The sequence below is a fragment of the Nerophis ophidion genome, linkage group LG02 (genome assembly GCF_033978795.1).
Source record: "Nerophis ophidion isolate RoL-2023_Sa linkage group LG02, RoL_Noph_v1.0, whole genome shotgun sequence".
Lineage (NCBI taxonomy): Eukaryota > Metazoa > Chordata > Actinopteri > Syngnathiformes > Syngnathidae > Nerophis > Nerophis ophidion.
Window position 1 is genome coordinate 70,298,870 of NC_084612.1, and position 144,179 is coordinate 70,443,048.

A 144,179-nucleotide genomic window follows, 5' to 3' on the forward strand; every position below is an offset into this window, starting at 1 on the left:
TTTGTCTCTGTGCGATATAGAAAATGACTATATCGTAATATTCGATTATATGTTCTCACACAGTTGCTTTTAGCTGCGGGCATTACCTTACAGGCTCTTCCCACTCCTTCTTGTGTCTCCTTCTCACAGAGGCGTAAAACAAGCGCACCTTCTTACATACGGATTTTTTAAAAATATTTTAATTATTATTTTTATTTTTTTGTCATGAAAAAGGGAGTTTTTTTGGGGTTGGTGCACTAATTGTAAGTGTATTTTGTGTTTTTTATGTTGATTTAGTAAAAATAAAAAATAAAAAATAATAATATTTATAATAATAAAAAAATCTTCTGTGGCCCGGCACCAGGCTGCGGCCCGGTGGGTGGGGACCACTGTTCTAATTAGTTAGCATCATGACACAGGAACTCTAAGCTGAGAGGCCAAATTGGCTCCTTATCAAAGAATGACTGCTAACTAATAATGCCTGGCACCGGGTCTGTAATTAAGATCATTATAGCGCCTGCTGAATGTGACGAGAGCTAAAGACCTGCTTTTTTCTTTCCATGCTCAGGTTTAGGGTCACGTGACATGTCGGGGCCGATGCAGATGTGGGTTGCGTAGGCCTTCTTCTAAGCCATACTTGCCAACCCTTCCGGATTTTCCGGTTGACTCACGAAATTCAGCGCCTCTCCCGAAAACCTCCCGGGACAAATTTTCTCCCGAAAATCTCCCGAAATTCAGATCCGAGTGACGTGTCGACAGCCTGTTTTCACGACCGCTTTCCCACAATATAAACACAGTGCCTACCCAATGACGTTATAACTGTAGAATGATCGAGGGCGAGTTCTTGGTTTCTTATGTGGGTTTATTGTCAGGCGTTCTCATTAACGTCCTTCCAGAGCGGCAACAACACACAACAACAGCAGTCACGTTTTCGTCTACCGCAGGGGTAGGGAACCTATGGCTCTAGAGCCAGATGTGGTTGTTTTGATGACTGCATCTGGCTCTCAGATAAATAAGTAATTAATAATTTTGCTGGTAATCACAGTGTTAAAAATAACGTTCAAAATATAAAACATTTTCATGCATTTTAATCAATCCATCCATCCATTTCTTACCGCACCTGTTCAAGAAGTCGCATTTTTATAAGAATTATTTTATTTATTATTGGTTAGCTTCAGAATAAAAATGTTATTAAAAATAATAATATACTTATTGTACTCTAAAACTGTTGTTAATAATTAAAAATGCATGCATTTAGTTGTATTCACTGTTAAAAAATATTATATGGCTCTCACGGAAATACATTTAAAATATTTGGCTTTCATGGCTACCATGAATTGATTAACGTGGACCCCGACTTAAACAAGTTGAAAAACTTATTCGGGTGTTACCATTTAGTGGTCAATTGTACGGAATATGTACTGTACTGTGCAATCTACTAATAAAAGTATCAATCAATCAATCAATCAATCTCAGCCAAAAAGGTTCCCGACCCCTGGTCTACCGTAAAGCAGTTCGTCTGCCGTAAACAGCAATGTTGTGACACTCTTAAACAGGACAATACTGCCATCTAAAGTGCATGCATATGTGACAATAACATCTACGGCTTTTAGAGTAGTGGTTCTCAACTGTTTTTCAGACCTGTACCCCTGTGAACATTTTTTTTTAATTCAAGTACCCCCTAATCAGAGAAAAGTATTTTTGGTTTAAAAAAAAAAGATGAAGAAGTAAAATACAGCACTATGTCATCAGTTTCTGATTAATAAATTGTTTAACAGTTCAAAATATTGCTCACTTGTAGTGGTCTTTCTTGAACTATTGGGAAAAAAATATATAAAAATAACTAAAAACTTGTTGGAAAATAAACAAGTGATTAAATTATAAAGATTTTTACACATACTGCGATGAGATGGCGACTTGTCCAGGGTGTACACTGCCTTCCGCCGGATTTTAGCTGAGATAGGCACCAGCGCCCACCGCGACTCCAAAGGGAATAAGCCAGGGGTGTCAAACTCAAATACAGAGTGGGCCAAAATTTAAAACTGAACAAAGCCGCGGGCCAAGGTAGAACAAATTGACTTTTTAATAGGGACCCAAACAAGTTTTGCATTGAATATTGAACAAGCAAGGCTTATATAACTTTATAGTGACATGCAAAATCGAGTGTCAAATAATAATAATAATAATAATTTAAAAATATCAATAGCATATCAAATACACCTTAAATACAAATTTAATGCCTCTTTTCTATTTGCAGTCTTCTGAGGCAAATATCAAAATGTGTTGTAGCGTCCCGAAAGAGTTAGTGCTGCAAGGGGTTCTGGGTATTTGTTCTGTTGTGTTTATGTTATGTTACAGTGCTGATGTTCTCCCGAAATGTGTTCGTCATTCTTGTTTGGTGTGAGTTCACAGTGTGGCGCATATTTGCAACAGTGTTAAAGTTGTTTATACGGCCACCCTCAGTGTGACCTGTATGGCTGTTGAGCAAGTATGCCTTGAATTCACTTATGTTTGTGTAATAGCTGCATATATTATGCGATTGATTGATTGATTGATACTTTTATTAGTAGATTGCACAGTACAGTACATATTCCGTACAATTGACCACTAAATGGTAACACCCGAATAAGTTTTTCAACTTGTTTAAGTCGGGGTCCACGTTAATCAATTCATGGTGGGCCTGCACGCTGTTTGTATGGAGAAAATGCGGACGTGACGACAGGTTGTAGAGAATAATAAAGGCAGTGCCTTTAAGGCACGCCCTCAATATTGTTGTCCGGGTGGAAATCGGCAGAATGCTTGCCCCGGGAGATTTTCGGGAGGGGCACTGAACTTCGGGAGGATTGGCAAGTGTGAGAAATTGCGGTGTTACAGCGGCACCGCTGCTGTGTAATAACGGCGGGACAGCTGTAATGTTAATTTGATATTGCCTCAAGGGCCAAATTAAATTACACGCCGGGCCAAATTTGGCCCGCGGGCCAGAGTTTGACACCCATGGAATAAGCAGTAGAAATGGATGGATGGATAGCTGTAAATATACTCCTCCCCTCTTAACCACGCCCCTCGCCTAACCACAGACCACGCCCTCCCCCCCCCACCTCCCGAACTCGGAGGTCTCAAGGTTGGCAAGTATGTTCTAAGCTCAGCTGCAGAGAAGCACGTGTCGCTCAGCCAACACACGCCAAAGTTTACAAGCGGCCACACCAGCGTGTAAAAAGAGGAAGTCCACACGGGCGGGGTCTGGGTAAATACAGGAAGTGTGAATATTGTACGTCTGTGCACCGCAAAACAAAGTGCTTATCGCATCCTCTGTCCATTGCTGACACGTCCCTAACTGCTAGAGGACAAGTAGAGGGAACAAATCGCTGACAAAGACAAAAGGTCTTTTGTATTGCAAAACTTTTAAAGAGGGAAAGAACAGCTGCTGTTATTGACATCAAATTGTCGCCGAGTGTAATATTTGGCTTCTATGGGATGGAACATTAATGCAATAAGTTGCACCTGTCAGCAGGGTGAGGCCATTTTCCACAAGAAAGAATATTTAGTACAGTGTGTTCATGTTGTGACCTTAGAACATGGGTGTCAAACTCTGGCCCGCGGGCCAAATTTGGCCCTCCTTGTAATTTCATTTGGCCCTTGAGACAATATCAAATTAACATTCGAGCTGGCCCGCCGCTGTAACACCGCATTCACCACTAATACTCATACTCGTCAACCCTCCCGATTTTCCCGGGAGACTCCCGAAGTTCAGTGCCCCTCCCGATTTCCACCAGGACAATAATATTGGGGGCGGGCCGTAAAAGCACTGCCTTTGGCGTTCTCTACATGTCGCCACGTCCACTTTTCCTCCCTGCAAACAGAGTGCCGGCCCACTCACATAATATATGCAACTCATACACACACACAAGTGTGTGCAAGGCATACTTGGTCAACAGCCATACAGGGCACACTGAGGGTGGCCGTATAAACAACTTTAACACTGTTACAAATATACGCCACGCTGTGAACCCACAGCAAACAAGGATGACAAACACATTTCGGGAGAACATCCGCACCGTAACACAACATACACACAACCGAAGAAATACCCAGAACCCCTTGCATCACTAACTCTTCCGGGATGCTACAATATACACCCCCGCTACCACCAAACCCCGCCGCCGAAAAGAGGCATTCAAATTATATTTTTATTTTATTTGATATGCCATTGATATTTTTTAATTATCATTATTTAAAACTCGATTTTGCATGTCACTATAAAGTTATATAAGCCTTGCTTGTTTAATATTCAATGCAAAACTTGTTTGGGTCCCTATTAAAGGATTCATTTGTTCAACCTCGGCCCGCGGCTTTGTTCAGTTTTAAATTTTGGCCCGCTCTGTATTTGAGTTTGACACCCCTGCAACACTAAATTGGCCCTAGTGTGTGAATGTAGTCTGTCTATCTGTGTTGGCCCTGCGATGAGGTGGCGACTTGTCCAGGGTGTACAGTGTACAGTAACCAGGGGCGCGCAATACCTAGGATGCGCGAGACCGAGGCAGACATCTGGCGCCAGGTAACGAGAGCAAAACAAAGAGTAGGAGAGCGTCAGCGACAGTTTGCGCGAAGGAAGTATTCATGCAAACAGCCTTAATATGGAAAACAAACGGAGAAGTGCATATGATGCTGCTTTTAAGTTAAAGGCAATAGATCTGGCTGTCAAAGAAGGACATCAATGAATCAATGGTGAGACGTTGGAGACGGCAGCATGAAGACTGCACTTTTACTGCCGTGTTACAGGCGAGCACTTTGTATTACTTTGCACCGTTGTATTATTTGTACTCTGCACAAATGCTGTTCGGCATGTCGAAGATGTGAAAGTTTGATTGAATGAATGAAAGATTTATTGTTAATAAATGGGACGCTTTGCATTTTCAAACAGTCATCTCTGTCCCGACAATCCCCTCCGTGGTAGCAGGAACCCCAATATACTACGGTAATTACACATCAAAACGCCTGCGGCTTATAGTCGGGTGCGGCTTATATCAATCAATCAATCAATCAATCAATGTTTACTTATATAGCCCTAAATCACCAGTGTCTCAAAGGGCTGCACAAACCACAACACGAACCACTACGACATCCTCGGTAGGCCCACATAAGGGCAAGGAAAACTCACACCCAGTGGGACGTCGGTGACAATGATGACTATGAGAACCTTGGAGAGGAGGAAAGCAATGGATGTCGAGCGGGTCTAACATGATACTTAGAAAGTTCAATCCATAATGGATCCAACACAGTCGCGAGAGTCCAGTTCAAAGCGGATCCAACACAGCAGCGAGAGTCCCGTTCACAGCGGAGCCAGCAGGAAACCATCCCAACCGGAGGCAGATCAGCAGCGCAGAGATTTCCCCAGCCGATACACAGACAATCAGTACATGGCCACCGGATCGGACCGGACCCCCTCCACAAGGGAGAGTGAGACATAGGAGGAAAAGAAAAGAAACGGCAGATCAACTGGTCTAAAAAGGGAGTCTATTTAAAGGCTAGAGTATACAAATGAGTTTTAAGGTGAGACTTAAATGCTTCTACTGAGGTAGCATCTCGAACTGTTACCGGGAGGGCATTCCAGAGTACTGGAGCCCGAACGGAAAACGCTCCATAGCCCGCAGACTTTTTTTGGGCTTTGGGAATCACTATAAAGCAATCTGTATTTTCCCCTAAATTTAGCTGGTGCGTCTTATAGTCAGGTGCGCCTTATAGTCCGGAAATGACGGTACATGATTATTTTTAAACACTATAACTAACAACAAGGCAAACAAATGGCGCGCACAATGGCGGAGAACAAACTTGCCTACTGAAAACAAAACTAGCACAATGGCATGACTATAGACAAAAACTAAACTAAACAACTGTGACATAACAAAATCAAAAACTTACTTGGCATGAGCAAGAGGGAAACACCATGGCTTGGCATGAATGGAGTTGTGTAATATCAATCAATCAATCAATGTTTTTTTATATAGCCCTAAATCACCAATGTCTCAAAGGACTGTACAAACCATTACGACTACGACATCCTCGGAAGAACCCACATAAGGGCAAGGAAAACTCACACCCAGTGGGCAGGGAGAATTCACACCCAGTGGGACGCCAGTGACAATGCTGACTATGAGAAACCTTGGAGAGGACCTCAAATGTGGGCAATCCCCCCCCTCTAGGGGACCGAAAGCAATGGATGTCGAGCGGGTCTAACATGATACTGTGAAAGTATCATGTTACCAAGTATCAAAATATGTACATGTAAAGTTGCCAGGCTGACCACCTGGCAACTACAGGTTTAAATAGTGAACACGATAATTACAAACAGGTGTGAGAACTGAGGACAGGGGCGTGACATGGGGGCAAGGTGAAAATTAATGAGTTGGCATGGTGACAAGGAAAACAAGGAAGTGCAGAAACAGGAACTGAGTGTCCAAAAAAATAAAACCAAACATGACAAAAACAAAACCTGATCCTATGGGCGTGATACAAGTCATGTTTGAATTATACGGGACCTCTACCAGAACCAACATTCTGCTCATTCATCCACATGACAACTGACTATTGGCACTGAAACACTTGGTGACGCCGGACAAAAGTACTTGGACAGCACCATCTGTCTCGCAGGGACTGAGTAATATTCAAACAGACGCTTCTAATCAGCAGTCTGTAAATAAGACAACAACAAACCAGCACAAAATGACGTTTATTCGTACGCACAATTGAGACCAGTAATCTTGAGTATTTACTTTAGAAGTAATGATCCAATGTGCGCTTCACAAACAAGTTTTGGAGAACACCTGGCTGTGGCGGCTTGAACAATATGCACATAAACATTGAATAAACACCTCACGTGTCAGGTTCAGGGTGCACCCGGTTCAAGTTTCTCTCGGAAAAGGTGTGTATAAATAAACCGAGGAGTGGCATCTTTACTGTTTCGCGCACGTGCACAAAAGGAGGGGGCCTGGATGTGAGAGCAGACAGCGGCAAAGGTGAAGACTGTACAGAAGATACTTTTAAATCAGGGTTTGGCAACCCGCGGCTCCGGACGGCTCTTTGATCATTCTGATGTGGCTCAGCTGCTAAATTGCTGACCCCAACGATTATTCCAGGAGGTTTCCAGATTTTAGTGCCTCTCTCTAAAGCTGACCAACACGCCCGACTGTAGTCAGTTGGAAGCGTGTCTTAATGAAATTAAACAATGGATGTCCGCTAATTTTTTGCAACTTAACGCCAAAAAAACGGAAATGCTGATTATCGGTCCTGTTAGACACCGACCTCTATTTAATAATACAACTTTAACATTTGACAACCAAATAATAAAACAAGGTGACTCGGTAAAAAATCTGGGTATTATCTTCGACCCAACTCTCTCCTTTGAGTCACACATTAAAAGCGTTACTAAAACGGGCTTCTTTCATCTCCGTAATATCGCTAAAATTCGCTCCATTCTGTCCACTAAAGACGCTGAGATCATTATCCATGCGTTTGTTACGTCTCGTCTCGATTACTGTAACGTACTATTTTCGGGTCTCCCCATGTCTAGCATTAAAAGATTACAGTTGGTACAAAATGCGGCTGCTAGACTTTTGACAAGAACAAGAAAGTTTGATCACATTACACCTGTACTGGCTCACCTGCACTGGCTTCCTGTGCAGTTAAGATGTGACTTTAAGGTTTTACTACTTACGTATAAAATACTACACGGTCTAGCTCCATCCTATCTTGCCGATTGTATTGTACCATATGTCCCGGCAAGAAATCTGCCTTCAAAGGACTCCAGCTTATTAGTGATTCCCAAAGCCCAAAAAAAGTCTGCGGGCTATAGAGCTTTTTCATTTCGGACTCCAGTACTCTGGAATGCCCTCTGATAATAATACAATTTTAACATTTGAGAGTTCGAGATGCCACCTCAGTAGAAGCATTTAAGTCTCACCTTAAAACTCATTTGTATACTCTAGCCTTTAAATAGACCTCCTTTTTAGACCAGTTGATCTGCCGCTTCTTTTCTTTTTTCTCCTATGTCCCCCCCTCCCTTGTGGAGGGGATCCGGTCCGATGACCATGGATGAAGTACTGGCTGTCTAGAGTCGAGACCCAGGATGGACCGCTCGTCGGAACCCAGGATGGACCGCTCGCCTGTGTATCGGTTGGGGACATCTCTACGCTGCTGATCCAAGTCCGCTTGGGATGGTTTCCTGTGGATGGGACACTCGCTGCTGTCTTGAATCCGCTTTGAACTGAACTCTCACGGCTGTGTTGGAGCCACTATGGATTGAACTTTCACAGTATCATGTTAGACCCGCTCGACATCCATTGCTTTCGGTCCCTTAGAGGGTGGCGGGGGTTGCCCACATCTGAGGTCCTCTCCAAGGTTTTCTCATAGTCAGCATTGTCACTGGCGTCCCACTGGATGTGAATTCTCCCTGCCCACTGGGTGTGAGTTTTCCTTGCCCTTTTGTGGGTTCTTCCGAGGATGTCGTAGTCGTAATGATTTGTGCAGTCCTTCGAGACATTTGTGATTTGGGGCTATATAAATAAACATTGATTGGTAACATTCTACAACTTCTACCTGGACTTCAATATTGAGGGTGTGCAGTGATGGCAATGCCTTTAACCTCCTCTACAACATGTCGTCACGCCCGCTTTTACACCATGCCATCTGCGTGCCCACTGGTCACATTTTATATTCACCCTCTGTTAACACACGAAAGTGACTGCAACGCATACTTAGTCAACAGCCATACAGGTCACACTGAGGGTTGTAATATAAACAACTTTAACACTCTTACTAATACGCGCCACACTGTGAACCCACACCAAACAAGAATGACAAACACATTTCGGGAGAACATCGGCACTGTAACACAACATAAACACAACAGAACAAATACCCAGAATCCCATGCATCCCTAATAGGGCTGGGCGTATCGATACCAAGTATCGATAGTATCGATACTTGGTGGGTATCGGTATCGTATCGATACCGGCGTGATGGTATCGATAGTCCACCAAATTAAGCGAATCACTCCGATTTAAAAAAAAAATGTGAGCGCAGTGCTCCTCACCACTCCACCCTCCTCCCTAGTGATGGGTCGTTCGCGAACGATTTGTTCGTTCGAACGAATCATTTGAGTGAACGAACTGAATCACTTAATGAAATGATTCGTTCTTTTCTCAGTGCATTCGAGTTCAGCCGCGACTGTGTCATTTGGAGGGATTACAAGACTCACTGATGTCTTAGTGTTTGTGAAGAAGGGTCGCCTGAGCAAATAACATAAATATGAACACAATCAACAGATCATTACAAGTGAACGGACAGCCCAATCCTCTGTGAACGGGGAGGGACCTGAGCCTGCATTATCGATTGAAAATAAAGTTGTATTGGTGTTTAATTCATGAATATGATGTTAGACACGTTATAATGACGTGTGTGTGTTTGTTTTTTTCTTTTTATATATTTTTTGTATACTTATTTAAGCTATCTTCTTTTTTGACTTACGCATTTAATTATATATTTCCATTTGATTGTTTTGATAACGGTGCACTTTTTTATTTTGGGTTTCTGGCTCCTAATTTAATTTATTTTTAAGGTATTTTTGTTAGTATGTTTAAGTATTATTGACGTAGTGTATTTATTTTTGTTTTTGCATTTCTTTAGGATTTATTTAAGATTAATTTTTGCATTTATGTTAATGTGACGTTTTATAAATGTGTACGACTATTTTCCTCATCTTATTTGTATGGCAATTTTTGAATGTTCTGTTCATTTTTATCGTTATTTTAGTGCAATAAAATACTTTACAGTTTACAACCAAGACATTAAGTCGCACTGGAAACGCACGCGTGTGTGTGTGTGTGTGCGTGTCCGAGTGAACCTCGGAGCGAATTATACTGATGTGTGTGCGTGAACGCACCAGGCGTCATGTTAATTGTATTTATTTTATTTTATTTTGGGTTGAAGATGAATTTTTAAAGTGTTTTAATTTGTTTTTCAAAAGTATCGATACCCCGAAGTAACCCCCCCCATCAGATGACGACACTTCCGGTATCGGTATCAGTATCGGTATCAGCGATATTGGCCGGTATCGGATCGGATCAGTATCCATACCCAAATTTGCGATATTGCCCACCCCTAATCCGTAACTCCTCTGGGCTACATTATACACCTCCGCTATCACCAAACCCCGCCCACCTCAACCGACGCACGGAGGGGGTGGGGGGATTTGGTGCTAGTGGGGGTGCATAAAGTAGCCCTAAATAGTAGGGATGCATGGGATTCTGGGTATTTGTTGTTTTGTGTTTATGTTGTGTTACAGTGCCGATGTTCTCCCGAAATGTGTTTGCCATTCTTGTTTGGTGGGGGTGCATAATGTAGCCCGGAGGAGTAGGGATGCATGGGATTCTGGGTATTTGTTCTTTTGTGTTTATGCTGTGTTACAGTGCCGATGTTCTCCCGAAATGTGTTTGCCATTCTTGTTTGGTGTGGGTTCACAGTGTGGCGCATATTAGGAAGAGTGTTAAAGTGACCTGTATGGCTGTTGAACAAGTATGCCCTGCAATCGTTTGCGTGTGTCTGCAGAAGCCTCATACAACATGTGACTGGGCTGAGAAGCTGATTGAACGTGTTGTAGAAGGCGTCAAAGGCAGCGCCTTCATAGGATGCCCTTATTATTGTTGATCGAGGGAAATCCTGCAAACATTTGCGAGGGTCGTTTATCGGACTTTTGGTAGTCCCTCGAAATATTCGGGAGGGTTGGCAATTTTGATGCTGTCAAGCAGCATTCATTTATAACTTGCGGGCCCCACTATCATTAAATTTTCATATTAGGGTGCGGGCCGCTGGTTTATACAAAGCACAAAGTAAAATAAACTCTGTATGCAGTGTTATTTCATTTTAAATTTCAAAAGAGTTTTGTTGCTCCCATTGTTTTCTTTATTTTAAGAAACGGGTCAAAATGGCTCTTTGAGTGGTAAAGGTTGCCGACCCCTGTTTTGAATGAAGAGAAGGCGATAACATCATCAATCAACGTTTGGGATTCTTTAGTAAGTTTGCAAGGTGAGACATACTTATGTACACACTAGACCAGGGGTCACCAACGGGGTGCCCGCGGGCACCAGGTAGCCCGTAAGGACGAGACGAGTCGCCCGCTGGCCTGTTCTAAAAATAGCTCAAATAGCAGCACTTACCAATGAGCTATCTTTATTTTTTAAATTGTATTTATTTACTTGCAAGCTGGTCTCGCTTTGCTCGACATTTTTAATTCTAAGAGAGACAAAACTCAAATAGAATTTGAAATTCCAAGAAAATATTTTAAAGACTTGGTCTTGACTTGTTTAAATAAATTCATTTATGTTTTTACTTTGCTTCTTATAACTTTCAGCAAGATAATTTTTGAGAAAAAATACAACCTTAAAAATGATTTTAGGATTTTTAAACACATATACCTTTTTACCTTTTAATTCCTTCCTCTTCTTTCCTGACAATTTAAATCAATGTTCAAGTCAAACATTTTTTTATTGTAAAGAATAATAAATACATTTTAATTTAATTCATTTTAGCTTCTGATCTTTTTACAAAGAATATTTGTGAAATGTTTCTTCAAACTTATTATGATTAAAATTCAAAAAAGTTATTCTGGCAAATCTAGAAAATCTGTAGAATCAAATTTAAACCTCATTTCAAAGTCTTTTGAATTTCCTTTAAAATTTTTGTTTTGGAAAATCTGTAGGAAATAATGATTTGTCTTTGTTAGAAATAAAACTTGGTCCAATTTGTTATATACTCTAACAAAGTGCAGATTGGATTTTAACCTATTTAGAACATCCATCCATCCATCCATTTCCTACCGCTTATTCCCTTTTGGAGTCGCGGGGGGCGCTGGCGCCTATCTCAGCTACAAATCGGGCGGAAGGCGGGGTACACCCTGGACAAGTCGCCACCTCATCGCAGTATTTAAAACATGTCATCAAAAATATATATTTATTGTGAGAAATCATTAAGATGATCAGTGTTGCCACAAAGATAAATATCATTAATTATTAATAACAGAGTTAAAGGTAAATTGAGAAAATTGGCTATTTATTTAAGTGTGTATCAAACTGGTAGCCCTTTGCATTAATCAGTACCCAAGAAGTAGCTCCTGGTTTCAAAAATGTTGGTGACCCCTGTACTAGAATATTTAATGCCTATTGTTGTTGATGTTGTACAAACTGCAATATTGAGGAGAATTTGCATCTAAAGTCGCACAAATCTCACAATATCTGTGTTCAAAACTGACATGCAGCCGCTATTCCGCCTGCGTGAGACCTTCGGATTCATCCCACGGTCCGGTCCACTTGCCTGACCATGTCTCGTCACTGTGGAGAGTCAGGCTCTCCAAAATAGAGGGACACAAAGTCCAGATCCAAGTCTCGAATTGTGTGCATTTTGCTTTTTCTTTGTCTCTCTGTGGGCACCAACATTTGTCTTCATTCCTGGACCATTACCATATTTTTCTGACTATAAGCCGCATGTAAAATGCTTTCATTTTCTCAAAAATCGACAGTGCGCCTTATAACCCGGTGCGCGTAATGTACGGCATAATTCTGATTGTGCTTACCGACCTCGAAGCAATTTTATTTGGTACATGGTGTAATGATAAATGTGGCCAGTAGATGGCAGTCATACATAAGAGATACATGTAAGCTGCAAGATGACGCCAGTAAACAACATAAAAACTTTAAATGTTAGATTAGAAATATAGAACATTACACACGGCGCTCAAAAATCTGTCAAAATGTTTTTAGTACGACTTTAGTAAGCGATGAAGCCCCAACGCTTGATGAATTGTCGGCGCGTTTGTAACATTAGTGTTTTGTTTTACGAAATCATTCTTTTTCGACATGCTATCCCCCAGCAGGTTGTTATCGACATTTGCTCCATTTTAGTGCTTGTGGTTTGTTTTTATAAAACGGGTTAGATGGATGTACACAAACACACACGCAACCACACACACACGCTTCTTCCTGTACAGAGAAGCCTTGCGGTTTTAAAAGGTTAAAATAACAGTATGTTTATTATTGTTGTTGTACTTTGTGGAACTGCATCTACTAGGTAGGATATATAATATAATATTCTCCCAAATATCACTGAGTGGTAGAGTAGTTAGACATCTTAGGGCTTGCGTACATCACATTTTCAGCTCAGTATTTTAACTTGAACTTTAAAAGATCCGATGTCAAAATTTGACCTTTTAGGTCATAGGTGTCAAACTCTGGCCCGTGGTCCAAATTTGGCCCGCCGTGTAATTTCCTTTGGCCCTTGAGGCAATATCAAATTAACATTAGAGCTGGCCCGCCGGTGCTATACAGCGGTGCCGCTGTAATAATAATAATAATAATAATAATAATAGATTTTATTTGTAAAAAGCACTTTACGTTGAGCAAACAACCTCCAAGTGCCACAGTGTAAAAAATAGTAATAATAAAAATAAATAAAATATAAAACTAGAAACAGCCCAAAGGCTACAACCGGCATGCATGTCTATAGAAAGGCTTTTTTTAAAAGATGGGGTTTTAAGCCTTTTTTAAAAGCATCCACAGTCTGAGGTGCCCTCAGGTGGTCAGGGAGAGCGTTCCACAGACTGGGAGCAACGGAGCAGAAAGCCCGGTCTCCCATTGTTCGAAGCTTTGTCCGTGGAGGTTGGAGGAGGTTAGCCTGTATGGAGCGGAGGTGTCGTGTGGAGGATTTGGGGGTGAGCAGTTCCTTGAGGTAGAGAGGGGCATTTCCATGGTGAGTTAGTAGGGAGATTTTGAATTCAATCCTGAATGGAACAGGAAGCCAGTGAAGGGATTTGAGAGTTGGTGTGATGTGGTCATGTTTCCGCACTCTCATCAGGATCCTCGCAGCACTATTTTGGATGTACTGCAGCTTCTGGATCTTCTTGCTGGGGATCCTGACAAGAAGTAACACCGCATTCACCGATTTCCCGGGAGACTCTTGAATTTCAGTGCGCCTCCCGAAAATCTCCCGGTGCAACCATTCTCCCAAACTCCACCCGGACAACAATATTGGGGGTGTGCCTTAAAGGCACTGCCTTTAGCGTCCCCTACAACCTGTCGTCAAGTCTGTTTTTCCTCCTCAAAAACTGCGTGCCGGTCCAGTCACGTAATATATGTGGCTTCTACACACATGTAAGGCATACTTGATCAACAGCATACAGGTCACACCGAGGGGGGCCATATAAACAACTTTAACACTGTTACAAATATGCGCCACACTGTGAACCCACACCAAACAAGAATGACCAACACATTTCGGGAGAACATCCGCACCGCAACACAACATAAACACAACAAAAACACAACAGAACAAATACCCAGAACCCCTTACAATATACACCCCCCCTCCCCGCTACCAACAAACCCCCCTAACCCTGCCCACCGGAGCCCCCGACATTAAAAAGGCCTGAATGGTTGATTCATTCATTGTTATTTTATTTTCACATTTATTAGCCTCCTGAAAAAGTTAATGTTGATATTTACCTCAGAAGGCTGCAAATACAAAAGAGGCATTCAATTTTTATTTAAATTTGATTTGATATGCCATTGATAATTTTTTATTATTTTTGTTATTATTATTTGAAACTCAATTTTGCATGTCACTATAAAGTTATATAAGCCTTGTTTGTTCAATATTCAATGAAAAACTTGTTTGGGTCCCTATTAAAAAGGTTAATTTGTTCAACCTCGGCCCGCGGCTTTGTTCCGTTTTAAATTTTGGCCCACTCTGTATTTGAGTTTGACACCCCTGATTTAGGTAGACTTATTTTAAAATATTCCATTAAAGAAAAAAAAGAGAAGAAGCATCAAAAGAGGCACTTTGAACTTCGTAAAACAGGTTGTAGTCCTACTGATCTATGCATGTTCATGTCTTCAAGAGGCAATTTAAGAGGTCATTTTCATGATGAAATGTAGCATTCCAGTGATTAAACCATAACAGATAGATTTATTGTCAAAGCGTGAACTATGAGGTGGTTGTTTTCCCGAGGTGCAAGTGAACTTGGACCGGACATCTTTTTTTTTTTACGCTAAAAAACAGGAACAAACAAAAGGCGCTCGCAGGGATATATAAAAACTTGGCAGTGAAAACAAAACTTGCACTCAGGCAAAACTATGCACATAAAACAAAAACTTGCACGATGGCATAAATAACGAAAAGCTTACTTGGAACGGGACGAGAACGGGACGTGGATGATCGGCATGGTTCATTACAAGGTGGGTAGCAGGTGAGAGTTGGTGATGTTGCCAGGACGAACAACAGAAACAGACCGGCTTAAATTGATTCATTGATTGATTGATAGTAGATTGCACAGTTCAGTACATATTCCGTACAATTGACCACTAAATGGTAACACCCGAATACGTTTTTCAACTTGTTTAAATCGGGGTCCACGTTAATCAATTCATGGTACAAATATATACTATCAGCATAATGCAGTTATCACACAAGTTAATCATCATAGTATATGCATTGAATTATTTACATTATTTACAATCCGGGGGGTGGGATGAGGAGCTTTGGTTGATATCAGTACTTCAGTCATCAACAATTGCATCAACAGAGAAATGTGGACATTGAAACAGTCTTGTTTAGTAGGATATGTACAGCCAGCAGAGAACATAGTGAGTTCAGATAGCATAAGAACAAGTATATACATTAGAAGTACATTTGAGTTGTTTATAATCCGGGGAGATGGGATGTGAATGGAGGAGGGTATTAGTAAAGTGTTGAAGTTGCCTGGAGGTGTTGTTTTAGAGCGGTTTTGAAGGAATATAGAGATGCACTTACTTTTTTACACCTGTTGGGAGTGCATTCCACATTGATGTGGCATAGAAAGAGAATGAGTTAAGACCTTTGTTAGATCGGAATCTGGGTTTAACGTGGTTTGTGGAGCTCCCCCTGGTGTTGTGGTTATGGCGGTCATTTACGTTAAGGAAGTAATTTGACATGTACTTCGGTATAAAGGAGGTGTAGCGGATTTTATAGACTAGGCTCAGTGCAAGTTGTTTTACTCTGTCCTCTACGCTGAGCCAGCCCACTTTGGAGAAGTGGGTTGGAGTGAGGTGTGATCTGGGGTGGAGGTCTAAAAGTAACCGGACTAGTTTATTCTGGGATGTTTGGAGTCTAGATTTGAGGGTTTTGGAGGTGCTGGGGTACCAGGAGGTGCAAAGGGTTGAATGAGAGTTCCCGCTAGAATCCTCAAGGTGCTTTTGTTGACCAGAGAGGAGATTCTGTAGAGGAATCTCGTTCTTTGGTTGACCTTTTTTATCACCTTGGTTGCCATTTTATCACAGGAAGGATTGGCCTCTAGAATGGAACCGAGGTAGGTGATCTCATCCTTCCTGGTGATAACAATGTCACCCACTTTTATAGTGAAGTCACTGACCTTCTTAAGTTTGATATGGGACCCAAATAGAATGGATTCCGTTCTACCTAAATGTATGGATAGCTTGTTGTCAGCGGGCCAGGTGCAAATATTGAGGAGTTCAGCACTGAGGATTTGTTCCACCTGTGACTTGTCCTTGCCAGATACCAGCAGGGCCGAGTCATCCGCAAACAGGAACAATTCACAGCTGATGGCATGTCATTTACGTATATTAGGAACAGTAAAGGTCTTAGTATACTGCCTTGGGGGACTCCACAGCTTACTGAGAGGGGAGGGGACATGGTGCCGTTCACCTCTACCACCTGTTTCCTCCCCTCCAGGTAAGATTGCATCCAGCTGGATGAGGTGCAATAGCAGTGACATGATCAGTGAAAACAGGTGTGCGAGTGCAAAACGTGAGACAGGTGCGTGACACGAGGACAGGTGAAAACTGATGGGTAGTCATGGAAACAAAATAAACAAGGAAGTGCAAAAACAGGAATTGAGAAAAACAAACAGAACATGACTAAAACAAAACATGATCACACAGACTTGACATTTATTCTGTCAAGTTATCTCATGTTCCATAGAGTTTGGAGAGGGCACCACCTTTCTAAAGAAGATGTGCTATCATATCACAGCATATAGAGCAGATGTGTCAAGTCAAAGTCCCATTTTTATTGCATTAACCTCAAACATGTGACTGATGGAATAATAACTGGAGCTCTTCACGGTAATGCATGATTTCATTTCTTTGAAATGAAACTGAGTAAAGCACAGAGGTGGGGGAAATAAACCATGTTTAGATGCATTGCAATTTGGACATGGACGATTGTAAAATCGATTCGTAAATGTCAATAATCGATTCGTTTATTGTAAACAATTTTAAAAGATGACTGCAGAAAGCCATCTCATAGAACAGGCCTGGGCAGTTATTTTGACTCAGGGGGACAATAATACAAAACCTCCCAATAATGTCTGATTGAATGCTCAAAACACATTTTACACATAACATCCATCCATCCATTTTCTACCGCTTATTCCCTATAACAGACCCCCTTAAAATGATGTGTTGTCCTCACATGAACTGAGTTGTTTCCAAACTCAGGAGAGACTGTTGGACAAGGTCGCCCCCTGGTGGTGACTCTATGTCAGTTTTTCTACGCCGCTGCCAACAATAAATGATAACATTGGGGTTGGATTTTTTTTTATTTTTATGACGGGCATTTACTGTAAGAAAAAAACAAAAAAAACTAGGTTTAATTAGAATACTTTTAAAAATAATTAAAAATCTACTCTATAGTAGCGATTTAACCAAGCAAGGCGGCGATCGCACAACAGCAACACACAAATGATTATACACAAGACGCAACGTAAAAATGGTTGCAATTTACTTTCAATATGTAGTTAGTAAAAAACACTGTCGTCTTACTGAAAAAATGTGGTTAAAAATGTAATTTTGCCCGTATGCCGAAACCCGGGATCGAACCAGGGACCTTTAGATCTTCAGTCTAACGCTCTCCCAACTGAGCTATTTCGGCATGCGCATTACACGCACAATTACGGTAAAAATGGTCGCCGTACTGTTATCGACATAATTGTTTACTTTTTTTTAACGGTTAAAGAGCAAAAATATATGTTTACTTTTTTAACGGTTAAAGAGCAAAATACATTCCAGGGTGAATGTATTTTGCACAGCATCATAGTTTTCACAGCTTTTTTGGTTATTAGAGGTAGAAAGCGTTTTAAAGTAAAGTTCTTCTTCTTTTTTAAATGGCATAACAAAAAGGGCGGGTATTCAGAAACTTACATTTCCGGTTATAACAAGGTCATTTGTTTTTTCTAATTTATTTTCATACAGTGTAAATCCAAATAGCACATATTTAATACATTTTGGAGTTATTTCACTATTTATTGTCTTCGCCACAGGCTGGGTGACGCTGGGTGACTTGTTGTTCTGCTAGTTGACCACATGAGGGCGCCCGTGCCATTACTTTAGTAACACATTCAAGTAAACCAGGGGTGTCCAAACTTTTTCCACTTAGGGCCGCACACTGAAAAATCTAAAAATTAAATTATTTATAAAAAAAAACAAAAAAAAAAACAATCCAATATATGTATAAAAAATATACATTTAGGCCTCCACTCAGGTTTGATCCCGGGGACCCCAAAGGGTTTTGGTCAAAATAAAATGTTAAAAATGTGTCATTATTCAGTATTATTATTCAAGTTTTAAATCTTTATATCAACATTAGGTCTATCTGTGAATATGACGTTTTTAAAGATTGAAGTTGTATGCTCTTTTTGTCAAAGAAAACCATATATTTTATGAAAAAAGTAAAATAAAATGTAATTTTTTCACCCAATAAAATTTTCAAGTAGAATATTTGAGATTATATAATAATTGGAGCTGGAAAAAGGTCAATAACTCATAACACTATTGATTTTAATTCACTATTATTTTTTGTGCAATGACACTTAAAAATAAAACACACTGATCCAAAAGGGTCCTACTCATTAAAGCGTTAAAATATGTATGTATGTATATATATATATATATATATATATATATATATATATATATATATAGATTATATATATATTTTTTTATTTTTTACTATTTTTTACTCGTGATCAACTTCAAATCTATTCGTCAATTCTAAGTTTTTTTGTAGTTTATGTTTTTTGTTTGTTCGTTTTAAGCCCTTCTTTGAAAAAAAACAGCTCAGTTTTTTATAAGGCAAACACAAAACATGCAACATTTGCCCCCCAAAATATCTCAAAGTGGAATATTTAATGTGACGTAATTGGAGCCTTGAATAGGTCAATAATGTATTTATTTATTTCGGCACTCTTCACATAAAACAAAGAACAACAAAAAAAGAAAAAAAAAAAACACTCATTTGAGCAATGATTGAGCCGAAAGGGTGTAGGTTGAAGCAACGCTTATATAAACCTACCCCATCACAACAAGAACAAGATTCAAAATATATAAAATCTAAAACATGCTTCACTTATATTACTTTTTTTTTAAACAATATATAAGCAACATATATGTAGCACACGTCTCATATACAGTTTAACATTTAAATCAAACATATACATTTGTACACTTATATATATATATATATATATATATATATATATATATATATATATACATACATATATATACACAACTAATTTAAATTCCATATAAAGTGGTAATATATACATTTTAATATAACCTGTATGTATAATTATGAAATCATAAATTGTATTTATATACATATTATATATTATTGTCTTTCTAAAACAATGTTTGCTCTTCTTTCTTATATTTACTAATGATAAATGATTTAAAAAGCTTTTTAAACTGGTTTATGTTGGTGCTGTGTTTTATTTCATCCTTTAAACAGTTCCATATTTTAACCCCTGCTATTGTTATACTCATTCGTTTCTGCGTTGTTCTACGATATTGGATCTTAAAAAGTAGTTCTCCTCTTAAATTATAATTCCCTTCTCTCTGTAAAAATCTTCTCTGTAACCCTGTTGGAAGTGAATCTTTACTTGCTTTATAAATCATTTGGGCAGTCTTGAGTTGGATGAGATCTGGTAGTTTTAAATCAAATGTTTTTATAAATAATCCATTAGTGTGTTCTCGGGCTCCTGTGTTATGTATCAGTCTGATGGCCCTTTTTTGCATTATGAATAGTGGTTGGATGTTCGTCCTGTATGTATTTCCCCAAACTTCTAGACAGTAACTCAAATATGGTAAGACAAGTGTACAATAAAGAGTGTGTAATGTTTTTTGATTAAGAATGTGCCTTGTTTTACCCAGGACAGCAATACTTCTGGCCAACTTCCCTTTGATGTATGTAATGTGTGACTTACAGCAGATCCCGTGGTCCAAGATCACACCCAAAAATTTGATTTTGTTTACTCTTTCTATACTAACATCCATCCATTTTCTACCCGTGGTCCAAGATCACACCCAAAAATTTGATTTTGTTTACTCTTTCTATACTAACATCCATCCATTTTCTACCGCTTATTCCCTTTCGGGGTCGCGGGGGGCGCTGGCGCCTATCTCAGCTACAATCATTGTCTATATATAATTTTACATCTATATCATTTCTCTTCACGGTGGAAGAGGGGTTAGTGCGTCTGCCTCACAATACGAAGGTCCTGCAGTCCTGGGTTCAAATCCAGGCTCAGGATATTTCTGTGTGGAGTTTGCATGTTCTCCCCGTGAATGCGTGGGTTCCCTCCGGGTACTCCGGCTTCCTCCCACTTCCAAAGACATGCACCTGGGGATAGGTTGATTGGCAACACTAAAATTGGCCCTAGTGTGTGAATGTGAGTGTGAATGTTGTCTGTCTATCCGTGTTGGCCCTGCGATGAGGTGGCGACTTGTCCAGGGTGTACCCCGCCTTCCGCCCGATTGTAGCTGAGATAGGCGCCAGTGCCCCCCGCGACCCCGAAAGGGAATAAGCGGTAGAAAATGGATGGATGGATGTCATTTCTCTTATTTCCAAATAACATAAAGTTAGTTTTATTTAGGTTTAATGATAATTTATTAATTCGTAATGACATTGATTTTGATTCACTATTATTTTTTAAAGTATCAACTGTATTAGAGTAAACATTTCAAAATGTTCTTGTTACATTTTACATTTGCTCTTTTATACCACTTTTTATGTTTGAATTTTTTTCAATTTTATTTCTAAAATGTGCCGAGGGGGCGTTAAAAAAATGACCTGCGGCCCGCAAATGGCCCCCGGGGCGCACTTTGGACACCCCTGAAGTAAAAATATTCACTGTAGCGTCATCCATCCAACCATTTTCCTACCGCTTGTCCCTTTCGTCATATATGTTTTGTAATATTTGAATATATAATTCAGCTGAGTGGTCCAACAGTGTCACGGCGTGAGGGCGACAGCTGCTTCAGGCTGATTATAGTTCTAATAATGTTAATTATTTGTGATGTGTGATATATAATTAAAAGTGCAAAACGAAAGCAGACCTACCAGTTTCCTAGGGAGAAGATAACATCGTTGTAGTGCCGGATATGTCTGGTCTTGAGCCGAAATAGCGATTATGTCTTCCACGCCATTGTGGAACTTTCTGGATAGTTCCAGAAAGACAACAATCCCTCGTTAGCATGAAAGCGACGGAATCCTATTTTAAGTAAAGTAGCTGCTGTCTTCTTTTCAGTTTCTTTCTTGTCCCGCCATCATTATTATTATTATTATGTGTAGTAGTCTGTCAAGTCTGTGAGTTTTTGAAAAGCTCGTTAATTTAGCTCGTTAAATTTAGCACCTGTTAGAGCAGGGGTCACCAACCTTTTTGAAACCAAGAGCTACTTCTTATGTACTGATTAATGCGAAGGGCTACCAGTTTGATACACACTTAAATAAATTGCCAGAAATAGCCAATTTGCTCAATTTACCTTTAATAAATAAATCTAGATATATATTTAAAAAATGGGTATTTCTGTCTGTCATTCCGTCGTACATTTTTTTTTCCTTTTACGGATTTTTTTTTTTTTTTTAGAGAATAAATTATGAAAAAAACACTTAATTGAACGGTTTAAAAGAGGAAAAAACACGAAAAAAAATAGAAAATTAAATTTTGAAACATAGTTTGTCTTCAATTTCGACTCTTTGAACTCCTAAATTCAACCGAAAAAAATGAAGAGAAAAACTAGCTGATTCGAATCTTTTTGAAAAAAGAAAAAAAAAAAAAAATTATGGAACATCATTAGTAATTTTTCCCGATTAAGATTAATTTTAGAATTTTGATGACATGTTTTGAAAAGGTTAAAATCCAATCCACACAAATTGGACCAAGCTATATTTCTAACAAAGACAAATCATTATTTCTTCTAGATTTTCCAGAACAAAAATGTTTAAAAGAAATTCAAAAGACTTTGAAATAAGATTTAAATTTGATTCATAAGATTTTCTAGATTTGCCAGAATATTTTTTTTGAATTTTAATCATAATAAGTTTGAAGAAATACTTCACAAACATTCTTTGTTGAAAAAACAGAAGCTAAAATGAAGAATTAAATCAAAATTGATTTATTATTCTATAAAATTAAAAAAATATTTTTAATTTTTATTTATTTACTACTAAGCTGGTCTCGGTTTGCTCGACATTTTTAATTCTAAGAGAGACAAAACTCAAATACAATTTGAAAATCCAAGAAAATATTTTAAAGACTTGGTCTTCACTTGTTTAAATAAATTCATTAATGTTTTTACTTTGCTTCTTATAACTTTCAGAAAGATAATTTTTGAGAAAAAATACAACCTTAAAAATGATTTGAATCGATGTTCAAGTAAAAAAAAATGTTTATTGTAAAGAATAATAAATACATTTTAATTTAATTCATTTTAGCTTCTGATTTTTTTACGAAGAATATTTGTGAAATGTTTCTTCAAACTTATGATTAAAATTAATAAAATTTATTCTGGCAAATATAATCAAATGTAAACCTTATTTCAAAGTCTTTTGAATTTCTTTTAAAATATTTTTTGGGGAAAATCTCGAAGAAATAATGATTTGTCTTTGTTAGAAATATAGCTTGGTCCAATTTGTTATATATTCTAACAAAGTGCAAATTGGATTTTAACCTATTTAAAACATGTCATCAAAATTATATATTTATTGTGAGAAGTCATTAAGATGATAAATGTTTCCACAAATATTAATATCATTAATTATTAATAATAACAGAGTTAAAGGTAAATTTAAAAAAATATATTTACTTGAACATTGATTTAAATTGTCAGGAAAGAAGAGGAAGGAATTTAAAAGGTAAAAAGGTATATGTGTTTAAAAATCCTAGAATCATTTATAAGGTTGTATTTTTTCTCCCAAATTGTCTTTCTGAAAGTTATAAGAAGCAAAGTAAAAAAATAAAAGAATTTATTCAAACAAGTGAAGACCAAGTCTTTAAAATATTTTCTTGGATTTTCTATTTCTATTTGAGTTTTGTCTCTCTCAGAATAAAAAATGTCGAGCAAAGCGAGACCAGCTTGCTAGTAAATAAATACAATTTAAAAAAATAGAGGCAGCTCACTGGTAAGTGCTGCTATTTGAGCTATTTTTAGAACAGGCCAGCGGGCTCCTCATCTGGGTCCTTACGGGCGACCTGTGGCCCGCGGGCACCGCGTTGGTGACCCCTGGTCTAGACTCTCGTGGGTTATCGCGAGAGCATAACTTTAAACCCGACATGACGTTTGTACATTTAAAAAATTTTTTAACTAAATAATTGCTTTTACTCCCAACAGTGTAATGAATTTACATCAAATTTTAAATAATTTTTAATGAATAAAAACAGAAATGGGTAAATCCGCCAAAAACATGCACCTGGGGATAGGTTGATTGGCAACACTAAATTAGGTTGACCATATTCTGAAATGTGAATTAGTGAATTATATTTTATAAAGCGCTTTACATAGTGAGACCCAATATCTAAGTTACATTTAAACCAGTGTGGGTGGCACTGGGAGCAGGTGGGTAAAGTGTCTTGCCCAAGGACACAACGGCAGTAACTAGGATGGCAGAAGCGGGAATCGAACCTGCAACCCTCAAGATCCCCAAAAGAGGACACACCAAGGCTAGGTGAAAATTTGCCAATGATACTTGAACTTGCTTTATAAATAACACATTTATTTAAATAAAGCATTTTTTTCTCCTCTGTTGACATTATAACAAAATAAGTCACACTTATATTATGTAACATTCACAGTTTTAGAAAAAGTACAGAGGTAGCAATATTCAAAATCCATCCATCCATCCATTTTCTACCGCTTATTCCCTTTTGGGGTCGCTGGCGCCTATCTCAGCTACAATCGGGCGGAAGGCGGGGTACACCCTGGACAAGTCGCCACCTCAATATTCAAAATAACCTCTTGTATATAATATACACGTAAATAATGCCTCAAAACAGGTGAATTATATTTAAACAAAAAACAGGTAACAGCCTATTCTTTAAAATGTCTCTTCTCAGTCCAGTGGACCATACGGATGTAAAAAAAAATATAAATAATGCCTCAAAACATTTGAAACAAAAACAGATGTTCTCAGAGAATACACCACAGACTTCTTAGTTTGTCTTGTATTTATTGCACAGGATGTACTTAAGTCACCCAACAGCTCCAATGTGCGTCTTTTTACTTTTCCCGGACAAAAATCGAACCAACACTTCCTGTCAACAGCGTTACTTCCCTAACTTCCCCGGAAGTCCCGCCCCCCAGCCAAAGTCATTGGCTAACACCCCGAACAATATTTACAGCTAGAATTCACCAACTCGAGTAATATACTGTATATACGGTAACTTAACCCTGGACGTACATTGAAAATACACGCAACCCTAATTCAAAATACCGGACAATTGAGGCATTTAAAAAAACCCGCCCGGAAACGTCCGTTGGTTGACCTTTTTGATTACCTTTTTTGCCATTTTATCACAGGAATGATTAGCCTCTAGAATGAACATGAGGAATAGATATAAAAGATGACTGATTGGACAGATTTGACATTTAACATCACTTTTTATTTTATTGAAGACTTGTTGGCAAAGGTGCCCTTGATGGTTCTTTGCTCAGGAGTACTTTGCTAAAACTTAGCATAACAGCGGAACCTCAATTTGCCTGACACCCCTCTTTTTATGCAGGTATAGGATTTGGTTTTTGACACATTTTTTTTTGCCAAAATGTTGGGTCTTGGTTAAAGGACCCAGATGACTGAAATTTCACCAACAAGTTCTCTTAAAAGGGGAACATTATCACAATTTCAAAAGGGTTAAAAACAATAAAAATCAGTTCCCAGTGGCATGTTGTATTTTTTGAAATTTTTTTCAAAATTTTACCGGTCTCCGAATATCCCTAAAAAAAGCTTTAAAGGGCTTGATTTTCGCTATTTGCGATGCGACTATCCATTTCCCTGTGACGTCACACAGTGCTGCCAATGTAAACAAACAATTGCTAATAGTACAGCAAGATATAGCGACATTAGCTCGGATTCAGACTTGGATTTCAGCGACTTAAGCGATTCAACAGATTACACATGTATTGAAACGGATGGTTGGAGTATGAAAGTATTGAGGAAGAAACTGAAGCTATTGAGCGAATAGCTATTGACGCTATTCATAGCCATAGCATGGCCGAATAGCTGCGTTAGCATCGCCGGTAAAATGTGCGGACCAAACGATCAGGACTTTCGCATCTTTTGACACTGGAGCTACTTAAATCCGTCGATTGGTAAGTGTTTTTTTTCGCATTAAATGTGGGTGGAAGGAAACGTAATATAGTTGCAAATGCATCTACAGGTTATCCATACATCTCTGTACCATGTCTGCTTTAGCACCGCCGGTAAATAGTATGTTAGCATCGATTAGCGTAGCATGTTAGCATCGATTAGCTGGCAGTCACGCCGCAACCAAATATGTCTGATTAGCACATAAGTCAACATCAACAAAACTCACCTTTGTGATTTCGTTGACTATCGTTGCAAATGCATCTGCAGGTTATCCATACATCTCTGTGCCATGTCTGTCATCGCCGGTAAAATGTGGAGACACTCCAGCACATTCAACGGGGGTCTGGCGGCAGATTTCTTGCCACTTTTGCATCTTCGGGCCAGTGGTGCAACTTGAATCCCTCCCTGTTAGTGTTGTTACATCCTCAAACAACACACCGACGAGGCACGATGTCTCCAAAGTTCCAAAAAATAGTCGAGAAAACGGAAAATAACAGAGCTGAGACCCAATGTTTACAATGTGTTGAAAATGAAAATGGTGGGTGTGTTACCTCGGCGACGTCACATTCTGACGTCATCCCCTCCAGAGCGATAAACAGAAAGGCGTTTAATTTGCCAAAATTCACCCATTTAGAGTTCGGAAATCGGTTAAAAAAATATATGGTCTTTTTTTTCTGCACCATCAAGGTATATATTGACGCTTACATAGGTCTGGTGATAATGTTCCCCCTTTAATGTTTTTTTTTGAGCCATGATAGTGTGCACAAAAGCATGTAAAACGTCTATTTTGAGGAGTGTGAGAATCAGCACCACCAAGTCCGAGTCCATGGTTCTCGCCCGGAAAAAGGGTGGAGTGCAATCTTCAGGTTGGGGAGGAGACCCTGCCCCAAGTGGAGGAGTTCAAGTACCTTGGAGTCTTGTTCACGAGTGAGGGAAGAATTAGGTCAGTCTTAGCACCGGTTAAATTAAGTCAGTTTTGAAGCTTTTTTTTTCATTAATGGATTAATAAAAACACAAGTCCGCGGGACGGAAGGCAGGTGTTCGAATAATTATGTATATATTATCACACTAACTTTAGTATACTTAAAGTCCCTTGCTTTAGTTATTAGCAATTGTGCTCAAGTTAGACTTTTTCTAATCTATGCAAGGACAAAACTTCGTGTCTGAGGGGTGGCCTCTGCCACAGATGTTATCATTGTTTTAGCCCGCTAACAGCCAAGGACTTAAGGACCTCAACGAAGATAAGATGACAGCAGAGACTTCAAGGACCTCAACGAAGATAAGATGACAGCAGGCAGACGAAGCTGGGACAAGGCAAAATCACAAGGCCCCAGCCCATTCCGTCTTGTACTGTGCGTCCTGGACCTGCTTTGAATAATATATGTGCCCCAGTGATGTCGACTATGGAACTCTGAATAAAAAGAGGAACGCGGGAGCTGAACCTTAGAGCGCAGGGCGAGACTGTGACTAAGTGTTCAGCGCCAGCGTTCTCCTCATGAGCTAAACTGAACTCTGTCTCTGCATGATTCCTTGCTTCTTGTCTGTTTAATAGATGTCATCAGAGTTTGAACCTGTCAGCAGGCTTGTGTTATTGTCATGGACCCTGCCAACAATGTGTTTTTTTCCGCCACGACATGTGAGACCACGGGGGAGCGGCAGCAATTTTAAACTGCTAATCCGCAGTGTTGCAGGGCTTGTCCCCTTTTTTTAGTCATAGAAGGTCCTGATGCCGGCTCACACGGCCCGCCCCTCCCCTCCTAATCTGCCTCGTTCTCTCGCTCTCCCCTCGCTCGCTCACGTTTCCCCCTCCTCTTTCATCCCTCAAGGTGACTTTCCTTTCCTCACAAGACACTGCAGCTGTTCCCCCCCCCACACTTTGTTTCCAAAGGCCTTGGCGTGGATAAGAGATGAGAGGGATGCACCGGGGATGCAGGAGAGGAAATTAGGGGATGTGAAGGACTAAATCAGTTAACACGACTAAAACTCCCGGACACATTTTCTTTGCGGCAGGAATTAAGGTAGAAAAAAAAACAAAAAACAAAACATGAAGTACATCAGAAGTGTGTGAGCTCGGCGAGGATAGTGAGGCTTCACTACAGTCGGCACTATATCTGGGACAGAGGTTCTATATTTAGGGATGAAATACATGTAAAGAGGGGATCAGAAGATGCAGAGAGGGAGGGACAGCTAAGGTCCGAAGGGAAAATGGAGGGCTGCCACACTGTCATCCCAGCAGCATGAAGCTCTTTGTCACTGACGCCTGATTAATACAGAAAACCCCTCTGTTCCAAACATGAAGGTATATCAATCTTATTGTAGCAGACACTCGTAAGAAAAACTACCACCAACTCTTTCACGGACTCATTTTAGGGCGGCAACTGTGGATTATTCCATAAGTTAATCTTTTTTTTTTTTTGTTAATCGAGTCATCGGATAAAATACACTTCATAGCATCAATCACAACGTTTCCATGCACTAAATTAGTCTGATTTCTCAAATAGTTTTGTTTTTTGGTGCCAAAAGTATTTTATCACCTCATATATTTTCGGGTCTCCCCATGTCTAGCATTAAAAGATTACAGTTGGTACAAAATGCGGCTGCTAGACTTTTGACAAGAACAAGAAAGTTTGATCATATTACGCCTGTACTGGCTTCCTGTGCACTTAAGATGTGACTTTAAGGTTTTACTACTTACGTATAAAATACTACACGGTCTAGCTCCATCCTATCTTGCTGATTGTATTGTACCATATGTCCCGGCAAGAAATCTGCGTTCAAAGGACTCCGGCTTATTAGTGATTCCCAAAGCCCAAAAAAAGTCTGCGGGCTATAGAGCGTTTTCAATTCGGGCTCCAGTATTCTGGAATGCCCTCCCGGTAACAGTTCGAGATGCAACCTTAGTAGAAGCATTTAAGTCTCACCTTAAAACTCATTTGTATACTCTAGCCTTTAAATAGACTCCCTTTTTAGACCAGTTGATCTGCCGTTTCTTTTCGTTTTCTCCTATGTCCCACTCTCCCTTGTGGAGGGGGTCCGGTCCAATGGCCATGGAAGACGTACTGACTGTCCAGAGTCGGGACCCGGGATGGACCGCTCGTCCATAGTCGGGACCCAGGATGGACTGCTTGCCTGTGTATCGGCCTGGGACATTTCTGCGCTGCTGATCCGCCTCCGCTTGGGATGGTTTCCTGTTGGCTCCGCTTTGGACGGGACTCTCGCTGCTGTGTTGGATCCGCTTTGGACTGGACTCTCGCGGCTGTTTTGGATCCACTATGGATTGAACTTTCACAGTATCATGTTAGACCCGCTCGACATTTATTGCTTTCGTCCTCTCCAAGGTTCTCATAGTCATCATTGTCACCGACGTCCCACTGGGTGTGAGTTTTCTTTGCCCTTATGTGGGCCTACCGAGGATGTCATAGTGGTTTGTTTTGTGGTTTGTGCAGCCCTTTGAGACACTAGTGATTTAGGGCTATATAAGTAAACATTGATTGATGGATTGATATATGAAGTGAATTATATTTATATAGCGCTTTTCTCTAGTGACTCAAAGCACTTTTACATAGTGAAACCCAATATCTACATTTGAACCAGTGTGGGTGGCACTGGGAGCAGGTGGGTAAAGTGTCTTGCCCAAGGACACAAGGGCAGTGACTAGGATGGCATTAGCGGGGATCGAACCTGGAACCCTCAAGTTGCTGGCACGGCCGCTCTACCAACCGAGCCACACCGCCCCACAACTTGAAGTGCAATCCCCTTCCTAACCCATAGGGTTCAATATGATGTGGGGCCACCTTTTGCAGCTATCACAGCTACAACTCTTCTGGGAAGGCTGTCCACAAGGTGTGTTTATAGGAATTTTCCACCATTCTTCAAAAAGCGCATTGGTGAAGTAACACACTGATGTTGGTCGAGAAGGCCTGGCTCTCAGTCTCCGTTCTAATTCATCCAAAAGGTGTTCTATCTGGTTAAAGTCAGGACTATGTGCAGGCCAGTCAAGTTCATCCACACCTGACTCTGTCATCTATGTCTTTATGGACTTTGCTTTGTGCACTGGTGCAGTCATGAAGGACATTTTCCATCCATCCATCCATTTTTCTACCGCTTGTCCCGTTCGGGGTTGCGGGGGGAACAAACTTCAGAACTTTTGTCATTTATTGCCTTTCAGCTCTGTCATGATCCGTGATCTGGATCATGTTTTGTTTAGTTATGTTCTGTTAGTTTTGGACTCAATTAGTTCCCGTTTCGTGCACTTCGGGTGTTTGTTTTGGTTACCATGGGTGCTAATTGGTTTCACCTGCCTCTGATTAGTGCTCGGCACCTTTTCCTACTGTTGAGCACTAATCAGAGAGTTTCATTGTTTGCGGTATGCAACTGTCACGTTGGTGTATTCTGATTCCGATTCCTGTTCTTGATTCCTGTGCTAAGTGTGATCGGCACGTTTTTCTGTCTTTTCGGTACGTGTTTGATTTATGATTAATAAATCATCTCTGCGATGAGGTGGCGACTTGTCCAGGGTGTACCCTGCCTACCGCCCGATTGTAGCTGAGATAGGCGCCAGCGCCCCCCGCGACCCCAAAAGGGAATAAGCGGTAGAAAATGGATGGATGGATCTCCTACCTCACGCTGTCCGTTCTGCATTCCGAGAGAACAAACCTCGACCCATACTTGCCAACCTTGAAACCTCCGATTTCGGAAGTGGGGGGTGGGGGGCGTGGTCGGGGGAGGGTTGGCAAGTATGCCTCAACCCGACTCCGCCACATGTGACAAAATGAAGCCACACCGAGTGTGGCGAGCAACGTGAATAAATAGCTCTCTGATTAGTGCTCAACAGCAGGTGAACGTGCCGAGCACTAATCAGAGGCAGGTGAAACCATCCATCCATTTTCTACCGCTTATTCCCTTCCGGGGTCGCGGGGGGGGCTGGCGCCTATCTCAGCTACAATCGGGCGGAAGGCAGGGTACACCCTGGACAAGTCGCCACCTCATCGCAGGGCCAACACACCAATTAACACCAATAGTAACCAAAACAAACACCCGAAGTGGACAAAACAGGAACTAATGGAGTCCAAAACTAACAGAACATAACTTAACAAAACATGATCCGGACCACGGATCATGACAGAGATTGAAAGGCAATAAAAGACAAAAGTTCGGAAGTTTGTTCTTCTGTTGTTGATACGAGGGCAAACACAATAGTTTGTTTCATGCAATGTTTGGCAGTACAATAACCGAGACGGTTTATCAAAATATTTTCACATTTTTTTTATCATCCAATATGGAAATTGTGGCATACGAAAACCGAGGTTTGACCGTATTTACAAACCCATTTCAGTTCAATGTGACACACCAAGCCGAGATATCTCGATTCGTAGATTACGTTTTAATTCAGACTCTGTTCTATACAGTAACATGTAATATAAATTTTTATACAGTACAGTACTAATATTTCTCTATACACAGGCTCAGAAATGTACAGTACACATTACACACATTGAGTATTAACACAAATACGATTACACGCATCTCTTTACATCAGGGGTCTCAAACACGCGGCCCGCGAGACGTTATTTTGCGGCCCGCACCCTAATAAGAAAATTTAATGTTGGTACGGCCCGCGAGTTTGATATGAATGGCGCTTTACAGCGTCGTACTTGAATACCCTCGAATTTTCCGGGATGATCATCATCACAACTTTCACCCTAAGAACTATATTAAGGTGGCATCGTAGAGGCACTGCCTTAAACACCCTCTACAACATGTACAAAGAGCGTGCCAGCCCAGCCACATGTTGTATTAGACTTCTGTAGAGGCAGTAAGTGACTGCAAGACATATTTGGTCAACAGCCATACAGGTCACACTGAGGGTGGCGTATAAACAACTTTAACACTGTTACAAATATGCGCCACACTGTGAACCCACACCAAACAAGAATGACAAACACATTTTGGGAGAACATCCGCATGGTAGCACAACATAAACAAAACAGACCAAATACCCAGAATCCCATGCAGCCCTAACTCTTCCGGGCTACAATATACACCCCCGCCCCCTATTGTGGCCCGGAAGAGTTATGGCTGCATGGGATTCTGGGTATTTGTTCTATTGTGTTTATGTTGTGTTACAATGCGAATGTTCTCCCAAAACGTGTTTGTCACTCTTTTTTTATTATGGTTTCTCTGTGTGGCACATATTTGCAACAGTGTTAAAGTTATTTATACGGCCACCGTCAGTGTGACCCAGGGGTCACCAACCTTTTTGAGACCAAGAGCTACTTCTTGGGTACTGATTAATGCGAAGGGCTACCAGTTTGATACACACTTAAATAAATTGCCAGAAATAGCCAATTTGCTCAATTTACCTTTAACTCTATGTTATTATTAATACTTAATGATATTTATCTTTGTGGAAACACTGATCATCTTATTGATTTCTCACAATAAATGTATATAAAAACAGATAAATATCAACAACAGAAAATGGGTATTTCTGTCAGTCATTCCGTCGTACATTTTTTTTAGTTTCTACGGAAGGTTTTCTGTAGAGAATAAATGATGAAAAAAACACTTTATAGAACGGTTTAAAAGAGGAGAAAACATGAAAAAAATGAAAATTAAATTTTGAAACATAGTTTATGTTCAATTTCGACTCTTTAAAATTCAAAATTCAACCGAAAAAAACCCAGAGAAAAACTACCTAATTTGAATCTTTTTGAACATTTTTTAAAAACAATTTATGGAACATCTTAGGTAATTTTTCTTTAGAATTTTGGAGACATGTTTCAAATAGGTTAAAATCCAATCTGCACTTTCTTAGAATATATAACAAATTGGACCAAGCTATATTTCTAACAAAGACAAATCATTATTTCTTCTAGATTTTCCAGAACAAAAATGTTCAAATAAATTCAAAAGACTTTGAAATAAGATTTACATTTGATTTTTTACAGATTTTCTAGATTTGCCAGAATATTTTTTTTAATTTTAATCATAATAAGTTTGAAGAAATATTTCACCAATATTCTTTGTCGAAAAAACAAAAGCTAAAATTAAGAATGAAATTAAAATGTATTTATTATTCCTTACAATAAAAAAAAAATACTTGAACATTAATTTAAATTGTGAGGAAAGAACAGGAATAAGGTAGAAAGGTATATGTGTTTAAAAATGTTAAGGTTGTATTTTTTCTCTAAAATTGTCTTTCTGAAAGTTATAAGAACCAAAGTAAAAAAAATAATTTATTTATTTAAACAAGTGAAGACCAAGTCTTTAAAATATTTTCTTGGATTTTTAAATTCTATTTGAGTTTTGTCTCTCTTAGAATTAAAAAGGTTCAACAAAGCGAGACCAGCTTGCTAGTAAATAAATGAAATAAAAAAAAATAGAGGCAGCTCACTGGTAAGTGGTGCTATTTGAGCTATTTTTAGAACAGGCCAGCGGGCGACTCATCTGGTCCTTACGGGCTACCTGGTTCCCGTGTTGGTGACCCCTGTTGTGACCTGTATGGCTGTTGAACAAGTACACTACCGTTCAAAAGTTTGGGGTCACTCTGGTTAGAGCCTGTTTGTGCTGTCCTCTGAAGGGAGTAGTACACACCGTTGTAGGAAATCTTCAATTTCTTAGCAATTTCTCGCATAGAATAGCCTTCATTTCTAAGAACAAGAATAGACTGTCGAGTTTCAGATGAAAGTTCTCTTTTTCTGGCCATTTTGAGCGTTTAATTGACCACACAAACGTGATGCTCCAGAAACACAATCTGCTCAAAGGAAGGTCAGTTTTGTAGCTTCTGTAACGAGCTCAACTGTTTTCGGATGCGTGAACATGATTGCACAAGGGTTTTCTAATCATCAATTAGCCTTCTGAGCCAACGAGTAAACACATTGTACCATTAGAACACTGGAGTGATAGTTGCTGGAAATGGGCCCCCATGCACCTATGTAGATATTGCACCAAAAACCAGACAATTGCAGCTAGAATAGTCATTTAGCACATTAGCAATGTATAGAGTGTATTTCTTGAAAGTTAAGACTGGTTTAAAGTTATCTTCATTGAAAAGTACAGTGCTTTTCCTTCAAAAATAAGGACTTTTCAATGTGACCCCAAACTTTTGAACGGTAGTGTATGTCTTGCAGTCACTTCTGTGAGTCTGTGGAAGTCTCTGGCGATTTGTGACAATGTTTGCAAGGTGGAAAAGCGGACCAGGCGGCAGGTCGTAGATGACGCTAAAGACAGTACCGTCACGACACGCCCTTAATATTGTTGTCCGGGCGAGAACCGGGAAAATTATTTCCCCGGGACATTGTAGCTAGGGACACTGATATTCGGGTGTTTCCCGGAAAGGTCGACAGAGTTGGCGGGAAAGTCATTCAAAGATGGTGAATTCATCAAAAAGTGCATGTGAGATTTTTGTAAAGAAATCTTTGCTTGCGGGCCAATCTCACCCAGTTTCTGCATCCAGGTAAATTGAGTTTGAGACCCCTGCTTTACAGTAACATCACGATGGCTCTCTTTCTGTCCGGCAGATGATGGTGACCAAAAAAAGAGAAGAAAACGAAAAAAAAAAAAAAATAAACCCCAAATCTGACACTTCAATATTTACATCCCTGAAAAATGTACATAAACACACAAGAATGACTGACTTCAGTTGGGTGCACATTTGGGTGAGGCTTAGCCCGAAAGACTTGAGTTCATACAAAGATGAAAGTGTTCTCTACCTATTTGGTGACATGGATCTTTACTCACGGCAACACACGTCGAAGAAGAGCTGATTAAGGGCTGGTGTATTATTTCACGTCCAGCACATTTGTAAATACGAGCCCTGAGGAGATAGAGAAACAGGAACAGTGTAAATAAGTCCAGGACTCCGCCGTGACAAGTCAGTTTTGTAGCATACGTGATATTTGTCTAAGTCCGTACTTCTACGCTTTAAAATACTTCAATACCTGCTGTGACTACAGAAACAGTGTCAGGTGGCCTTTTTTTTTTTAAAGGTTTTATACAAAATATTGCCCTTTGAGTTCCACGTTGAAGGTGATTATAAACACATTTACCTGGCCACACCATTAAAGTCCCCCTGTTTCCCCGGAACTGTAAATAGCAAAAAAAAAAAAAGCAACAATTGTGAGTTCACATTCTTTTTGTTCACATGTTAGGGGTCATTGCTTTGCTCGTTTGGAACAAACAAACATGAAAACACATACTTTTGTTCGTCACCACTATGAAAAAAACAACACTCACCTTTCACCCCGTTCTTTTTAAAAAATGGTTTTAGAAAGAAAAAAAAAAAAAGTCATGCCTTTTTAGCTAAATTTAGTTTTAGAAATTGGTGCCTTTTTAAAAGGGAAATATCCTTTTTTTTTTTTTTTTGCTTTTTTATTTTCACAATGTAAACTTTAAATCCGAATACTGGTAATTACTGACCATCGTTTTCTCTCACTCCGGACTTTTTGTAAACATACAGCAGCACCACAATACTGTCTTTCACTAACTTAATTAAGGCATGAAACATATCGGGGGGGGGAAAAAACATTTGTTCTCGCTGAGAATACGTGTGCAGGGAGCAGGCTTGTGCAAAAGCCCTAATTTGGAATTTCAATACAATTTATTGAAAAAAATCCATTTATCTCAGGGGTCACCAACACGGTGCCCGCGGGCACCAGGTAGCCCGTAAGGACCAGATGAGTCGCCAGCTGGCCTGTTCTAAAAATAGCTCAAATAGCAGCACTTACCAGTGAGCTGCCTCTATTTTTTAAAATTTACTTAATTTACTAGCAAGCTGGTCTCGCTTTGCTCAACCTTTATAATTCTAAGAGAGACAAAACTCAAATAGAATTTGAAAATCCAAGAAAATATTTTAAAGACTTGGTCTTCACTTGTTTAAATACATTTATTTTTTTACTTTGCTTCTTATAGCTTTCAGAAAGACAATTTTAGAGAAAAAAATACAACCTTAAAAATTATTTTAGGATTTTTACACACATATACCTTTTTACCTTTTAAATTCCTTCCTCTTCTTTCCTGACAATTTAAATCAATGTTCAAGTAAATTATTTTTTTTATTGTAAAGAATAATAAATATATTTTAATCTAATTCTTCATTTTAGCTTCTGTTTTTTTGACGAAGAATATTTATGAAATATTTCTTCAAACGTATTATGATTAAAATAAAAAAATATTCTGGCAAATCTAGAAAATTTATAGAATCAAATTTAAATCTTATTTCAAACTCTTTTGAATTTCTTTTAAAAGTTTGCCTTGGAAAATCTAGAAGAAATAATGATTTGTCTTTGTTAGAAATATAGCTCGGTCCAATTTGTTATATATTCTAACAAAGTGCAAATTGGATTTTAACCTATTTAAAACATGTCATCAAAATTCTAAAATTTATCTTAATCAGGAAAAATTACTAACGATGTTCCATAAATTCTTTTTTTTATTTTTTCAAAAAGATTCAAATTAGATAGTTTTTCTCTTCATTTTTTTCCGTAGAATTTTAAAATGTCAAAATTGAAGATAAACAATGTTTCAGAACATTGTCTATTTCTAGCAATTTATTTAATTGTGTATCAAACTGGTAGCCCTTCACATTAATCAGTACCCAAGAAGTAGTTCTTGGTTTCAAAAAGATTGGTGACCCCTGATTTAATTGGTATCACAGGAAGTGGAATTGCAATTCTGATAAATCCTTTATGGCAAAGTAAAAGGAACAATGTCTACAAAGGTTTATAATAAATACAAAAAAAAAATACATTGTAAACAGTAAAATTTTAGAATACTTGGATCAAGCTTAGCATTGTGGCAAAAATAAGTATTTTCCCACCATTTTCCATTATCCTAAATTATAACAAAGTTAAAGTTAAAGTTAAAGTACCAATGGTTGTCACACACACTAGGTGTGGCAAACTTTGTCCTCTGTATTTGTCCCATCACCCTTAATCACCCCCTAGGAGGTGAGGGGAGCAGTGAGCAGCAGCGGTGGCCGCGCCCAGGAATCATTTAGGTGATTTAACCCCCAATCCCAACCCTTAATGCTGAGTGCCAAGCAGGGAGACAACGGGTCCCATTTATTATAGTCTTTGGTATGACTCGGCCGGGGTTTGAACTCACAACCTACCGATCTCAGGGCGGACAATCTAACCACCAGGCCAGTGAGTAGTGTAATGTTCCCTCACCGCTTATTTTAAGTTCATTAAAGAAGCACTAAGTAACTTTTTGACCTTCTTCTGAGGACGTCTTTGTCGCTTTTAATGGCACTTGGCAAGGTTGAGGAGGGTGGAAAAGCTTTGAATGGCAGGGTCCCTGCTATCACATGTTGATAAAAATAAAACATTTACATAATAAAAATCAAAAGCAGGCTTCCCAAATGTTGTGATAAATTAAGCACGATGAGTTGACTTGAAACTGTTTAATGTTGCACTTTTTATACGTAGAAGAAAAGTTTTGTCGTTTTATTTAATCTGAGCAACAATTTGGGGCAGTTTAATGTGGATTAACGTGGGCAGAATTATTATAGTGTTCCCAATGTTAAAAGGATAAAGCCATTGTTTACAAATTTGGTAAATAAATAACCAAGAAACGTACATTTTGTTGTTTTCTTACTGTACCGAAAACGAACCGAACAGTGACCTCTAAACCGAGGTACGTACCGAACCGAAATCTTTGTGTAGCGTTACACCCCTACTAACAACACAAATAATGATGGTAGCTGCGACTGTCAAGTTGACTATCTTTGTGCAGGACAACCTCCGCCCGTGGTTTCAGCGCCAAAAAAAGACCAATTCTAATTTATAGGAATTACCCAGGATGTGATGAAGTATATCCAAGACATTGCCGTGTTGTAGTGGCCGGGTGACAACCATAGCAATGACGCTTAAACGAGCGACGACTAAATGTTCGGCTAGAACTTTAAATTTGTATTGGGGTTGCAATTCCACTTCCTGTTTAAAGCCCTGAATTAAAAACAACTCTAATTCATCAAACTGGATCTAATTTGGCGGACATTCTCAGTTTGATTTTGGAACTTTCCACAAGCCTGCCAGGTTTGGTGTGCTTTTTTTTAATGACTGAGTGTGTGTGGTCTATGCACAAGCACGAGGGTGCAGAAGCCATTAGGTAAAGAGCTGATGTCATCCAGGCCTCGCGTTATTGTGGAGCATTTTCAGGTGTGATGTCAGTTAGGAAGTGCAGAATAATGGCTCTTGTTAGACCTCACCTAGCGCCACATCAGCCTGCAGGTGGAGGTCACGGGATCAGTCCTTTGTAAACTAATTGCCTCTCACACACATGCAAGGACACACACGCCATCCATCAACGGAAAAACTGCACGCAATTCTCAAACAACCGCACGTACGCCATGAAGACCAGCCTCATTCCCTCACAGCCTCGGTGAGGCATCGATCAGTGCCGTCGCTGGCCTCCACCCGGGCCTTGCGAACCTTCCTCTGACCTCCCCCTTCCACCCAGGAGTTATGAATGACCGTTCCCCCAACGGGAGCCGGGTCCACCTGCAGAAGGGACACGACCCTTTTTTTCACCCGTGTTTTGAGGGCACGCCGCAGCTTCTGCCTGGTGAAAGCGTAGAGTAGAGGGTGAAAGATAGTGGTTCCGTACGCCATGGCCAGGAAGCAGAGACGGACCCGCACCAAGCCATCGCTGGGGCCCATACACAGGATCAGAATGTTGACTGCGGACAATGGAGCCCAGCAGCCCAAGAAGGTGGATATTATGATGAGCGACATTTTAAGGACACGCCGCTGACGCTCTCGTCGGTCCCTGTGTCTACGCACGGCTCGTCTCAAGGCGATGATCGCAGAAACCGAGGCCTGGACGCCCATGGAGGAAGCCGGCAGCGGGGAGGTGGCGTGGGTCTGCTTGGATCCGGAAGCCGCCGGAGTCGGAGAAGCGGGAGTGGCAGGAGTGGTGGCGATGGGGGTGGTGGCGGCGGTACTGACGGTGGTGACTGTGGCACCGCTGTCAGATATCCCCTGGGGCATGGAGCAGAGCGGTGGAGGGGACGTCGGGATAGGGGAGGGAATAAGGGGAGGATGAGAGAGATTCTGGTTCTGATTGGAAGAGACTACCTCGGTTGGCAAGGTGAGGTCCTTCTTCTTCGTCCTCCTGCAGCGTATCCTGCAGGTGGAGTCCTTTGTACGGCTGCCCCTCATCATGTGGGAGCCTATGCGGATGTTGAGGGCCTGTAGGATCCGGGAGTAGGTGAAGAGCATGACAACCACAGCGATGAAGAAACACGGCACTTGGAGTAACAAGTGGTAATACATCGCCATTCCCGTGTAGTACCCTTGCCCTCCGACGCATAGCAGCGTTCTGTTCTGCCATACCGGAGAAAGGTTGTGTGAAAGCGAGGAGGGTTGCATTGACGGTAAAACTGAAGGGGAAAGAGAAGAAGAATAAAGCCTTGTGCGCCCAGTAATCGACTCAAAGTCTATGTTCTGCATCCCTGGCTCTTCATCCTCGCTGTCCTCCGCCCTTGAAGAGAAGAAGTCCCCCTCGAGGAAAGGTAGGAAGAAGACGGCCAGAGAGACCGCCCACACGGCTGCCAGGAGCAGTCCGGCGCGGCGGGGGTTCAGGAGGCGGCTGGCAGGACGCACTGAGATGTCATAGCGGTCCAAGCTGATCACCAGGACATTCACGGCCGTGGCCACACTGGTGAAGGTGACGCAAGCTTCGTGGAAGCAGCACAACGTCGCCAGTCCGCCCACGCCGCTTCCGTTAGCCGGGACTAGGATGACGGCCACTGTGAGCGGCAGACACAGCACGCAGACCAGTATGTCCAGGACATGGAGGTTGACGGTGACCAGGTTGCTGACTGAATCCACCAGGTTTGACTGAGCGCAGTACAGCACCAGTACGGTCAAGTTGCTGCTGAAGCCCAGCACCAGCTCTAGGATCAGCACGGTGGTCAAGGACACCTGGAAGCCCAGAGGGTAGGCGGCACTCCAATCCTCCTCCGCCGCACCCCCGCCCCGTCCATCCAGCAGGCCTACCCCCTGACCATCGCTGGTCTCCGGGAGGTCACGATAGCCTTCGGTCTCCATTGGCGGCCCCGGTACCTCTTTACACATAGCAACAGCGGCTACCACGCCACATGGTTTTCTTCTTCGGCTTCCCACGAGACATTGATGAAGATGGCGGCCAGAGTGGTCTTCTGCGGAGAGAAAAAAACAAAGCAGAAGAGAAAGACTGAGTTTGTGTGGATTGACACAAGTGCGACCTCGCAAATTCCTGCGAGGACTGCGTATGGTGAACCCTGGAGGAGGGAGAGTAAATTACCATATTTTTCGGACTATAAGTCGCAGTTTTTTTCACAGCGACTTATGTGTGAAATTATTAACACATTGCCGTAAAATATCAAATAATATTATTTATCTACTACATGAGGGGTCGGGAACCTTTTTGGCTGTGAAAGCCATGAAAGCCAAATATTTTAAAATGTATTTCCGTGAGAGCCATATAATATTTTTTTTAACAATGAATACAACTAAATGCGTGCATTTTAAAGTAAGACCAACATTTTTAGAGTATAATAAGTCTCTTATTCTTTTTAATAACATTGGTATTCGGAAGCTAAGCGATAGTAAATACAATTCTTCCTACCATTAATGCAACTTCCTGAACAGGTGTGGTTGAAAACAGAAGGATGGATTAAAATACAAAAGAATGTTTTACATTTTGAACGTCATTTTTAACACTGTGATTGCCAGCAGAACTATTCATTATTTATCGTGTTCAGCAAATATTTATCAGAGAGCCAGATGCAGTCATCAAAAGAGCCACATCTGGCTCGAAAGCCATAGGTTCCCTACCCCTGGACTATATCTATTATATTTATCTATTGTACTACTATGATTACATCGATATTTTTTGGCGTCCCAACATCTTCATTCATTTAAAAATATATATATATATTATGTTTATAGACTCAATAAATAAGTCCCTGGACACTTGAGGATTTGGAATATGACCAATGTATAATCTTGTAACAACCAGGTATCGGTTTGATTCCTAAATTTGTGGTCTCATCCAAAACTAATGTAAAATATTAACAGAAGAATTATTGATTATTAACATAAGTGTAGATAGAACATTTAAAAAAAGAAAGTAAGCAGATGTTAACAGTAAATGAACAAGTAGATTAATAAATTGTTTTCTACCGCCTGTCCGTAATAATTTTTACAAAATAGAATGATAACGGTGATGAGGTGGCGACTTGTCCAGGGTGTACTCCGCCTTCCGCCCGATTGTAGCTAAAATAGGCGCCAGGGCCCCCCGCGACCCCAAAGGGAATAAGCGGCAGAAAATGGATGGATGGATAGAATGATAAATGACACAATATGTTACTGCATATGTGATCATGTTTTGTTTTAGTCATTTTCTGTTTGTTTTTTGGACACTCAATTCCTGTTTTTGCACTTCTTGGTTTGTTTTGTTACCATGGCAACTCATTAGTTTTCACCTATCATGTGTCGCACCCGTTTTCACTAATCACCACAGTAAATGATAAATGGGTTGTACTTGTATAGCGCTTTTACCTTCAAGGTACTCAAAGCGCTTTGACACTATTTCCACATTTACCCATTCACACACACATTCACACACTGATGGAGGGAGCTGCCATGCAAGGCGCGAACCAGCACCCATCAGGAGCAAGGGTGAAGTGTCTTGCTCAGGACGCAAGGGACGTGACGAGGTTGGTACTAGGTGGGGTAATATTTAAGCCTGTCTGTTTCTGTTCTTCGTCCTGGCAACATCACCTCTTTTCACCGTCTACCACCTCCTTCACACCATCTATCACCTTCCATGCAAAAGACCCATGTTCCTTTCTCTTCACAGTAAGTGTTTTTGATTTAGTTGTTCATAGTTCTGCCATTGTGCAAGTTTTAGTTTATGTCCATAGTTTATGCCATTTCGCAAGTTTTTGTTCGTTTTCATAGCCAAGTTTTGTACCTCCATTGTGAGCGCTTTTTGTTTGCTTCCTTTTTTGTAGTCAGTGTCAAAATAAAAATATGTCTTTACCTTAATGCCATCTCCGGTCCAAGTTCACTTGCATCTTGGGGAAAACAACCACCCCTTAGTGTCACATTTGGAACGCATTGTGATACGCGGAGATGTCACCCCCAGATGCAGTGGGACCAGACAGGCAATATTGCAGGTAAGAAGCTGATTTTAATATACAAAAGATAAAGAACACTGGTGCAAACAGAAAAGAAAGTGCATGCCTACGCACGGAAGCTAACGCTAATATTAGCAGAGTCCAAACTGTCCAAAGGCGCGTGCCGAGGGCCCGAAAGCTAAGACGAGACTTAGCAAGCAAAACAAGGACTTAGAGAAAACATACGTGACTGTTGCGTGTAGCAAACCATAAGCCAAGAACGAACTGAGGAAGAATGCAGGCTTAAAGGGGAACATTATCACAATTTCAAAAGGGTTAAAAACAATAAAAATCAGTTCCCAGTGGCTTGTTTTATTTGTCGAAGTTTTTTTCAAAATTTTACACCTCCCGGAATATCCCTAAAAAAGGCTTTAAAGTTCTTGATTTTTGCTATTTGTGACGTCATACAGGGCTGCCAATACAAACAACATGGCGGTTACCACAGCAAGATATAGCGACATTAGCTCGGATTCAGACTCGGATTTCAGTGGCTTAAGCCATTCAACAGATTACGCGTGTATTGAAACAGATGGTCGGAGTATGGAGGCAGACAGCGAAAACGAAATTGAAGAAGAAATTGAAGCTATTGAGCGAATAGCTATTGACGCTATTCCGCCATAGCATGGGTGTACCTAATGAAGTGGCCCATAGCATGGCTGCCTAATTAGCATCGCCGGTAAAATGTGCGGACCAAATGATCAGGACTTTCGCATCTTGTGACACTGGAGCAACTTAAATCCGTCGATTGGTAAGTGTTTGTTTCGCATTAAATGTGGGTATTTAGTTTCAAATGTACATACAGCTAGTGTAAATAGCATGTTAGCATCGATTAGCGTAGCATGTTAGCATCGATTAGCTGGCAGTCATGCCGTGACCAAATATGTCTGATTAGCACATAAGTCAACAACATCAACAAAACTCACCTTTGTGATTTAGTTGACTTAATCGTTGCAAATGCATCTGCAGGTTATCCATACATCTCTGTGCCATGTCTGTCTTAGCATCGCCGGTAAAATGTGGAGACACTCCAACACATTTGATGGGGTCTGGCGGCAGATTTCTTGCCAGTGGTGCAACTTGAATCCCTCCCTGTTAGTGTTGTTACACCCTCCGACAACACACCGACGAGGCATGATGTCTCCGAGGTTCCAAAAAATAGTCGAAAAAACGGAAAATAACAGAGCTGAGACCCGGTGTTTGTAATGTGAAAATGAATATGGCGGGTGTGTTACCTCGGTGACGTCACGTTCTGACGTCATCGCTAAAAGACCGATAAACAGAAAGGCGTTTAATTTGCCAAAATTCACCCGTTTAGAGTTCGGAAATCCGTTGAAAAAATACATGGTCTTTTTTCTGCAACGTCAAGGTATATATTGACGCTTGCATAGGTTTGGTGATAATGTTCCCCTTTAAATACTAAAACGATAATCAAAAACAGGTGTGCGACAGATAGTCAGTGCAGGTGGAGCAAATGAAGTCGCCATGGTGATGAATACAAACAAGGAAGTGCTCAAACAAAGGGATCGGAAGAGTCCAGAAATAATCAAAACACAAAAAGGGACTGAAACATAGACTAAAGATGTGATCCGGGAACCGAATCACAACACTTAGTCCACGTACTGACAGGAGCTTGATTACTTACTAATATAAGACAAGTTGTCTTGTATGTTCACTATTTTATTTTTCAGACAAAATGACAATAAGAAACATATGTTTAATGTACCATAAAGGAGACCCTGCCCCAAGTGGAGGAGTTCAAGTACCTAGGAGTCTTGTTCACGAGTGAGGGAAGAGTCGATTGTGAGATCGGTGCGGCGTCTTCAGTAATGCGGACGTTGTACTGATCCGTTGTGGTGAAGAAGGAGCTGGGCCGGAAGGCAAAGCTCTCAATTTACCGGTCGATCTACGCTCCCATCCTCACCTATGGTCATGAGCTTTGGGTCATGACCGAAAGGATAAGATCACGGGTACAAGCGGCCCAAATGAGTCTGGGGCTCTCCCTTAGAGATAGGGTGAGAAGCTCTGCCATCCGGGAGGAACTCAAAGTAAAGCCGCTGCTCCTCCACATTGAGAGGAGCCAGATGAGGTGGTTCGGGCATCTGGTCAGGATGCCACCCGAACGCCTCCCTAGGGAGGTGTTTAGGGCACGTCCAACCGGTAGGAGGCCACGGGGAAGACCAAGGACACGTTGGGAAGACTATGTCTCCTGGTTGGCCTGGGAACGCCTCGGGATCCCCCGGGAAGAGCTAGACGAAGTGGATGGGGAGAGGGAAGTCTGGGCTTCCCTGCTTAGGCTGTTGCCCCCGCGACCCAACCTCGGATAAGCGGAAGAAGATGGATGGATGGAAGATTGTTTGTTAAAATAAAGCCAATAATGCGATTTTTTTGTGGTCCTCTTTATTTTGAAATTATCAAAAAGTACCGAAACAATTTTGGTATCGGAACAACACTGACTACTCTTAATTATATTCGCGTTTACTTTTGATTGTTTTATCAAGAGGATATTTTGGCTGAAACATGAGCGAGTTGGACTCGCTTTTCTGAGATACTGAATATCTGGCTGTCCAGAGTCGAGACCCAGGATGGACCGCTCGCCTGTATCGGTTGGGGACATCTCTACGCTGCTGATCCGCTTGAGATGGTTTCCTGTGGACGGGACTCTCGCTGCTGTCTTGGATCCGCTTGAACTGAACTCTCGCGGCTGTGTTGGAGCCACTATGGATTGAACTTTCACAGTATCATGTTAGACCCGCTCGACATCCATTGCTTTCGGTCCCCTAGAGGGGGGGGTTGCCCACATCTGAGGTCCTCTCCAAGGTTTCTCATAGTCAGCATTGTCACTGGCGTCCCACTGGATGTGAATTCTCCCTGCCCACTGGGTGTGAGTTTTCCTTGCCCTTTTGTGGGTTCTTCCGAGGATGTTGTAGTCGTAATGATTTGTGAAGTCCTTTGAGACATTTGTGATTTGGGGCTATATAAATAAACATTGATTGATTGATTGATCAAAATGACCGTCATGAAGCGTTTAAGGTCGACCACGAGCAGAAAAAAAAAAATCTCTCAGCTCCGAGCTTTCGTCAGGAGAGGTGGCAGGATCCCCGGCAGGCCGTGCGGTGAATGTCAACACCGCGGACACCCGACCCAGGGTGGCAGCAGTTAATAGTTGTCGCAAGGAAACGTAACGAAGACGAATGGATCAATAATCCGCAGACAGTGGCACATAAACAACCCTATCAGGAAAAAGAGCAGCTTTGCACTCCCCTCCCCCCTCATTCCTCCTTGTCCCACACATCCCATCCTGCAGTTTACTGGAAGAGACGGGCTATTTTGCATAAAGCGTATGGCGTTGGCCACATGGTGTGAGGGAAAATATATTAAGTGTCATTTTGAGGCGCTGCACATATTCCACCTGTGCCTGAGTATTACAAACCCTGTTTCTATATGAGTTAGGAAATGGTGTTAGATGTAAACATAAACATAAACGGAATACAATGATTTGCTAATAATTTTCAACCCATATTCAGTTAAATATGCTACAAAGACAACATATTTGATGTTCAAACTGATAGACATTTTTTTTTTTGTGCAAATAATCATTAACTTTAGAATTTGATGCCAGCAACACGTGACAAACAAGTTGGGAAAGGTGGCGATAAATACTAATAAAGTTGAAAAATGCTCATCAAACACTTATTTGGAACATCCCACAGGTGTGCAGGCTAATTGGGAACAGGTGGGTGCCATGATTGGGTATAAAAGCAGCTTCCCAAAAAAATGCTCAGTCTTTCACAAGAAAGGATGGGGCGAGGTACACCCCTTTGTCCACAACCGCGTGAGCAAATAGTCAAACAGTTTAAGAACAACGTTTCTCAAAGTGCAATTGCAAGAAATTTAGGGATTTCAACATCTACGGTCCATAATATCATCAAAAGGTTCAGAGAATCTGGAGAAATCACTCCACGTAAGCGGCATGGCCGGAAACCAACATTGAATGACCGTGACCTTCGATCCCTCAGACGGCACTGTATCAAAAACCGACATCAATCTCTAAAGGATATCACCACATGGGCTCAGGAACACTTCAGAAAACCACTGTCACTAAATACAGTTCGTCGCTACATCTGTAAGTGCAAGTTAAAGCTCTACTGTGCAAAGCGAAAGCCATTTATCAACAACATCCAGAAACACCGCCGGGTTCTCTGGGCCCGAGATCATCTAAAATGGACTGATGCAAAGTGGAAAAGTGTTCTGTGAACTGACGAGTCCACATTTCAAATTGTTTTTGGAAATATTCGACATCGTGTCATCCGGGGAAGCGAACCATCCAGACTGTTATCTATGCAAAGTTCAAAAGCCAGCATCTGTGATGGTGCATTAGTGCCCAAGGCATGGGTAACTTACACATCCGTGAAGGCACCATTAATGCTGAAAGGTACATACAGGTTTTGGAACAACATATGCTGCCATCTAAGCGCCGTCTATTTCATGGACGCTCCTGCTTTTTTCAGCAAGACAATGCCAGGCCCCATTCAGCACGTGTTACAACAGCGTGGCTTCGTAAAAAAAGAGTGCGGGTACTTTCCTGGCACGCCTGCAGTCCAGACCTGTCTCCCATCGAAAATGTGTGGTGCATTATGAAGCGTAAAATACGACGGCGGAGACCCCGGACTGTTAAACGACTGAAGCTCTACATAAAACAAGAATGGGAAATAATTCCACTTTCAAAGCTTCAACAATTAGTTTCCTCAGTTCCCAAACGTTTATTGAGTGTTGTTAAAAGAAAAGATGATGTAACACAGTGGTGAACATGCCCTTTCCCAACTACTTTGGCACGTGTTGCATCCATGAAATTCTAAGTTAATGATTATTTGCCCCAAAAAAAATAAAGTTTATAAGTTTGAAAATCAACTATCTTGTCTTTGTGATGCATTCAATTGAATATGGGTTGAAAAGAATTTGCAAATCATTGTATTCCGTTTATATTTAAATCCAACACAATTTCCCAACTCATATGGAAACGGGGGTTTGTATAAATGAAAGGCTGCAGTGGCAGTGTTGACCCCTTCGCCGCTGTCCACCTTTTCTCTGACCCGCTTTCCCCTCCTGCGCCCTCGTGTGCCCTTTTCTCGTTGTTTTATTTCACTATTTTCCCTGACTCGCATTTGTCAAGTGCGAGGGACGTCGCAGGCAGAAGGGGCCTCGGAGTGGCGCAGTGTACCAGTGGACTCTTAATCCACTAATGGCTTCCATGGGGTTTGCGGTGTTCCTGGAACATTGATTTAAGGCGTCATCGATCTGACAAGCTTGGGCAAGGGAGCGCAAACACACTCTCTATGGTCCCCTCACAGGTACCTGCGCTACCTTTTAAGTGCTGCTTAAAAGAGTTGTTAATTCCCCGCGACACAGGCCACAATATTATTTGCTGCAAGAGCCGATGGAGGCACGTTTGGGCATCGAGCACACTGCTGCACTCATCTAACAAAGGTTATTATGATTAGGTGCATTATTATAAGATTTGGACGTTTTAATGCTAAAGCAGGCAAACAATTAGCATTTTTAAACAGATTTTCATGATTTATTTGGAACAGTTAGTGAAGTGAGTTATATTTATATAGCGCTTTTCTCTAGTGACTCAAAGCGCTTTACATAGTGAAACCCAATATCTAAGTTACATTTAAACCAGTGTGGGTGGCACTGGGAGCAGGTGGGTAAAGTGTCTTGCCCAAGGACACAACGGCAGTGACTAGGATGGCGGGAGTGGGAATCGAACCTGCAACCCCCAAGTTGCATGGCACGGCCACTCTACCAACCGAGCTATACCGCCCCAGCAATATGCTACATCACATATTTCCAATTTCTGATTTCAACATGTCCATTTTATAGCAATTTCTTACACATTTTTCTTCACTTCCGGTGCCTTTTCGTATGATTCGGTTCTAGACAAAATTGTTTTTCCTTGGTTTTTGTGTACCATCTGGGTTGTCAAACATTGTGCCTAAAAAAGTAGTCTACTTGACGTGTAGCATTCGGCGGTATTGATGGCCCAAACAAAATATCACACAAGTTGATGACTCAGTCTGAATACAACTGCAAAATGAGCTACAATGGGGCCCAAAAAAGTACTTTGATATATATATGTGTGTATATATATATATATATATATATATATATATATATATATATATATATATATATATATATATATATACATATATATATATATATATATATTAGGGATGCACCGATTAATCTGTAACCGAATATATTCGGCCGAATATGGCAAAAAAAGCCACATTTGGCCTTCGGTGGAATGAGTTAAAAACAAGGCCGAATAGTGGCGTGTGACGCCATTTTTTGACGCGGTGACGCAATCAACCAACGTGCAGTGACGCGGTGACGTTGGGATATGTTGTGTACCTGTATAAGTGTATGAGGTTACAAGCACACACTTATTGAGATTTAGTGGGGCCTCTGTTTATATTATTAGCCTGTTGTGTAGGCTACCTGTATAAGTGTATGAGGTTACAAGCACACACTTAATTGAGATTTACTTGAGCCTTCTGTTTACATTATTAGCGTATCTACTGGTGCTAAGCAGACTTTTGCCAAAAAGACAATCATTCATTTGTTGTGGGTTTATCCACTTTAATGCACTTTATTTTTTTTGGAATGCATGTTTTGTTTGAAGGCCTAATATAAATGAAAAACCTTGAGCTTTTTTTGAAAAGCAAAGGCTACTGGAATATTAAAAAAATGTCAATATTCAATAAAAAATTACTTTATTTGAAAAACATGTCTAAATATTTATTCTAGGCTATTTATGCAATATCAAAAAAATTGTGAAAAACTGCATGCATTATTCGGTATTCGGCCAAGCTTTTAAATTTTATTCGGCTTCGGCCACAAATTTTCATTTCGGTGCATCCCTAATATATATATATATATATATATATATATATATATATATATATATATATATATATATATATATATATATATATATATATATATATATATATATATATATATATATATCATACTTGCCAACCCTCCCGGATTTTCCGGGAGACTCCCGAAATTCAGCGCCTCTCCCGAAAACCTCCCAGGACAAATTTTCTACCGAAAATCTCCCAAAATTCAGGCGGAGCTGGAGGCCACGCCCCCTCCAGCTCCATGCAGTCCCGAGTGACGTGTCGACAGCCTGTTTTCACGTCCGCTTTCCCACAATGCAAACAAAGTGCCTGCCCAAAGACGTTATAACTGTAGAATGATCGAGGGCGAGTTCTTGGTTTCTTATGTGGGTTTATTATAAAAAAAATCGGCCCAGGCTAAGACCGATTTTATTTTATTTTATTTTAATCTTCTATTTTTTTCTCCCATTACCCCCCCTTGTTTACCTGTATCTCATCTTTTTTGTAAGGGGCGCTGGAAGCCGGCAGACCCGTCACCGATCCTGTTCTGTCTCCCTGTAATGTTTGTCTGATCTTGAATGGGATTGTGCTGAAAATTTAAATTTTCCTGAAGGAACTCTCCTGACGGAATAAATAAAGTACTATCTAATCTAATCTAATCTATTGTTAGGCAGTCTCATTAACGTCCTCCCAGAGCGGCAACAACACACAACAACAGCAGTCCCGTTTTCGTCTACCGTAAAGCAGTTTGTCTGCCGTAAACAGCAATGTTGTGACACGCTTAAACAGGATAATACTGCCATCTACTGTACATGCATATGTGACCATAACATCTACGGCTTTTAGAGCAGTGGTTTTCAACCTTTTCTCAGAGATGTACCCCCTGTGAATATTTTTTTTAATTCAAGTACCCCCTAATCAGAGCAAAGCATTTTTGGTTGAAAAAAAAAAAGATAATGGAGTGAAATGCAGTTTCGGATTTATTAAATTGTATAACAGTGCAAAATATTACTCATTTGTAGTGGTCTTTCTTGAACTATTTGGAAAAAAAGATGTAAAAATAACTTAAGACTTGTTGAAAAATAAACAAGTCATTCAATTATAAATAAAAATTTCTACACATACTGCGATGAGGTGGCGACTTGTCCAGAGTGTAGACCGCCTTCTGCCCGATTGTAGCAGATATAGGCACCAGCGACCCCAAAGGGAATAAGCGGTAGGAAATGGATGGATGGATGGATAGCTGTAAATATACTCCTCCCCTCTTAAACACGCCCCCAACAACGCCCCGCTCCCAACCACGCCCCTCGCCCAACCCCCGACCACTCCACACCCCCAACCTCACGAAATCGGAGGTCTCAAGGTTAGCAAGTATGATGAGTATATATATGATATCCGTCCATCCATCCATTTCTACTGCTTGTCCCTTTTGGGATCGTGGGGGGTGCTGGAGCCTATCTAAGCTGCATTCGGGCGGAAGGTGGTGTACACCCTGGACAAGTCGCCCCCTCATCGCAGGGCCAACACAGATAGACAATATTCACACTCACATTCACACACTAGGGCCAATTTAGTGTTGCCAATCAACCTATCCCCAGGTGCATGTTTTTGGTGGTGGGAGGAAGCCGGAGAACATGCAAACTCCACACAGAAAGATCCCGAGTCCTATATAATGTATATAATAAGATCCCCAGACAAGCAGGGAAACCTAAAGGTGTCTCCGTTGTCGTATTTTACGCTTCATAATGCACCACACATTTTCGAAGGGAGACAGGTTTGGACTGCAGGCGGGCCAGGAAAGTACCCGCACTCTTTTTTTACGAAGCCACGCTGTTGTAACACGTGCTGAATGTGGCATGGCATTGTCTTGCTGAAATAAGCAGGGGCGTCCATTAAAAAGACGGCGCTTAGATGGCAGCATACGTGGTTCCAAAACCTGTATATACCTTTCAGCATTGATGGTGCCTTCACAGATGTGTAAGTTACCCATGCCTTGGGCACTAATGCACCCCCATACCATCACAGATGCTGGCTTTTGAACTTTGCGTCGATAACAGTCTGGATGGTTCGCTTCCCCTTTGGTCTGGATGACACAATATCAAGTATTTTCAAAAACAATTTGAAATGTGGACTCATCGGAACACTTTTCCACTTTGCATCAGTCCATCTTAGTTGATCTCAGGCCCAGAGAAGCCGGCGGCGTTTCTGGATGTTGTTGATAAATGGCTTTCGCTTTGCATAGTAGATCTTTAAATTGCACTTAAAGATGTAGGACAAACTGTATTTAGTGACAGTGGTTTTCTGAAGTGTTCCTGAGCCCATGTGGTGATATCCTTTAGAGATTGATGTCGTTTTTTGATACACCGCCGTCTAAAGGGATCGAAGGTCACGGTCATTCAATGTTGGTTTCCGGCCATGTCGCTTACGTGGAGTGATTTCTCCAGATTCTCTGAACCTTTTGATGATATTATGGACCGTAGATGTTGAAATCCCTAAATTTCTTGCAATTGCACTTTGAGAAACGTTGTTCTTAAACTGTTTGACTATTTGCTCACGCAGTTGTGGACAAAGGGGTGTACCTCGCCCCATCCTTTCTTGTGAAAGACTGAGCATTTTTTGGGAAGCTGCTTTTATACCCAATCACGGCACCCACCTGTTCCCAATTAGCCTGCACACCTGTGGGATGTTCCAAATAAGTGTTTGATGAGCATTCCTCAACTTTAACAGTATTTATTGCCACCTTTCCCAACTTCTTTGTCACGTGTTGCTGGCATCAAATTCTAAAGTTAATGATTATTTGCAAAAAGAAAAATGTTTATCAGTTTGAACATCAAATATGTTGTCTTTGTAGCATATTCAACTGAATATGGGTTGAAAATGATTTGCAAATCATCGTATTCCGTTTATATTTACATCTAACACAACTATATATATATATATATATATATATATACATATGTATGTATAAAAAAAAAATATATATATGTATATACATATGTACATATATGTATATATATGTATAAATACATATATATATACCACAACTGGACAATTAGTTTTAAAACACAAACTACAGTTAAACACGCACACAATAAAATAGTTGCAGTGCGTTGGTGTCTTGCCAGATTTACCAGAGAATGCTTTACATTATTATTACATTACTTCATAAAACTACTGCTATCATGGTAGTACATTCTATTTTATTGCTTTTTATATAATATTTCTTGTATAAATGATAAATGGGTTGTACTTGTATAGCGCTTTTCTACCTTCAAGGTACTCAAAGCGCTTTGACACTACTTCCACATTTACCCATTCACACACACATTCACACACTGATGGAGGGAGCTGCCATGCAAGGCGCCAACCAGCACCCATCAGGAGCAAGGGTGAAGTGTCTTGCTCAGGACACAACGGACGTGACGAGGTTGGTACTAGGTGGGATTTGAACCAGGGACCCTCGGGTTGCGCACGGCAACTCTCCCACTGCGCCACGCCATCCCTATATATAAGTATATAAGTTACTTTTTTATAAGTTACTTTTTCTCTTCAACAGGTGAGTTACATATAAAATTGTGCTGTTTTGGGAAGGGCAAGCACTGATTAAATTGATTTTAATTAATCTCGAGGAGCAACGTGTTTTCGGTGCCGAACCAATTAAACTTGTATCCTGAGGTACCACTGCACTTGCTATCGCTGCGGTATGGGATCAATAGCAAAATGTGCCGTATCGCAATCCCTACCGCTGTGCGGTTTAAGCAACTCAAGAGTTTTTAGCAGGGAGATTATTGAGCGCTCGGCCATCATCAGTTTCTCATTTGTGAGTTCTTGCAAGGGTTAAAAGCGAAATGAGCGGGCGAGCAGCTTTCAACAACAGTAATTGATGCCATTCTCTGAGTAGGTACAACAATGACGGCGTGGCGTGGTGGTAATGGACACTTGATGAGGTGTCGTGGGATCGGCCAGGAGAGAGAATCAGAGGCTCATGGAGGAAAAGAAAATGTCTCATGTAGGGTTGTATGGTATACCAATATTAGTCTAGTACCGCGATACTAATCAATCATTTTGGGTACTACACCGCCTCTGAAACATACCAGTTCCGCACCCCCCCACCCCCCTCTTCGTCGTCCCGTCAAGTCATTGCTGGTTTTACGAGCAGAGGAGCATGTTCGGCAGCACACAATCACAGAGTACTATCAAAGAGACACAGTGTGTAGACAGAAAAGGGAGAACGGACGCATTTTGGCTTAAAAACTAATGATAAAGGTGAAGTTACAACACTGAAACACCTTTAGGAAGAGGCCTACTGAAATGAGATTTTCTTATTTAAACGGGGATAGCAGGTCCATTCTATGTCATACTTGATCATTTCGCGATATTGCCATATTTTTGCTGAAATCATTTAGTAGAGAACATCGACGATAAAGTTTGCAACTTTTGGATCGCTAATAAAAAAGCCTCGCCTGTACCGGAAGCAGCAGACGATGTGCGCGTGACGTCACGGGTTGTAGGGCTCCTCACATCTGAACATTGTTTATAATCATATCCACCAGCAGCAAGTGCAATTCAGACCGAGAAAACGATAACTTCCTCATTAATTTCAGCGAGGATGAAATATTCGTGGATGAGGAAAGTGAGAGTGAAGGACTAGGAAAAAAAAAAGAAAAAAAAAGACGAGGGCAGTGGGATGTTATTAGACACATTTACTAGGATAATTCTGGAAAATCCCTTATCTGCTTATTGTGTTACTAGTGTTTTAGTGAGATTATATGGCCATACCTGAAAGTCGGAGGGGTGTGACCACGGGTGTGGTGACCGCCAGTGTCTCCGAGGGAAGCCACGTTTCTCGACAATGCAAGGAAGCCGGGCTGAGATTTCTTTTTCCCCCCCTCCTCCACGGTGTAAGCATCCGACGGTCGGGGTCGGCCGGTGGGAGGAGGCAAGAGAGTCCCAACTGCAGGAAGAACGACGCAAACTCTCCGCTTATGTATACGGGGCGGCATAGCTCGGTTGGTAGAGTGGCCGTGCCAGCATCTTGAGGGTTGCAGGTTCGATTCCCGCTTCCGCCATCCTAGTCAATGCCGTTGTGTCCTTGGGCAAGGCACTTTACCCACCTGCTTCCAGTGCCACCCACACTGGTTTAAATGTAACTTTGATATTGGGTTTCACTATGTAAAGCGCTTTGAGTCACTAGAGAAAAGCGCTATATAAATATAATTCACTTCACTTCACACTACGGTATGAGCCGACTTATTACCACCATTTTCTCACCGAAACCTGCCGGTTGACATGTGGTAGGGAACCATGTTCGCTTGACCGCTCTGTTCCATAGTAAAGCTTCACCGTCAGCTTTCGGGAATGTAAACAAGGAAACATCGGCTGTGTTTGCGTTGCTAAAGGCGGCCGCAATACACCGCTTCCCACCTACATCTTTCTTCTTTGACGTCTCCATTATTAATTGAACAAATTGCAAAAGATTCAGCAACACAGATGTCCAGAATACTGTGGAATTATGCGATTAAAGCAGACGACTTATAGCTGGGCTCGGTGCTGGAGCAAAAATGTCCGCTACAATCTGTGACGTCCGGCGCACGCGTCATTTTTAACGGGATACTTCGCGCGAAATTTAAAATTGCAATTTAATAAACTAAAAAGGCCTTATTGGCATGTGTTGCAATGTTAATATTTCATCATTGATGTATAAACTATCAGACTGTGTGGTCGCTAGTAGTGGCTTTCAGTAGGCCTTTAATAATTAATTTTCTACCATTTTCTTAATATTTTTGACAAAATAATAGAATGATAAATGACACAATGTTACTCCATATGTCAGCAGACTAATTAGGAGCCTTTGTTTGTTTACTCACTGCTAAAAGACAAGTTGTCTAATATACTCACTATTTTATTTAAGGACTAAATTGCAATAAGAAACATATGTTAAATGTACCCTAAGATTTTTTGTTAAAATAAAGCCAATAAGGCATTTTTTTGTGGACCCCTTTATTTAGAAAAGTACCGAAAAATATCGAATTAATTTTGGTACTGGTACCAAAAGGCCTACTGAAACCCACTACTACCGACCACGCAGTCTGATAGTTTATATATCAATGATGAAATATTAACATTGCAACACATGCCAATACGGCCTTTTTAGTTTACTAAATTGCAATTTTTAAATTTCCCGCAAGGTATCCTGTTGAAAACATCGCAAAATGATGATGCGTGCTTGTGACGTCTCGGGTTGTAGCGGACATTTTTGCCCGGCACCACTCACGGCTAAAAGTTGTCTGCTTTAATCGCATAATTACACAGTATTTTGGACATCAGTGTTGCTGAATCTTTTGCAATTTGTTCAATAAATATTGGAGACGTCAAAGAAGAATGCTGTTGGTGGAAAGCGGTGGATTGCAGCTGCCTTTAGCAACCAAAACACAGCCGGTGTTTCTTTGTTTGTCGTGAAGCTTTAATATGCAACAGAGCGGTCAAGCGAACATGTTTCTCTACCACATGTCAACCAGCAAGTTTTTGGATTAGAACATTGTGATATTAAGTCGGCTCTTACTGGAGACTTGAGCGGAGTTTGCGTCCTCCTGCAGCAGCAGTCAAAAAGGCAGCTATGGGTTCCCTCAGAGACACTGGGGGTCACCGCAGCCCTCCGACTTTCCGGTACCATATAATCTCACTAAAACACTAGTAACACAATAAGCAGATAAGGGATTTTCCAGAATTATCTTAGTAAATGTGTCTAATAACATCTGAATCGCTCCCACTGGCGTCACCTTTTTTTTTTCTCTCTAGTGCTTCACTCTAACTTTCCTCATCCACGAATCTTTCATCCTCGCTCAAATTAATGGGGAAATTGTCGCTTTCTCACATATTATGGTAAGAGTCATTCAAATAACTAACATATAGAACATGTTATACGTTTACCAAACAATCTCTCACTCCTAATTACTATATCCCAGGAAATCTTCCTCGATGTCGCTTCTAAACAACTCTGCCAACTCCAAAGGTATGCGCCGCTTCTTCTTGTCGTTTTCTGCTGCATATTTCACTACGTCCAGATTGTAATTTGCAGTACATGATTTCCTTTTCGGTGCCATTTTTGTTCAGCCCTTCTCAGTTTTTATAAGTTACCGCCAACGATGAAATTATCCATTTTAATAACTACGGCAGTAGCATAAAGCATATAGCAGTTAGCATTCCATGACCCACAATGCACTTCTGCCATGACCCTCCCCCGCCAAATTATTATTGGTTGACGTGTGTGTGACGATTGCTGACATTTTATTCATATCTTCCGCTGTCAAACTTAGACATGGATGTGGGTTGTTTTCCGAGGTGCTAAGCGAATGGAGTGTAAACGGCGTGAAGGTAAAAACATCTTTATTTTAACACTAAAACTAAAAAAACAGGAACCAACAAAAAGCGCGCACAATGGTGGTACAAAAAACTGGGCTATGAAACAAAAGACTAGCACAAAGGCAATTAACTATAAACATGAAACGAAAACTTGCACTGTGGCATGAATAACAAGAAAACTTTCTGTGACAAGGGTATGAGAAAAGTAGCATGGATGTGATATTGCCAGGCTGACTACCTGGTAACTGTGGCTTAAATATACCAGTGATTGAACAGGTGCGTGACATGACAGGTGGAACTGATAAGTTGCTATGGTAATGAGAGAAACAAGGAAGTGCAAAAGCAGGAAACAATTGTCCAAAAAATAACCAAACATGACAAAAACGAAACATGATTTCATGGTCGTGACATCCGCGAATAAGATAAATAATATTATTTGATATTTTACTGTAATGTGTTAATAATTTCACACATAAGTCGCTCCGGAGTATATGTCGCACCCCCGGCCGGCCAAACTATGAAAAAAAACGCCACTGAAAGTCAGAAAAATACGGTAGTTGACACATTTTCTTGCATTTCTTGCCATTTTTTAACCTATTTTTATATATAAAGAACTAAAACAGCATCACTTTTATCGAATGGCATTGCAAAATGATTACGACAGATGACATTCTGCACCTGTCAGTCTTCATTGTTGATTATACCAAAGCTGTGAGCTCAACGAGACAGGTTTTTATTAATCACATCAAGTCTATTTCACTCTCCAGAAAAAAAACATTACTTTTTGAGGACGGCCACAATATTAAGCTTCCATCTCTTCATGCCTCGTGCTCCAATATGTTTTCTGAGAATGTTGCCGCATCAGAAAATAGCTTCAACCATTAATAAAGTCTGTAATCACAGTACGCTCTTTAATTTGAGTACATTATTGGCCCTTTAACAAGGACTTACGCCCGAATCATTTCACCCTTCATCAAACAATAACTTTGTGTTTTTGATGGCGATAAATTTGAATTCAACAGAATGTTGGTAAGCTATAGAACTATCAGAGGGAATCTGAATACAAACCCCGTTTCCAAATGAGTTGGGAAATTGTGTTAGATGTAAATATAAACGGAATAAAATGATTTGCAGATACTTTTTCAACCCATATTCAATTAAATGCACTACAAAGACAAGATATTTGATGTTCAAACTCATAAACTTTTTTTTTTTCAGATAACAATTAACTTAGAATTTCCTGGCTGCAACATGTGCCAAAGTAGTTGGGAAAGGACATGTTCACCACTGTGTTACATCACCTTTGCTTTTAACAACGCTCAATGAACGTTTGGGAACTGAGGAAACTAATTGATGAAGCTTTGAAAGTAGAATTCTTTCCCATGCTTGTTTTATGTAGAGCTTCAGTCGTTCAACAGTCCGGGGTCTCCGCTGTCGTATTTTACGCTGTATAATGTGCCACACATTTTCGATGGGAGACAGGTCTGGACTGCAGGCGGGCCAGGAAAGTACCCGCACTCTTTTTTTTACAAATCCACGCTGTTGTACCACGTGCTGATTGTGGCTTGGCATTGTCTTGCTTAAATAAGCAGGGGCGTCCATGAAAAAGACGGCGCTTAGATATGCATATGTTGTTCCAAAACCTGTATGTACCTTTCAGCATTAATGGTGCCTTCACAGATGTGTAAGCTACCCATGCCTTGGGCACTAATGCACCCCCATACCATCACAGATACTGGCTTTTGAACTTTGCGTCGATAACAGTCCGGATGGTTCGCTTCCCCTTTGTCGAATATTTCCAAAAACAATTTGAAATGTGGATTCGTCAGACCACAGAACACTTTTCCACTTTGCAACAGTCCATCTCAGATGATCTCGGGCCCAGAGAAGCCGGCGACGTTTCTGGATGTTGTTGATAAATGGCTTTCGCTGTGCATAGTAGAGCATCAAATTCTACTATCAAAGTTTATCAGTTTGTACATCAAATATGTTGTCTTGGTAGCATATTCAACTGAATATGGGTGGAAAATGATTCGCAAATCATTGTATTCCGTTTATATTTACATCTAACACAATTTCCCAACTCATATGGAAACGGGTTTTGTATTACCGTTGTTCTGAATTTGTCTTTGCCATTTTGCACTCTAATGCTAATCCCCAGTACTGGTTTATTTGCACTAGCAAGGTTTTCAGTACTTCAGCAATAGTTTATTCATTTCTTATTTTTTCCTCAGGTACTGTTTTCCTGATTGAATATTTAAACATTAGCTTTTCTTCAGTGTGCAATTATTCACCATTTGTTGTTTCAGCCTTTATAGTCTGCGTCTACAGCTTCTGAAACCCTATTTGCCTTTGCTGCTGTACTTGCTGCTCAATGGTGCCCTGGGGACAAATAAACTTTTTTTTTTTTTTAAGTGAATTGAGTTGAATTAATTTTAAGAGCTGCCTCTGTGTTGTGTCTCCCTTTGAGGTGGAGTTTTAACACCAGAATGGAAGAAATGAGCAATTTAAAGAGTCGTACGATTACGGACTCCCTCCGAGGCCGTGTATGTGTAATGGCTGGTGTTTGGATGAGCCAGGAAGGCAACGAAAAAAAGGTCCGGGAACTGGTGTGTTTGCGTGTGTGCGGTTAGAGCGGGGGTCGAGAACCTTTTTGGCTGAGAGAGCCATGAAAGCCAAATGTTTAAAAATATATTTCTGTAAGAGCCTTGTAATATTATTAAACACTGAATACAACTAAATACGTGCATTCGTAAGTCTCTTATTCTTTTTAATAACATTGTTATTCTGAAGCTAACTGTGGAGAGGCGGAGCCGACAGGCCGACGACAGGGAAGGGCAATCTATAGTCCTGCTCAAGATGGCGGCAAGGAGGCGGAGAATGCAGCGAAACGGAGAGGCGGGGCGTGCCGGGAGCGACGCCGCCGCAATCGTGATGAATCTACCTATCTCCTCGCAGAGTATAAAAGGGGAGAAGGAGGAAAGAAGGATGTGGAGTGTCCGAAAGCAGGTGCAGTGCAGGAAGAACCAAGAGCAAGCAAAGCGCGACCGAGAACAGCACACGAGAGACGACGACGCGGCAGCCGAAAGAGCGACCGATGAACGAGCAGCGGAGAGGAGCTGAAAGAGCGGTCCGAGCTGCCGAAAAAAGCTTTGTTGAAAAATAAAGAGTCAAACCTTGTGCAAAGGCGATGTCCTTCCTGGGTGGTCCACGCAACCCACATGACGACGACAAGAGACCGTCACGCTAACCAATAATAAATAAAATACTTCTTACCCATTATTCGACTTCTTGAACAGGTGCGGTAGAATTAAAATGCATGAGAATATTTTATGTTATGGTAAGGTTTATTCAGGTGTACTGGAGAGGAGGCTACGCCGGATAGTCGAACCTCGGATTCAGGAGGAACAGTGTGGTTTTCGTCCTGGTCGTGGAACTGTGGACCAGCTCTATACTCTCGGCAGGGTTCTTGAGGGTGCATGGGAGTTTGCCCAACCAGTCTACATGTGCTTTGTGGACTTGGAGAAGGCATTCGACCGTGTCCCTCGGGAAGTCCTGTGGGGAGTGCTCAGAGAGTATGGGGTATCGGACTGTGTTTTTGTCGCGGTCCGCTCCCTGTATGATCAGTGCCAGAGCTTGGTCCGCATTGCCGGCAGTAAGTCGAACACATTTCCAGTGAGGGTTGGACTCCGCCAAGGCTGTCCTTTGTCACGGATTCTGTTCATAACTTTTATGGACAGAATTTCTAGGCGCAGTCAAAACGTTGAGGGGTTCCGGTTTGGTGACCGCAGGATCAGGTCTCTGCTTTTTGCAGATGATGTGGTCCTGATGGCTTCATCTGACCGGGATCTTCAGCTCTCACTGGATCGGTTTGCAGCCGAGTGTGAAGCGACCGGAATGAGAATCAGCACCTCCAAGTCCGAGTCCATGGTTCTCGCCCGGAAAAGGGTGGAGTGCCATCTCCGGGTTGGGGAGGAGCCCCTGCCCCAAGTGGAGGAGTTCAAGTGCCTAGGAGTCTTGTTCACGAGTGGGGGAAGAGTAGATCGTGAGATCGACAGGCGGATCGGTGCGGCGTCTTCAGTAATGCGGACGTTGTACCGATCCGTTGTGGTGAAGAAGGAGCTGAGCCGGAAGGCAAAGCTCTCAATTTACCGGTCGATCTATGTTCCCATCCTCACCTATGGTCATGAGCTTTGGGTCATGACCGAAAGGATAAGATCACGGGTACAAGCGGCCGAAATGAGTTTCTTCCGCCGTGTGGCGGGGCTCTCCCTTAGAGATAGGGTGAGAAGCTCTACCATCCGGGAGGAACTCAAAGTAAAGCCGCTGCTCCTCCACATCGAGAGGAGCCAGATGAGGTGGTCCGGGCATCTGGTCAGGATGCCACCCGAACGCCTCCCTAGGGAGGTGTTTAGGGCACGTCCAACCGGTAGGAGGCCACGGGGAAGACCCAGGACACGTTGGGAAGACTATGTCTCCCGGCTGGCCTGGGAACGCCTCGGGATCCCCCGGGAAGAGCTAGACGAAGTGGCTGGGGAGAGGGAAGTCTGGGTTTCCCTGCTTAGGCTGTTGCCCCCGCGACCCGACCTCGGATAAGCGGAAGATGATGGATGGATGGATGGATGGATGGATATATAAAGTAGATAATGTGCACAATTCTTGGAGACACACTCGTGTCAGATTGACGTGCACAAGCACAGTTCATCAGCATTAAAGCTACAGACACACCAAACAAAGCGTTTCCAGTATAGGGCTCATTAAAATCTCTACATTTCAGTATCAAGGCTACATTTAATTATAGCTCTCCTGACACTCATATTTTAATTTGTAAAACCATACTCAGGGATGGGAATAAAAAACTGGTTCTTGTTCAGAAGCAGTTATGAATTCCTTGCAAACTTTCTTCCGGGTGGAAGTGCGTAGTGACGTTAGATCGCAAAATGGCGGTGCTCGCTCGGGTGGAACAAACACCAACATTTTACAAGAAAAGATTGCAACAGCCTACTTGTAATATTCATAAGGCTGCTTGTTCGTCAAGAGGACATGCGAGCAACATGCTGAAACATTTGAACACAGCATGTAATAATCATAAATGAGAGTCGCGTTTTTGAACCGCTCCGATCTCATCCCAGGCAGCAGAAAGAAGAGGTATGAAGTCACCGCCTGTTATGTTTGCGCTATTATTTGTTACGTTGAATTGAATGCCTTTTCATTAAAACGTGAAACTAATCCGTGCTAAGCTTTTATTTGTTATCATTTTAATGGTCTTGGCTTACGGTTTTGGAAACCTTACATTTTCTGAAATTTTCAATTCAAGGTTTTCATAAACTGTAAGCCATGATCATCAAAATTAAAACAAATAAAAGCTTAACATATCTTACTTTGCATGTGATAAGTTAATATGAGGGGTTGTTAGGGACATTATTCAGAATGACCTCTTACATAACTACTGAAATGCTCTCACGTAAACAACAGAATTGTTTTTTCTCTCACACACACCACTGAAACACTCTTATACACACTACTGAAACACTCTTATACACACTACTGAAATGCTCTCACACAAACAACTGAAATGTCTTTCTCTCACACACTATTGAAACACTCATTCACATTACTAAAAACACTGCTGAAATGCTCTCACATAAACAACTGAAATTTTTTTCTCTCACACACACCACTGAAACACTCTCAAACACACTACTTTAATGCTCTCACATAAACAACTGAAATGTCTTTCTCTCACACACACTACTGAAACACTCTCATACACACTTCTGAAATGCTTTCACATAAACAACTGAAATGTCTTTCTCTCACACACTATCATACACATTACTGAAACACTCTTATAGACACTACTAAAATGTTCCCACCTAAACAACTGACATGGTTTTCTCTCACACACCACTGAAACACTCTCATACACACTACTTAAATGCTCTCACATAAAAAACTGAAATGTCTTTCTCTCACACACTATTGAAACACTCTCATACACACTACTGAAACACTCTCATACACACTACTAAAATGCTCTCACATAAACAACTGACATGGTTTTCTCTCACACACACTACTGAAACACTCATTCACACTACTGAAACACTTGTATAGACACTAATGAAATACTTTCACATAAACTGACGTTTTTTTTCTCTCACACACTACTGAAACACTCTCATTCAAACTACTGAAACACTCTCATACACACTACTAAAATGCTCTCACATAATCAACTGACATGGTCTTCTCACACACACACTACTAAAACACTCTCATTCACACTACTGAAACACTCGTATCGACACTATTGAAATGTTTTCACATAAACAACTGACGTTTTTTTTCTCTCACACACACTACTGAAACACTCTTATAGACACTAGTAAAATGCTCTCACATAAACAACTGAAATATTTTTCTCTCACACACACTACTGAAACACTCTCATACAAACTTCTGAAATGCTTTCACATAAACAACTGAAATGTCTTTCTCTCACACACACTACTGAAACACTCTCAAACACACTACTGAAACACTCATACACACTACTGAAATGCTTTCACATAAACAACTGAAATGTCTTACTCTAACACACTCTCATACCCATTATTGAAACACTCTTATAGACACTACTAAAATGCTCTCACATAAACAACTGATGTGTTTTTCTCTCACACACACACCACTGAAACACGCTCATACACACTACTTAAATGCTCTCACATAAACAACTGAAATGTCTTTCTCTCACACACTACTAAAACACTCTCATACACACTTCTGAAATGCTTTCACATAAACAACTGAAATATCTTTCTCTCACACACTCTCATACACATTACTGAAACACTCTTATAGACACTACTAAAATGCTCTCACCTAAACAACTGACATGGTTTCCTCTCACACACACCACTGAAACATTCTCATACACACTACTTAAATGCCCTCACATAAACAACTAAAATGTCTTTCTCTCACACACTAATGAAACACTCATACACATTACTGAAACACTCTTATACACACTACTAAAATGCTCTCACATAAACAACTGACATGGTTTTCTCTCACACACTACTGAAACACTCTCATTCACACTACTGAAACACTCGTATAGACACTAATGAAATGCTTTCACATAAACAACTGACATTTTTTTCTCTCACACACACTACTGAAACACTCTTATAGACACTACTAAAATGCTCTCACATAAAAGAATGAAATCTTTTTCTCTCACACAGACTACTGAAACACTCTCATACAAACTTCTGAAATGCTTTCACTTAAACAACTGAAATGTCTTTCTCTCACACACACTACTGAAACACTCTCAAACACACTACTGAAACACTCTCATACACACTACTGAAATGCTTTCACATAAACAACTGAAATGTCTTTCTCTCAGACGCATTACTGGAACACTCTTATAGAGACTACTAAAATGCTCTCACATAAACAACTGACATGTTTTTTCTCTCACACACACACCACTGAAACACTCTCATACACACTACCTAAATGCTTTTACATAAAAAACTGAAATGTCTTTCTCTCACACACACTACTGAGACACTCTCTTACACACTTCTAAAATGCTTTCACATAAACAACTGAAATGTCTTTCTCTCACACACTCTTATACACATTACAAATCAAAAAATCAAATCAAATCACTGATACACTCTTATAGACACGACTAAAATGCTCTCACATAAACATCTGACATGTTTTTTTCTCTCACACACTACTGAAATACTATCATACACATACTGAAAGGCTTTCACATAAACAACTGAAATGTCTTTCTCTCACACACTCTCATACACACTACTGAAACATTCTTATAAACACTACTGAAATGCTCCCATAAACAATTGAAAATGTTTTTCTCTCACACACTCACACACATTACTGAAACACTCTTATAAACACTACTAAAATACTCTCACATAAACAACTGAAATGTTTTTCTCTCACACACACTACTGAAACACTCGCATACACATACTGAAAGGCTTTCACATGAACAACTGAAATATCTTTCTCTAACACACTCGCATACACACTACTGAAACATTCCTATAGACACTACTGAAATGTGCACATAAACAACTGAAATGTTTTTATCTCACACACTACTGAAACACTGTCATACACACTACTGGAACATACACAAGAACATTATATGTTACCAAATGTTACGTTCTTGTGTATTTTGCACATGATTTAATTTGTGAATGTCTACAGAAGAATATTAATTTATTTGATTTTTTTCCTAAATATTATATTTTCTGTGCTAATTATGTTTCATGAGACCTCGCTGCAGGCGTTGTATGCTCATGTTACCTCTAAACTAAACAACATTGAGGCTAATCCACCTTTTTCCCCCTCTTTTTTTTCCAAATATGAATCAATAAGAGAACCGTTAAGTAGGATCAAACATCTTATCAATTCCCACCCCCAACTATACTACAATATAGGACGTTTAGTTAAGACATATCACTGGACATTGAAAGAATGCATGTTGACTATGGTAAAATAAATTCCAGATGATTTTCAAATTCCAAAAGGCTGAGAATGCAGGATCCAATCGCGCTAACTGCATATTCTGCACAGCCTCCTGGCTGTTGTAGACTACAATAGGTGTCAGGTTGTTAATGGCTGTCAAGACCTTTTAGAATCAGCGGTCTGACGCCCAAGTAGATTGTTTGCTGTCCTCTTGGGTTTTTCTACCTCGTGCTGTCCTCATTCAACCCTACTCTGCAGGATGCGCACGTTGGTTTCACAGTCACATCACATACCCAACTTTCTCTTGTAACCGTGACTTGTTTCCTGCCAGAGACTTAATTGCTTCGAGACGACTAAAGGACAAAATGTAGCCATGTTTTTTGGCTCATTTAGTGGATTGGCATATGTTCACTTGTTTTATTAGGTGGCATAAGATAAAGCAGCATAGACCTGCTCCATAATTAATCTCTTTAGTTGTTTAGAAAACAGCCCTTACCAGCTGAAACATGTTGGAAGAGCAGCACTGATTGCACTTGAAACGTTTGATTACATGTATAAACAGCGGAAATTTGTGTTTGTATCAAATCGGTGATGAAACATGGTTTTTACAACCACTTCCACATGTATTGAATTCGTAACCACTATCATCGCGTTACTGGTAGTACTAAGAGTATTTTTTTCCTAACTCTACAGATTTAGACACGCAAACCAGGTAGGTGGCGCCAAAGAATTACTTCCCTAGCGAGTCTGAGATTTTGCGTTCCCTCACTCACAAACACTGTGGAGAGGCGGAGCCGACGATCCGAAAGAGCGGCAGGGCACGCTGGAGCCCGGCCCAAGATGGCGGCAAGGAATCGGAGAATGCGAGCGAGCGGCGAGGCGGGGCGTGCCGGGAGCGACGCCACAAGCGAGAGTCTGAGATTTTGCGTTCCTTCACTCACACACACTGTGGAGAGGCGGAGCCGACGATCCGAAAGAGCGGCAGGACACGCTGGAGCCCGGCCCAAGATGGCGGCAAGGAATCGGAGAATGCGAGCGAGCGGCGAGGCGGGGCGTGCCGGGAGCGACGCCACAAGCGAGAGTCTGAGATTTTGCGTTCCTTCACTCACACACACTGTGGAGAGGCGGAGCCGACGATCCGAAAGAGCGGCAGGGCACGCTGGAAGCCGGCCCAAGATGGCGGCAAGGAGGCGGAGAATGCGAGCGAGGGGCGAGGCGGGGCGTGCCGGGAGCGGCGCCACAAGCGAGAGTCTGAGATTTTGCGTTCCTTCACTCACACACACTGTGGAGAGGCGGAGCAGACGATCCGAAAGAGCGGCAGGGCACGTTGGAGCCCGGCCCAAGATGGCGGAGAATGCGAGCGAGCGGCGAGGCGGGGCGTGCTGGGAGCGACGCCACAAGCGAGATCAGGCACGTGAATCGCGCACCTGGGCACAATTGATGAATCCTCTCGCACTGTTGAAAGAAGCGGCAGCTGTGAACGGGGGGAGAGGGAAGAGACTGGAAAGAGACAACGTGAAGCGGACGTGCAGCGAGAGAGGAGGAGAGCCCGAGACAGACGATGATCGAGCGAGCGTAGAAGTGGAGTTGAAAAGCGACCTGGACTGACGTTTGTAATTTGAAAAAATAAAGTCAACTCTGCTCCAAGATGTCCCTGTTTGGTGGTCCATGGAACCCGCACGACAGCGAGAGACTGTCACATTTGGGTCGGGTGCAGCTTCCGCGCCTTTCAACAGTGCGAGAGGATTCATCAGTTGTGTCCAGGTGCGCGATCTACGCACCTGATCTCCCTTGTTGCGTCGCTCCCAGCACGCCCCGCCTTGCCGCTCGCTCGCATTGTCCGCCTCCTCGCCGCCATCTTGGGCCAGGCTCCAGCGTGCCCTGCCGCTCTGTCGGACCGTCGGCTCCGCCTCTCCACACACACCAAAATACATGATGCCTTATTTACTAATTATTCTCAAAGCCAGGACACTTACCTACAGGGGAGGCGTTACTTCATTACTACACCCCCCCATGTGTGGATCAGCCTGCTGGAGACCCTCAGGGCTGCAGGGAATGTTAGGATTTTTAAAAACAAGCTCAACACCCACCCTTTTAACCTAGAATTGAATCAATATTCTTAATCATTTTATAACGTTTTTACTATCTTTCCAACTCTGTGTTTATCTAGTATCTATTAGCTTTTATTTACTACATAGCAATTTAATTAGTCTTATTTATTTTACATATTTATGCATTTTTTATTGTATCTTATTAATATATTTTATTTATTTATTTGGTCTTTTTAATATATTTTAGATTTATAGTTATTTCCAGCGTGGGAGTGGAGGGTGTCCAGTTGCGCTTATGCAATAAGGCAGGGGTCGCAACCAATAATGTTGAAAGAGCCATATTGGACCAAAAATACAAAAACAAATCCGTCTGGAGCCGCAGAAAATTAAAAGCCATCGAGTTATGAGGACTTAAAGGAAACTAAATGAGCTCAAATATAGCGACAAATGAGGCATAATGATGCAATATGTACATACAGCTAGCCTAAATAGCATGTTAGCATGGAGTAGCTTGCAGTCATGCAGTGACCAAATATGTCTGATTAGCACTCCACATAAGTCGATAACATCAACAAAACTCACCTTTGTGCATTCACGCACAACGTTAAAAGTTTGGTGGACAAAATGAGACAGAAAAAGAAGTGGCATAAAACACGTCTTAGACAGTCGGACAAAGTTATACATGTAAACAAACTACGGTGAGTTCAATGACCGCCAAAATTAGTAGGACAAAACGGCGCTTGCCAAATACTGGAATCAGTGAAGCATGTTTGATATAAACAATGTGCTTTATAGCAATTAGGGAGGTTTGTGTCATGTTTGTCCTCCTACAGAAACCTTGTTAAAACAAAAAATATGTTTTTTTCCCCTCATCCTTTGCCATTTTTCATATATTTTTTTTAAAAAGCTCCAGAGAGCCACTAGGGCGGCGCTACAGAGTTGCTTGCGGCTCCAGAGCCACGGGTTGCAATGAGGGAAGGAACTGTTTTTTCAATGTTTTTGCAATGTTTTTAAATGTAAAACACTCTGTGCTACATATGCATGTAAAGTGCGATACAAATAAAGTATCGCACTTATTAGTAGATTGCACAGTACAGTTCATATTCCGTACAATTGACCACTAAATGGTAACACCCCAATAAGTTTTCCAACTTGTTCAAGTTGAAACAAGTTAATGGGTCGCCATATGGGCAGTGCCCTGTAAAAGATTGGAAAGAGAAGAAAATGAGGATAGGGAAGGGGGAAAAAAACCTCAGCAAACATAAGCATGCCAATGTGCTTTAAAGATATTAAAAGAGGGATCGCCTTATATGTTTGTGTTATATTTGGATCAATAATTTACAGTGGAACCTCGATTTACGAACACCTGTCTCTTTGCAAAAATTTTTGGTTTATGAAATTTTAGATGTAGCCTTTTATGTGTACTATCGCTTCATTCTATCATCTCGAAGAGATTGAGGAAGCTAGCTTTGTACCACAGCAAGTTTTAATTGTGATGAGTAGGATTTTTCTGTAAAAAGATGCCACAGCGGCGTTATATCACAGTGGAGGAGAAGACTACCTCTCGTTTAGCTGCGTTTCTTCCTCCTCCCGCTCCCTCCTTTCTTCCCCTCGGTCTTCTCCTTTCCCTCTTCTTTCGTCAGCTGCTCCTTTGCCGATGACATTGAAAGTGGATTTTACTTTTTCAAATGTTTAAAACTGGAGCAAAACGGTTGTTAAAGGGGAAACTGCACTTTTTTTCAAAATGTTGTCTATCGTTCACAATCATTATGAAACACAAGACGAAGGATGGATTTTAAAAAAATGCATTATAAATATTGAAAAACATTATTAAAAGTCTGCTTACAGTGGAGCCAATGGGAGCTCCTCTATTCCAACCATTCAAAAAGCGCCCAAACACTCCAATTTACCTTTCGTGACTTGAATATTAACCAAGTATTAGTGATATTGGTATTACAAGCGCTAACGCAGACAAACGATTTTTAGCGGTGGCGTGATCACTTCCTGCGTGTCTATATTTACATGTCTGCTGCTTCCTTGCTTCCTTACTCCCTGTAAGTTTATTGTAGATCAGGGGTGTCAAAATTTTAAACGGAACAAAGCCGCGGGCCAAGGTTGAACAAATTAACCTTTTAATAGGGACCCAAACAAGTTTTGCATTAAATATTGAAATATATATAACTTTAGTGAAATCCAAAATCCAGTTTCAAATAATAATAGTAATAATAAAAAAATATCAATGGCATATCAAATACAATTTGAATAAAAATTGTATGCTTTTTTTCTATTTGCAATCTTCTGAGGTAAATATAATTTTTTTTCCAGAGGCTAATAATAAATTTGAAAATAAAATAACAATAATGAATGAACCGAACATTCAAGCTTTGAAGTAGCAAGAGAAAGCGCATGAATAAAACGTTAATTATTGGTCAGTTTGCTGGAAGTATCCTGGAAGAGTTAGTGCTGCAAGGAATTCTGGGTATTTGTTCTGTTGTGTTACGGTGCGGATGTTCACCCAAAATGTGTTTGTCATTCTTGTTTGGTGTGGGTTCACAGTGTGGCGCATATTTGTAACAGTGCTAAAGTTGTTTAAACGGCCACCCTCAGTGTGACCTGTATGGCTGTTGACCAAGTATGCCTTGCATTCACTTGTGCGTCTCTGTGTATGTAAAAGCCACAAACATTATGTGACACGCTGTTAGTATGGAGGAAAAGCAGACGTGACGACAGGTTGTAGAGAACACTAAAGGCAGTGCCTTAAATGCACGCCCCCAATAAATTTTTGTCCAGGTGGAAATCGGTAGAAATTCGGGAGAATGGTTGCCCCGTGAGATTTTCAGGAGGGGCACTGAATTTCGGGAGTCTACCGGGAAAATTAGGAGGTTGGCAAGTATGAGTATTAAAGGTGAATGCGGTGTTACAGCGGCACCGACGCTGTATAACACCGGCGGGCCAGCTCTAATGCTAAATTGATATTGCCTCAAGGGCCAAATTAAATTACACGGCGGGCCAAATCTGGCCCGCGGGCCAGAGTTTGACACCCATGTTGTAGATCGTAAATTATGTGTCTCACCTGGACAGAGGACATCTGAGTAAGTAATCCGACATGTTGTGACACTTTGAAAACTATGTAGGACCTGAAAATGGCCAGAATCGACACTAGGTACCAAGCCCCCACCACCAAGTTTCTTTCAGAGGATTATGAGACATTCTTCAAATAAATGGGACTATATGAGCATCCCAGCAGTCTGCATTCTAATGACAGCAGACCTTGTACTGTAAGTGATGTTTTATTATGTTTTTGGGCTCCCATAAAGTCTGCAGTGAACAGAAATCAGTGACGGAAAAAAAAAGCAAAAGTTGTTATGCGTTTTTTAAATGAATGATCAAAATATGTAAATATTACAAGTAAATATGAAATGTTGCCCTGCGATGAGGTGGCGACTTGTCCAGCGGTGTACCCCACCTACCGCCCGAATGCAGCTGAGATAGGCTCCAGCGACCCCACTGCAACCTCAAAAGCGACAAGCGGTAGAAAATGGATGGATATTAAATGTGGTCGTTACTACATGACATGTATACTTACATCATGTATATAAAACATGGATGGAGGTGTTTGGATGTTTCTTAGGGGCTTAGTATGAGCAATTGCGCAGCCACCATAGGCTCCATTGCAAGCGGACTTTTGAGTACATCTATTTAATATTTAGAAGGCAAGGAAATACATAAATAACATTCATCGTCATGTCTTTCATTGGTTGTTAACAATAGGCAAAATTCCAAAACATTCCCCTTTAAAGTTAAGGAGTTTTTTGTGATTTCTGGTGGTTTGTGAGAGCGCCAAAGGGACCTCTTTGTGTGCGCGCTTGTTGGCAGAGCAGCACATACAGGACAGTTTAGCTTGTCATTGCTGTTGTTTTGGCTTTGCTTTTAAATAGGTAGTTGATCCATCACCCCCGTGTTATGTTTGTTTGATATACGGTAGTGGAAAGCACGTTATACTGTGTTCAAAGTGTACGAATATTTGTTAAATATGGACTTTTGTCAAGACTTACATTGTTTCTTATGGAGAAATGTGCTCCGCTATTCGAAGTTTTCGATTTAAAGGCCTACTGAAACCCACCACTACCGACCACGCAGTCTGATAGTTTACATATCAATGATGAAATATTAACATTGCAACACATGCCAATACCGCCTTTTTTGTTTACTAAATTGCAATTTTAAATTTTGCGCGAATTTTTCTGCTGAAAACGTCGCGGTATGATGACGCGTGCGCGTGACATCACGGATTGTAGCGGACACTTTGGTCAAGCACCGATCCCAGCTATAAGTCGTCTGCTTTAATCGCATAATTACACAGTATTCTGGACATCTGTGTTGCTGAATCTTTTGCAATTTGTTCGATTAATAATGGAGACGTCAAAGAAGAAAGATGTAGGTGGGAAGCGGTGTATTGCGGCAGCCTTTAGCAACACAAACACAGCCGGTGTTTCCTTGTTTACATTCCCGAAAGATGACGGTGAAGCTTTACTATGGAACAGAGCGGTCAAGCGAACATGGTTCCCTACCACATGTCAACCGGCAGGTTTCGGTGAGAAAATGGTGGTAATAAGTCGGCTCTTACTGTAGACATGAGCGGGGAGCTTGCGTCCTCCTGCAGCTGCGGACTCTCTTGCCTCCTCCCACCGGAGACACTGGTGGCCACACCCCTACGACTTTCAGGTTGTACAGGTAAGACCATCTCACTAAAACACTAGTAACACGATAAGCAGATAAGTGATTTTCCAGAATTATCCTAGTATATTAGATTAGATTAGATAGTACTTTATTTATTCCGTCAGGAGAGTTCCTTCAGGAAACTTACAATTTTCAGCACCATCCCATTCAAGATCAAATAAACATTACAGGGAGACAAAACAGGATCGCTGACGGGTCTGCCGGCTTCCAGCGCCCCTTACAAAAAAGATGAGATACAGGTAAACAGGGGGGGGGGGGGAATTGAAGATTAAAATAAAATAAAAAAATAAAAATGTGTCTAATAACATCTGAATCGCTCCCACTGCCCTCGTCTTTCTTTATATTTTTTATTTTTATTTTTATTCTAGTCCTTTACTCTCACTTTCCTCATAAACAAATCTTTCATCCTCGCTCAAATTAATGGGGAAATTGTCGCTTTCTCGGTCTGATTCGCTCTAGCTGCTGGTGGCCATGATTGTAAACAATGTGAGGAGCCCCACAACCCGTGACGTCCGGCGCACATCGTCTGCTACTTCCGGTACAGACAAGGCTTTTTTATTAGCGACCAAAAGTTGCGAACTTTATCGTCGATGTTCTCTACTAAATCCTTTCAGCAAAAATATGGCAATATCGCCAAATGATCAAGTATGACACATAGAATGGACCTGCTATCCCCGTTTAAATAAGAAAATCTCATTTCAGTAGGCCTTTTAAGAGCCATGTTTAAGAACTAATTAAGTTCATAAATCGAGGTTCCACTGTATGTCCTAACTGGATAGAAGACAAACCTAAAAATACAAGCACGAACATTAATTTTGGCAGAGGAGTGAAAACATAGCAATGATACAGAAGTGCCATCTGCACTAACTGAAGCAGTGCACTGATGTAAAGAGAGGATATACGCACAATGTACATCAAAGCGCCTCTCATGTTGGCCCCGAGGGACCCCCATCTTGCAAGTTACATCTCAGTGTTTACGTTCAAAGACCTCATTATTCAAATCAGGAGTGGCGGAGCAGCATAAAGGTCAAAATTAAGGACGCTTTATCAAAGCAATCGACATGGAGCGGGGCCAGCGCTCGGTTGATATCACGATTGTTATCAACACATTACTCTTAACTTTGCTCCGATGTTGACTTCATATCATTGTTTGCATCTCATTTCTAGCGGGAAATTGTCTTTGCCTGCCATTTTCAAGTTGATGAGGGCGTGCAATAAGCCTTGCACGTCTTATCTCTTCTCATTTTTTAAACAAGATATTTTATCATGTTTTGAGTGCCGATATTAGGGGTGTAAAGATGACGATGCGATAAAAAGATGTCTGTATGAATCATACATACTTTTATTATCTTGTAGTGTGAATTGTTAAGAAAAGGTTTGATCAAGTGAAATGAGTCAAACAGAACAATAGTAGTTTTTTAATATTTGCTTATTGTGGCTATATTTCCTGTTTTTGCTAAATATATGCGGAATACAATGATTTGCAAATCATTTTCAACCCATATTCAGTTAAATATGCTACAAAGACAACATATTTGATGTTCAAACTGATAAACATTTTTTTGTTGTTGCAAATAATCATTAACTTTAGAATTTGATGCCAGCAACACGTGACAGAAAGTTAGGAAAGGTGGCAATAAATACTGATAAGTCGAGGAATGCTCATCAAACACTTATTTGGAACATCCCACAGGTGTGCAGGCTTATTGGGAACAGGTGGGTGCCATGATTGGGTATAAAAACAGCTTCCCAAAAAAGGCTCAGTCTTTCACAAGAAAGGATGGATCGAGGTACACCCCTTTGTCCACAACTGCGTGAGCAAATAGTCAAACAGTTTAAGAACAACGTTTCTCAAAGTGCAATTGCAAGAAATTTAGGGATTTCAACATCTACGGTCCATAATATTATAAAAGGTTCAGAGAATCTGGAGAAATCACTCTACGCAAGCAGCATGGCCTGAAACCAACAATGGATGACCGTGACCTTCGATCCCTCAGGCGGCACTGTATCAAAAACCGACATCAATCTCTAAAGGATATCACCACATGGGCTCAGGAACACTTCAGAAAACCACTGTCACTAAATACTGTTCGTCGCTACATCTGTAAGTGTAAGTCAAAGCTCTACGATGCAAAGCGAAAGCCATTTATCAACAACATCCAGAAACGCCGCCGGCTTCTCTGGGCCCGGGATCATCTAAAATGGACTGATGCAAAGTGGTAAAGTGTTCTGTGGTCTGACGAGTCGACATTTCAAATAGTTTTTGGAAATATTCGACATTGTGTCATCCGGTCCGAATGGAAGTGAACCATCCAGACTGTTATTGACGCAAAGTCCAAAAGCCAGCATCTGTGATGGTATGGGGGTGCATTAGTGCCCAAGGCATGGGTAACTTACACATCTGTCAAGGCACCAATAATGCTGAAAGGTACATACATACAGCTTTTGGAACAACATATGCTGACATCGAAGCGCCGTCTTTTTCATGGACGCCCCTGCTTATTTCAGCAAGACAATGCCAAGCCACATTCAGCATGTGTTACAACAGCCACTTTATGAAGCCACCTTCATAAAAAAAGAGTGCGGGTACTTTCCTGCCGCCTGCAGTCCAGACCTGTCTCCCATCGAAAATGTGTGGCGCATTATGAAGCGTAAAATACGACAGCGGAGATCCCGGACTGTTGAACGACTGAATTTCTACATAAAACAAGAATGGGAAACAATTCCACTTTCAAAGCTTCAACAATTAGATACCTAAGTTCCCAAATGTTTATTGAGTGTTGTTAAAAGAAAAGGTGATGTAACACAGTGGTGAACATGCCCTTTCCCAACTACTTTGGCACGTGTTGCAGCCATGAAATTCAAAGTTAATTATTATTTGCAAAAAATAAATGAAGTTTATGAGTTTGAACATCAAATATATTGTCTTTTGTAGTCCATTCAATTGAAAATGAGTTGAAAAGGATCTGCAAATCATTGTATTCCGTTTAGATTTACATCTAACACAATTTCCCAACTCATATGGAAACGGGGTTTGTAAAAAAGTAGTCTGAAATGGGCCAATCCTGTATGCATTTTGTATAAGGAAATTTACAGTAGGGTTGAATAAAGGAGTTTGAAACCCGCTGGACGAGTAAAATATGACTCTGTAAGACAATATAAGCTTTCTTGCAAATACCACTAGTTTGCATCATTCCTCCAGATGTCTGCCGCTGAAGTTGATATTTAAAAATATTCAGCACCTCTGTTTCGCTGGGAATCCAATTTAAAATCCCGGTTCCACCCAGCGATGGGAATAATTGTCACATGGCAACCCGGCGGCACACTCACAAAGATGGAAGCCATTGTTGCGGTGTAATACGCTTTACTGAGGCCAGACCAACTTGTCATCTGTTCCCTCTGTTATGGATTTTTCATTGTTAAACTGTAAAATGTCATCACAAATGTGGGGAAGGGGGGGTGGGGGGGGAGTCAAAAGATGTGATGCTGTGCAGACGCCGTCAGTTGACATTTTGGGAAGAGAAGAGCGGGAGGCGATAACAAAGGGAAGAAAGCCAGCCAACAAGACGGTGGTGCATAAATGCGGCACGCTGACTCAAAGCCGTATTAGGGACTCCCGATGGCCGCAGTGAGACAATCGATCAAGGCCTTAATTATCTAATTCAGTTCTTCCTGCAGCGCTAACAGCAAGTAGCCAGCAGGTGTGCGGCAGCATCCCTGGCAGGCCTCTAATGTAACAACCTGCTTGACCCAATGACACCATCTACTCAATGTGATAACTTCATACAGCTGGACATTCAGGACACTCATGCACCCCAGACCTTGATGCTGCCACTGTAGATAAGGCACACTTACATTGATGCTTGGTTTGACATCTATAGTGCCATTCAAAGCAGTACACTGACTACTCTAAAGCAGGGTTTCTTAAAAGGCCTACTGAAATGAGATTTTCTTATTCAAACGGGGATAGCAGGTCCATTCTATGTGTCATACTTGATCATTTCGCGATGTTGCCATATTTCTGCTGAAAGGATTTAGTAGAGAACATCGACGATAAAGTTCGCAACTTTTGGTCGCTAATAAAAAAGCCTTGCCTGTACCGGAAGTAGCAGACGATGTGCGCGTGACGTCACGGGTTGTGGAGCTCCTCACATCCTCACATTGTTTACAATCATGGCCACCAGCAGCTAGACCGATTCGGACCGAGAAAGCGACAATTTCCCCATTAATTTGAGCGATATATATATATATATATATATATATATATATATACATACATATATAAATTTTCTTGAAGGGACTCTCCTGAAGGAATCAATAAAGTACTATCTATCTATCTATCTATCTATCTATCCATCTATCTATCTACGTAGATAATGTTTAATTTCTATAAGTAGAGTCTATTGTGTGAATGTATCAACACTAAACCTATCTTATTTATGTTAAATAAAAAACGAGCTGTAAATTAGCTGCAGTACATCCAGAATGCTGCTGCTCAAGTCCTGACTAGAGCCATGATATACGACCTTATCAGTCCAGTGCTGAGATCACTGCTCTGGCTTCTTGTTGCTCAGAGAGTACACTTTAGAACAGCTCTCGTTGTGTACAAGTCTTGTCATGGTCTTGTGCCAATGTCCATCTCTGACATGGTAGAGCCATACAGAATCATTTCGAGCCCTGGGAACCTCAGGAAGTAGTGTCCTGCTGGTGTTATGTGTCAGGACCAAAAATGGTGAGTATTTTGCTCCTAAAATTTGGAATAGTTTTCCTGAAGATGTGAGACGGGCCTCAATGTTGGCAATGTTCAAATCTAGCCTGAAAATACTTATCTAATTGTGCATACGACAACAGATGTCACACCGCGGTGAGGGAAGTCTTGTCTTGGTTTTTCTGTCTTGTGATTTACATGTTTTATTTTGAAAAGCAATTCCTCTTGTTTCAGATCACGGACCCTTCCTCTTGTGTCACCAGTCTGACGTCATCCCTGACCCTAGATTGTTTCCACCTGTTTCCCATTACCCTCATGTTCCATGTAAGCTCATGCCTCCCCTTGTCCTATGCCAGATTGCCTTGAGCTTTCGTTTCAGTCTAGCGTCCATGTCAATGTCCATGTTCGTATCCATGCCTTGCCTCTTCCCACGTCTACGTCCTTGAAACAAAGACCCCCATGCTGTAATTTGGAATTTCACTTTTTCTCCTCCCTAGAGCGACCTTTGTTAATCTAGCCTTTGTCCAACCAATGTGGTGAGTTTTGTATTTTTCTAAATACCTTTTCTTCCTCAAAGATTGAGTGAATTTTTGACGTCATCCCTGACCCTTGATTGTTTCCACCTGTTTCCCATTACCCTCATGTTCCATTTAAGCTCATGCCTCCCCTTGTTCTGTGCCTGATTGTCTCGAGCGTTCGTGTCAGTCTAGCGTCCAAGTCCAAGTCCATGTCCATGTTCGTATCCATGCCTTGCCTCTTCCCACGTCTACGTCCTTGGAACAAAGACCCCCATGCTGTAATTTGGAATTTCACTATTTCTCTTCCTTAGAGCGACCTTTGTTAATCTAGCCTTTGTCCAACCAATGTGGTGAGTTTTATATTTTTTCCCCTCATGTTCCATGTAAGCTCATGCCTCCCCTTGTCCTGTGCCAGATTGTCTCGAGCTTTCGTGTCGAGCGTTCTTGTTCATGTCCATGCCTTGTCTCCCCCCCACGTCTACTTCCTTGAATCATGAATTTCGCTGTAATTTGGAGTTTAACTTTTTCTCCTCCTCAGAGCGACTTTTATTACCTAGCTTTTGTTCTTCCGAAGTTGTGATTTTTTCCTAATAATATTCCCGTCCTCAAAGTTTTTGAGTGAATTTTTGTTTACCTTTTTTGAACTAAGATAAGAGTAGATCATTCTTATATAGCAATTGTTTTCTTCCACCTGTTGGAGCGTTTTATGTTAAACTTCCATAGCAGATACGGCGTTAATAATAGCTTGTCTTTATTTTTGTATTTTCCTCCTTTTAAGGAGTGCTTTTCGGTTGTTCCCCTTTTTGGAACCTTTGCTGACTTTTTTTGTTTCTTGGCGATTTGGCATATTCTGGCTCTGGAGGTTTAAGAGTTTTCAAAATAAAAGCTTTATTAGGAATCATCTCTGCATCTGAGTCCATTCCTCAGTCCAAGCCTGACAACTGAAAGTATTTTATCGACAGCATTTGATTGATTTGAATAAATCATGATTATTTGTTCTGATTTCAATTTCAATTATTTTTCCTTCTTTGTGTGAAGTGAAGTGAATGATATTTATATAGCGCATTTTCTCTAGTGACTCAAAGCGCTTTACATAGTGAAACCCAATATCTAAGTTACATTTAAACCAGTGTGGGTGGCACTGGGAGCAGGTGGGTAAAGTGTCTTGCCCAAGGACACAACGGCAGTGACTAGGTTGGCGGAAGCGGGAATCGAACCTGCAACCCTCAAGTTGCTGGCACAGCCGGTCTACCAACCGAGCTATACCGCCGTGTACAAATTGTGCTAAAATTGCCTTACATTATTACTGTAATATTTGCCCTAATTGCCCATTTTAACAACAGTGGGAGAGTAGCCGTGCGGAACCCGAGGGTCCCTGGTTCAATCCCCACCTAGTACCAACCTCGTCACGTCCGTTGTGTCCTGAGCAAGACACTTCGCCCTTGCTCCTGATGGGTGCTGGTTAGCGCCTTGCATGGCAGCTCCCTCCATCAGTGTGTGAATGTGTCTGTGAATGGGTAAATGTGGAAGTAGTGTCAAAGCGCTTTGAGTACCTTGAAAGTAGAAAAGCGCTATACAAGTACAACCAATTTAAATAGGTTGGCTTGGCTGGCCTTCTCACTGGCTGATGTTTGAGGCCCATGAATTCTGCCTAGCAACAAGCAGCTGTACAAAATGTGTAGATAATTCTGTTGATATGGTGCCTCTGTGCTCATCAAAACTACACCAGTGGAAAAGAAAATATCATAATGTGGAAAGAGGTAGAGAAGGGATGGAAAGCATTTTTCTGAGCATCAACGTGATTGGTGCGGCAGCGGCTCTATTTGAACGAGCTCTCAGTGTCATACCGTGTTTTCAAATCCTCATACTCGTGCGAAGCCAGCCGAGCGCTCGCACGCACAAACACACATGAGCGAGGCATGTATCGCTCGCTGCCACCCACCCACACTGCACGCCCACACGGCTCCCTGCACATGTTCCCCGCTGCGGATGCGGCACAAGACGGATCGCTATCCGAGGCACACGACACAGTGTGCGCTTAAGAAAGTGCTGAATTTCCTCCCCGCGTGGGATAAGTTCAGCAGGGTGGGAGTGGAGATAACAGGAGGTGAGATCAACATGAGAGATGAGGTGCATGGAGGAGATGATGGATGGTGGGGGGAAGGAAGGGGCGCACAGATGGATGCGGAGTCGTGTGATCACTGGAGGGGGGGAATGCTTGCTCCCCGCTCGCCACCTCCATCCATCTCCCTTCTGAAAAGTCCCATTCGGGCCACCTTGCACCCTCAGTCCTTCCCCACTTCACCATCCGTCTTACACCCACTCACCTGCGTTCTCCACACCACCGTGCTACCAGGAACAGGCTGCGCTAATGTAATTATCAAGATTAGGCTGCCGTCTCGAACAGAAACACGTGCAACATGGCAGCCTTTTTTTAAGGCCTAAAAATTCTGCCCCATTTTACCCCTCACGACATCGTCCGTTTATACACGCTATTCTTCACGGAATCAATTTTCCCCATAAGAAATGAAATACAGGAGTACTAGTACCTCAATTTACCAGCTTAGTTGTTTCTGTGATGGAGATCTCCACTCAAATCAAAGTGTCCCATTAAAGGCCTACTGAAAGCCACTACTACCGACCACGCAGTCGGATAGTTTATATATCAATGATGAAATATTAACATTGCAACACATGCCAATACGGCCGGTTTAGTTTACTAAATTGCAATTTTAAATTTTCCCGCCAGGTATCCTGTTGAAAACGTCGAAGAATGTTCCACCTGTTTCCCATTACCCTCATGTTCCATGTAAGCTCATGCCTCCCCTTGTCCTGTGCCGGATTGTCTCGAGCTTTCGTGTCTAGCATTCTTGTTCATGTCCATGCCTTGTCTCCCCCTACGTCTACTTCCTTGAATCCTGAATTCCGCCGTAATTTTGTGTGTAACTTTTTCTCCTCCTCAGAGCGACTTTGATTACCTAGCCTTTGTTCTTCCGAAGTTATGATTTTTTCCTAATAATATTCCCGTCCTCAAAGTTTTTGAGTGAATTTTTGTTTACCTTTTTTGAACTAAAATTGTTTTCTTCCTCCTGTTGGAGCGTTTTATGTTAAACTTCCATAGCAGATACGGCGTTAATAATAGCTTGTCTTTCAGCCCAGCACCACTCACGGCTAAAAGTCGTCTCTTTTCATCGCATAATTAAACAGTATTTTGGACATCTGTGTTGCTGAATCTTTTGCAATTTGTTCAATTAATAATGGAGACGTCAAATAACAATGCTGTTGGTGGAAAGTGGCGGATTGCAGCTTCCTTTAGCAACCAAAACACAGCCGGTGCTTCTTTGTTTGTTGTGATGCTTTAACACAGAGCGGTCAAGCGAACATGTTTCTCTACCACATGTCAACCAATTGTGATATTAAGTCGGCTCTTACCGGAAACTTCAGCGGATTATGCGACCTCCTCCTGCAGCTGTTAAAAAGGCAGCTGTGATCTTGGCTCCTAGCTCCATTGGCTTCTCTCAGAGACACTGGCGTTTACCGCAGCCCTCCGACTTTCAGGTATGACTCTATAATCTCACTAAAACACTATTAACACAATAAGCAGATAAGGGATTTTCCAGAATTATCCTAGTAAATGTGTCTAATTACATCTGAAACACTCCCACTGCCGCCGCCTGGAGCCGTCGCTTTTCTTTTTTTTTTAGTGCTTCACTCTAGCTTTCCTCATCCACAAATCTTTCATCCTCGCTCAAATTAATGGGGAAATCGTCGCTTTCTCGGTCCGAATAGCTCTTGCTGTTGGAGGATATGATTATAAACAATGTGAAGATGTGAGGAGCTCCACAACCCGTGACGTCACGTGCACATCGTCTGCTACTTCCGGTACAGGCAAGGCTTTTTTATTAGCGACCAAAAGTTGCGAACTTTATCGTGGATGTTCTCTACTCAGTCCTTTCAGAAAAAATATGGCAATATCGCGAAATGATCAAGTATGACACATAGAATGGACCTGCTATCCCCGTTTAAATAAGAAAATCTCATTTCAGTAGGCCTTTAAAATTAATTGGTGCTCGGGACACGCCCATGGGTGCTCATCTCCTGCTGCAGCCGGCGGCTGCAATCAATCAGCAATCAGCACACCTGTCATGATGATCAGACCTGCCCTTCATAAGCCTGCACAACCTGCTATCCCGTCCCAGATCTTAGTGACCTTTCCTGTACAGTAAGCTGAACCTAGCAAGCTCTATGCAATTTTTCCCTCTCTGTGTTTTCTCACCCGTCGTGTTCAGTTGTCTCGTGTCCTCCTTGTCGCCCCCTTCCAGCAGCGTACCTCCGTTCCCACGTTGCGAGCCGTGCCTCGTCTTCCCTGGCTGCCTCTTGGATCTTGACCTCCTGCCTGGACACGGACTCCGACGCCTCGTTATCGCCCTGACTACCTGCCTGTCTCACGGACCTCCAGACAAATACGTTGAAACAGCACGCATTTTGATGACGTTCAATCAATGTTGGGTTCTGACGTTGATTTTACCATTGAATTTTGGTCATTTCTCAACCAATATTCTATAACACTAAAACAACGTTGAAACAACATGCTTTTTCACAACGTTTAATAAATGTTGGGTTCTGATGTTGACTTGACCATTGAATTTTGGTCATTTCCTGACCACTATTCTACAACACAAATACAACGTTGAAACAAGATTACTTTTTGACGACGTTCTATCAATGTTGGGTTCTGATGTTAATTTGACCAATGAATTTTGGTCATTTCTCAACCAATATTCTATAACACTAAAACAACGTTGAAACAACATGCTTTTTCACAACGTTTAATAAATGTTGGGTTCTGATGTTGACTCGACCATTGAATTTTGGTCATTTCCTGACCACTATTCTACAACACAAATACAACGTTGAAACAAGATTACTTTTTGACGACGTTCTATCAATGTTGGGTTCTGATGTTAATTTGACCAATGAATTTTGGTCATTTCTCAACCAATATTCTATAACACTAAAACAACGTTGAAACAACATGCTTTTTCACAACGTTTAATAAATGTTGGGTTCTGATGTTGACTCGACCATTGAATTTTGGTCATTTCCTGACCACTATTTTACAACACAAATACAACGTTGAGACAACATTGCTTTTTGACGACGTTCTATCAGTGTTGGGTTCTGACGTTGATTTGACCATTGAATTTTGGTAATTTCCGAACCAATATTTCGCAACAGAAATACTCCATCGTAACGTTAAAATAACATGCTTTTTGATGACGTTTAATCAATGTTGGGTTCTGACATTGATTTGACCATTGAGTTTTGGTCATTTCCCAACCAATATTCTACAACACAAATACAACGTTGAAACAACATGCTTTTTGACGACGTTCTATCAATGTTGGGTTCTGATGTTAATTTGACCAATGAATTTTGGTCATTTCTCAACCAATATTCTATAACCCTAAAACAACGTTGAAACAACATGCTTTTTCACAACGTTTAATAAATGTTGGATTCTGATGTTGACTCGACCATTGAATTTTGGTCATTTCCTGACCACTATTCTACAACACAAATACAACGTTGAAACAACATTGCTTTTTCACAACGTTTAATAAATGTTGGATTCTGATGTTGATTTGACCATTGAGTTTTGGTCATTTCCCAACTAATATTCTACAACACAAATACAACGTTAAAACAACATTGCTTTTTGTTGACATTCTATCAATGTTGGGTTCTGATGTTAATTTGACCAATGAATTTTGGTCATTTCTCAACCAATATTCTATAACACTAAAACAACGTTGAAACAACATGCTTTTTCACAACGTTTAATAAATGTTGGGTTCTGATGTTGACTCGACCATTGAATTTTGGTCATTTCCTGACCACTATTCTACAACACAAATACAATGTTAAAACAACATTGCTTTTTGATGACGTTCTATCAATGTTGGGTTCTGATGTTAATTTGACCAATGAATTTTGGTAATTTCTCAACCAATATTCTATAACACTAAAAAAACGTTGAAACAACATGCTTTTTCACAACGTTTAATAAATGTTGGGTTCTGATGTTGACTTGACTATTGAATTTTGGTCATTTCCTGACCAATATTCTACAACACAAATACAACGTTGAAACAACATTGCTTTTTGACGACGTTCTATCAGTGTTGGGTTCTGACGTTGATTTGACCATTGAGTTTTGGTCATTTCCCAACCAATATTCTATAACACTAAAACAATGCTGAAACAACATGCTTTTTCACAACGTTTAATAAGTGTTGGGTTCTGATGTTGACTTGACCATTGAATTTTGGTCATTTCCTGACCACTATTCTACAACACAAATACAACGTTGAAACAACATTGCTTTTTGACGACGTTCTATCAGTGTTGGGTTCTGACGTTGATTTGACCATTGAATTTTGGTCATTTCCCAACTAATATTCCGCAACAGAAATACTCCATCGTAACGTTGAAATAACACGCTTTTAATGACGTTTAATCAATGTTGGGTTCTGACATTGATTTGACCATTGAGTTTTGGTCATTTCCTGACCAATATTCTACAACACAAATACAACGTTGAAACAACATGCTTTTTGACGATGTTCTATCAATGTTGGGTTCTGATGTTAATTTGACCAATGAATTTTGGTAATTTCTCAACCAATATTCTATAACACTAAAACAACGTTGAAACAACATGATTTTTCACAGCGTTTAATAAATGTTGGGTTCTGATGTTGACTTGACCATTGAATTTTGGTCATTTGCTGACCACTATTCTACAACACAAATACAACGTTGAAACAACATTGCTTTTTGACAACGTTCTATCAATGTTGGGTTCTGATGATAATTTGACCAATGTATTTTGGTCATTTCTCAACCAATATTCTATAACACTAAAACAACGTTGAAACAACATGCTTTTTCACAACGTTTAATAAATGTTGGGTTCTGTTGTTGACTTGACTATTGAATTTTGGTCATTTCCTGACCACTATTCTACAACACAAATACAACGTTGAAACAACATTGCTTCTTCACAACGTTTAATAAATGTTGGATTCTGATGTTGATTTGACCATTGAGTTTTGGTCATTTCCCAACCAATATTCTACAACACAAAAACAACGTTGAAACAACATTACTTTTTGACAAAGTTCTATCAATGTTGGGTTCTGATGTTAATTTGACCAATGAATTTTGGTCATTTCCCAACCAATATTCTATAACCCTAAAACAACATTGAAACAACATGCTTTTTCACAACGTTTAATAAATGTTGGGTTCTGATGTTGACTCGACCATTGAATTTTGGTCATTTCCTGACCACTATTCTACAACACAAATACAACGTTGAAACAACATTGATTTTTCACAACGTTTAATAAATGATGGGTTCTGACGTTGATTTGACCATTGAGTTTTGGTCATTTCCCAACTAATATTCTACAACAAAAATACAACGTTAAAACAACATTGCTTTTTGTCGACGTTCTATCAATGTTGGGTTCTGATGATAATTTGACCAATGAATTTTGGTCATTTCTCAACCAATATTCTATAACATTAAAACAACGTTGAAACAACATGCTTTTTCACAACGTTTAATAAATGTTGAGTTCTGACATTAATTTGACCATTGAGTTTTGGTCATTTCCTGACCACTATTCTACAACACAAATACAACGTTAAAACGACATTGCTTTTTGACGACGTTCTATCAGTGTTGGGTTCTGACGTTGATTTGACCATTGAGTTTTGGTCATTTCCCAATCAACAACGTGAATCCAATGTCGAACATCAACGTTGTTCTAAAGCAGCGTTTCTCAAAGTGTGGGGCGGGCCCCACCTGTGGGGAATAGAGACATGACAGGTGGGGCGCGAGGAACGGGAGGGAATTTCACTTAAAAAAAAAATTGTGTTATTATATTCTTGCGGCGGCCATGACCAAGAAGAACGCAGAGTTGGAATATAATTACAACACTTTATGTACATATTTATATCATATTTACATATTTATATAATATGTAACTACAAGCTCCATTCACAGACAGAGTCCCACTGCTTTTATGAGCGGTCAAGCGAGTCAAAAGCCAAAAATCTTTTTTATTTTTTATTTGTGGCGGCCGTAATTCTTTCGTGGCGAGCCGCCACAAATAAATGAATGTGCGGGAAACCCTGACTTGAATGTTAATTGATGTTCAATAAATTTGAAAATGTTAAGCTTGGCATTAGCGTTCTGTTGTGGCGATGGGGGCAGGTGAGGCTTGAAAACTCCCCCTTGTCCAAAGTGGGGGATGACAAAAAAAGTTTGAGAACCACTGTTCTAAAGTCAGTTTTAAAGGACACATACCGTATGTCTAATCAATGTTGTATCAATATCTTGTGCCTGCCGGGTACTTACTGGCTGCACTCGCCTTCTTTTGTTTTTTCTCGGCTTCTTTGTGAGTGAGTTTTCTGTTTATACTGAATAATATTATTTTCCCGTTGTCATTGAATGACTTGCACAGTCTCTGCATTTAACACAGTCGTTTTGGAAATACGAGGTGAAAAATGGCAAATGTGTGCCACCTTAGTTGCGTTTATGCCAGAAAGAGACTTGCTCGTCGTGCTGTATTTTATGTTGTCCCTGAGCGTCAATGAAGAAGCCGTACTGTAGACAGCAGCTTAATTATCACAGTCATGAATCCCTGCGCCGTTTCAAGAAAAAAAACCTCGGCCCCACGACAGCTCGTCCGCGGGGTGTCAGGCATCATTGCGGCGTGACAGCGTGTTCGATGGATTTCATTTAGCTGCGCCGTTCATCAGCGTTGCTCTTCAGCCTGCTCTACATTCACTGCGTATAAACACACAGCCGCGACGTCCCACATGTCTGCAATTTTGTCATTACACGTGACACCCATCGATAAGCTCGAATTAAAGCTGCTGTGCAATCAGACTTCTTCAAAACGGGAGGAAATCAAGATAAAGTGGCGAAGATGCTGAGATTAGGAAAAGTGAGTCAGTTTGGAACAGGAACATTCCAGAGCCAATCACTAGTACGTACTAAGACAAGAAGACATGATCAAGAGGAGGCTTTGGTTATGCTTACATAACCTCCTACACTCCCTGTGTGATCTTTAGGACTAGATTGTGATGGTGTAGATGCAGCATCGCTCCACCACTTTGTGAGAATGCAGAGAGCAGCCCGGCTTCCATTAAGGTGTGTTCCCGGGAATAAATAGAACAGTCTTCTTGCGGGGTCACCGGTTACTGCGCCGCTACAGCACTTTCTATTTGTGCGATAACAACCCTCATGCGCTGCTCTTTTCTCTGGAAAGAGGAAGCTTAAGTGTAAAAATCACAGTCATATTTATCCGGCAACGTATGAATATTTCAGTGGTTCAAATGCGCTAACAGTATATTAGTGCAAATTGGCTGATCTACAGAAAAATAATGTATTTTATTTAAAACCACTGAAGAGGCTATTTTGATCACCCACATTTACAGTGGGGCAAAAATGTATTTAGTCAGCCACCGATTGTGCAAGTTCTCCCACTTAAAATGATGACAGAGGTCTGTAATTTTCATCATAGGTACACTTCAACTGTGAGAGACAGAATATGAAAAAAAATTCCAGGAATTCACATTGTAGGAATTTTAAAGAATTTATTTGTAAATTATGGTGGAAAATAAGTATTTGGTCAACCATTCAAAGCTCTCACTGATGGAAGAAGGTTTTGGCTCAAAATCTCACGATACATGGCCCCATTCATTCTTTCCTCAACACGGATCAATCGTCCTGTCCCCTTAGCAGAAAAACAGCCCCAAAGCATGATGTTTCCACCCCCATGCTTCACAGTAGGTGTGGTGTTCTTGGGATGCAACTCAGTATTCTTCTTCTTCCAAACACGGCAAGATGAGTTCATACCTTTATATATATACTGTATATATATATATATATATATATATATATATATATATATATATATATATATATATATATATATATATATATATATATATATATATATATATATATATATACAAGTCCTCCCTGCTTAGGCTGCTGCCCCCGCTTAGGCTGCTGCCCCCTGCTTAGGCTGCTGCCTCCGCAACCCGACCTCGGATAAGCGGAAGAAGATGGATGTTTATAAATATATATATAGTCGAGATTTCTGTGGTTTATCCGTTATACAGTGCTCAATATCCGTTATATAGTTGATTGGCAACACTAAATTGGCCCTAGTGTGTGAATGTGAGTGTTGTCTGTCTATCTGTGTCGGCCCTGCAAGGAGGCGGCGACTTGTCCAGGGTGTACCCCGCCTTCTGCCCTATTGTAGCTGAGATAGGCACCAGCGTCCCTCGCAACACCAAAGGGGAATAAGCGGTAAAAAATGGATGGATATATATATATATATATATATATATATATATATATATATATATACACATAAATGGTGTACAATTTAAAAGTTTGAAAATTGCTATTTTTAAATAATTATATACCGGTATATATATATCTATATAAAAAAACATATATACATATATATATATATATATATATACACACATACATATATGTATACATATATATAATATATATATATTTGTAAATATATACACTGTCTATAACATTTTGCTCCTCTTTATATGGAGCAAAATTTAAAAGTTAGAAAATTGCTCCTTTTTAAATGATCATATATAATCTAAAAAATAAATATATATAAAAGTTAGCTTTTTAAAAGCACTATATAAATATAATTAATTTCACTTCATATGTGTTGACTTTTTGTGTTAGTTTTTTTCGAGTGGGAGAGTTGTTTGGATTGGGTCATTTATAAAAATGCTTTGCTGTGGAAATTTCAAAGTGCAATTAATGGCCATTAAGCTAAATTTCTGACATTGTCCACAAGATGTCGGCAAATTAGTCGCAACTATACTGTCAGATATACTAAAGAAACTATTGGAAGACTTCTTTTTACTTTGACTGGAGTCATACTCTAAAGCAGACCTGGATATAAATTAAGGCCCGGGGGCCACATGCGGCCCGTTAAGATTTTTAATCTGGCCCGCCGGACATTCCCAAATATTTAGTTTTTAGATCTTTAAGATGGAAAGTGTAGCTGCCATTATAATGTGCAGTGATATTTTCTAATGACCCTAAGTCTTCAACTTTACAAAGTATTTCATTGGTTGGAATCTGCGCTTTTGGATGATATACCAGTTACTATGGTCATCTAATTAGTTACTATGGCAATGTAATTAGTTACTATGGTCATCTAATTAGTTACTATGGCAATGTAATTAGTTACTATGGTCATCTAATTAGTTACTATGGTCATCTAATTAGTTACTATGGTCATCTAATTAGTTACTATGGCAATGTAATTAGTTATTATGGTCATCTAATTAGTTACTATGGCAATGTAATTAGTTACTATGGTCATCTAATTAGTTACTATGGTAACATACGTCACCGCAGCGCAGAAGAGCTACCAAGCAGTGTGGGTGGGGAGCGTTTTCACAGACGGGGTAGGAAATTTTCTGTGAGGACTGTGTGGCATAACGATGCCGGATTTGTTCCTCCAGGGAAGCGTCGGGCAAGAACACAGCGAAAGGTAAGATGAAAAGTATTTATTAAAGTAATAAAACAGGCTAGAAACAAAACACTGGTGCTAAACAGGAAAAGGCAAACACAAAGCACTAGCATGGATGCTAGGAAAACAAACAGAAACACAAACACTAGGCACAAAGGCACGAAAAGGGAAAACAGAACACTTAGCATGAGAGCTAGGAATAAACAAAGGCGTAGCGTGTAAGCTAGCGAGGATATACATATAAATCAGTCGTCACTGTTGCACGAAGGCAAATTAGGATCTAAGAATGAAGAACGAAAAGGGGCAGACTTAAATAAGGCAGTGATCAGTGGGAACAGGTTTGCGGGAACCGAGAGTAGCAGGTGGAAACAATATGCTGCCATGGTGACGAAGCAAACAGGAAACAAGGGAAGTCCAAACAACAGGATGTGAAAAAAAGTACAAAGCGACGATATGTGAAGATCCGACCATCGGATCACAACATTTTCACAACAAAGTTCTAAAGTTTAGTGATATATCAGATTGTAGGTGGGTTTATTTTGTACCCTTCGCGTTCATATTTCACTGTGTTGCATTTTTGTTACGTTTCACTTGATTGTAAAATATGTTGATCGAAAGGGGGGGTGACATTCATATTTTGTAGGGATGCACCGATTAATCGGTAACCGAATATCCATCCATCCATTTTCTACCGCTTATTCCCTTTTGGAGTCGCGGGGGGCGCTGGCGCCTATCTCAGCTACAATCGGGTGGAAGGCAGGGCACACCCTGGACAAGTCGCCACCTCATCGCAGGGCCAACACAGATAGGCAGACAACATTCACACTCACATTCACACACTAGGGACCATTTAACCGAATATATTCGGCCAAATACGGCAAAAAAAGCCACATTCGGCCTTCGGTGGAATGAGTTAAAAACAAGGCCGAATAGTGGCGTGTGACGCAATTTTTTGACGCGGTGACGCAATCAACCAACGTGCAGTGACGCGGTGACGTTAGGATATGTTGTGTACCTGTATAAGTGTATGAGGTTACAAGCACACACTTATTGAGATTTAGTGGGGCCTCTGTTTATATTATTAGCCTGTTGTGTAGGCTACCTGTATAAGTGTATGAGGTTACAAGCACACACTTAATTGAGATTTACTTGAGCCTTCTGTTTACATTATTAGCCTGTTGTGTAGGCTACCTGTATAAGTGTATGAGGTTACAAGCACACACTTAATTGAGATTTACTTGAGCCTTCTGTTTACATTATTAGCGTATCTACTGGTGCTAAGCAGACTTTTGCCAAAAGGACAATCATTCATTTGTTGTGGGTTTATCCACTTTAATGCACTTTTTTTTTTTTTGGAATGCATGTTCTGTTTGAAGGCCTAATATAAATATTCTCTAATATATATTCTCAAACTCAAACTCAAAAAAAAATGTTGTATGCTTGCATGTTCGAAATAAACTCAAACTCAAATGAAAAACCTTGTGCTTTTTTTGAAAAGCAAAGGCTACTGGAATATTAAAGAAATGTCAATATTCAATAAAAAATTACTTTATTTGAAAAACATGTCTAAATATTTATTCTGGGATATTTATGCAATATTTAAAAAATTGTGAAAAACTGCATTCATTATTCGGTATTCGGCCTTCGGCCAAGCTTTTAAATTTTATTCGGCTTCGGCTTCGGCCACAAATTTTCATTTCGGTGCATCCCTAATATTTTGTCAATATTCAGTGTTTTATCGTTCATAGAAATGTTTTTAATTCCATTATGTTGTTTAAGGCGGTCTGTCATAACGTTTTTAGCATTCAATCAGACATTATTGTGAGGTTTTGTATTAGTGTTCCTAAAAATATATATACCGACCCCCAGACACATTGTTTTCTCTAATTGTGGCCCTTGAGGCGAAATAATTGCCCAGGCCTGCTCTAAAGTAAAGGTACTCTTACAGTACTTCAGTACAATTTTGGCTAGACGGTGTCTTTAAACATTTACAAGGATCTGCTACTATGCAATAAACTAGGCAGCATATTATTATTTAGACTTCCTCTTTCCAATAAGTCTGTATCTTCCTCCCTTGCCAAGCAAGCCCCTTCCAGTGTGCGACACAACACAGGAATAAAATTAAGGAATTCTTCTCTGTTATTGTATTTTTTTTAAAATATTTGTGTTCAAACGTATCTGGCAGGTTGATCAAGGCCCTCCCGTATTTAGGGCACCATGTTATGCAATGTGCAGCAAGGAGGAGGAGCTAGAAAGCCTCCAAACAACAAAGTGCAAAAGAGTAAGTGGGACTGATGAGGTGCTGGAAAAAGAAAGCATGTCCAGGTTAAAATGATGAAGCTGTTTCGCTCAACGATGCAATTAGCGCTCAATTATTGCCATTTATCTCCTGCAGAGCGAGGACGTGGTTGGGCTGGAGGTGAGCGCATCACTGCAGGCCTCCGCATAATGACAGACAGAGGTCTAACCTGGCAACATAACATTCTTTTTTCCAGCACATCTTCTGACCTTCCTGTGGGATAAGATGCCGTTCTTTATTGTACAGATAAAACTTGCAAAAAGGTCAAAGTGATAGCGAATGTCTATGAAAACCCATTTTTCTATCTTCACTTTATCGTTGGGACATTTTAACATGTCCTGCATGAACGTCGGGAATATGGATGGAAATGGAAGTTGACTTTCACTATAAAATTATATTTTCCACTCAGGGCTGCATTTTTTTTTTTAAATCCAAGAATACAAGAGCATTTTTTTAAATTATAATTGTATAAACAGCCTAAAACCAATACAACCTGTTATATAAATTTAAATAAAAACACATTTCTCCTTACATTGTACTTTTTTTTAACCTTTTTTCCCCATTTGTGCTGCTTTTTTCTTTTTTCTTAATTAATTATGTTTTTAGAATATGCCCAGGGTCAATAAAAAATGAGCAGCATAAAGCAAATTGCCCCCAGAGCACATTTTGGACACCATTGACATACAGTAATAGCTGTGAAAAAATAGTCATGTTTTGTGTTCTTCTTCTGTTACTCTCAGGCTTGCCCCTGACAGTTTGGTTGTGTTTTAGTTTTTCCTCTGTGTGTGTGTAGTATTTCCTGTATTTAGTTCCTGTCAGCACTCTTATTTTGTTTATGTTTGCTGTTTGTCTCTCTGAGTGCTATGTCCCCTCAGCTGTGGCTGATTGGCACCTGGCCACACCTGGTGTCAATCAGCCAGACACTATTTGAGCCTGTTTTGTCCTCCAGTCAGATGCTGGATTATTGTCGTGTCGTGTCAATGTCATTTGTACTTGTCGTTCCTACTGGTCATGTCATTGCGGCGTAACGGTAAGCTATATTCCGTAGCTATTTGTAGCTTACTGTTTTTTTGTTCCTTGCTTCCAGTTTGTTTGTTCAAAGCCACGTTTGTTATCCACCTCGTGCGCGCCTTTTGTTAGTACCCTTTTGTTTGTTCTTGTTCTAGTATTTTAATTAAATCATGTTTTCCTATTCAATGCCTGCCTCCTCCTCTGCATCTTGGGGTTCGTCAACAACAAACTTTGATAGTTACAGTACAATAGTTTGTGATGCATTTTGACATACTTTTACAATATACTTTTTAATAATACTCATTCAAAAATTAAGTCTTTTTTCAATGCTAGCTTTAATGTATTTTATTGAAATTATTAAAAGTACAAATGTTTTATTTTATTTAAACTAATTAAAAAATATATTTTAATGATATTCTGTCATTAAATAAATTAATTTATTTTCCAAGTAATAATTTTAAAATATATAATTTTTTTAAATACAAATAAAAAACAACAACATATGAGGTTATTAGACAGCAATAATCGATGCACAATCACAGTATATTTGTTATGAATTATTTTCAGTGTATTAGAGGAAATTATGCTAAAAAAGATAAGTAATCATGGAGGAAAATGTGAAAACAGTGACATTCTAGTATATATTCCCATTAAATATATATTACTGCAAAGGTTATTGTTGTTCGAGGAGTGTGTCAATGCTGACAAGTTATTACAGTTGTACTTTTGTTTTGTTTTTTTCCAACCGCTTGTCCCTTTTGGAAACGCGGGGGGTGCTGGAGCCTATCACAGCTGCATTTGAGCGGAAGGCGGGGGACACCCTGGACAAGTTGCCATTATTTCAAATTGTAGAACGTGGTTAATCTGATTGAAAAAATATTCTTTGACAGCCCGAATGGAAATCAGTTCATCCATCCATCCATTTTCTACCGTTTGTCCCTTTTGGGGTCGCTGGAGCCTATCTCAGCTGCATTCGGGCGGAGGGCGGGGTACACCCTGGACAAGTTGCCACCTCATCGCAGTGTGAATAATCATGATTAATCCAAATTCTAAAACGTGATTAATCGGATTAAAAAATATATTCTTTAACAGCCCGAATGAAAATCAGTGTCATGACGGGGGGGGTCGCAACTTGCAGCGAGGTTTGTTCTCCCAGGACGCAAACAGACTTTTCCGGACAACGGTAGAAGGTACGAACATAATTTCATTTTAACATTTAAAAGTACTACAAAAACAAAGGGCGTGCACAAGGCAGGGAACAAACTTAACGCAGGAAGAAAACTAACACATAAACAGACTAAGGACATGGAACAAAACTACACTTACTGTGACGTGAAAAGCATGAAACTATGCCAAGAAGTGTGCAATCAGAAGTGTCAGGAGTGTGATGTCACCACGCTGACTGCCTGGCAACTACAGGCTTAAATAGTGGTGCAGTGATTGACAGGTGCGTGAGTCATGAACACATAACAGGTGAAACTAATGAGTTGTCATGGTGACAAAACAAACAAGAGTGCACAATGAGTCCAAAACCAAACGGAACGTGTCCACAATACATGACAATCAGTTCATCCATTCATCCATTTTATACCGCTTGTCCCTTTTGGGGCGGCTGGGGGGTGCTGGAGCCTATCTCAGCTGTATTTGTGCAGAAGGCGGCATACACCCTGGACAAGTCGCCACCTCATCGCAGGGCCAACACAGATAGACAGATATTCACACTCACATTCACACACTAGGGCCCATTTACCGTATTTCCTTGGATAGCCGCCTGGGCGCTAATTAATTTAAAACCTCTTCTCACTCCTGCGCTTATTCAAGGCATGCGGTAAAAGTAAGCAGGCGCTAATAATTTTAAAACCTCTTCTCACCTCTGCGCTTACTAATAGCATGCAGTAAAAAATTGAGTGTGATAAAAAAAGAATTAATAAAATATATTCTGCGGACGCGGCCCGGTGGTTAGGGACCACTGCTCTACAACATGTCATCGCGCCCACCTTTACACCATGCTATCTGCGTGCCGGCCGGAGGCATACATTTCGCTGCTTCTCATACGAGATTGCAATGCATACTTGGTCAACAGCCATACCTTTTACACTGATGGTTGTGATATAAACAACTTTAACACTCTTACTAATATGCGCCACACTCTGTGAACCCAAACCAAACACATTTCTGGAGAACATCGGCTCTGTAACACATTATAAACGCAACATAACACTTACCCAGAATGCCATGCATCCATGACTCTTGGCTATATTATACATGCGCCCCCAACCCCGCCCACCTCAACCGACACACGGAGGGGGGATTTGGTGCTAGCGGGGTGTGTAATATAGCCAAGAGTCATAGATGCATGGCATTCTGGGTAAGTGTTATGTTGCGTTTATAATGTGTTACAGAGCCGATGTTCTCCCGAAATGTGTCTGTCATTCTTGTTTGGTGTGGGTTCACAGAGTGTGGCGCATATTAGTAAGAGTGTTAAAGTTGTTTTATATCACAACCATCAGTGTGATCTGTATGGCTGTGGAACAAGACCCCTGGTTTACACCTAGTAAAAGCAAAAAAAACCTCCTCCACCATTTTGAAAAAGACAACAGGTGAAGCGTCACTCGTGACGTCACGATTTTGACCCGGCGGTAAAAGTAAGCATGCGCTAATGAATTGGGGAGCGAATTTGACCCGGCAGTAATTCAAGTCAGGCGCATATTGCATGCCCGGCGGCAATTCTATGAAATACTTTGCAGATTTTCAAAAATGTACTGTGCAGTGTTCTGCTCTACATAGAAGAGAGTGGAATTTAAAAAGTGTTTGAATAAGCGGGTCAGAACCATCCAGCTGCATTGTGTGCTACACACGGACCTCCTCGGCCCACCAAGTGTACATACGTGTGCTGCGTCTTCTCTCCCTTTGCTCCTGATAGTCAATTTCATCCGGCTCACCGCAGCGTGCTGGTCCGATTTATCGCTCTGTCTCCTCTATATATTGCCTCTTCAGGTGTCTTTTATTTGAAGTTGAGGTTTTTTTTTTTTTTTTTATTACAATCCACCTGTTTTTTGTCCCACTGAGGCTGAGACCCGTTTCACCTTCTCATTGTCACGCACAGTCAGTCTGCAGAGCGCTTTGCTGGTTACTAAACAGCTGATAAAGTGCTGTTAATTTCACAGGGCTACGCCGGGGAGAAGTGCACTTTTTTGTGTTAGCGCGCCAACAAACAGCGAGATTGTGTTTTTAAAAGGAAAAAAAAAGAAAAGCAAACATATCCGACTCGTGCTCCCTGTTCATCGACATTGTGATATATTCCACGTTGTACATTAACTTTTAAATCTCAGAAGACAACGCTGAACAATGTATTGATCCCACATGACAGTTTGGACATTATTATTATTACTTTCCTGTATTTTGTAGTATTTTATTTTTTGTTCTACTTCCTGTCTGCCTTTGTTTACCAACCACTTTACTTTTGGCTTGAGCAGCTGCCCCCAGTTTGTTAATAGGAGACTCACGCACTAATCAGAAGACCTTTTATACTCATTTGGTTTTGTGCAATGCTTCACGGTGGCAGAGGGGTTAGTACGTCTGCCTCACAATACGAAGTTCCTGCAGTCCTGGGTTCAAATCCAGCATGTTCTCCCCGTGAATGCATGGGTTCCCTCCGGGTACTCCGGTTTCCTCCCACCTCTAAAGACATGCACCTGGGGATAAGTTGATTGGCAACCCTAGTGTTTGAAATTGAGTGTGAATGTTGTCTGTCTATCTGTGTTGGCCCTGTGATGAGGTGGCGACTTGTCCAGGATGTACCCCGCCTTCCGCCCGATCGTAGCTGAGATAGGCGCCAGCGACCCCAAAAAGGAATAAGCGGTAGAAAATGGATGGATGGATGGTTTTGTGCATCCTGTAACTGTTTTACCTTTTTGTTCACTCCCCTGCTGCACTATTTTTGTTATTTAATATATTTTACTTGTATTTTGCCCGACATCTCTGCATCCCGGGGTGACGACCAACACAACCGTAACACGAAACGTAGCAGGCTGCCTCAAGTGTGTCCAAATGTGCGGTCCGGGGGGCATTTGAGTTCCACAGATATTTTTTTTTACACACATATTGATGTGTGGGGGCCCTTTTGGGTCCCCGAGAAATTTAGTCTGTGTGTGTGTGTGTATATATATATATACATACATACATACTTATTTATTTATATATATATATATACATATATATATATATATATATATATATATATATATATTATACAGTGGGGCAAAAAAGTATTTAGTCAGCCACCGATTGTGCAAGTTCTCCCACTTAAAATGATGACAGAGGTCTGTAATTTTCATCATAGTTCTGCATCTGAGTCCACTCCTTATTCCAAGTCCTGACATAAGTAAACAAACAAAGGCTCCTAATTTGGCTGCCGACGTATGCAATAACATATTTTGTCTTTTACCATTCTATTATTTAGTCAAAATTATGAGGGACGAACGGTAAAAAATGGATTATTCATCGACTTGTTTACATTTACTGTTAATATCTGCTTACTTTCTCTTTTAACATGTTCTATCTACACTTGTAATAATTTCTTATTCTTGTATTATTTGATGCTTTACATTAGTTTTGGATAATATCACAAAAAGTAGTAGTTACAGGATCATACATTGGTCATATTTAAAGTCCTCATGTGTCCAGGGACGTATTTCCTGAGTTTATGTACATAATATAAATAATAAAAAAGGACAAATATTTTGAAACGATAAAAAATGTTGACGTAATCATAGTGGTATCGACTGGATACGGTCTTGTACTTGGTATCATTACAGTCAATGTCTCTGTGGACCCACCCATGGCGTTTGTTTACAACGAGAAACGCCAGCTTGTTAGCGGTGAGTACTGTATTTTTCGGACTATAAGTCGCAGTTTTTTTCACAGTTTGGCCGGGGTTGCGACTTATGTGTGAAATTATTAACATGTTACCGTAAAATATCAAATAATATTATTTAGCTCATTCACGTAAGAGACTAGACGTCTAAGATTTCATGGGATTTATGGATTAGGAGTGACAGATTGTTTGGTAAACGTATAGCATGTTCTATATGTTATAGTTATTTGAATGACTCTTACCATAATATGTTAGGTTAACATACCAGGCACCTTCTCAGTTGGTTATTTATGCCTCATATAACATACACTTATTCAGCCTGTTGTTCACTAGTCTTTATGTATTTTAAATTGCCTTTCAAATGTCTATTCCTGGTGTTGGATTTTATCAAGTAAATTTCCCCCCAAAAATGGGACTTATACTCCAGTGCGATTTATATTTGTTTTTTTCCTTCTTTATTATGCATTTTCGGAAGGTGCGACTTATACTCCGGAGCCACTTATACGCAGAAAGATATGGTAATTGTATCCAGTGAGAGCTTTGAATGGTTGACCAAATACTTATTTTCCACCATAATTTACAAATAAATTTTTCAAAATTCCTACAATGTGAATTCCTGGATTTTTTTTCCACATTCTGTCTCTCACAGTTGAAGTGTACCTATGATGAAAATTACAGACCTCTGTCATCATTTTAAGTGGGAGAACTTGCACAATCGGTGGCTGACTAAATACTTTTTTGCCCCACTGTGTAATCAACAACGTAAACTGAGTGTTTACAGATCGCCTTTGCCAAATTGAATCCGTCGTCGAGAGGAGGGGAACGTTTTCTGGCGACAATGGAGCAGCTCCTACATAAATCTTCCGTCTTCTCCGCACCGTGACGGGAGAAAAGGTAGCGAGGACGAAGAAGCAAATGTGACAGCTGCGTTTGGCTGAAGAGTGACAAGCGTGGTGGAATATTTCCCTCACATAAGCAGCATCAAAGCATCTCTATAAATACTAGTGGTGCAAACTCTCCATGACCCACATGCACGGCAACGCGGGCAACTAACGGGACAATGTACAAAAATTATTTTTGGAGCAATTACACGCCGGTGGCAAAGATGGGCTTTAGTCGATTCTTGACATCACTAAGTTGTCACTCTGGCTAACAAAGTTCACTTTGAACGTGGACTATTTTTAACCACAATCAGCTTGTTAATTACGCAGAGAAAAGCCAGGTTGAGAGAAAGGTCGGCGATGAATTACAAACCCCGTTTCCATATGAGTTGGGAAATTGTGTTAGATGTAAATACAAACGGGATACAATGATTTTCAAATCATTTTCAACCCATATTCGGTTGAATATGCTACAAAGACAACATATTTGATGTTCAAACTGATAAACATTTTTTTTTGTGCAAATAATCATTAACTTTAGAATTTGATGCCAGTAACACGTGACAAAGAAGTTGGGAAAGGTGGCAATAAATACTGATAAAGTTGAGGAAAGCTCATCAGACACTTATTTGGAGCATCCCACAGGTGTGCAGGCTAATTGGGAACAGGTAGGTGCCATGATTGGGTATAAAAGCAGCTTCCATGAAATGCTAAGTATTCCACAAGAAAAGATGGGGTGAGGGTCACCAAACTGTAAGCAAATTGTCGAACAGTTTTAGAACAACATTTCTCAACGAGCTATTGCAAGAAATTTAGGGATTTTACCATATACAGTACGTAAAATCATCAGAAGGTTCAGAGAATCTGGAGAAATCACTGCACATAAGCGATGATATTACGGACCTTTGATCCCTCAGGTGGTACCGCATTAAAACAGACATCGGTGTGTAAAGGATATCACCACATGGGCTCAGGAACACTTCATAAAACCACTGTCAGCAACTACAGTTGGTCGCTACATCAGTAAGTGCAAGTTAAAACTAGTATGCGAAGCGAAAGCCATTAATCAACAACACCCAGGAACGCCGCCGGCTTCGCTGGGCCCGACCTCGTCTAAGATGGACTGATGCAAAGTGGAAAAATGTTCTGTGGTCTGACAAGTCCACATTTCAAATTATATTTGGAAACTGTGGACGTGGTCTCCACCAAAACAAAGAGGAAAATAACCATTCGGATTGTTATAGGCACAAAGTTCAAAAGCCAGCATCTGTGATGGTATAAGGGTGTATTAGTGCCCAAGGCATGGGTAACTTACACATCTGTGAAGGCACCATTAATGCTGAATAGTCCATACAGGTTTTGGAGCAACATATGTTGTCATCCAAGCAACGTTATCATGGACGCCCCTGCTTATTTCAGCAAAACAATACCAAGTCATGTGTTACAACAGCATGGCTTCGTAGTAAAAGAGTGCGGGTACTTTCCTGGCCAGCCTGCAGTCCAGATCTGTCTCCCATCAAAATTGTGTGGCACATTATGAAGCGTAAAATATGACAGCGGAGACCCCGGACTGTTGAACGACTTTAGCTCTACATAAAACAAGAATGGAAAATAATTCCACTTTCAAAGCTTCAACAATGAGTTTCCTCAGTTCCCAAACGTTTATTGAGTGTGGTTAAAGGAAAAGGTGATGTAACACAGTGGTGAACATGCCCTTTCCCAACTACTTTGGCATGTGTTGCCGCCATGAAAGTTAATTATCATTTGCAAAAAAAAAATTACGTTTATGAGTTTGAACATCAAATATCTTGTCTTTGTAGTGCATTCAATTGAATATGGGTTGAAAATTATTTGCAAATCATTGTATTCCATTTATATTTATATCTAACACAATTTCCCAACTCATATGGAAACGGGATTTGTACATGAACACGGTATTTCACTTTATTTTACATTTTTTGCCAAGCCAAATTAGACATAAACAACCATCACATGTAATATGGTGCATAGTTTTTAGCTGCCTTTTATCTAACAAACATAAGCATTAATTCACTGTGCACTGAAAAGCCGTTCTTGTCTAACGAGTTCACCCCTAAGTGACGATCTTCCACTAAAGATTGTCATTCTAGAATCTGATTCTGATTCATATAGTCAGCTATGTAGAAGGGAAAGGTTAAATATGGATGATGTACTGGAAGAGCCGTGAGCACAGGGGAACCCCTGGGCTTTTGTAAAGTTTGAAAATCACTTCAATATGTAAGTTATATATATTAAAAGAAAACGAAATGGTAATATGCCAAAAATTTTGTTTTGAAAGTAAAATAATAACATTGCTTGAATCAAATAAGGAATGTCAATAACTATACCGCTGTTTAGGGCTCGCTGATATATAGATTTACTTTAACCTTCTTACATACGTCACATACGTATATGGCCTCGCGGAGCAGAGAGGTAGCAGCATGGGTAACATTAGCTGTGATGCTAGCGGAGCCGTGCGAGTGGTAAAACGAGAGCAAAAAGATGCGAATCTGTTAACAAATGAAGGAAAAATTACTTCCCAAGAAAAACAGCAGGGGGTCCATCGTCTGGCGGTGGTTTGGCTTCAAGTGGGAATATGTCGAATAGACAACTTTAATTTGTCAAGTGTGGGGCACAAGCGTTGCTACAGAAAGTAGTATTACTGTTAATATGTAGCATCATTAGAAAAGTCACCTGCTAGAGAATGAAGAGTGCGTACTACGCATGTCAACATCTCCATTCGGTGCCACACGCCCACACCATCAAAATGCAGAGGCAACCACTTCTAGATCAACATCGTATGAAAAAAATAGTCAACAACATAAGGAGATAACGTCCTCAGTAACCTACCACATTGCGAAGGACGAACACTATTTGATTTCCTATTATGCAGCTCATTTCTATTTGACAGTTATTGAAATATCTTGTGTGACATCATGCACAAAAGTGCACTTTATTTGTTTTAAACTATTGTAGTGGCGTTCTGTACAATAAGTGCACTTTAATTTGGTGTTTTTTTGATGTTATCTTAGTGACATCATGCACAAAAGTGCACTTTATTTCTTTTAAACTATTGTAGTGGCGTTCTTTACAAAAAGTGCACTTTAGTGTTGTTTTGATATGTTATCTTAGTGACATCATGCACAAAAGTGCACTAGTAGCTTGTTTTAAAATGACTGTGTGACGCTTGGCTGGCATCGTGGTGTGGTTGCGTTCTCTCGTGGATGCAGGCGGAATGGGTGGACACAGCGTGAAGGTAAGAAAGATGCTTTATTTAACTACAAAACAAACTAAGAACAGAAAAACTTGCACAAAGGCACTACAGACAAACCAACAGAACTAGCATGTGAGCTAGAAAGAACGAAAGACGCTAGCATGTGAGCTAGGGAAATAAACAAATGAATAGTGTGGAAGATAACAAGCACAAAAGTCTTTTTACCACGATCGGGGATAGCGACGTCACCTGTTGCATTGGATAGCAAATGAGAATTTAAGAGCGAATGAAAAAACAAGGGCGGACTTAAGTAGAGACAGAAATTAGGAGGCAGGTGTACGTCGAAAACACAAGGCAGGTGACACTACTATGAAACTATGGCAACGGAACAAAACAGGAAGTGCCACCAGGAACTAAGGAAGTCAAATAACAACAAGACGAGATACAAAACAGAACCAAACCAGAATATGCCATGATCCGAGTAGCGGGTCATGACAGACTGACAATTTTGCACATTCTGTTTTGGAAATGACATGAATTTGTGCCACTGCTTAATAACTGTTTCATAAATACAGTTTTGGTCCAATGACTTAGTTGTGATTTCCTTCTCTGCATGAAAGTTTAAAATGAGCATATTTTAATGCAGTATGAACAAGAATGTTTTAATGTAGACACATAGAATCATCGTACTGCTGTGATTATATGTATCAAGTGTTCATTCAAGGCTAAGGCAAAATATCGAGATACGTGTCGTGTTTCGCGATATGGCCTAAAAATATCGAGATATTAATAATAGGCCATATCGCCCAGCCCTACCGCTGTTTAAAAATGCAATATGGTCCTTCATACTTGGATAGTGGCAAACCTAGCATGGAACACTTTACTCACGTTGACAGTTCAGCTTGCCGTTGTTGTTGTGTTATTTTAATAAGGACGGTATGGTTGATTACTTGTTTGTTTGATATAGAAATTAAAGCTGTCAAAATCAACGAGTTAATTCATGGGACACTCAGAATAATTATGTAGTTTATTTTGACCCTACAAGCTTTTTTACCTTAACCGCCATACGGTCAGTGATGAAATCAATGCATACAAAAATGAGTGAGGAGACTGCGGCTTGTGTGCTCCAAAATACAGTCTGGTCGAAGTTTAGGCAAAACTGTTAGCAGGTTTTGTGCAAATACATGACATGCGTTCAAGCATGACACTCTGACATTAAATTTGCATTTGTGTACAAATATGGGGTTATTCTCTAAGCTAAAATGTATTATGCAAGCGGGTAATTACCTGTGATTAATCATGATTAATTCCAAATTCCAAAATGTGATTAATCTGATTAAAAACATAATAATTTAACAGCTTTCTTAAAGTGTATTTATGTTATTGTGTCTTCAAAATGTGCATTCTTTAAAACGAAAATAGGGACTTTTGTCGATGCAAGAAGCAATTATTCATGTTTACATTGTCCCATATGGGTCACGGTTCGGTTCATTTTCGGTACAGTAAGAAAACAACAAAATATAAATTTTTGGGTTATTTATTTACCAAATTTGTAAACAATGGCTTTATCCTTTTAACATTGGGAACACTATGATAATTCTGCCCACGTTAATCCACATTAAACTGCCTCAAGTTGTTGCTTGGATTAAATAAAATGCCAAAACTTCTCTTTTACATATAAAAAGTGCAACATTAAACAGTTTCAAGTCAACTCATCATGCTTAATTTATTACAGCATTGGGGAAGCCTGTAGTAGATTTTTATTATGTAAATGTTATATTTTTGTCATCTTGTGATAGCAGGGACCCTGCCATTCAAAACTAGGCTGCTGCATTACTAATGATTAATGTAACTATTGCTGACAAAAATAGTACAATGGCAATAGGTGAGACTATTCATCCCTGAACACCATGGAGTTCAAGTGAAATAACAGACAGACAGGGCTTTGCTGCCCCAACGGACGCACGCATGCACGCACACACACACACAACAAAATGAGCTAACGTTACACTAAAAGCTAATTAGCCTTCACCTCAAGCCAGGACTGCGAGCGAGCTGAGCTGCAGTTTAAGTTTCTAGAACGTTAACAGGCTCATAGTGATGTTACTAGTAGTGTTTATTATAATTTGGGGAGAGTACGCTGCCTTATGCTCACTTGCTCGACGCTGAAGCATTGACTCCATTCGCTCTGAATACACACTGCTGATTGGCTTTTACCGCTCTGAATACGCACTGCTGATTGCCTGTTCTCGCTTACTATGTAACCAATCAGATGGTTGTGTGGGTGGGACAATGCTGGGTGCTGACACAGAGGCAGAAGAAGCAAAGCAGCTTGTTAAGACTTTACTGTAGCTTAGAAACTCGTTCGATACACCCCCGTACCGAACCGAAACCCCCATACCGAAACGGTTCAATACAAATATACGTACCGTTACACCCCTAGGTACTGTGCTTTATATACCAGCTATCCGATTTACGAATCATGTTCAAGACCCAATTCAGTATCTTAAAGGCCTACTGAAACCCACTACTACCGAGCACTGAGTCTGATAGTTTCTATATCAATGATGATATATTAAAATTGCAACACATGCCAATACGCCGGTTTAGTTTACTAAATTACAATTTTAAATTTCCTGCGGAGTTTCTTGTTGAAAATGTCGCGGAATGATGACGTATGTGATGACGCGTGTTTGTGACGTCTCAGGTTGGAGGGGACGTATTAGCCCAGCATGGCTAAAAGTCGTCTCTTTTCATCGCATAATTACACAGTAATTTGGACATCTGTGTTGCTGAATCTTTTGCAATTTGTTCAATTAATAATGGAGACTACAAAGAAGAATGCTGTTGGTGGAAAGCGGTGGATTGCAGCTGTCTTTAGCAACCGAAACACAGCCGGTGTTTCTTTGTTTGTTGTGAAGCTTTAACACAGAGCGGTCAAGCGAATATGTTTCTCTACGTCAACCAGCAAGTTTTTGGATGGGAAAATTGTGATATTAAGTCGGCTCTTACCGGAGACATCAGTGGATTATGGGACTTCCTCCTGCAGCTCGAAAAGGCAGCTGTAACTGCTGATTGGCTGTTAGCGCTTTGAATACGCACTGCTGATTGGCTGTTCTCGCTTACTATGTAACCAATCAGATGGTTGTGTGGGTGGGACAATGCTGGGTGCTGACACAGAGGCAGAAGAAGCAAAGCAGCTTGTTAAAACTTTACTGTAACTTAGAAACTCGTTCGGTACACCCCCGTACCGAACCAAAACCCCCGTACTGAAACGGTTCACACAAATACACGTACCGTTACACCCCTAGGTACTATGCTTTACTATACCAGCTTTCCGATTTACGAACCATGTTCAAGACCCAATTCAGTTTGGAAATCAAGGTTCTACTTTAAAAGACTGCGATTAATTGTGATTAATCACAATTCAAAAGTGTAAGTAATCTGATTAAAAAAGTTAATCGTCTGACAGCACAAATCATTTTTCTTTGTAAAAGCAGGGTCATTTTGTCGTGGACCCTATGGAATGTGTACCTAATGAAGTGTCGCAGAGTAGCGTGTGACTCAAGAACAAATGTGATGGATAATATACCATAAAATGTTTAATCGAGGCTCGTACGCGCGAGTTAAGACTTATGCACGGACATCCCCCACCACTCAAACAACTGATCCTTGATTTGTGTTCCAGTGATCGATTAGCGTGTGACACCAGCTGCGTGCGTACGAGGCTAATTGGGACCTCGAGCGAAACTGTCATCCTAATAAGGCGAGATGCAACTCTGCACTTGGTGGTCATGTTGGCGTCGCCGTGCACACACGCCCTAATTTGGCCAACCCATTTTTAACACTGTGCTTCTGGAATCATGTGACATCTAATATTCAAATGTTCCTCTGGGGAAAAGCCAACTGTCACGATATAAAGACAAGGAAAAAAAATGACATATGCAACAACGGTCTGGCAACGCCGCCTCACACGCTGCTGTGGGATGGCAGTCCACTCCTCAACCAGACGTCGTCTAGAGCAGTGGTTCTCAACCTTTTTTCAGTGATGTACGCCCTGTGAAATTTTTTTTAATTCAAGTACCCCCTAATCAGAGCAAAGCATTTTTGGTTGAAAAAAAGAAATAAAGAATTAAAATACAGCACTATGTCATCAGTTTCTGATTTATTAAATTGTAACACAGTGCAAAATATTGCTCATTTGTAGTGGTCTTTCTTGAACTATTTGGAAAAAAAGATATAACAATAACTAAACACTTGTTGAAAAATAAACAAGTGATTCAAATGTAAATAAAGATTTCTACACATAGAAGTAATCATCAACTTAAAGTGCCCTCTTTGGGGATTGTAATAGAGATCCATCTGGATTCATCAACTTAATTCTAAACATTTCTTCACAAAAAAAGAAATCTTTAACATCAACATTTATGGAACATGTCCACAAAAAAATCTATCTGTTAACACTGAATATTGTATTGTTGCATTTCTTTTCATAGTGTAGGAACTTACATTCCTATTTTGTTGAAGTATTATTCAATAAATATATATATAAAGGATTGTTGCTATTTTTAGAATATTTAAAAAAAATCTTACGTACCCCTTGGCATACCTTCAAGTACCCCCAGGGGTACGCATACCCCCATTTGAGAACCACTGGTCTAGAGCAGTGGTTCTCAACCTTTTTTCAGTGATGTACCTCCGGTGAACCTTTTTTTAATTCAAGTACCCCCTAATCAGAGTAAAGCATTTTTGGTGGAAAAAAAGAGATTAAGAAGTAAAATACAGCACTATGTCATCAGTTTCTGATTTATTAAATTGTATAATTGTGCAAAATATTGCTCATTTGTAGTGGTCTTTCTTGAACTATTTGGAAAATAAGATATAAAAATAACTAAAAACTTGTTGAAAAATAAACAAGTGATTCAATTATAAATAAAGATTTCTACACATAGAAGTAATCATCAACTTAAAGTGCCCTCTTTGGGGATTGTAATAGAGATCCATCTGGATTCATGAACTTAATTCTAAAAATTTCTTCATAAAAAAATAAATCTTTAACATCAACATTTATGGAACATGTCCACAAAAAATCTAGCTGTCAAAACTGAATATTGCATTGTTGCATTTCTTTTCACAGTTTATGAACTTACATTCATATTTTGTTGAAGTATTATTCAATAAATACAAAGCCTGTTTCCATGAGTTGGGAAATTGATTTAAATCTAAACGGAATACAATGATTTGCAAATCCTTTTCAACCCATATTCAATTGAATGCACTTCAAAGACAAGATATTTGATGTTCAAAATCATAAACTTTAATTTTTTTTTTGCAAATAATAATTAATTTAGAATTTCATGGCTGCAACACGTGCCAAAGTAGTTGGGAAAGGGCATGTTCACCACTGTGTTACATCACCTTTTCTTTTAACCACACTCAATAAACGTTTGGGAACTGAGGAAACTAATTGTTGAAGCTTTGAAAGTGGAATTCTTTCCCATTCTTGTTTTATGTAGAGCTTCAGTGGTTCAACAGTCCGGGGTCTCCGCTGTCCTATTTTACGCTTCATAATGCGCCACACATTTTCGATGGGAGACAGGTTTGGAGTGCAGGCGGGCCAGGAAAGTACCAGCACACTTTTTTTACGAAGCCACGCTGTTGTAACATTTTTCTTGCTGAAATAAGCAGGGGTGTCCATGATAACGTTGCTTAGATGACAACATATGTTGCTCCAAAACCTGTATGAACATTTCAACTTTAATGGTGCCTTCACAGATGTGTAAATTACCCATGCTTTGGGCACTAATGCACCCCCATACCATCACAGATGCTGGCTTTTGAACTTTGCGCCTATAACAATCCGAATGGTTATTTTCCTCTTTGTTCTGGAGGACACAACGTCCTCTGTTTCCAAATATAATTTGGAATGTGGACTCGTCAGACCATAGAACACCTTTCCACTTTGCACCAGTCTATCTTAGATGATCTCGGGCCCAGAGAAGCCAGCGACACTTTCCTGGGTGTTGTTGATAAATGGCTTTCACTTTGCATAGTAGAGTTTTAACGTGCACTTACTGATGTAGCGACCAAATATAGTTGCTGACAGTGGTTTTATCAAGTGTTCCTGAGCCCATGTGGTGATATCCTTTACACACTGATGTCGGTTTTTGATGCGGTACCGCCTGAGGGATCAAAGGTCTGTAATATCATCGCTTACGTGCAGTGATTTCTCCAGATTCTCTGAACCTTTTGATGATATTACGGACCGTAGATGGTGATATCCCTAAATTCCTTGCAATAGCTCGTTGAGAAATGTTGTTCAAAAACTGTTCGACAATTTGCTTACAAAGGGGTGTACCTCGCCCCATCCTTGTTTGTGAATTACTTAGCATTTCATGGAAGCTGATTTTACACCCAATCATGGCACCCACCTGTTCCCAATTAGCCTGCACACCTATGGGATGATCCATATAAGTGTTTGATGAGCATTCCTCAACTTTATCAGTATTTATTGCCACCTTTCCCAACTTCTTTGTCACGTGTCGTTGGCATCAAATTCTAAAGTTAATGATTATTTGCAAAAAAAAAAAAAAAAATTATCAGTTTGAACATCAAATATGTTGTCTTTGTAGCATATTTAACTGAATATGGGTTGAAAATGATTTGCAAATCATTGTATTCCATTTAGATTTACATCTAACACAATTTCCCAACTCATATGGAAACGAGGTTTGTACTTTCAATATTTAATGTTGTTACTTTACTTTTTCAGACATTTTTATTTCTATGCATATGTGAAGTGAATTATATTTATATAGCGCTTTTCTCTAGTGACTCAAAGCGCTTTACATAGTGAAACCCAATATCTAAGTTACATTCAAACCAGTGTGGGTGGCACTGAGAGCAGGTGGGTAAAGTGTCTTGCCCAAGGACACAACGGCAGTAACTAGGATGGCACAAGCGGGAATCGAACCTGCAACCCTCAAGTTGCTGGCACGGCCACTCTACCAACCGAGCTATGCCGCCCAAGTGTTCTAAAACAGTGGTTCTCAAAAGGGTTTACGCGTACCCCTGGGGGTACTAGAAGGTATGCCAAGGGGTATGTGAGATTAAAAAAAAAAAATTCAAAAATCCTAAATAAATATATAAATTCAATAAATATATTTATTGAATAATACTTCAACAAAATATGAATGTAAGTTCATAAACTGTGGAGAAAAAAATAGCTAGATTTTTTTGTGGACATGTTCCATAAATATTGATGTTAAGTATTTATTTTTTTTGTGAAGAAATGTTTAGAATTAAGTTGATGAATCCAGATGGATCTCTATTACAATCCCCAAAGAGGGCACTTTAAGTTGATGATTACTTCTATGTGTAGAAATCTTTATTCATAATTGAATCATTTGTTTAGTTTTTAGTTATTTTTATATATTTTTTTACCAAATAGTTCAAGAAAGACCACTACAAATGAGCAATATTTTGCACTGTTATACAATTTATTAAATCAGAAACTGATGACATAGTGCTGTATTTTACTTCTTTATCTCTTTTTTTCAACCAAAAATGCTTTGCTCTGATTATGAGGTACTTGAATTGAAAAAAATGTTCACAGGGGGTACATCACTGAAAAATGGTTGAGAACCTCTGTTCTAAAATACTGTTAATATTGTTTGTGTTCTTCAATCAGTTAGCATGAACATCTTTGACGTTAAAGATGTTATCAACCGTAATCGTGTATAAAATAACGAAATGGACCTTTTTTTTTGCTGAGTAACTAATTACTCTTACAAGGAGGTAACTGAGTTACTAACTTAGTCAATTATGGGGAGAAGAAATTTGTAACTGTGACTATCCATCCATCCATCCATTTTCTACCGCTTATTCCCTTTTGGGGTCGCGGGTGGGCGCTGGCGCCTATCTCAGCTACAATCGGGCGGAAGGCGGGGTACACCCTGGACAAGTCGCCACCTCATCGCAGGGCCAACACAGATAGACAAACAACATTCACACACTAGGGCCAATTTTAGTGTTGCCAATCAACCTATCCCCAGGTGCATGTCTTTGGAAGTGGGAGGAAGCCGGAGTACCCGGAGGGAACCCACGCATTCACGGGGAGAACATGCAAACTCCACACAGGAAGATCCCGAGCCTGGATTTGAACCCAGGACTGCAGGAACTTCGTATTGTGAGGCAGACGCACTAACCCCTCTGCCACAGTGAAGCCTAACTAATACATTTTTAAAGTGGGATGGCCAACACTCGCCTCTTGTCTTGCACGAAACAACGCAAACATTGCATGTTCTTTTTCTAGCCTGTGGCAAGAACTCACATCAGACGATCGCCCTCCCATAAAAATGCAAGCAATCAATATATGTGGGAATTTTCAGACATACCCTTGTACGCCGCAACCTACAAGCGCCACTTCATTATCCCAATCACACACCGCTGCGGGGTGGCAATCCACTCCTCAAGCGGGACTCCTCTCAAATCAGCCAGTGTCAAAGAGCTATTCGCACATATTCAGTGATGTAGAGGTCAGGCCGTTCTGTTCAGTCTCACCACCACATTGTCGAGGAAGGGCGGGGGTCTTGGAGGACTTGGGAAATATGGGATTGCAGCGAGGCTGCAGGAAATCTCATTTCCATATCTTTCTGCATTGAGACTGCCTTTAACGGGGAGAGCCTCGTTGCTGCCCCACAACACAACAATAGGTTTATGGACGCAGCATCAGCAGAGCCTCCTCACCCATCTCCTGACCAAACCACACAAGTTTCTCGGGCAGAATCTGGATTTATCTGAAGCTTTTTGACGAGCGCACACACTCCCGAGGCATCACTTAAAAGCGCGTAAGTGGTATAACATGTATTTTGTTACACCATCTCACATTTTGTCAACTTTGTGTGTTAAACGACACGTGCAAAATGGGGTTGATGAATTTTAACACTAATTTGTGGCGAATAACAACAGTGCAGCTCCCCACAATGAAGTAAGAGGCCCCGAAAATGAGCAACAACATCAAGCGTGTTCCATGCATGTGACTGAAGCAGCAGCAACAAAAGCCTCACTCACTTAATTCTAATAAAACGATCTTTAGTCACATTGACTTTCTTCCTCTGTTCACATAAAAGCTAAATTTTTACCTTCAAATGTTATTTCCTTCCAAGGAAAATACTCATCTTTATTGTGTTTGCTTTCCTTTTTAGAGCAAAATTTTTTTTATTATAGTAAGAAGTCAACTTACCATGTGGCGGGAAGAGTGGGAAGTCAGTTTACATCCTACGGCAGGTGTCCGTCTACCGTCGCCGGACCGGGTTCCACTCCAGCGCCTCGCAGGACAGCCGGCTGACAGCCCCCAAAACGTGACTGGAATATTTTGCCCGCCTTCTCTTCTAAATATTGTATAGCAAAGAGGAGGGTTGAGGGGGAGTGGAGTGGGGGGACGCTGCAGCACGCAGGTGTCACCCCTGTCGTTTTACCGTTTCAAAAAAATCCCGCACTCCGCACTCCACTTATCCACTGCGCCGCTGGCCACTTTGCAGCGTGTCATCACACACGCGGACCGGCCGAACGCATCTGCTCCCGAGCAAGCAGTCGCTCCGATACGCTGATCTGCAGGAGGATGGAGGGAGGTAGGGTGGGAGGGAGGGAGGATGGATGGTGTTTGTGGGAAGGGGGAGGAGTCAGGGATGCGGGAGTACAGGGATGAGGGAGGCAGAGATGCTTTTCACAAGGACGACCCGAGATTCCTCAAGGGTGAACGCTTCTTTTTAAAAATTGCATAGAGTCGGGCAAAAAAGTATTTAGTCAGCCACCGATTGTGCGAGTTCTCCCACTTCAAATGAAGACAGAGGTCTGTAATTTTCATCATAGGTACACTTCAACTATGAGAGACAGAATGTGAAAAAAAATCCAGGAATTCACATTGTAGGAATTTTATTTGTAAATTATGGTGGAAAATAAGTATTTGGTCAACCATTCAAAGCTCTCACTGATGGAAGGAGGGTTTGGCTCAAAATCTCACGATACATGGCCCCATTCATTCTTTCCTTAACACGGATCAATCGTTCTGTCCCCTTAGCAGAAAAACAGCCCCAAAGCATGATGTTTCCACCGCCATGCTTCGCAGTAGGTATGGTGTTCTTGGGATGCAACTCAGTGTTCTTCTTCCTCCAAACACGACGAGTTGAGTTTATACCAAAAAGTTCTATTTTGGTTTCATCTGACCACATGACATTCTCCCAATCCTCTGCTGTATCATCCATGTATCCATTTTGGTATAAACTCAACTCGTCGTGTTTGGAGGAAGAAGTGAAGTGAAGTGGATTATATTTATATAGCGCTTTTCTCTAGTGACTCAAAGCGCTTTACATAGTGAAACCCAATATCTAAGTTACATTTAAGCCAGTGTGGGTGGCACTGGGAGCAGGTGGGTAAAGTGTCTTGCCCAAGGACACAACGGCAGTGACTAGGATGACGGAAGCGGGAATCGAACCTGCAACCCTCAAGTTGCTGGCACGGCCGCTCTACCAACCGAGTCCCAAGTCCTCCAAGATTCCCCCCCCCCCCCCCCCCGACAATGCGGTGGTGAGACTGAACAGAACGGCCTGACCTCTACATCACTGAATATGTGCGAATAGCTCTTTGATACTGGCTGAGTTGCATCCCAAGAACACCACACCTACTGTGAAGCATGGGGGTGGAAACATCACACTTTGGAGCTGTTTTTCTGCTAAGGGGACAGGACGATTGATCCGTGTTAAGGAAAGAATGAATGGGGCCATGTATCGTGAGATTTTGAGCCAAAACCTCCTTCCATCAGTGAGAGCTTTGAATGGTTGACCAAGTATTTATTTTCCACCATAATTTACAAATAAATTATTTAAAAAATCCTACAATGTGAATTCCTGGATTTTTTTTCACATTCCGTCTCTCACAGTTGAAGTGTACCTATGATGAAAATTACAGACCTCTGTCATCATTTTAAGTGGGAGAACTTGCACAATCGGTGGCTGACTAAACACTTTTTTGCCCCACTGTATGTGTATATGTGTATATGTATATATATATATATATATGTTAGGGGTCGGCAACCCAAAATTTTCAAAGAGCCATATTGGACCAAAAATACAAAAACAAATCTGTCTGGAGCCATATTACATACAGATAGTGTGTCATGAGATATAAATTGAATTATGAGGACTTAAAGGAAACTAAATGAGCTCAAATGAGGCATAATGATGCAATATGTACATACAGCTAGCTTAAATAGCATGTTAGCATCGATTAGCTTACAGTCATGCAGTAACCAAATATGTCTGATTAGCACTCCACACAAGTCAATAACATCAACAACAATCACCTTTGTGCATTCATGCACAACGTTATAAGTTTGGTGGACAAAATGAGACAGAAAAAGAAGTAGCATAAAACACGTCTGAGAAAGTCGGAGAAAGTTATGCATGTAAACAAACTAGGGTGAGTTCAAAGACCGCCAAAATTAGTAGGACAAAACGGCGCTCGCCACATACTCTAATCACTGAAGCATGTTTAATAAAAACAGTGTACTTTATAGCAATTAGGGAAGTTTGTGTCATGTTTGTCCTCATACAGAAACCAAATTAAAACCAAAAATATGTTTTTTTCCCCTCATCATTTCCATTTTTCATATATTTTTGAAAAAGCTCCATAGAGCCACTAGGACGGCGCTAAAGAGCCGCATGCGGCTCAATTATGCATTTAAACAAACTAGGGTGAGTTCAAGGACCGCCAAAATTAGTAGGACAAAACGCCGCTCGCCACATACTCGAATCAGTGAAGTATGTTTAATACAAACAGTGTGCTTTATAGCAATTAGGGAGGTTTGTGTCATGTTTGTCCTCCTACAGAAACCAAATTAAATTAAAAAATATGTTTTTTTTCCCTCAACATTTCCATTTTTCATATATTTTTGAAAAAGCTCCCGAGATCCACTAGGGCGGCGCTAAAGAGCCGCAAGCGGCTTAATTATGCATGTAAACAAACTAGGGTGAGTTCAAGGACCGCCAAAATTAGTAGGACAAAACGGTGCTCGCCACATACTCGAATCAGTGAAGCATGTTTAATACAAACAGTGTGCTTTATAGCAATTAGGGAGGTTTGTGTCATGTTTGTCCTCCTACAGAAACCAAATTAAAACCAAAAATATGATTTTTCCCCTTATCATTTCCATGTTTCATATATTTTTGAAAAAGCTCCAGAGAGCCACTAGGGCGGCGCTAAAGAGCCGCAAGTGGCTTAATTATGCATGTAAACAAACTAGGGTGAGTTCAAGGACCGCCAAAATTAGTAGGACAAAACGGCGCTCGCCACATACTCGAATCATTGAAGCATGTATAATAAAAACAGTGTACTTTATAGCAATTAGGGAGGTTTGTGTCATTTTTGCCCTCCTACAGAAACCAAATTAAAACAAAAAATATGTTTTTTCCCCCGTATCATTTTCATTTTTCATATATTTTTGAAAAAGCCCCAGGGAACCACTAGGGCGGCGCTAAAGAGCCGCATGCGTCTCAATTATGCATGTAAACAAACTAGGGTGAGTTCAAGGAGCGCCAAAATTAGTAGGACAAAATGGCGCTCGCCACACACTCGAATCAGTGAAGCATGTTTAATACAAACAGTGTGCTTTATAGCAATTAGGGAGGTTTGTGTCATGTTTGTCCTCCTACAGAAACCAAATTAAAACAAAAAATTTATTTTCCCCCTTCCATCCATCCATCCATTTTCTACCGCTTATTCTCTTTTGGGGTCGCGGGGGGCGCTGGCGCCTATCTCAGCTACAATCGGGCGGAAGGCGGGGTACACCCTGGACAAGTCGCCACCTCATCGCAGGGCCAACACAGAAAGACAGACAACATTCACACTCACATTCACACACTAGGGCCAATTTAGTGTTGCCAATCAACCTATCCCCAGGTGCATGTCTTTGGAAGTGGGAGGATATCATTTCCATTTTTCATATTTTTTGAAAAAGCTCCCGAGATCCACTAGGTCGGCGCTAAAGAGCCGCATGCGGCTCAATTATGCATGTAAACAAACTAGGGTGAGTTCAAGGACCGCCAAAATTAGTAGGACAACACGGCGCTCGCCACATACTCGAATCAGTGAAGCATGTTTAATACAAACAGTGTGCTTTATAGCAATTAGGGAGGTTTGTGTCATGTTTGTCCTCCTACAGAAACCAAATTAAAACAAAAATTATGTTTTTTCCCTTATCATTTCCATTTTTCATATATATTTTTGAAAAAGCTCCGGGGAGCCACTAGGGCGGCGCTAAAGAGCCGCAAGCGGCTTAATTATGCATGTAAACAAACTAGGGTGAGTTCAAGGACCGCCAAAATTAGTAGGACAAAACGGTGCTCGCCACATACTCGAATCAGTGAAGCATGTTTAATACAAACAATGTGCTTTATAGCAATTAGGGAGGTTTGTGTCATGTTTGTCCTCCTACAGAAACCAAATTAAGACAAAAAATATGTTTTTTCCCCCTTATCATTTCCATGTTTCATATATTTTTGAAAAAGCTCCCGAGATCCACTAGGGCGGCGCTAAAGAGCCGCATGCGGCACAAATTATGCATGTAAAGAAACTAGGGTGAGTTCAAGGACCGCCAAAATTAGTAGGACAAAACGGCGCTCGCCACATACTCGAATCAGTGAAGCATGTTTAACACAAACAGTGTGCTTTATAGCAATTAAGGAGGTTTGTGTCATGTTTGTCCTCCTACAAAAACCAAATTAAAACCAAAAATATGTTTTTTCCCCCTCATCATTTCCATTTTTCATATATTTTTGAAAAAGCTCCGGAGAGCCACTAGGGCGGCGCTAAAGAGCCGCATGCGGCTCAATTATGCATGTAAACAAACTAGGGTGAGTTCAAGGACCGCCAAAATTAGTAGGACAAAACGGCGCTCGCCACATACTCGAATCAGTGAAGCATGTTTAATACAAACAGTGTGCTTTATAGCAATTAGGGAGGTTTGTGTCATGTTTGTCCTCCTACAGAAACCAAATTAAAACAAAAATTATGTTTTTTTCCCTTATCATTTCCATTTTTCATATATATTTTTGAAAAAGCTCCGGGGAGCCACTAGGGCGGCGCTAAAGAGCCGCAAGCGGCTTAATTATGCATGTAAACAACCTAGGGTGAGTTCACGGACCGCCAAAATTAGTAGGACAAAACGGTGCTCGCCACATACTCGAATCAGTGAAGCATGTTTAATACAAACAATGTGCTTTATAGCAATTAGGGAGGTTTGTGTCATGTTTGTCCTCCTACAGAAACCAAATTAAAACCAAAAATATGTTTTTTCCCCCTCATCATTTCCATTTTTCATATATTTTTGAAAAAGCTCCGGAGAGCCACTAGGGCGGCGCTAAAGAGCCGCATGCGGCTCAATTATGCATGTAAACAAACTAGGGTGAGTTCAAGGACCGCCAAAATTAGTAGGACAAAACGGCGCTCGCCACATACTCGAATCAGTGAAGCATGTTTAATACAAACAGTGTGCTTTATAGCAATTAGGGAGGTTTGTGTCATGTTTGTCCTCCTACAGAAACCAAATTAAAACAAAAATTATGTTTTTTTCCCTTATCATTTCCATTTTTCATATATATTTTTGAAAAAGCTCCGGGGAGCCACTAGGGCGGCGCTAAAGAGCCGCAAGCGGCTTAATTATGCATGTAAACAACCTAGGGTGAGTTCACGGACCGCCAAAATTAGTAGGACAAAACGGTGCTCGCCACATACTCGAATCAGTGAAGCATGTTTAATACAAACAATGTGCTTTATAGCAATTAGGGAGGTTTGTGTCATGTTTGTCCTCCTACAGAAACCAAATTAAAACCAAAAATATGTTTTTTCCCCCTCATCATTTCCATTTTTCATATATTTTTGAAAAAGCTCCGGAGAGCCACTAGGGCGGCGCTAAAGAGCCGCATGCGGCTCAATTATGCATGTAAACAAACTAGGGTGAGATCAAGGACCGCCAAAATTAGTAGAACAAAACGGCGCTCGCCAAATACTCGAATCAGCGAAGCATGTTTAATAAAAACAGTGTGCTTTATAGCAATTAGGGAGGTTTGTGTCATGTTTGTCCTCCTACAGAAACCAAATTAAAACAAAAAATATGTTTTTTTCCTCCTATCATTTCCATTTTTCATATATTTTTGAAAAAGCTCCAGAGAGCCACTAGGGCGGCACTAAAGAGCCGCATGCGGCTCAATTATGCATGTAAACAAACTAGGGTGAGTTCAAGGAGCGCCAAATTTAGTAGGACAAAACGCCGCTCGCCACATACTCGAATCAGTGAAACATGTTTAATACAAACAGTGTACTTTATAGCAATTAGGGAAGTTTGTGTCATGTTTGTGCTCCTACAGAAACCAAATTGAAACAAAAAATATGTTTTATTCCCCTTATCATTTCCATTTTTCATATATTTTTGAAAAAGCCCCAGAGAGCCACTAGGGCGGCGCCAAAGAGCCGCATGCGGCTCAATCATGCATGTAAACAAGCTAGGGTGAGTTCAAGGACCGCCAAAATTAGTAGGACAACACGGCGCTCGCCACATACTCGAATCAGTGAAGCATGTTTAATACAAACAGTGTGCTTTATAGCAATTAGGGAGGTTTGTGTCATGTTTGTCCTCCTACAGAAACCAAATTAAATCAAAAAATATGTTTTTTTTCCCTCATCATTTCCATTTTTCATATATTTTTGAAAAAGCTCCAGAGAGCCACTAGGGCGGCGCTAAAGAGCCGCATGCGGCTCAATTATGCATGTAAACAAACTAGGGTGAGTTCAAGGACCGCCAAAATTAGTAGAACAAAACGGCGCTCGCCAAATACTCGAATCAGCGAAGCATGTTTAATACAAACAGTGTGCTTTATAGCAATTAGGGAGGTTTGTGTCATGTTTGTCTTCCTAAAGAAACCAAATTAAAACAAAAAATGTTTTTTTCCCCTCATCATTTCCATTTTTCATATATTTTTGAAAAAGCTCCAGAGAGCCACTAGGGCGGCACTAAAGAGCCGCAATATGCATGTAAACAAACTAGGGTGAGTTCAAGGACCGCCAAAATTAGTAGGACAAAACAACGCTCGCCACATACTCGAATCAGTGAAGCATGTTTAATACAAAAAGTGTGCTTTATAGCAATTAGGGAGGTTTGTGTCATGTTTGTCCTCCTACAGAAACCAAATTAAGACAAAAAATATGTTTTTTCCCCTTATTTCCATTTTTCATATATTTTTAAAAAAAGCTCCAGAGAGCCACTAGGGCGGCGTTAAAGAGCCACATGCGGCTCCGGAGCCGTGGGTTGCCGACCCCTAATATATATATATATAAATATATATTTATTTTTTTAATGTACAATGTTCCTTTTATTAAAAGAAAGAATTAACGTTTTCGCCCCCATCTATGGAAAAATACACATGGGTCGAAGCATTCTCCTTCTCCATTGTATAGAAACTATGTTTTTTTTTTTTTGGTGGGGGCTTGGGGGGACGGACCACCAACTTGCACACTCCTCTGCTGGTCATCACGGCGTGCCGAGTGCAAGGACCAAGGTCACCCACGCCGTTTTAAAGGGTGGCCGTGGTCACACAATAAATCCGAGGTCCCTGCATGCTGGCGATGTGCACACAAGTCCTCCTAGTGACAAGACGTGGGGGGAGGGAGGGAGAAGTAACATGTGAGTGGGGGGGTTTACATGCAAGGTGCGAACACCTGGCGGGTTCCGCCAGCGAGCGAGGGGGTTGATGTCAGCTGTTCGCTGCGGGCTCCGAAAGCCGCCAAACAGAAAAGTCTGCTGGAATTCGATCTCTTGTATGGAGAAGCAGAATCACACGTTTAGCAAATATTATCATCGCTTAAAGTACCACTTTCCTGACTAATAAATGTCACAATGTTGGATACTTGTGTTGAATAACGCCAAAGCATCAAATCATGAGTTTCAATGCATTTTGCCCTGAGCTTGAACACAGTTTTGGATGCCTCAGTTCAGGGGTCGGGAACCTTTTTGGCTGAGAGAGCCAAGAAAGCCAAATATTTTAAAATGTATTTCTGTAAGAGCCATATAACTTCTTTTTTTTAACACTGAACACAACTAAACGCGTGCATTTTTTAAGTAAGACCAACATTTCTAGAGTATAATAAGTCTCTTATTCTTTGTAATAACATTGTTATTGTGAAGCTAACTGTGGAGGGGGCGTGGCCTGCGGGCCTGAAGCGAAGCAGGGTGTTGCCAGGATCAGGCTCGAAATCAGCGACAGGCGCATAGACGGCCCAGCTTGGCCTTGTTATCTAATCACCTGTCGCTCTGTTATAAGCAGCAGCCAGGAGGAGAGACGGGGTTGGGGCTGGAGCCAGAGCGTGAGCGAGAACAAAAGAGAAAAAGACAATTGCTGGAAAGCAACTGAGAGACTTATTGAAATATAAAACGATAATGTAACCCTGAAACAGGCTCTCATGTCGGTCTGAAGAACACCCAGAAGGACAAGCCCCACACTAACCAATAATAAATAAATAACTTCTTACTATTAACGCAACTTCTTGAACAGGTGCGGTAGAAAACAGATGGATGGATTAAAAATGCATGAACATTTTTTATATTTTGAGCGTTATTTTTAACACTGTAATTACAATTGGAATTATTCATTACTTATCGTGTTAAGCAATGTCAGCTCAGATTTATCCGAGAGCCAGATGCAGTCATCATAAGAGCCACATCTGGCTCGCGAGCCATAAGTTCCCTACCCCTGCCTCAGTTCATAGGGGCTTTAAAGTTTGGCTACGTTGTGATGTCACAGCGAGGCGGACGTACTTATTGGAACATTAAGTCAAGCTCTTGCCCAGCAGGCACGAGACATTGTTACAACGTTGATTATACTTACATGTCTTTTAAAGGCCTACTGAAATGAGATTTTCTTATTCAAACGGGGATAGCAGGTCCATTCTATGTGTCATACTTGATCATTTCACAGTATTGCCATATTTTTGCTGAAAGGATTTAGTAGAGAACATCCACGATAAAGTTCGCAACTTTTGGTCGCTAATAAAAAAAGCCTTGCCTGTACCGGAAGTAGCAGACGATGTGCGCGTGACGTCACGGGTTGTAGAGCTCCTCACATTATCACATTGTTTATAATCTTAGCGTCAAGCAGCAAAAGCTATTCGGACCGAAAAAGCGACAATTTCCCCATTAATTTGAGCGAGGATGAAAGATTCTTGGATGAGGAAAGTTAGAGTGAAGCGCACACACAAAAAAAGCGACGGCTCCGGGCGGTGGCAGTGGAAGCGTTTAAGATGTAATTAAGACACATTTACTAAGATAATTCTGGAAAATCCCTTATCTGCTTATTGTGTTAATAGTATTTTAGTGAGATTCTAAAGTCATACCTGAAAGTCGGATGGCTGCGGTGAACGCCAGTGTTTCTGAGAGAAGCTGAGGAGCCAAGATCACAGCTGCCTTTTTAACAGCTACAGGAGAAGGTCCCATAATCCACTGAATTTTCCAGTAAGAGCCGACTTAATATGACACTTTTCCCATCCAAAAACTTGCTGGTTGACATAGAGAAACATGTTCGCTTGACCGCTCTGTGTTAAAGCTTCACAACATACAAGGAAACACCGGCTGTGTTTCGGTGCTAAAGGCAGCTGCAACCCACCGCTTTCCACCCACAGCATTCTTCTTTGACGTCTCCATTATTAAATGAACAAATTGCAAAAGATTCAGCAACACAAATGTCCAAATTAATGTGTAATTGTGCGATGAAAAGACACTGCAGTACGTCCGACGTCATGACATCATATGCGCACGCGGGCCAGATTGCATTCACATTGGAAATCACACTTTTTTTGTAATGTGAATAGTCACTAAAAAGATCGAATAAAAAAAAATAAAAATCTGTATTGGACTTACCAAATATGATTAAAAGAAGTCAAAGAATTTGGCTTGAATGAAACTGCCAGACCTAAACGTATTTGCGCCATCACACAGACTCCCTCATGGTTTCAGCTAAAAGTGCACAATCACACCTCAGAGTTTTCTCTGGAGTCCCCTTTTTCTCGCTCACGCCCCATTTACCGAACAGGACCTCCCCTGGTGAGCCTGCAAGCACAAAATTATTCAATCTTCTTCGGGTACAACATGGAACACAAACACACACGCACGCACGCACGCACACACACACACACACAATGTAAAGATCTGTTGATTTTCACTTCCACTAAATCAGGGGTGTCCAAACTATTTCCACTGAGGGCCACACACTGAGAAATCAAAGCATATGGGGGTTATTTTGATATTCTTTATTTTGAAAACCATTTGGGCTCCACTCAAATTTGGCAGGTTTAAACATCCCGGTCTTTAATGTGGTAAAAATAACTCAATAAATGTAACACTTAAATATTCAAACATTGACTTCAGCTCTATCTGTTGGCATAAAGTTTAGAATTTACTTTATGCTTTATGCCTTGTTTTTTTGAAAGACAACTGTTTTTTCAGGCAAAAACACAACAAATGCAATATTTTGCCCCAAACATTTTTCAAAAGGGAACACTTGAAATGACGTAATTGGAGCCTAAATAGATAATTATAACATAACAACATTGCTGCTGATTCTTTATTATTTTTTGGAATAATGACAGATTAAAGGTTTCAACTGGGACGCTTAAGGGGGACTCAGTTGTAATACACTTTTCCACCACTTGTGGCAGTAGTGACAAATATCAAACAAACAAAAAAAGTCTCTTAAGCGCAAAAAATTATGACTAATTGGGTGAAGCTGTATTTTCAAAGGAACTTTATTTTTATTACCAGTTTTTTTTTAAAACATGTTATGGTTGATTATTTTTAACTGAGTTAAAATGTATCCATTTCAACACTCAGTAATTGTATGTAAATCAAAAATACATATAAAATTTACTGCGATGAGGTGGCGACTTGTCCAGGGTGTACCCCGCCTTCCGACCGATTGCGGTGCCCCCCGCGACCCCAAAGAGAATAAGCGATAGAAAATGGATGGATATAAAATATACAAATGTTTGTTACCAGTTTTTATTAGTCCCTTCATTTGCAGTATATTTGATTCATATTTATTGTTGTAATCAGCCTGACCTAAGCCTTGATAATAATCTTTGTGATTAAGCATTTAAGTCCCATCTTAAAACTCCTTTGTATACGCTAGTCTTTAAATATATCCCCCTTTTAGACCAGTTGATCTGCCGTCTCCTGAGCCTATTAGGTGACTACGTGTAATGCGCTAGCTGTTCAAAGTCGGGACCCGGGGTGTACCCCTCATCTGTGCATCAGTTGGGGGTGTCTCTGCACTTCTGACATGTGTCCACTCAACATGATCCCCTGCTGGCCCCACTATGGACTTGACTCTCACACTATTAACTAGATCCACTCGACGTCCATTGCCAGGGGTCCCCTCCAAGGTTTCTCATTACAGCCCATTGGGTTGAGTTTTTTTCTTGCGCTGATGTGGGATCTGAGCCGAGGATGTCGTTGTGGCTTTTGCAGCCCTTTGAGACGCTTGATTAAGGTCTGTATGAATAAACTTTGATTTATTGATTGATTGAACACATCCTTTCATATCATTTGACAAGGTTTAAAATGTTAAACTGTAAGTCAGTTATAATTATAGAATATGATTAAAAAGTAAGACTACTAATTGAGTGTTAATATTTGAGTTGGTCCCGGTCCCCGCTGTGATGCAAAAGTTGGGCCTTAAGGTCCAAAAAGTTAAGAACTTCTGCTCGAGATCAACTTCGAATCAATCTATTCTAAGTTTTTCTATTTTTTCAATGGATCAAAGTTTATCTTTACAGCCCTAAATCACGAGCGTCTCAAAGGGCTGCACATTTATTGAGCAATGACAGTTAAAAAACTGCCTGAATGGCATCCATCCAACCATCCATTTTCGACCGCTTATTGCCTTTGGGGTCGCGGGGGGCGCTGGAGTCTATCTCAGCAACAATCGGGCAGAAGGCGGGGTACACCCTGGACAAGTCGCCACCTCATCGCAGGGCCAACACAGATAGACAGACAACATTCACACACTAGGGCCAATTCAGTGTTGCCAATCAACCTATCCCCAGGGTTATGTCTTTGGAAGTGGGAGTGAAGTGAAGTGAATTATATTTATATAGCGCTTTTTCTCTAGTGACTCAAAGCGCTTTACATAGTGAAACCCAATATCTAAGTTACATTTAAACCAGTGTGGGTGGCACTGGGAGCAGGTGGGTAAAGCGTCTTGCCCAAGGACACAACGGCAGTGACTAGGATGGCGGAAGCGGGAATCAAACCTGCAACCCTCAAGTTGCTGACCAACTGAGCTATACCGCCGGAGTACCCGGAGGGAACCCACGCAGTCACGGGGAGGACATGCAAACTCCACTCAGAAAGATCCCGAGCCCGGGATTTAACCCAAGACTACTCAGGGCCTTTGTATTTCGAGGCAGACGCACTAACTCCTCCACCACCGTGCTGCCCTGCCTGAATAGCAACTTAGTGTAACTAGGGTCATGCATCCATCCATTTTCTACCGCGGGGTCGCGGGGGGTGCTGCATTCGGGCGGAAGGCGGGCTACACCCTGGACAAGTCGCCACCTCATCGCGGTATATTTTATATGTATTTTAAATTTACATACAATTACTGAGTGTTGAAATGGATACATTCTAAGTCAGTTAAAAATAATCAACAATAACATGTTTTAAAAAAAAACTGTTAATAAAAATAAAGTTCCTTTGAAAATACAGCTTCACCCATTTAGTCATAATTTTTTGCGCTTAAGAGACTTTTTTTGTTTGTTTGATATTTGTCACTACTGCCACAAGTGGTGGAAAAGTGTATTACAACTGAGTCCCCCTTGGACAAGTCACCACCTCATCGCAGGGCCAACACAGACAGACACACAACACTGCGATATATTTTGTTGTTACATTACATCTATTTGAGCTTTAATTACAAATTTGGGGAGTTTTTTTTTTTTTAGTAATACATATTGTAAAATACGCAGAGGACCGTTAAAAAATTAACTGCGGACCGCAAATGGCCCCTGTGCCACACTTTGGACACGCATGCATTTAATGGTCCATCCATCCATCCATTTTCTACCGCTTGTCCCTTGTGGGGTCGCGGGGGCTCGGTGGAGCCTATCTCAGCTGCATTCGGGCGGAAGGCGGCGTACACCCTGGACAAGTCGCCACCTCCCCGCAGCACTCAATGGTCATGTTTTTTTCTTTCCTCGAACACAGACATGTTTGGAAAGCAGGATCCAGTAAGAGGTTGCATCAGTCAATCAATAAATCAATCAATCAATGTTTATTCATATAGCCCTAAATCACAAGTGTCTCAAAGGGCTGCACAAACAAAAATGACATCCTCGGTACAGAGCCCACATAAGGGCAAGGAAAAACTCACACCCAGTGGGACCTCGGTGACATTGACAATGGTGAAGTGAAGTGAAGTGAATTATATTTATATAGCGCTTTTCTCTAGTGACTCAAAGCGCTTTACATAGTGAAACCCAATATCTAAGTTACATTTAAACCAGTGTGGGTGGCACTGGGAGCAGGTGGGTAAAGTGTCTTGCCCAAGGACACAACGGCAGTGACTCGGTTGGCAGAAGCGGGAATCTAACCTGCAACCCTCAAGTTGCTGGCACGGCCACTCTACCAACCGAGCTATGCCGTTCCCTATGAGAAACCTTGGAGAGGACCGCATATGTGGGCACCGGGCAATGGATGTCGAGCGGGTCTAACATGATATTGTGAAAGTCCAATCCATAGTGGATCTAACATAACGGTGAGAGTCCAGTCCAAAGTGGATCCAATATAGTAGCGAGAGTCCCGTCCATAGTGGACCCAGCAGGAAACCATCCCAAGCGGAGGCGGATTAGCAGCGCAGAGATGTCCCCAACCGATACACAAGCGAGCGGTCCATCCTGCGTCCTGACTCTGGACGAGCTGAGTCTGACATACAAATTTGTGTTTTGATACGCGCTAATAAAATATTATGATTGACGGTATCAAAAGCAGCGCTAAGATCGAGGAGCAGCAACATAGATGACGCATCAGAATCCATCGTTGGCAATAGATAGTTAGTCATTTTTGCGAGGGCTGTCTTGTTTTTTGAGGACTTTCGAAATAAAGGGAAGGTGAGACACCGGTCGGTAGTTTACCATGAGGTCAGGATGGATGTTAGGTCTTTTAAGGAGAGGATGAATAACCGCTTTTTTGAATGCTAGGGGAACAGTGCCAGAGGAAAGTGATATGTTAATAATATTTAGCACTTATGGACCTAATAATACAAAGAGCTCCTTGATAAGTTTCTCAGGAAGTGGGTCAGGTAAACATGTTGTTTGTTTTATTCCATTTACACGTTGTAACAATTCTTCTGATGTTATTTCAACAAAAAGAGAGAAACTATTTTGGAGGGCAGTATTCCCCGCCAGTACAATAACAGTCTCTAAAAGGTGATCGGCGGGTCAGCAAAGTCCATATTAAAGTCACCATGCGGTAGGAGGGCGCACTAATGAGAGGGTGAACACAGCTGCCGGTCTTTTGGAACACACTTCAGTCAAATGTCTCTCTGTGTCCTTGTTTGCCTTCTTTAAGCTGGCAAATGTGTGCAGGTTTCCAATGGGGCCTTTTAATTGGCCGGGCGCCATTTAATCAGATCTTCTCGTCTTTTGTCTGTGCTGCTCTCAATTAAGTAAAGTAAAGTAGAGTGCAGTAAAGTAAAAGTGCAAACCCCGTTTCCATATGAGTTGGGAAATTGTGTTAGATGTAAATAAAAACGGAATACAATGATTTGCAAATCCTTTTCAACTCATATTCAATTGAACGCACTTCTAAGACAAGAGATTTGATGTTCAAACTCATAAACTTTATTTATTTTTTGGCAAATAATAATTAACTTAGAATTTCATGGCTGCAACACGTGCCAAAGTAGTTGGGAAAGGGCATGTTCACCACTGTGTTACATCACCTTTTGTTTTAACAACACTCAATAAATGTTTGGGAACTTGGCAGCTTTGAAAGTGGAATTCTTTCCCATTCTTGTTTTATGTAGACCTTCAGTCGTTCAACAGTCCGCGGTCTCCGCTGTCGTATTTTACGCTTCAAAATGCGCCACACATTTTTGATAATAGACAGGTCTGGACTGCAGGCGGGCCAGGAAAGTACCCGCACTCTTTTTTTACGAAGTCACGCTGTTGTAACACGTGCTGAATGTGGCTTGGCATTGTCTTGCTGAAATAAGCAGGAGCGTCCATGAAAAAGACGGCGCTTCGATGGCAGCATATGTTGTTCCAAAAGCTGTATGTACCTTTCAGCATTAATGGTGTCTTCACAGATGTGTAAGTTACCCATGCCTTGGGCACTAATGCACCCCCATACCATCACAGATGCTGGCTTTTGGACTTTGCGTCGATAACAGTCTGAATGGTTCGCTTCCCCTTTGGTCCGGATGACACGATGTCGAATATTTCCATAAACAATCTGAAATGTCGACTCGTCAGACCACAGAACACTTTTCCACTTTGCATCAGTCCATCTTAGATGATCTCGGGCCCAGAGAAGCCGGCTGCGTTTCTGGATGTTGTTGATAAATGGCTTTTGCTTTGCATCGCAGAGCTTTAACTTGCATTTACAGATGTAGTGACGAACTGTATTTAGTGACAGTGGTTTTCTGAAGTGTTCCTGAGCCCATGTGGTGATATCCTTTAGAGATTGATGTCGGTTTTTGATACAGTGCCGTCTGAGGGATCGAAGGTCACGGTCATTCAATGTTGGTTTCCGGCCATGCCGCTTACGTGGAGTGATTTCTCCAGATTCTCTGAACCTTTTGATGATATTATGGACCGTAGATGTTGAAATCCCTAAAATTTCTTGCAATTGCACTTTGAGAAACGTTGTTCTTAAACTGTTTGACTATTTGCTCACGCAGTTGTGGACAAAGGGGTGTACCTCGCCCCATCCTTTCTTGTGAAAGACTGAGCATTTTTTGGGAAGCTGCTTTTATACCCAATCATGGCACCCACCTGTTCCCAATTAGCCTGCACACCTGTGGGATGTTCCAAATAAGTGTTTGATGGGCATTCCTCAACTTTATCAGTATTTATTGCCACCTTTGCCAACTTCTTTTCCACGAGGTTGCTGGCATCAAATTTTAAAGTTATCATCAATTATGTTGTCTTTGTAGTGGATTCAACTGAATATGGGTTGAAAAGGATTTGCAAATCATTGTATTCCGTTTATATTTACATCGAACACAATTTCCCAACTCATATGGAAACGGGGTTTGTACAATCCTCAAACTCCAGCCCTGCTGTCATTTCTGCATCCTGCACCACGCTGGCACACATCCTCACTATTTGTTTGCCCTCCTCTCAGGTGTCATGTGATCAAGCACTCCTCTTATCGCCAAGTGCTTCCGTTTGAGCGCGAGGTGTCGCTGAGTCGCCGGGTGACACGGCGAGGCGTCGTGACATTTTAATTTGCGCCGGCTCTCTTTAATAGGACACTCCAGCCGGCCCGTCTTCCCTATCCGTGACAGTAATAAGGTCAGCCGCGAGGATGTGTCTGCGGCGCGGCGCTTTCAAGGGCGCGCACCGCCATTTTGGAATATAAATCAGCGCAAGGAGAATATGAAACTTTGAAGGCAAATATATTCGCTGCTTCCTGGAAGAAGTGTTTAAAAGGCGTCCGTGCTGTGGCTTTTTTTGTGCTTTTTTTCATTAGCATGTACACAATGTAAACATATGTCTGTCAACATGCCGGTCCATTCACATACACATATTGTAAACATCTCCTTGTCCATTCACACAAGTACACAATGTAAACAAAAGTCTGTTCATTCACATACAGTAAAAATGATGTAAACATCTGTTCTCCCATTCACACAAATACACAATATAAACAGACATTTGTCCACTCACATAAACAAAATATAAACATGTCTGTCCATTCACGTACAAATTATGTAAACATCTGCTTGCCAATACACACAAATACACAATGTAAACAAATGTCTGTCCACTCACATACACAAATATCAACATGCCTGTCCATTCACGTACAAATTATGTAAACATTAGCTCGCCCTTTCACACAAGTACACAATGTAAACAAACGTCTGTTCAGTCACATATTGTAAACAGCTGCGTGTCCATTCACACAAGTACACAATGTAAACAAATGTCTGTCCACTCACATACACATAATATAAAAATGCCTGTCCATTCACATTCATATCATGTAAACATCTGCTTGCCCATTCACACAAATACACAACGTAAACAAACGTCTGTCCACTCACATAGACAAAATATAAACATGCCTGTCCATTCACGTACATGTTTGTAAACATCTGCTTGCCCATACACACAAATACACAATGTAATCAAACGTTTGTCCACTCACATAGACAAAATATAAACATGCCTGTCCATTCACGTACAAATTATGTAAACATGTGCTTGCCCATACATACAAATACACAATTTAAACAAATGGCTGTCCACTCACATACACAAAATATAAACATGCCTGTCCATTCACGTACAAATTATGTAAACATCAGCTTGCCCATTCACACAAATACACAACATAAACAAACGTCTGTCCACTCACATACACAAAATATAAACATGCCTGTCCATTCACGTACAAATTATGTAAACATCTGCTTGCCCATACACACAAATACACAATGTAAACAAATGTCTGTCCACTCACATACACAAAATATCAACATGCCTGTCCATTCACGTACAAATGATTTAAACATCTGCTCGCCCTTTCACACAAGTACACAATGTAAACAAACGTCTGTTCAGTCACATACACAAAATATAAAAATGCCTGTCCATTCACATTCATATCATGTAAACATCTGCTTGCCCATTCACACAAATACACAATGTAAACAAACGTTTGTCCACTCACATAGACAAAATATAAACATGCCTGTCCATTCACGTACAAATTATGTAAACATCTGCTTGTCAATACACACAAATACACAATGTAAACAAATGTCTGTCCACTCACATACACAAAATATCGACATGCCTGTCCATTCACGTACAAATTATGTAAACATCAGCTTGCCCATTCACACAAATACACAACGTAAACAAACGTCTGTCTACTCACATAGACAAAATATAAACATGCCTGTCCATTCACCTATAAATTATGTTAACATCTGCTTGCCCATTCACACAAATACACAATATAAACAAACGTCTGTCCACTCACATACCCAAAATATAAACATGCCTGTCCATTCACGTACAAATGATGTAAACATCTTCTTGCCCATTACACAAATACACAACGTAAACAATTGTCTGTCCACTCACACAAAAAATATAAACATGCCTGTCCATTCACGTACAAATGATGTAAACATCTGCTTGCCCATTCACACAAAAACAAAACGTAAACAATTGTCTGTCCACTCACATACACAAAATATAAACATGCCTGTCCATTCACCTATAAATTATGTAAACATCTGCTTGCCCATTCACACAAATACACAATGTAAACTTACGTTTGTCCATTCATACACACATAATGTAAACATATGCCTGCCCATTGACATACACATAATGCAAACGTCTGCTTGTCTATTCACACAAATACAGTGCAAACATACGTCTGTCCATTCACATACACATCATGTTAACATATTGATGTCCATTCACACACAATAAAACACTTGTATCTACATCTGCACGTCCACACACATGATGTAAGCGTCGGTCTTTCTATTCACATGCACATGCAGCATTCTGTCAATTTACACACAACCACACATGATGTAAATGGCCGTCTGTCCATATACCTACATGTCTGTCCGTGCATTCACACACATCATGTAAAATTTTTCGGTTCACACACATCTGCCCCTACATTCCCATACACACACACAATGTACTGTACTGTAAATGTCAGTCTGTCCATTCACATACATGTCTGTCTGTGCAATCCTTTTCTTCTTTTTTTGTGTTTCACTCTAGCTTTCCTCATCCACGAATCTTTCATCATCGCTCATCGTCGCTTTCTCGGTCTGAATCGCTCTAGCTGCTGGAAGCTATGATTATAAACAATGTGAGGATGTGAGGAGCCCTACAACCTGTGACGTCACGCGCACATCGTCTGCTACTTCCGGTAAAGGCAAAGCTTTTATATTAGCGACCAAAAGTTGCGAACTTTATCGTCGATGTTCTCTACTAAATATTTTCAGCAAACGTATGGCAATATCACGAAATGATCAAGTATGACACATAGAATGGACCTGCTATCCCCGTTTAAATAAGAAAATCTCAAATAAAGTTTATGAGTTTGAACATTAAATATCTTGTCTTTGTAGTGCATTCAATTGAATATGGGTTGAAAAGAATTGGCTAATTATTGTATTCTGTTTATAATTACATCCAACACAATTTCCCAACTCATATGGAAACGGGGTTTGTAGATTGAACTTGTGTTTCCACTCTACTGGTACTTTAAGAGGGACTCTTGCTCTGGCGCCATGACCTCAGCGGGAAGTGGATGGCCTTAGGAAGCCGTCCTTGTGAGTTATGTGCTTGTAATTTGAAGGAGCTCGGTGCTGAGACCCTGGAAGTGAAGGTGAGGCTCAATTCAGTGATGTCCAATCATAAAGGGAGGATACAAGGTGGTGAGGATGCCTTTAAATCTGACTACATTGTGGAGGAAATATGCATGAAGTGATGAATATCTCATGTCCGTGCACCTTGGCGTTTGTGCTGTTTGCCTTCCGCTAATGTTCGACTATATCTTTGTGGCTGAGTGGCACGAGCATATGGCATGTGAGCGTCTCTTTGGCACTTGCTCCTGCTGGCTGGCCAGACTTTCAGACGGGTAGCAAGGGCACATGTGTGTGTGTGTGTGTGTGTGTGTTCTTGTGTTTATACCCTTCTTGAGACATCAACAAGGAAACACACCATCCTAATGAGGAAAACCATTGCATCTAATAGAGAATATCTCATTTGCACCCCTGGTGGTGAACTCTATCAAAATGAGGGTGGTCCCAAAAAGGAGGGTGTGGAGGAGGGCGTGGTCAGCTCGCCTCCTGCAGGAATGGGGTGTGTATGGCCCGGCTTTGAAGCCAGCGGCAGGTGAGTAGATTGCTCCATCTGGGCCTGGTTATTTAATCATCTGTCGCTTTTATCAGCAGCGGCCGGGGCCGTGACGGTAGCTGCGGCTGGGAGCAAATGACACACACACACACGAAGAGAGCACGAGAGGAAGCACAGACACGCCAGACTGGAAAGCAAGCCATCCTTGTGTCTGTGTATGACAATAAAAGACTTGCTCGAACCTGTCTACCAGGCTCCTGAAAAAATCTGTCGGTATCAGAAGAGCCCACCACACTCAGAGACGTCCACAAAGGGATTTTGCAAATTGACTGTGTGTCGGTTTTAAAAGTGCTCCCCCCTCTGGTCAACATATGAAATAACAAGTGTGTGTAAAAAATTGAAGTGCTCCCCCTCAGGCCAACATATTTAATAACAAGTGTGTGTAAGAAATTGAAATGCGCTCTCTTTGGCCAAAATGAATAAAACAAATAAAATAAATACGTATATAGGGACATACTGTAATAACTTTAAATACATCATGAAGATTAAAAAACATTTACCATTAAAACGTTTAAAAAATAATTTTTCTCACAATGTGTCATCTTTTTTCTTTTAAAATTGGAAACAATTTCTCATATTCTTGCGTTTTTTGTAATATAGCAAAATATTTTCTCGTAAAATTATTACTTTTTATGCAAAATTAATACCTTTTAATGCAAAATGGTGACATTTGTCATAAAAAAATGTCTGACTCATCAAAATATTGCCAATGTTTTTGTTGTAAAAAAGTGACATTTTTTGAGTACACTTATGACTTTTGGCATGTTTTTGCCAAGTGAAATAACGATTTTTACAATATTGCCAACATTTTTAAATTTACTTTTAAAATTGTGACTTTTGTCGAGTAAAATTACAACTCTTTTCATACAATTGCCAAAGTTTAAAGCATTTCTTGTAAAATTGCGACCGCTATTGTGTAAAATTCCAACTTTTATCATAATATTGCACAAATGTTCCGTTTTACCTTGCAACATTTTGACTTGCGTTGAGTAAACTCATTTTTCACGACAAGCTTTTTTATTTTGGCATAGTATGTATTTATGATTAATTTTGTAAATACAAATCATTATATATCTAGAAATGGTGTTCCTAAAGAGGTAGGCATTTTTCTGAGGTCTCAAGAAGATTACAAATACAAGAATGTGTGTGTGTTCGTGTGTGTGTGTGTGCGTGTGTTTTGTATTAGGCGTGCAAATGAATTGACTGACAAATGTCTACATCAGTATATAAATGGATATATTTGGACCCTTTTCTTGCTTTTATTGTTTTTGCATGTGAATGGACCAATGTTTACATTACATTACTGCTGTACAATATGTATGTATGTATGCGAATGGACATATTTTTACATCATGTTTACATGTGAATGGACCAATGTTTACATTACATTACTGCTGTACAATATGTATGTATGCGAATGGACATATTTTTACATCATGTTTGCATGTGAATGGATTAACATGTGCTTACATTATGTTTGCATGTGAGTGAACAAATTTGCACTCTATTTTAATGTAAATGGTGAAATATTTATATTACCTCCGTACGTCTATGGACACATGTTTACATTATGTTTGCGTGTGAATGGATTAACATGTGCTTATATTATGTTTGCACGTGAGTGAACGAATTTGCACTTTATTTTAATCTAAATGGTCAAATATTTGTATTACCTGCGTATGTCTATGGACACATGTTTACATCATGTTTGCGTGTGAATGGACAAATGTTTATATTACATTGCATGTAAATGGATTAACGTGCTTACATTTTGTTTGCATGTGAATGGATTAACAAATATTGACTTTATGTTTGCATGCACATTGACAAATATTTACTTTAGGTTTGCATGTGAATTAACAATATGCTTTTATGTGAATGAACAAATATTAACATTACCTTTGCATGTGAATTGACAAATGTTTACATCATGTATGTATTGTGAGTGGATAAATGTTCCCATTATGTTTGCATGTGAATGGATTAACATGTGGTTACATCATGTTTGCATGTGAATGGATTAACATGTGCTTACATTATGTTTGCATGTGAATGGATTAACATGTGCTTACATTATGTTTGCATGTGAGTGAACAAATTTGCACTCTATTTTAATGTAAATGGTCAAATATTTATATTACCTGCGTATGTCTATGGACGCATGTTTACATTATGTTTGCGTGTGAATGGACAAATGTTTATATTACATTGCATGTAAATGGATTAACATGTGCTTACATTTTGTTTGCATGTGAACGGATTAACAAATATTGACTTTATGTTTGCATGTAAATTGACAAATATTTACTTTATGTTTGCATGTGAATTAACAATATGCTTTTATGTGAATTAACAAATATAAACATTACCTTTGCATGTGAATTGACAAATGTTCACATCATGTATGTATTGTGAGTGGATAAATGTTCCCGTTATGTTTGCATGTGAATGGATTAACATGTGCTTACATTATACCTGCATGTGAATAGACATAGATGTTTACATTGCAAAAACAGTCTGTGAATGGAATGACAGATGTTTCTATTATGTCTGGATGTGAATAGACAGACATATTTTAGCATGCTGGGTCGTGATATATAATAATCTCCAAAAATATGACGACGCATTTTAATAAATCAACAAGCTTTTTGGCGTTTGTGTTTTGGCTGGACCCCCGAGGTACTGATTGATGGATGGCAGATGAGGCGTTCACTGACCTGTCACTTCAGTGCCACCTGCTTCCATTCCTGCCCCGCTCTTCCTGACCCAGGTCTTGGTGGTGCGTGTCCCTGGGCCTCTTCAGACGTCCACGCCAGCCTTGCTCATCGCAGCGTTCCAACTGTCAGCATTGAGCCGAGCTCACTCCGCCGCACGGCAAAGCAGCGTCTGCTGTGAATTGTTACCTCATATTTCTTCTTCCTGTGGCAAGGGAACATGGGAAACATAAACAGTTGTTGCTGAGACTTAAGACAAGTTATACTAGCTTATAATATTGTCTGCGTCTTGCTTCTGGGAAGATTTCCATCCATCCATTTCCTACCGCTTATTCCCTTCAGGGTCGCGGGGGGCGCTGGAGCCTATATCAGCTACAAACAGGCGGAAGGCGGCGTACACCCTGGAAAAGTCGCCCCCTCATCACAGGGCCAACACAGATAAACAGACAACATTCACACACTAAGGCCAAGTGCATGTCTTTGGAAGCCGGAGTACCCGGAGGGAACCCACGCAGTCATGGGGAGGACATGCAAAACAGAAAGATACCAAAAAGTTCTATTTTGGTTTCATCTGACCACATGACATTCTCCCAATCCTCTGCTGTATCATCCATGTATCCATTTTGGTATCAACTCAACTCGTCATGTTTGGAGGAAGAAGAATACTAAGTTGCATCCTAAGAACACCACACCTACTGTGAAGCATGGGGGTGGAAACATCATGCTTGGGGGCTGTTTTTCTGCTAAGGGGACAGGACGATTTATCCGCGTTAAGGAAAGAATAAATGGGGCCATGTATCATGAGATTCATCCATCAGTAAGAGCTTTGAATGGTTGACGAAATACTTATTTTCCACCATCATTTACAAATAAATTCTTTAAAATTCCTACAATGTGAATTCCTGGATTTTTTTTTCACATTCTGTCTCCCACAGTTGAAGTGTACCTATGATGAAAATTACAGACCTCTGTCATCATTTTAAGTGGGAGAACTTGCAAAATCGGTGGCAGACTAAATACTTTTTTGCCCCATTGTATGTGTATATAAATGTTTTTTCTTTACCTTTACGGTACAAATAAAGTAACAAGTAACTAAACCCAGCAACTATAACGAATGGGCGCTAAATTTGTCAGGATGTCGATTTCATAACAAAGTCACGTTTTGGTTCGATTCTCGATCAAACATGATTTTTTTCAATATATTATTTGGTAGATTATAATTAAAAACATGTGACAGGTTTGTATGCTTTATTTACTTGTTGTTTATTTCACACCAGATGCTCCTAATGACACAGTCTTAATGTTTATTTGAAATTCAACTTTAAAAAATGGTACTGCCCTGTTCTTTCACCTTCCTGGTATTATTATTGACCATTGTGCTGAACACTCCTTGTGATTGTTGGAGGAAAGAGCAACATGACGTTAGGTTGTGTGTCGCTGTGGGCTCATGCTTGAAAGGTGGTACAAAGACACCATTGAAAGAATCAATAAGCAATCACTTAGGGAGGCAGCGAGTGGCGCCCAACACCAGGTCCGTTAGGGAGCACAGGTGGCGTTCCTGTAATCATCCCAAACATCAATTAAGGGAATGAACTTTCCAACCTATTGGGGAGAATGAGCGTAATAGAATTAAGGAAGCATAGGAAAACATGAGTGACGACCACAAGGAGTTTGGAAGATGCTGGTCAGGGGTCAGCTCATGCACTTGAATCTCTCAGGTCACACAGGAAGGAAAATATGCATTGTAAATTTTTTACCGACTGTCATGCTCATTTTGTCCAATCAGAAGCTTTAAGCAAGTGTTTTGTCTTTTTGCACTTCTATGTCAAGATTATTATCTGACATGAAGCTTGACGACTCAGAAGCATGCATTGAACTCATCTCTGACCTAAAACAACCTGGAAAGGTAACCACCCAGGGTTAAGGTAAAGGAGCATGCACAGTTAAAATAAATGGTGGGATTAATCTGCCGTCATGTAGGATTCTTGGCCAATTGTTTTGTGCATATTTGCATGCGGTAGCGTGTTAACATTGCACAGCTTCTATATAGACAAACAATTCAAACAAAATAGCACAACCAAAACAATAGTCATCCAGAATAAACACATAAAACATTTTGTTGCTGTTGCATTTGTAGGTAATTAAAAAATATAATTCTACAAAATTTATATATATATATATATATATATATATATATATATATATACACACATATATATATATATATACACATACACACACATTTTTTATACATATATATACATATACATATACATATATATATATATATATATATATATATATATATATATATATATATATATATATATATATATATATATATATATATATATATATATATATATATTTGTGGGTTCTTCCGAAGATGTCGTAGGCGTAATGGTTTGTACAGTCCTTTGAGACATTTGGGATTTAGGGCTATATAAATAAACATTGATTGATATACACATATATATATACACATATATAATATATATATATATATATATATATATATGTGTGTGTGTATATGTGTATATATACATATATATATGCACACACATATACACATACATATATATATTGATACATATACACATATACATATATACATACATACGTACATACACACACATATATATATATGCATATATATACACACACACATATATGCATATATACTATATATATATATACACACACACATATATGAATATATACACATACAGTGGGGCAAAAAAGTATTTAGTCAGCCACCAATTGTGCAAGTTCTCCCACTTAAAATGATGACAGAGGTCTGTAATTTTCATCATAGGTACACTTCAACTGTGAGAGACAGAATGTGAAAAAAAATCCAGGAATTCACATTGTAGGAATTTTAAAGAATTTATTTGTAAATTATGGTGGAAAATAAGTATTTGGTCAACCATTCAAAGCTCTCACTGATGGAAGGAGGTTTTGGCTCAAAATCTCACGATACATGGCCCCATTCATTCTTTCCTTAACACGGATCAATCGTCCTGTCCCCTTAGCAGAAAAACAGCCCCAAAGCATGATGTTTCCACCCCCATGCTTCACAGTAGGTATGGTGTTCTTGGGATGCAACTCAGTATTCTTCTTCCTCCAAACAGGGCAAGTTGAGTTTATACCAAAAAGTTTTATTTTGGTTTCATCTGACCAAAAGACATTCTCCCAATCCTCTGCTGTATCATCCATGTATCCATTTTGGTATCAACTACCTTTGTTTTCACGCCACATTGGGGAGTTTATACTTCAGACTGATAAAGATCACATGCTGCTTAAAATCTAAACCAGTGGTGTCCAAAGTGCGGCCCGGGGGCCAATTTCGGCCCGCAAGTCATTTCTTAAGGGCTGCCACGGCACATTTTAAAAATAAGATTGAAAACATTTTAAAACATAAAAAGTGATATAAAAGAGAAAACGGGTGAAATGTAACAAGAAAATGTTGCAATGTTTACTCTAATAACACAAAGCTGCCATGCAGGCTGTTTCTTTCTTTAAAAAATAATAATGAATAAAAATCAATGTCATAATGAATTATTGACCTATTCAAGGCTCCAATTACATCACATTAAATATTCCACTTGGAGATATTTTTGGGGGGAAAATGTGACATATTTTGAGTTTGCCATATAAAAAACTGAGCTGTTTTTTTTAAAAAAGGGCCTAAAATGAACAAATAAAAAAACATAAACAACAACGAAACTTATAATTGACGGATAGATCTGAAGTTGATCTCGAGACCACTGTGTTAAAAGTAAACAGTAAAAAAAAAAATTATAATTTACTTTTTAACACTTTGATGAGTAGTGAAGTGAAGTGAATTATATTTATATAGCGCTTTTCTCAAATGACTCAAAGCGCTTTACATAGTGACACCCAATATCTAAGTTAGGACACTTTTGGATCCCCAATTATTTTAGTGTGATTTGTTTTTAAGTGTCATTGCTCAAAAAATAATAATGAATTAAAATCAATGGTGTTATGAGTTATTGACCTTTTTAATGCTCCAATTATTATATAATATCAAATATTCCACTTAAAAAAATATTGTGTGAAAATATTGCATATTTTGTGATTTTTCCATAAAAAAACTTTTTTTTTTTTGTGACAAAAAGAGCATAAAACTTAGATCTTTAAAATCATTATATTGACAGATGGACCTAATGTTGATCTAGGGATTTAAAACTTGAATAATAATAAAAATAATAATACTGAACAATGACACATTTTAAATATTTTTTTTGACTAAAACCAGGCCTGAGTGGAGACCGAAATGTATATTTTTTATACATATATTGTACTGTTGGGCTTCACGGTGGCAGAGGGGTTAGTGCGTCTGCCTCACAATACGAAGGTCCTGCAGTCCTGGGTTCAAATCCAGGCTCGGGATCTTTCTGTGTGGAGTTTGCATGTTCTCCCCGTGAATGCGTGGGTTCCCTAATATTAAATCCCTAATTTTAACAAACAAAATTTACTAGTTCTTCTGGATGTAATACATTCACCGTAAAAAATATATTATATATATATATATATATATATATATATATATATATATACATCCATCCATCCATTTTCTACCGCTTTCATATATATATATATATATGTATATATGGGGCTTCACGGTGGCAGAGGGGTTAGTGCGTTTGGGATCTTTCTGTGTGGAGTTTGCATGTTCTCCCCGTGAATGCGTGGGTTCCCTCCGGGTACTCCGGCTTCCTCCCACTTCCAAAGACATGCACCTGGGGATAGGTTGATTGGCAACACTAAATTGGCCCTAGTGTGTGAATGTGAGTGTGAATGTTGTCTGTCTATCTGTGTTGGCCCTGTGATGAGGTGGCGACTTGTCCAGGGTGTACCCCGCCTTCCGCCCGATTGTAGCTGAGATAGGCGCCAGCGCCCCCCGCGACCCCGAAAGGGAATAAGCGGTAGAAAATGGATGGATGGATGGATATTGTACTGTTTTTTAAGATGAAAAAATATCAAAATGGCCCCTGCTTGCTTTGATTTTTCAGTGTGCGGCCCTCAGTGGATAAAGTTTGGACACCCCTGCTTTAAACAGTCAGTAGTAAAAAAATCTGATTTAAAAAAAAATAATAATCTGTTTTGTTCCACTTTGGCCTGCAGTCTAAACGCAGTCTTGGACCTGCAGGTCTAGGGTTAGCCTTCCTTTGCCACCTGGCCGATAAATCATTTATTTTCCTATTTCTTTGTTATTCCTTCTTCAAACAGTCTTGGTGTTAACTTGGTCAGCCTTCCCTCTTTCTCAACTTTTATTTTCTACTTTTTGTTATTTGGTTTTGGCATGTTAGTGTCTTGATTCTGTCTCTCCTACAATTCCAGATAGAAACCAGAATTACATTAAAAACATCTTTAAAATAGATGATTAAAGGCCTACTGAAACCCACTACTACCGACCACGCAGTCTGATAGTTTATATATCAATGATGAAATATTAACATTGCAACACATGCCAATACTGCCTTTTTAGTTTACTAAATTAAATTTTTACATTTCCCGCGTGGTTTCTTATTGAAAATGTCGCGGAATGATGACACGTGTTTGTGACGTTATTGGTTGAGCGGACATGTTAGCCCAGCACCACACACGGCTAAAAGTTATCTCTTTTCATTGCATAATTACACAGTAATTTGGACATCTGTGTTGCCGAATCTTTTGCAATCTGTTCAATTAATAATGGAGACGTCAAAGAAGAAAGCTGTTGGTGGAAAGCGGTGGATTGCAGCTGCCCTTAGCAACCAAAACACAGCCGGTGTTTCTTTGTTTGTTGTGAAGCTTTAGCGAACATGTTTCTCTACCACATATCAACCAGCAAGTTTTTGGATGAGAACATTGTGATATTAAGTCGGCTCTTACCGGAGACTTGTGCGGAGTTATCGTCCTCCTGCAGCAGCTGTCAAAAAGGCAGCTCCTCCATTGGCTTTTCTCAGAGACACTGGCGGTCACCGCAGCCCTCCGACTTTCAGGTATGACTTTATAATCTCACTAAAACACTATTAACACAATAAGTACATAAGGGATTTTCCAGAATTATCCTAGTAAATGTGTCTAATACAGTGGTTCTTAACCTGGGATCGATCGAACCCTAGGGGTTTGGTGAGTCGGGCTTAGGGGTTTGGCGGAGGTCAAGACCTACCTGACTCATGGTGTAAATAAAAATATACACCTCCTATCGGCGTATTATGGATACCCCCAAACAATGTTCCCTCTAATTTTCCATCTGATTTGCAGGTGTGTAATTTGTTGTGAGTTCATGCACTGTTTTTTTTTTTGAACAAGGTGATGTCCGTGCATGGTTCATTTTGTGCACCAGTAAAAAAACATCTAACTTTGTCTTGAATTTTGTCAAGACTTGGACTTTTGTGTGGTTTGTTTCCCCGTGGTGCAAAGCGATTTGAACGGACATGGCGTGAAGGTAAGGATATCTTTTAATATTAACTCAAAAAAGGAACAAATAAAAGGTGCTCACAGAGGAGGTACAAAAACTTGGCTATGAACCAAAAACTTGCACTAAAGCAAAACTGTGGTCATAAAACAAAACTTGCAAACTATGGCGGGAATTAAGAAAACTTACTTTGACCGAGAAAAGAGTATGAAAAAAGCAGCATGGATTACGGGGGTGGTAGAGGGTGATGTCGGCAGGCTGACTGCCTGGCAACTACAGGTTTAAATAGTGCTGTGCTGCTTGAAAACAGGTGCGCGAGTCGTGAGGACAGGTGAAAAGTAATTGGTAGTCATGGTGACAAAACAAACAAGAGTGCCCAATGGATCCAAAACAAAACAGAATGTGACCACAAAACATGACAAATTTGGAAAAAAAACATTTTATTTTTCACTAAAGAAGTGTTTGGTGGATGCGCATATGAAACTGGTGGGGTTCGGTACCTCCAACCAGGTTAAGAACCATTGGTCTAATCTGAATCTGAATCGCTCCCACTGCCGTTGCCTTTTTAAAACAATGTTTTGTAGTGCTCATTCACAAATCTTTCATCCTCGCTCAAATTAATGGGGAAATCGCCGCTTTCTCAGTCCGAATCGGTCTAGCTGCTGGTGGCCATGATTATAAACAATGTTCAGATGTCAGGAGCCCTACAACCTGTGACGTCACGCGCACATCGTCTGCTACTTCCAGTAAAGGCAAGGCTTTTTTATTAGCGACCAAAAGTTGCGAACTTTATCGTGGATGTTCTCTACTAAATCCTTATAGCAAACATATGGTAATATCGCTAAATGATCCAGTATGACACATAGAATGGACCTGCTATCCCCGTTTAAATAAGACAATCTCATTTCAGTAGGCCTTTAAGATGATGATTCTTAAATAATCATTGATTTTAAGATTTTGTGGACACATTATTTCAAAATTGTAGGAGTCAACTACTTTGAAAATCATTCTGTCAACATCAAAAAGTTATCAAATGTTTTGGGTGTGACAATTTGAGCTAATTTTTATCATCTTTGAATAGTTGTAGGCCCTGCGATGAGACGCCGACTTGTCCAGGGTGTACCCTGCCTTCCGCCCGATTGTAGGTGAGATAGGCATCAGAGTCCCCCGCGTCCCCAAAAGGGAATAAGCGGTAGAAATGGATGGATGGATGAATAGTTGTACACTCGTAAAAACATAATATGTTTCATTAAAGCTGAAAAACTCGACGTAATTAAAAATATATATGTTAGATATGTTCGGTAGAGACAGTTTTTAAAGACACTCACCGATTTTCAGACTTTGAAACACATTTGTTTAAAAACTATAGGATTAAGTTACTTACCATTCAGCCATGAGGGGCAGATATGCAACGTCACTTCCTGGTCACACCTTTAGGGGTGGGGCCTAAATTTAGACTCGGCCACGCCTCTAAAACTCTTGTGTCCGGGTAAACTAGGAACATGAGTCTTATCATTTCAAAATTAAAGCTATTATAACTCTATGTTTTTCAACCACTGTTTGAACTTAATCATAAATACATTAAACAAATCTTTAAAAAAAAATAAAATAGAAAAAAAAAAGGTTTTAAGCGGTATTTGAAATGTAGGTGTCACGATTGGGGATAGCTACTTTTCAATAGAATACAATAATAAAAATAAATACAAAATAAATAAAAATAAGTATGGAAAAAAATATATGACTTTGTATTTAATTATTTTATCGCTATCTCAATTAATGTCCTGGGTTTAAACAAATCATAATATAAAGTGAGTAAAAATGCATGTTTGAATACTTAAGTGTTTTATTAAAACCTTTTTTTTTGGTTAAGGGACATTTTAGATGAGGTGTCTCAGATTATCACTGAAGGCATCAAAACTATTAATTGAACACATGTGGAGTTATGTGCTTAATAAAAAAAAAAGATGAAATAACCGAAAACATGTCTTGTATTCGAGTTTCTTAAAAATAGCCACCTTTTGCTCTGTTTACGGCTTTGCGCACTCTTGGCATTCTTTGAATGAGCTTCAAGAGGTAGTCACCTGAAATGGTTTTCACTTCACAGGTGTGCTTTATTAGGGTTGATTAGTGGAATTTTTTGCTTTAAGTGTGTGTGTGTGTGTGTGTGCATGTATATATATATATATATATATATATATATATATACAGTATATATATATATATATATATATATACATATATATATATATATATACAGTATATATATGTATATATATATATACATACATATATACATATATATATATATATATATATATATATGCAGTATATATATGTACATACATATATATATATATATATATATACACACATATATATATATATATATTCTATATATATATATATATATATAGCTCTCACGGAAATACTTTTAAAAATATTTGTCTTTTATGGCTCTCTCAGCCAAAAAGGTTCCCGACCCCTGCTATATATATATATATATATATATATATATATATATATATATATATATATATGCGTATATATGTATGTATATATGCATACATATATATATATACATACACAAATATACATATAATATATATGTATATACATATATATATATACATACATACATACATGCAGTACATACAAACGTATATATGTATGTATATATACATACATATATATACATATACAGTAAATATGTACAGTATATACATATATGTATACACATATATACATATTGACATATATAAACATATATACACACATATATACATATGTGAAGTGTGAAGTGAATCATATTTATATAGCGCTTTTTCTCTAGTGACTCAAATCGCTTTACATATCCATCCATCCATCCATCCATTTTCTACCGCTTATTCCCTTTTGGGGTCGCGGGGGGCGCTGGTGCCTATCTCAGCTACAATCGGGCGGAAGGCGGGGTACACCCTGGACAAGTCGCCACCTCATCGCAGCGCTTTACATTGCCAAATATATAAAATATATATAAATATAGTTGATTGTAAAGTCTTCACACATTCATGGACATCACATCTAAAACACTTGAAGGGTTGTTATGAGTTGAAGGATGCTGACTTTACCTCCGAGTCCTGATCCCGGCATAGTGATGCAAACATCCCGTTGACGCAACAAGCGCTGGTGTTGGCGAGGTGACATTTTGTCAAAGGCTGGAGGTCACGATGGAGCGGACACCAAGGTCGTCCATCTGTTTGCAACAAGCGTGACGTCCCAGCCTCCTCTCCTCCAAGAACCATCATTTCCCCCAATGTCTGCTTCCTACAGCCAGCTGCTAAATTACACATTTGTGGGAGTCAGGAGAGGGAAATGGCTTCTGCCTCGAGGGGACGGAAGATGCCAATAAAGAAGAAAGAAAAACGGGCCATCAGTTGAGTGGAAATGGAATGAAAAATGGCAGCGAGGTGGCGATGAGAAGTGACGGATGCTAATTTTAGTTGATGCCGCTAAAATCTCCCATGAGAGCGTTTTAATAACGTTGAGGCTTTGTGACGGACAGCTCATGAAAGACATTATGCTAATGTCTGACTCACACAACATCACACGTCCTGAGACCGAGTGGACGGACAACACATTGAACATCTTGTATTCTGGAAAATAAATATCCTGATGATTATAGCAAACTGCAACATTTGCTGATAGAAAAGTGTCTCAGAAAAAGTTGAATATAATGAACTTAGGCCAACCAGTGCACAAAGTGTGAAGAAAAGTGTCAGACGTGTGGGCGGGACCTGTTCTGTGCTGCTCTGTGATTGGCCAGCCGGCGTCAGTTCTGGATAAGTTGAGCAATGAGATTTTTTTATTTAAACGGGGATAGCAGGTCCATTCTATGTGTCATACTTGATCATTTCGCCATATTTTTGCTGAAAGGATTTAGTAGAGAACATCCACGAGAAAGTTCGCAACTTTTGGTCGCTGATAAAAAAAGCCTTGCCTGTACCGGAAGTAGCAGACGATGTGCACGTGACGTCACGGGTTGTAGGGCTCCTCACATCTGAACATTGTTTATAATCATAGACTCCAGCAGCAAGAGCTATTCGGACCGAGAAAGCCACAATTTCCCCATTAATTTAAGCGAGGATGAAAGATTCATGGATAAGGAAAGTTAGAGTGAAGCACAAAAAAAAAAATGGTTTTAATTGAAAAAGCGACGGCTCCAGGCAGCGGCAGTGGGAGCATTTAAGATGTAATTAGACACATTTACTAGGATAATTCTAGGTTAAAATCCAATCTGCACTTTGTTAGAATATATAAAAAATTGGACCAAGCTATATGTTTAACAAAGACAAATATTTTTGGGGAATTTAAATCATTATAAGTTTGAAGAAATATTTCAGAAATATTCTTTGTCGAAAAATTAAATTAAAATGTATTTATTATTCTTTACAATAACAAAAATAAATTTACTTGAACATTGATTTAAATTGTCAGGAAAGAAGAGGAAGGAATTTAAAAGGTAAAAAGGTATACGTGTTTAAAAATCCTAAAATCATTTTTAAGGTTGTATTTTTTCTCTAAAATTGTCTTTCTGAAAGTTATAAGAAGCAAAGTAAAAAAATAAATTGTTTATTTAAACAAGTGAAGACCAAGTCTTTAAAATGTTTTCTGCGATTTTCAAATTCTATTTGAGTTTTGTCTCTCTTAGGATTAAAAATGTCGAGCAAAGCGAGACCAGCTTGCTAGTAAATAAATGAAATGTATAAAATAGAGGCAGCTCACTGGTAAGTGCTGCTATTTGAGCTATTTTTAGAACAGGCCAGCGGGCGACTCATCTGGCCAGTAAATTTTTGTTCTGGAAAATCTAGAAGAAATAATGATTTGTCTTTGTTAGAAATATCGCTTGGTCCAAAGTGCAGATTGGATTTTAACCTATTTAAAACATGTCATCAAAATTCTAAAATTAATCTTAATCAGGAAAAATTACTAATGATGTTCCATAAATTATTTTTTGTAATTTTTTCAAAAAGATTCGAATTAGCTAGTTTTTCTCTTCATTTTTTTCGGTTGAATTTTGAATTTTAAAGAGTCGAAATTGAAGATAAACTATGTTTCAAAACTTAATTTTCATTTTTTTTCGTGTTTTCTACTCTTTTAAACCATTCAATTAAGTGTTTTTTTCATCATTTGTTTTCTACAAAAAAACTTCCGTAAACGGAAAAAAAATGTACGACGGAATGACTGACAGAAATAACAATTTTTTTAAAATATATATATATATATAT

At 40.2% G+C, this 144,179-nt stretch overlaps 1 protein-coding gene and 1 non-coding gene across 2 annotated transcripts; both read right to left on the bottom strand.

Annotated features, from left to right (window-relative positions):
• Positions 1 to 17,876: 17,876 nt before the first annotated feature.
• trnaf-gaa (transfer RNA phenylalanine (anticodon GAA)) lies at positions 17,877 to 17,949 on the bottom strand. The gene has a single exon. It is a non-coding gene; the product is annotated as a tRNA-Phe (tRNA).
• Positions 17,950 to 36,934: 18,985 nt separating this feature from the next.
• Positions 36,935 to 110,163, bottom strand: LOC133544448 (G-protein coupled receptor 22). Its single transcript, XM_061889768.1, has 3 exons — positions 110,028 to 110,163; positions 109,793 to 109,940; positions 36,935 to 39,823 (listed from the first exon to the last, which is right to left on the bottom strand). The coding sequence occupies exon 3, from the start codon at positions 39,738 to 39,740 to the stop codon at positions 38,025 to 38,027; it is 1,716 nt and encodes a 571-aa protein (XP_061745752.1). The 5' UTR covers positions 39,741 to 39,823; positions 109,793 to 109,940; positions 110,028 to 110,163; the 3' UTR covers positions 36,935 to 38,024.
• Positions 110,164 to 144,179: the final 34,016 nt, after the last annotated feature.

Bases quoted from the DNA above. Each gene is read 5' to 3' on its own strand.
- LOC133544448 (XM_061889768.1), bottom strand. From the start codon at position 39,740: ATGTGTAAAGAGGTACCGGGGCCGCCAATGGAGACCGAAGGCTATCGT.